A 144,179-nucleotide genomic window follows, 5' to 3' on the forward strand; every position below is an offset into this window, starting at 1 on the left:
ACAATACGCACCTACAGACTTCTAGCCACTCGATGTGGGAGCAGAACTGAAGAATTTCTTCCTTCAGTCACAATTCTTTTTTTCTCTCTGCTTATCTATAGCTTTCTCTGTAAGGAAAGTGATATTTGCTGTCATAGCTTCAGCCTCACTATGTAAGTTAAAAACATGCCCTGTCTCCATTACATGATTACAGGCAGACTTTCAACTCTGATAGTCTATGAGCTAAAGTCAAGGAACGTGCGCCAGCTGTTACAAAACAGTTTTCCTGGAAAATAGCCACCGGACCAGCAGTCAAACTAGGACATTCTACATACAAGGAAGAATAAAATAAAAAAAAGCACAGCAGTACAACACATGATTTTAATAAAGTCAGGAATGCCATGAAATGTCCAGAAGAAAACATGTCTATACTAACCACTAAATTTGATGATCCATGAACATTCACTGCAAGAAGGGTACTGTGGCACCAAAACACTCACCCCAGCATCTTCACTTGCCATTGAAAACTGCTGCAGAAATTCAGGTGTCTTTCTGTCCTGTCGAAACTTGGATACTTGCTCATCTGAGTATCTGAGGACATCACATTATGTGATGTGTCTCACATCCATCACATGTTCTTTGTTCTCTCATCATCTCCCCATGGAGGAGGAGTATGTGGCGCCAGGCCTCTTGTTTTCCTAAGTTGTTTTTTTTTTTTTTTCTGGTTTTGTCTGCACATGTTGCTGCATACTGGATAAAGCAAGGTCACAAAGCATGTCTCACACTTGGAGTGGAAGACTGTGAGGCTTGTGATGGTCCTTAGCTTGTTAGGCTTTTGTTTTAATTGACAGAGAGCTTTCCTAATGCTGTGTTTCCTTCACAGACAAGCTTTACCCAAACGGAAGAGTGCTCTCTTGAGCCAGAACAGCAAAACTATCAGTGTCCACCACCAGAATGCCATTTATGTAGCTTTCTACAAACTTCAGTGGATAAATCCCAGGTGTCCCCTAGTGAATTCAAGTGAGGACTTGTGGCTTGGGCCCATTTCCGATCAGAAATGACTAAGCCTTATGATCCTTATACTATGAATCATGACAACAAGAGAAAATATAGGTACTGTAGCTTTATTTAACACCCGAAACAACCTCTGCAACAAATGTTCACACCATTTAACTTCAGGAGAGAGCTTTGGTGACTAAGTTAAGACTGAACTCCCATGTGTTCAGAGGCTGGGGGTTCACAGCTAGGAGCCTACTCGTCCTCCCAGATGCCTGGGCTCTTATGCCAGTTTCTTTGTGCCAGCACGAACACAAATCGCACCAACGCTAACCACAGACCTACCCACAAATAAGAATGAACTTAAGGACTTAGCTCCCTCCAGACCATAATGTTATGTAAAATCCAGGAGGAGCAGTCGCAAGATGTGACAACACTGCGTGGCCATGATTGCTGGCATATATCATGAGAGGAAGGAGGATGTTTAGTCAGCTTGTCCAGGATGTATTGAGAGCTGTTGGCAGCCAGGAAGGACAGTTTTGGGCAGTCATCAGGGAAATTGCAGATGGATTAAACATTTTGGAGGGTCCGGGTATCTCAGTTGCAGGAGAATGAACAGCTGGGAGGAGAAGGGGACTGCGAGCACTCTCATCGCGGCTGGGAGGTGCTGCTCTGGGATTGTCTCCGGTTGACCCTGTGCGTTTTGATGGCAAAGCAAAGCCATTCTGCCATGCAGAACTGACTGTGCAGAAGCCAAGACGCACAGGAGGGCATTGCTACTTGTTTGGGTTTAGCATTTTTGTTATTCTGTTGCAAACTACCCAAAGGAACTGCTGTTCCTGGTGTCTGAGGTTCACAGTGTGGGACTGAAAACCGAAGTCAAAGAAAAGGGAGAATGTGTGTGTGAATACGCATATTAGCTATCCTGAAGATTCAAAACAGAATTAATTGTTCTAGAAGCAAGAAAGCTTACCTTTAAGACCATGAAAACAATGTCAGGCCACCAAGAAAAAACAGAGAATCACATGTTTAGCATATGCATATCAAGGTTTTTAATGTTATCAGAAGGGAAGTTCTTTCAAGAAATGCAAAGTATCCTGATTTGGTTTGAACACAAGTATTCTCTTAGAAATGCTAATCAGTTAGGTAAAAATCTACAGAAGAATATTTTGTACAGATCTTTTGTCCTAGATATGGGTGAAACAGGAATAATTTCATTATGAGATATCTACTATGTTCCCCAAACAGGGCTCAGTATAGCATCAGTTCTAGCTCTACCTTCATCCATGAAAGCACCCCTCTCATAATTTTTTTCATTAGTACAAGCATGAGCATTTTACTGTACATTGCAAGCATCGTTTCAAGGCATCATATTCATGTTGTGCTTCTAAACATACACAGATGTGTTTGGACAGGGCAATACGGGTTAATTGTAACTTTACCAGCTATATATTGCAAACAAAACACTGACAATAAAACAAGAGACAGAAAATCAATAGGGTGTCAGACAAATTAATTATCAATGGTATACGGAGTTAAAAATAATGGAATTACATCATCCACTTAGTTATTTTCAATGGTCTGCCTCTCTTTTGAGTTTAGAAAATTCTCCATGGGTCTGCAAAAGCAACATAATTACCTGTTCAATCAAGCTCCTTTCTCCACCTGCTTCTGCAATGAAAACTCAAGCACACTTCACCAGCCCCACTCTTAGCCCTTTGCCTCAGATCATACCACTTCCCGCCTTGCTGGGACCTCCTGGTGCTCATACACCTTATTATCCCAAATGGGAAATGAGTACTTCCAATTTCCAAGTCTTTCCCCCTTCTCCCACTTCCCATTTGGGTGCCCAGCACTGAAACCCACCAAACCACTCTGCTGGCCGTTACCTCCCACAAGGCCCTGCTCTCTCTCACTGCCTTCCCACCTCCCTGGCCTGGATTTCGTTCCCATGCGTTCTTCGTTCTCTCTTTGCTTCTTTTGGTCTATCCCCTATTTTGCATCTTCCACATCACCCAGGCTTTCTGAACCTTTTCTTCAAACCTGTTTGAAGGGCTTCCATAGCTCCATGCCACCTGCAGCTCCTGTAATCTCCCGTGCTTCTTGCCTCTAGGCCAGGTTTCCAACTTGAATGATACAGTTACAGACTGTCCCTTTCCCAAGACAAAAGCAAACGTCTTTGGGCCAAATCCTGAGCTGATATGCATCAGCTTGGCTCCCCTGATTTCAGGGGAAGGGTGCAGGCTCAGAGCAGCTGAGCAGTTCACACAGAGCTTTGCCCTAGGGGATGACTGCAGCACATCACACAGAGTTGAGAAGTTCTCATTACCCCAGTAATGGCTACAGCTAGTCCTGCCTAAAAGCCAAAGACGGGAGCTGGTACATTGTATTTTTATAGTTGTGGGTCATTCACAGTTCTGTCAGATACATAATAATCACAACAGACTTTGGCTGTTTTCAAAAACTTGGAATTGCTTGAGGGGAAAGGGGTGAAAAGCAACAAAAGGACTTAATTAAAGCGTATTCACTGAGGTCACCAAGTTATGACACATACATTTGGTTAAACAATTACATTTTTGTTCACTGTCGCACAAACTGGCAGTTCTGATTTACAAGGCCAGTTTCTGTTTGCTAACTCCGCTGGTCTGTCTGGAGTCTCCCCTAGTGTCAGCATGTGAAAGCAGTGGCCTCTGATAACCAACATTTACATAGGACAAAACATGATTTTTCGGGTCCTCCTCCCTCCTGGATTACCAACCTTTAATTAACAGGACTCAGAGGTCAGTAACTCAGACTTTCTGCATTATGAGATCCTTTCATCAACAAATTATGGCTCAGATCATGCCTCCAGGCGCAGCCCCGGGACAGCAGTAGGTGATGACGGTGAGTCAGCCCAGGAGCAGCCCTGGGAGGCTGAGCAGCTCAGAGGCAGCCCCGGTGGCACGCAGTCCCCCTCCTGCCCCTTCCTCGGGGCAGAAAGCGCTACCTACCACCAGCCTCTTCCAGCAGCAGCCTCTAGCCCTCCCCATGACAGCTCAGCCGTCCCTCCGACCCTCTGCCCACACACCTGCCCGGGGGAGAGGGAAGCAGCTGAGGAGCTCCACCCGTAGCGCTGCACACCTGGGCACAGGCAGGTTCACAGTATCCTCACTCCTCTGCACGGACACATAAATCTGCCCCAACAGGTTTCGCTCCCCAGCTGCAAAATGACTGAAATATTCTGCAGATGATAGGTCTCTGAGCAAGATAAATGAATTAACAGCCAGGGCCAAACCCTCAGATGGGGAAATTCAGAGCCACATTGATTTGATGCAATATGGAGATTTGCTCTTTCCGCCCCCCCCCTCCTCCGTATTTCCCTGCAAACCAAAGCTCTTTCCAGGAGATTCTTCTTGCAGTAAACTTTGACTAGAGATTATTCTATTGCTTTGGCCATCCTTCTTTTTTACACATTTTAACCTCATAGCTTTTAAATAAAAAATTTCAGTGCTTATATAACTTCCAGTGTGCCATCCTGACTGATGAAAGCCAGTGAATCTCAGAGTAAAACCTGCCTGAATAATGGTGCTACAAATGAAGAAATAGAAGACACTTAGCAGAAAGTTGCCAAAAGAGGCTGCGAGATGCCAGATAAAAGCCAGGGATGTATCTGAGGAAACAAGGCAACTGCAACAGATAAGAAAGCAGATACAGAGATTTAAGCTCAAGAAATAAAGGAGATTTTTGTAAATCAGGACAACGATATAAAGACAAAGATGAGAGAGGAAACCAGGAAGAACAATATTGAATTTATCAAGACAACACTGAACAAACAAAACAAAACTTGAAAGTACAGTAGTAGGAAGAAAGCACAAGAGAGGGAAATATCATTTTACTGCAGTGCTGGGAAAAAGACAGAACTCCGTAAGCGACAGGGCACAAATCATTAAAAGGACTAGAGTATTCTACAGAGACTTAGAGTCCTGCGTTTAGAGCAACTAGCCGAGAAAAGAGTTTTTGCCTTCAAAAAGCACCTCTGAAATCACAAATGAATGAAATGCGTGGCCTGACCAAAGCATACAGCAGGTCAAGGCACTGGCAGGCTGTTGCCTTTGATAATCCATGGAACAGCCTGTTAGACAGCAGTGTGCCCTTTCTGATGTCTGTTTGGTGTCCTGTATAAAAAGAGCTGTTGGCTCCCATTGCAGGAGATGTTTGTCTCTCTCACAAAAAACACCAGGGCAGTTGGCACAACTGATTCTCTGAGCAGAGATGCTGAGACCTGACTGGACATAGAGGAATACTTTTTTTTTATAATATGGGCCACAGAAACAGAGATATTCTGAATGAACAAATACAGCATCACAGTTGCAAACATACAAGATGGCCCCAACTACTAGGACCTTTGAAGATTGCTTCAGAAAACTTTAGAAAGGTACTTTGAAGGGCATACACCAGCCTATAACACTAGCCATGCCGACTTGACTGTTGGCCCCCAAGTACGACCATAGCAGCAGTATGGGATCAGAACAAAGTTCTGCATCTTTCTCCAACAGTGCCCAAATACAAGTGCATATGAAGCATCTAAGATCAAGGCAACATGTACAATATTTCTCCAAATAGTCTTCCAGTCTCCAGCCATGTGCAGCTCAGCAGCTTCCTACACCAGAGGTGGTTTCTGTATATTCAGGAATTCTCAGGGGGTTTCTCTTCTGTGAGCTTGCAAAGCCTCCCCTTTAAGGCATGTGAACTGTTAGAAACATGCAGCAAGGAGTTCTGCAGGTTACCTGTACATGGGGTGAAAAAACACTTCTGACCTTCCCCAGCTAGCATCATTTCACCCATCCCAATCCACCCACATGATTTTACAGACCTCAGATAGCTCTTTCACAGTCTGAAGAGACCTTTTCTTAACTGTCCTCTTTCCACATCTTGGATCTTCCCTGTGGACCTTCTCTGAATAAGAACTGTGCTGAACACTTGAAAAAGCAAGCACCACCAAAGGTCTTTGCAGCTGATCTGTGGACCAATGGAAGGCAGTTTGCTATCAGGATTAATGGGGGGTTGTTTTTAAGGACAGAAGGGAGCAGAATGGAAAACATTGTTTCTTTAAGAAAAAGAAAGTAGAGGAGAGTTGAGAGTACATTGAAATTAACTTATTTGGGCCCAACACACATGTAGATATGCAATGCAGACCTAACAGAGCATTTCTGTGATAAAAATGGCCTGTACAACCAGATGGGCAGAAAAGCCCTCCTCCACCCTTTTGAAGCCACATGGCTCTGGAGCAGCCCAGCAGAACACGCAGAAGGTGCAAGATCTCAGACCAGCCCTTCTTCCCTACTGTCTTACCATGCTGGTGCAGGCTGCCACTGCACCAAAAGCCGAAGCCCCTTAAGGATGGCAGCAAAATATGCCTTCCTCCTAACGAGCAGGAGCACATTTCTGAGCTACCTGGGCAGCTTCATTCCACCCCTTACTCTAATCCTAAATTATTCTCAGAGGAGGTGATTTTGTACTGCTCTTCTCTTAACCTCCATTAGACCATCTTTAACCCTACCGTGCCCCTTAATTTTAGTGAGATCAGCCACAGACTAAGACACTATTCAGTGCAGGAGTGACCCTACCCTCCATTTTTGTCTCTCAGAATCAAAGTGTGGGAAAATATTTCACAGCTGCTACCTGTTAACTCCTGCTCCCAAATATTTAAGAGGCCAGTCTGTTTATCATATTCATTTGTCCTAGCCTAAGCAATCAAGTGCTATGCTTGGGGAGCACAGCAACACTGGCAGAACACTAATGGACAAACATTTAGAGAGAAAAACAAGGGAAAACCAAGACAAAATGCTTGCAAATCCTTAAATCTTCTTTAATGTCACCTACAACCCTCTCCCGCAAACACCATGGTAATTGCTAACACTGTGGGTATGGGCTCCAATTAGGCAATCTGCACAGGGTAAACACTTGGGCCAGATCTTGGAGCTTCTGCTAGTTTTTAGCAGCTACAGATCTGGCCTGGGATCTGCCGTTTACCCGAGACAAAGGCGAGAAAGAGTATGTCTTATACGTCGTGTTAGCATTCGAGCAAACATCGTGTTTAATATTAGAAGCCAGTATGCATGTGGTTGCTTAGGAATGAGAAACATCCCATCGATATGCCCTCCGATGCACACCAGGTTGCTGTGGGATGTTTTTGTGCATTCTACTTGAGCAGTTACCAGGGTCTGGAGTCCACGGGAACATGACATTGTAATCTTGGTCATGTTTTATTTATGGCGAGTAGTGCAGCAGATAGGGTGTGTTAACAAACAAAGATGATTGCTTCAGGGGCACTCTCTCGTCCTGAGGTAATTAAGACAAAGTAGTTTCACTGGTTGGGGGATTCATACTGCAGACAACCTTTCCCTTGCTAAAATGATCTGCAGCAACCGGGCCAAAAAGGCTAAATCAGAAGCAACGTGGGTAGTGTTTTATCTTTGGTTGAAGGTGCATCATTAAATGGCACTGGCATAAATTATACTTCTTAAAAATCCATATAACATTAAAAACTACTAAGAAGAAAATGTCAGGCTCAGAGATGTGCAGATTTTCAGCTGGAGAAATATCTGAAGAATTGCTGCTGCGGCCCAGCATCTCTTTCACGACCTGAACTGAAAACAGTGACTGTCACCAAGGCCACCCTAACCACAAACCCTGAGAGATGCTGGCCTGACAAAACATGTAAACTCAGAGTCAGGCTCAGCTGTCAAAGAATCTCAACATCACGAGGGAAATCTATTCCACCGTCAAAGGTCACAACTCAGACACTTACGGCTGCTCACATTTGCTGGTTATTTGCAAACTGTATGGCTGTGATCACAGCCCTGCAGTACTCGCTCCAGAGGAACTCACAGAAATACACACAAGGCACAGCGCAGGTTTCGCCAGGAAATACTCTGAGACCCTCCTCCTTGCCCATTACCTCTTCTCCCTTATTTGTCTCTAGCCCCATCCCTTCCACTGCAGCAAGTCCAGTAGGAAAACTCCCTCCAGCTCCTTCTCACTCTCCATGGCAGGTCAGGCTCTCCCGGCGATGGGCAGGTGCATTGGTTGACTGAGGTCAGGGTGATCCCTTGTGGTCCAACACAGTTGTGCTGTGCTCCCCGCAAAAGCGGAGGATGGCCTTGCCCCTTACAGTTTTTAGCTGACCCACTGAAACAAATGGGAGTTTTTTCACTGACTGGGACAAGCTCTGAGTGAAGCTTGTATGGAAAAACACCTTTTCTTACACCTTCAGATGTCGCTTGCCATAACAACACATCTACCAAAGGATGGATGTTCCTTTAGGACTGAGGAACAAGATCAAAACCAACCAGAGTTGGACTCAGGCGATCTGCACAAAACTTCTGCTTACTTCACAGAGTTTTTTGTATGACGTTGAACAAATAACTTAACCTTTCTGTGCTTCAGATCCCCATTCATAAAGCTACTATAATAACAATTTTTTCTCTTACTGTTTATGTGTGCTGCCCAAAGATATTAAGCCTCTCACAAAGCCAGAAGCAGCAAGCTCCAGCGTTGCTTTTCTGAGACAGTTATAGGCATAGGGGGTATTTCAGAGGCATCAACAATAAAGTATTTCATTTTCAGGATTCCTCATCTTTCGCTAATAGGCTACATTTGCTGTGTAGGATGCTTAGAGCAGTGCTGCTGTCTTCTGTCACCATTAACCCAGAAGAGTGGTCTGCTCAAATGAGAGACAATTTGAAAGGAAAGAATAAATACACTTAATGAAACCTGACAGGTACCTTTCACACCTTTCCAGGGAAAGACATTAATTGCCCCCTTTGCTTTTAACTGTCCTACGTTGATATTTTAAAATAGATCAATATAGTATGAAACCAGTATCTTGATTGCTTGAACTGTATGTTTAATTAGGCTAATTTGCATTTTTCTCTGAGTTAAATTAAGGGCTAAATTCGGGTCTGGTGGAAGAAGGAGGAACTCTTTCAAAGGTTATGTTGCACTAGCTTACACCAGGTCTGAATCTGGTCCACAGGTCTCTACTTACGTTTGATAAATCCTGGGTGAAGGCAAGTGTTGCCATTGAACTCCCTTGTTTAGTAAACATTTTAAAAAACCTTTGCTCTTTTAAGATGCTAATCAAGGGAGTTATGGCCACTGATTTGTGAGGAAAGGAAACGTTTGCCAAGGAAAGGATTTGAGAGTTGCATGAGGTGAAATTCCTTGTGAAGGTGCAGTGGATATGTTTCTTCTTCCAGGTACCATGGAGGCACATGAAACCATGGAGGGGGAGAAAATCTTTACAACATGTTGTTCCCTACTTGAGAAGAGTTATCTCTCTCCTTCACTTTGGCTCCTTCTTCTGCTCTTTTTTGAATAAGCAATCCAAATGATTTCAATATTTCCTCATCAAACATATACTGTAGACTTCTGATCATTTCTTTTGCTCCCTTCAGGACAACCCTCCAACTGGCCTGCATTTTTCTTGAATTGTAAGAACGAACCCACAACTGGATGCCTAAAGTCCTCACCAATGCTGGCCAGAGTGGACAGAGTACATAATGTCATTTGCAGGCTACTCTCTTGTTGATACATGCCATGGTGGTATCTGCCTTTCTTTGCAACAACATGTTGTTGTCTCCCTGTCACTTGTGATCCTTCATATCCTTTTTTTCTGACCAACGGCTGTTTACTGAACTTAGTGAGATATTAAAATAACTTTGACCACCACCAACAACCTTCAACACACTTTTGATCTCTCCCAACTTGGTTTGGTGTGCAAATATAATAAATGTTGTCTCCAGCCCAACATCTAAGGTTATAATGAAACATTGCGCAGAACTGCTCCCAGTACTGACCCCTTAAAACCTGCTCCATTTTGAGAATGGCTCCTCCAAGATGGCTTTGTTCCCCTCAGGCTGTGTGTCTCCCCCTCCCTGAACAGAAAAGGTACCCTGAAGAGAAAATCAGGAGCATGTAGGAATTCAAACAAACTGAAATATGATGTGTGGCTGGTAGACACAGAGGCAAACCAAACAACACTTTACCTGTAGGTATGCAGGTTGTTCTAGTGTCCTGTGTGCTCAGAGGATCTGAATTCATTCTTGCTTAAGCTCCTATTTTGCTTAAGCAGCTATCATGTGGGAGAACTGCAGAAGCAGATCACCAGTCCTCTGGGCCAGGAGTGTTTCACAGGAACCAAGTAACTTCCCTTGAGGCACAATTACCTATACAAATTAGTTCACATTAACAGTTTAGGGAGAAGTCAATGTCCGGTCTTGCCTGGCCAGAGGAAGAATGACCAAAACCTCATCTGTGGGAAAACAGCATGGTGAAGAGAAACATACTGGGTTTACATTGAGGAATCACTCATCACCAGGATTAAAGGGATAACATGAAATCACGTCTGAATAACAGCTAACAAAAGAAAGAGTCTCTGAGTATGGAAAATCATGTGAACTCTGTGGCCAGAGTTTCTGCATATCAAGACAAGTACATACTTCTGGGAAAAACTGCTTGAGAGATTACGTCAGACTGAAATGACAAAAAACCTACTTAATTCTGCTGGCTGATCATTCACATACATGACAGAAGTTCCTACTGATATACAGTCTACTTAATTTACGAATAGCTACTGCTTCCTACTACTCTTTTTGAGGATTGGCTTACTGGGGAACTCACACTCAGTATCACAAAGAAATCATGGTAATTTGGTTTAAAACACTTCTTGCTTTAAAAAATCTGAAGAATATCTTAGTCTTTTTGAAAAATATATCAGATACCAAAACCATTTACCAAGCTGGGGTGGATAGCTCAAATTTGAAAATAACTCTCAGATGGTAAGTAAGTAAGCCTAGCTGCCTTGGCACAACAGAGCGATGCTGATTTACACCAGGCAATGTCCCATTTTGGTTTGCTCTCCCCCAAAGTAGAATTAGAAAATGCATTTCTCTAACTTGCTACTAAAAATAAAAAAATCTGCTTTCTGATCCACATCTAGGAAGAGAATCCACCTTCATAGACATATCCCCATCTCCATTGATCATTATCTCTGTTCTGCATACATCTGCTGCGGAGTATTGTAGCGTCATGGATAGACAAGACATTCTACAGCCATGGTCAAACATCCGTTGCAAAACAAGACGTGCCAATTGAAATTGTACTGCTGAGGTCCTCTCCTCTTCTCAGACTAGCTTGATCTGCCAGCAGAGAACTGGTTAATATACCTGACTTTGCACTAGAGTGGATGAGGAGCACCCATGCGAGCTATCCTGCAACTCTTTTATAGAAAAGATAAACTATGGCAGAGGAGTAAACTGCAAATACTTCACATATCAAACTTCAAAACTAGCACGTACACAGAAACATTTTCATCAGTGAAAATTTTTCATACAGAGACATGACTTTTGATTCAAAATGTGTTTTCCTCAGCAAGAAAGTTCATGTTGTTAGTCGCTGGTAGTTTGGGCATTTTAAATAGCTACGATTTCATACTATTACTTCAAGAGTCTTTGCAACGAGCCAAATTACAGATCTAAATTTGAACCACCTGCAGGTAGAGAGGTTTCCACCAGGGTGTCATTCCGAGAGTTTCTCCATAGGACTACTGGAACACTTATGAGCCATATTGATCTGGAAATGACTCTGCAGTCTGTCCTATCTAGTGAAATGATTAGACCACTGTCCTGGCCATGCGCTGTTTACCCTGAATTTGTGCTATCTGTTGGGTACAGTGATGGGTTTCCAGACCGGAAAAACGGGGAGTTAGGAGTTATGTCTCTCTTTAGTAAAGATGAGGCTAAGCCACAAACTGAGACAGGATGAGTCTGGCATTCCGATTTCTTTATGTTCAGAAATGTTCAGACATTAAAAGTAATAATTTAAGCCATTGGAATATGAGCAGAATAATATCTATGACAGGAGAATTTTTTCTAAAATAACTTTGGACCACTGCCTTATTTTCAAAAGTCATTTGGAAATGCAAAGCTTGTTAAAAATCAATGGGTCTTAGAACTCAAGTTACCTCAAAAATGGGATTTAAACTTCCATTTCACTTAGGTATTTTGAAATGCCTAACAGGCTTGATTCATCAATGATCCTCCAACACATTCCTTTCATCTGAACATTATTACCATGTGAAACATGATTTTCTCCCTTGTTTATATCTCTTAACATCTCCTTCCCTCTCCTCTTCTAATTCTGTAATTGTATCATTTCGTTCTGTCAGTCATTTGGGGGTATTTTGCAGGAATGGTGCTTTTCTCAGTGAAGCTGCATTATGTTACATCATTGCTAAGAATTCAAAGTATTCTATGATAAGTGCCTGGTTTCTGATTAGATTGCTGCAGCCACATCCTGAATAGAAACTACTATTGCTATCAATATCAATTTTCCCTGTTTTTGCTGACGGTTCACATTGGGAATATATCATATGAAGACTTTACTCCTTTGGCTTCCTTCTTCACTCCAAAAATTCTTCTCACCGTCACATCACGGAGAGTTAAATGATAAGAGTTTGTTCTGGAGTGTTTCCATGTCTGCTTGGCTTTTGTAATTTATCTTAGTTTCACTCTTCTCTCTACATCTCACAACAGTGGGAAGACCCATACACCATGACGAGTGAAGCCCCACACCCCCCAAACACACAGGTATTTATATCCATCTTTTCATATAAATTAATAAATATAGTGAGAAAAAGAATTATAAACATACCTCCTAGTGGTATTTTGGTACTGTGGAAACTTCACATGCCCCAGATTAGTCTGGCTAGTCACTGAACTTTGCTTTATGATCTATTGGTTTCTAGTAAAAAACAGCATCTTAGGGATTTTGATAGCGTCTACTAGAATGTTATATGGACATTGCCCACATGCAATGGCTACTGCAATTGTGATTTCTAGAGGGGAAGCAAGAGGTCTTCATTTGTCACTGTAATATCCATTTTAAATCAGCTTTGCTAAAGTAACTGGCAATCTTAAGGATATAGTGCTGTGGACTAAAATGAGCTCAGTTACACTTGTCTGTTAATTAGGAGAAATTCAAATGAAATCAATATTATACTCTAGCTTTCTACAAGTACACTTGAAATTTGAATCTAAGTTATGTACACAGAGATATTGTCCTGGTTTCAGCTGGGACAGAGTTAATTTTCTTCTTAGTAGCTGGTACAGTGCTGTGTTTTGGATTTAGTAGGAGAATAATGTTGATAACACACTGATGTTTTAGTTGTTGCTAAGTAGCGCTTATCCTAAGTCAAGAATTTTTCAGTTTCCCATGCTCTGCCAGCAAGCAGGTGTGCAAGAAGCTGGGAGGGAGCACAGCCGGGGCAGCTGACCCAAACTAGCCAAAGGGGTATTCCATACCATGGAACGTCATGCCCAGTATATAAACGGGGGAGTTGGCCAGGAGGGGGGATCACTGCTCAGGCATCGGTCAGCGGGTGGTGAGCAATGGCATAGTGCATCACTTGTCTTTTCTTGGGTGTTATTTCTTTTTTTGTTGTTGTTATATTCCTTTTCCTTACAATTATTATTATTATATCATTATTATTAGTTAGTAGTGTATTTTATTTTACTTTAGTTATTAAACTGTTCTTATCTCAACCCATGAGTTTTACCTTTTTTTTTTCCTCCTCCCCATCCTTCTGGGAGGGGGGAGGGGGAAGCGGCTGCGTGGTGCTTAGTTGCTGGCTGGGGTTAAACCACGACAGATGTATACATAGTTTTTGCACACTCACACGCATATAACTTGTTAGTCATTGGACATCCATTCTTTATGCTTAAAACATTTTTGAAAAGCAATGTGTATTTTTTGCATTATTGTAATTCCTAGCCCCTTTATAGGAATCACTAAAACATCATTGTTTTCCTTCACATTTTCGTTAGCTTTGATGTTCTCTGATGATACCTATAACTTCTACCATAATCAGCACTGACACTTGCCAACTCTACATCAAAATACGTAAGTGGTCTTCACTTGCACAGGAGGTATCTCACAGGTACCCTGACAGAATAGGAAATAAATGAAAAGATACACATAAAAGGAAACCTACGTCTGACTTTTGTGCAGAAAAAGTAATCTGTAAATCAGTACATTGTCTGTATAACACAATGGACTCCTGATTAGTATGGGAAATAGAAGAACTAGAACATCTTTTGGAACTAGCCTCACCCTCAAACTACAACCACGCCCTGAAGCATGTGTCTGCTCTCAAGAAATGTAGTACCATATTGTTATATCCTGTGATTAAACCCATGGGGAAATGGACAGTGACAAAACTGGATGAAGAATCTTTTCTTACCAGCCAAATTTTTTTCAATGGGTAAGTATAAAATTATATTTGATTCTCTTCTGCATAACGTCCTGTTTAGGAAATGTACTGAAAGAAATAATCTTGCATTGGTAGTGGACGGGCAAAAGGAGTGAATAGGTCTTTTCCATCTCTAACATGTGTGATCCCAGAGAACGGTCTGTCATCTGTCAGACAGTGAAATGCATGTTGTCATTGAGTAGCTAAAGGTCAGTGTTTAGCTGAGCTAGGAGAATAATTCAGAGCAAATCAACTATTAGGCAAATGTTGCCTCTTTTTTGCTTACAAGTTGTCTGCAAATAGATCACAATTTTCTCAAATATATTCATTATTCAGAATTATTTCCTGAATGATTTTGGTGTGTAATTATTGGTCTGCTCACAAGCCTTTCATTTTGAGTGCTCAGTTTTCAAGCTGTTTTAATTGGACGTACAGATCACATGATATCTTTCTGTCCTTTGATAGGGTAAATGTAACTCTCTGCCTCCACTTTCTGGTGGAAACATCCCAGTTATGGAGTCAGAGTTCAATGGCCACTGCGATTCTGCTATATGTTCTTAGCAGGTATGTAAATTTTTTCTATGTAAAACCACTAAGCCAGATTCAATCCCATGGAATACTTATGTAAATCAGGAGTAAATCTGTTGAATCCAAAGAAGCAATATGGTGTAGAATCAGTGTGAGGAATAAGGCCCTTGAGAAATTAATACACCTTTATAACACGTTTCTTCATTATAATAATTACAATGCTGACTTAAAGTACCTCTCCTTTCATACCAAAGTTTGAACTCCATTAGTTCCATTTGGATTTCACAAAGATTTTTCTAAACCTTTTTCCTTTCCTGATTATAATAGAGTTCTTCTTGGGTTACACAAGCATGTGTGAAACAGGAGTATCCAACCTGAGGATGCTGCAGAGACTCATTTGGATTTAGTCATTTGCAGCCTTGTTTGTGTGATTTCTCAGATTTCCTCTGTCAAAAGGGTCTAATCCTGCTTCTTCCATCATGCCAACGTGTGTGAGTAATCAGGGCTCTGACAGACAAGCTCTAGCAGGTCCAACAGTTAAGGCATTACTACTTCCAGGAGGTCCATGCTTCTCCTTGCCAGGCAGATACCACCTCCCCTAGCAGAGGCAGTGGATGGAAAGTCCCCTTGCACCTCCAAACCCTGCCGGCCACAGGCCAGGATGCACAGCAGTGGCTGCTGCTACTAAATCTTCAAACACCACATCAACATCTGCAAGGCCTGCAATGCCTTTAAAGCTGACAAAATGACACAGCAGCGTAAAGCTCCGCTAGAGTGAAGTCATGTTTATGAGGTGTCAAAAACACCCCATTCAAATGCAAACTGTACAAAATTCAGAAGTAAAATGTAACAGCCTTTACAGCTCACTGCAGAAGGCATTCAAAATGAACGTAGCATTTTGGGAATTACAGCGTGAACTATTGCCCAATATAATTGTCAGCGTCGGGTTCTGATTTCATTTTCACTGGTTTTTCATGAGTGCAACTTTTCAAAGCCTGTAACTTTTATATCACTCTGAAGCCTTGATCCAGCAAAGCACTTACACACATACCTAAATTTAGACTGTAGATTCAGGGAGCCTGAGATCAGGAAGGGACCATCTGTAGGAGGTCTTCTGTGGCACAAACAACTTAGCTTCCCCTCCTGACTTCTGAGTTGAGCCAAATACTTTAAAGTCCAGGAGCAGTTTCTTTGAAATGAATTTCATTTACCCACCTGCTTTGAATCACAAGTCTGTTACATGGTTTGCTGGACCAGGGCCTCCAGGAAATCAGAATCTGGTCTCCGACACTCCAAATCTTTACTGAGCTTTCCAATAATGGTTTGAATAACAACTCTCTCATTTAAGATTTCCATGCATTTGCTAACAGTTTGGCTTGATCAAGAGTATCAGGACAGTGAGCTGCCTGTAGCTGTCAGCTCTTATCCTCAAACTGCAAATTGTGCAAAATTCTGCCTTTAACTGTGCATGCCTTTGTCCCTAGCTGAGGAGGAGGAGCAGATGTTTAGCTGGAGTTACATTTTGGTGCTTCTCACACAATAATACACAGTCTGTGGCCCAAATTCAGCTCCTGGTTAAACTAGTAAGTGTTCTCCCTATTTGCACTGGCATCCAAGAAGCAAAACACATTAACAAACTTAGGTGCATACAGCACACAGTTAAGTTTATGGGGATGGAAAGAAACACAAAAGCAAAGTTCTTCTCACCATCTTCAGAAAACTGCGCTAATTGCCCCAAACGTAACATAATTTCATATGAGAAATTTGACTGTTTCAAGCATTATTCTACCATTTTCTCTCAAGACCCCTACTCAGGAAATACATTATATTATATTTAAGTCCAAGGGACGTAAGCAGGACTTGAGCATCTGCTTAGCATCACGCAGGTGCTCACGTGTCCTCCCCAAACAAGAATTCTCTCCTGATTGACTCCCATGAGAACCGACAGAAAATACGGCACGAGTGCTGTCATCTGTACTGAAGCTTCAACTCCTCACTCCCTTCTTTTCTCCCGTTCCCACCCTTCAATTTCAAAAAAACAGGAAAGACAAGATTTGGAGATCAAGTCAAATGTCCAATTTATTTTTATAACTTGAAACTGGAACAAACGTTGTTTTGAACGAGCGTACAAATGAAATGGTAGACACATGCTGAACTCAACATTGTGACAATAAGGGAAAAAAAAGAGGCCAAAAATCTTGTACAGAGAATAAAAGGAACAATAAATATTTCACTAAGCCATATTGAAATGACCTCCAGCCATCTCAACATTTTATCCATAATAAAAAAAAAAGTGCTCTCGTTTTTTAAACAGAGCACAAATACCAAGCAATAATAAATAGTTCCAAACTTGTAGTAAAAGACAAAACCTCCAAGTAAACAACAAAAGCTCATACAATAAGTAATAGAAAAAGGTAATAAAAATATTTTGCCTTGCCGGTACAAATGCAAACAACTTAAATCAACGTTACTTTGCTTTGCAGTTCTAAAATACAAAGAGCACCATAAAAATGAGTTTGCCTGTGATAAACAAAACCTTGGACTGTCTTTTACATAGGACTGGGATGAAATGCTGATTTTTTGATCCTTTCCTTAAAAATCGGTATTTTTCTTTCTAAAACCAGGTTCTTGGACCTGTCCTGTTGCCAAGGGGGTTGACTGGAGTTTTGCTCTGGACTTCAAAGGCAGCAGGACTAGACACAATGAAAGTAATAAATTCAACCTTAAAATAATAATTAAAAGCTATTTAAATTGTGAAAAGAACTATGGCAGCATTCTAGCTATTTTATGTCTATGTTATATTGTGCTTATGGCCTAGTAAACTACAGTTCTTCTAAGCAAGAAGAAAAGGAGGGCCATTTCATTATCACTACAGTCTGCAGAAACACAACTCTTGTGCTTTTGGGTGACTTATTGTTAGTTTCAGTGATCTAAGTCACAAAATTAGACAACTGCTGGTGTTAGCTATCCTGGATAATTAAAAACAACAAGGAGACTGGAGCTCCTAAGCAACTTTTACACTAAAATGAAAGGTGAAAATCTTTCTTAAATCAACGAATTGTGGACTGAAAACATGCAGTTAACTTCTGATCTTCGTTACCCTGATGCATGTCCAAGGGATTCTGCTGAGTTCTGTGACATGACTCTGGATATATACAAATGCCAGAGATCTGAATTTTCACCAAAAAGTGAAAATGTGCCTTTAAGGGACCACATTCCAGCCTCAGCTACACTGGAGTAATCCAGCACTAAGAGTGATGAATAATTCCTGATTTATATCAGTTTAATTGAGATCCAGAATTTGTCCAGAAGTCTTAAGGGTACGTTGTTCAAGCCAGGAAGACATATATCTATCTGTTAGGTAGCTGGACCAAATTCTCCCTGCTGTCACACCCATGCCTCTCCAATTGCTCCAGCAGTTCTGCACGGATGAAAGCAGCAGAAGAATTTGGCATGGCAATATTTTTTTGTTGTTATTTTTGTTTTAAATTTTACCGTCATTTCCTGCAAGAGCGGTGAGCATTTTCTCCTTCTCTCCTTCACTAGAGCATCAGTGCCTCTTCTGCCACCTGTCTTCCCCTCGACCCAAAAGGGAGAGAGCGTGAGAGAGAGAGAGAGAAAGAACAGCAAAGAAGAGAGAAATCAAAAGGCACAGGATTTCATCCCAGTCCCTCAAACATTCAGAAATTTATGGAATGTACGATTAGGAGTGAACAGCAGCAAAGCAGCTAATAACATGGACTGGCAAGACCTGTACACGGAGTAGGTCCTGTTCTGACAGGGAAGAGGAGAGCTGTGCCTGGACCAATTTTACTTCAACCCGGTTACAGCTGTACCAACAGCAGACCATTTTACCATTTTATGTCAAAGGGGATGCAACAGCTCTCATTTTTTGCTATTAAACGACTTTCTTCCAAAGGGCGGTGGCAGGGTGTGGGGAGCAGTGAGTGGGAGGTGGCCAGGAGAGGGAAGATGTGTTGGACATCTTGTTTGGAAGGGGGGGAAAAATCTCCTCTCTCTCTCTCAAATCTGCGGGGAAGCTGTGGGATGTCACCCCAGACACCTTTATGGGAATGGAATTTCATTTCACACGAATAGGCAATAACCATCCAGCCTGGTTCAACCATACCTGGTAAAACCTTGATGCAAGGGGTCCAGGCAACTTTGAAGTTATTTAGAGCCCTGTGGGAACAGCACTTTTTTGTAGGCCATTTCTGACAAAAAAAATATATATACAACTAAAATTATTTGTGAACAACAACAACAAAAAAATTAAAAATAAAAAAGCACTTAATTATTTTGTTTTGTTTCTTTTACTCAAAGGTCGTCTAACAACCCCCTTTTTTCCTGTACAATAAGGACTTCACATACAAATTTTTTTTTATTTTTGCAATATTTTATCCTGCCAAATTAAAAAAATATATTATGGCAGCCTGTTTGTTTGTTTTTATTTTTATTTCCAAATTCACTAACAAAAAGGTACATTAAATCCCTTTAAAAGGACAAGCGTACAGTTAAAAAATTACAAGCTTCAGTAAAAATACAGCAAGTGCCTACATCATATGAATCAACCAATATCAATATCCATTCCAGAAGGGGAAGGGAAGGGGGGAAGGGGAGAAAAAAAGAGAAAAATAGGTACAGGTCAGAAACGTGATTTTTTTTTTTCTGCAAAGCAATAACAATATTAAGCACTTTTTTCTACATACTTTTTCTACATGGTGTAGCAATCACCTTTTAATCCCCAAATACAAGATTCTATACATTTTTTGAAATAAAAATTCAACACCCAAGGCAGAAAAAAATTTACTAAAACTCAAGACTTTACAGTTACAGTGACAAGAACAAATTTATAGACCCACCATTTAAATTTTACTGCAACATTTTCAAGGAAAAAAGAAAAGTTTTTTTTTTTTTTCTTTCTGGTTTTGTAAAATGCCCAGGCATTCTCCATTATTACAAATACTGGTCCACTTTTACAGTAATCAAGAAATTTTAATATATATAATATATACTAAAACCCCGTCACCAAAAGAAAACAATATACACATGGCCATTATGGCATTTTTTTTAATAACCTATTAAGCAAACTTTGAAAAAAAAAAGATTGCTCAAACACACATACACACAATTTCTTTTTTACCCTTGTATGTATTCAATACTGTAAACGTATTTTAAGACAGAGTGCACTAAATTTAACTTTTAAAAAAAATTAGCCGTTGTTCCTGAATTGTTTTTTCTCATTCAATGATAACAACTTGTAATTTGTGTCATTTGAGTTTTAATTCAGCAGTAAATCATTTCCATTCCATTTCCTAAGCAGCGTTGTCCTGAAAAAAAAAAAAGGCTGAGAATAATTCAGCTAATGGATGTCCGAAGTTGTGCTGGGTATACATCTTCATTTGATTGGGTCTTATGGCATTTTCATGTCCACTATCTTCAACCAGTAAATTTTTTTTAAGTAAATGTGGCTCTTTTTTTCTAAAGAATGTACTTTTCTTGTTTTACTTTTTTTTTTAAAAGTCTTTCCATTTCACAAAAACGTTTTGCATTTGTCTCAAGAGACTCAAATAGGAAGATCAGTTTTCAAGGCACTCACGTCAAATTGAATGGCAGTAGAAAAACTGTCCAATAAATTATTTTTATTTATTTTTCTTTATAGTGCCAGTATTGTGAATGCCATGCTTAGCAACACTGACACTTAATCTCAGCTGTTCCTTTACAGTTTAACCCACCTTTGGGCCAAGTAGAAGAAAATGATGTAATTTCTTGTTGAGAAGCCATTTTTGTCTTAACCACAAACAAAAGCTTTAAAGTGCGGGTCAACATAATTAAAATCTCTAACCATAATTGTCCACTGTTCGCTAATATTAGTCATACAAGGCTTTAAAATTTTGGAATTTGAAAGTAGAGCAGGTGCATTTTTCTTTTCTTTACTTTTTTCTGTCATAATACTTTTATCTGAATACAATTCCATTCTGTTCCTAATTAAGTCAAGGGGAAAACTCTTACCTACTTCAGCAGGAGCAGTATCTTGCCAAGACAGGTAAATCAACTAGAATTTATTTTTCCCTTCCTTATAATAACATCATTGTACATCATATAAGATAGTTCTAATATTTCTATTCGTAAACCAAATGCCTGCGAGTTGAGGCTTTTCATTGAGAAGTTCACACTTTCCCATCCTCTAGTAGTTATTTTAACTACAGCAAATGTGGACTAAAGTAAATGTCCTGAACTCACATTTATGATTTTGCAGTTTAAAAAGAAAAATGATGGCATTAGGTCCTCCAAGGTTTGAAAAGAATATTACAATACTCAAGATGTACTTTTACTGTCTCTGGGAAGAGTCACAGGAGGGGAAGAGGGAGGGAAAGACACCCCAAAAAGTGGCAAAATGGCACCATTATGTTGCCATAGCTTTTAACAACAAGAAGAAACTATCTGATAGTAATGCACAATTAAGAATGTTTCTGGTTTTTGAATGTAGCTGCCTTCTGCACCTATGTCTTTTTCGTTGCCATAACTTTAGTGATGAAATCAATGTAGAAAAGGCCTCTATCGTCAGCGACATTGTCAGTGCTACATATTCGATCCAATTCCAAAAGAAAGTGCTAATTTTAAAGATTGTTATCCGCTGTACAGTTTTGTTTTCCCTAATCTTCAAGGTTATTTAAGAAGAGGAAAGGAAAAAAAAAAAGAAAGAAAAAAAAAAGAAAGGAGAAAAAAAGAAAGATTTCTGTTCAAATGCTGGCTTCTTCACAAGAAATTACACACGCTTAGCTTAAATTTCAACAAAGCAGCGGCCCAAAAATTATAATTTTAAAAGATATGTTTCTCCCCTACAATGCAAGTAATCTCAGGCTATGACTGGGTAAAATTAAAAAGGGATACCCAACAAAATTTTAAAAGAAATTTAAACAGAAAGAACAAAAAAAAGTACCTGCACATGCCAAAAAATTACAAAAACCCAATAAATACAGAAATTATTGCACAGTTAAAAGGCTCCACAATTTTTACTGCCTTAATCAACCCTCGGGTTTAATAGAACTTTGTAGACACAGGTTATATTTAAGTGCCAAAGTCTGGCACCTACCATAGTTATGCTAAGTTATGTTTACGGAGGCGAGTTAGGTCATCTTTTCTCAGTTGGCAATAGTTAAACTGTACAAATAAAATGTTACCTAGACCCCTGAAATTTAACCTAGCGGGGGTGGGGGGGGAGGGGGCCTTAGCTTCTTTCTGCCTGCTCAATTTTGACGTCATTTGTCAGCAAATGTTCTCCATGCCACTTTTTCATGTGTTTCTCCAGGGTGCTGTAAACACTGAAGGGCATCTGGCAAATGTCGCAGCGGTAGACCTCCTTCCCTATCTGGCCATGTGTTTTCATATGGCGCGTCAGCTTACTGCTCTGGGCACATGCATAGTTGCAGAGCTCGCATTTGTAAGGCCGCTCTCCAGTGTGGCTCCGACGGTGCACCGTCAAATTGCTGCAGTTCTTAAAGACCTTGCCACAGTACTCACATGTATCGCTCCTGCGCCCTTCCTTCGAACTGGGTCGCCCGGGGCCGGGACCGCTGATGTGGGGGGTGCTGCCTCCGCTCGCCGTGCCACTGCGCCCTGAGAGTCCCCCGTCTAGCATGTCCCCCGGCGGGGTGGAGAAACGCAGGCTCCCGTTCTCCGACGAGTGCTCGGAAGAGGTCGCGAAGGGGGATTGTCGGGAGTCTGTGAATCCGAGGAACGGATCCTTCATGAAGTGCCGCGATGCTGCGTACCCTACCAGCCACTGGGAGTAAACATTTTCGGAAGGTATTATCGTTGCTGGTGGCAAGTCCAAATCTTTCTCTACCTTTATTCTTTTAGAGGAATTGTTTAAACTGGGGCTCGTGATAGGCGTCGGCTTGCGGGGGAACAAGTTTGGGAAGGGTTCACCCGGGCCAAAGTTTCTTCCGTTGACCGTCCCTTCCTCAGTGCGGTCCAGCTCTCCTACCACTGAGTCTTCGTCGCCTGGATCTCTCTGACAGAGGTCTCGAGGACACAAGTCTCGCTGGTCAGAAGACCTTTTCATGAAGCTACTCCTCTTCTGTTTTTCAGCTAGCATGTCGTTATATTGCTGGATGGCACCTAGACTTACATTCTCAATGACTTTTCCCAGGACAAGGGATTTCTCGTCCGGCAGCGACTTGGAGCCATTTTCTCGGTTACGACTCAGCTCCGAGTCCATACTGAAGCTCGATTCTGGCCGGCTCTCGTTTTCGAGCTCCTCTTCCTCCTCCTCCTCCTCTTCCTCTTCTTCATTGTCATGGCCCAGGGAAGGATCGCTCTCGTTCCTGAAATCTGCCTCACTGGATTTCAGTCCCTCTCCAGTGAGCTCGCTTGTGCCTGGCTCGGGGGAACTAGTGGTGGACAGTCCATCGTCTGACCTGCCTGTCATGGAGCCAGCTTTATGCATATGCGTTTTCATGTGGCGTTTTAGCTTGCTGGCCTGGGAGCAAGCGTGGTCACAGAGCTGACACTTGTAGGGCTTTTCTCCTGTGTGACTGCGCCGGTGCACAATAAGGTTACTCTGGAACTTGAATGTTTTCCCACAAAATTCACAGGACTTGCTCTTGGCCTGAGGCTGGGGAGGCGTAGTGCTGCTGGGGGGCATGGGGGGCAGTGGCGGGGTGCTCAGAAAAGGTGATTTAGGACTCGGCTGGAAAGGATTCAACAGGCGATGCATAGGGTTGGTGCGACTGGGTGAGACTGGCGGAGGGGTGGAACTGTTTCCTGCCAGCTCTCGAAGCCTTCTGGAGAAATCCATCGCTGGGGACTCAATTGCCATGGGGTTTAAACGCATAACTCTGTCAAAGGCACTGGGATGCTGGGCAACTAACCCCATTTCTTCGGCACTAAGGCGATGTGGATCCAGATGATGACGAGGCGGTGGGCTGAACAGTGGAGGCGTGTTTGGGAGCCGACCCTCACCAAAGCCAGGGTGTTCGCGCAAGATGGGTCCTGTCATCCGCAAAAGATTGAAAGGGTTGTTGTCTCCAAGGAAATTCATCAGCGGGGACTGTGCAACAGTCTCCGGTCCCAGAGGAGGAGGGATGGTGATGCGTGGAGTAAGGGAACTGTTTGAAGGGCTTGTTTCCAGGTAGATGCGGAATCCATGTGTGTTCTGGGCATGCTGAAGCAAGAACCAAGCGCTATTAAAAGGCTGCTTGCATGTTGTGCAAATATAGCTTGAAGGCTCATCTTTACCTATAAAAGAAAAACAGAAAGAACACTCAAAAAATAATACAGCAGAGAACATTTAAATACAGTTGGCATGTGCTTTATTTTGCTAATACATTTCCTCCTTGGCATTTCTGAAAGAAGGACTTAATTGCAATGTATTGACTGATATAAATTGTTGAACAGCACATTTACTCACCACACTTATTCACTTAACATGTATGACAAATATCACACATAAGCATTGGTGCTATATACGTTTATATCCTCTAACTTGCAAATAAAACCTTCCTTTATGACGCATAAGTATCCAAATCCTTTTATTCCACAAAAAGGAATTTGTTTCAAGGGATTTATGACTACAGACAAAAACCAAGGAAAATGCAGTGTGGTAGGTTTTACAAGGCACCTGCAAGGAGCTTCAGTGTCATTTTCACTCTTTCATTTTATATTTTTCTATACTTCATGCAGCAGTCCCCTGAGATCTTGCTGAATTTAATTTATACATGCTTCAGTCACGCCAGCACTTCCATTTTTAAAATACTGTGTAGGTATTTAGCTGCACAAGTCCTATTCAAGTCAACAGGAGCTTGGAAAACGTACCCTTGCATAAACCACTTTGACGTTCTTTTTGCCAAAACACCAAGAAGCCACTCAAATGAAACATCCGGTAATCAAAGTCGACAGCACAGTTGCAATTAACAGTAACAAATGTCGGGCCGTGCTTGAACTGGGTCCCAAGAATTTCTGAGCCTGAGCCTGCCCTCCAATGCAGAAATGCTCACCGGAGCCAAAAACATTGTTCTGTTTGCCTTTCTAGCCTCTTTGAACAACTGCATAAAGGTGGAAAGCATTCCTTTAACCTTGATTCAGCTTTACATAAAGGACAGGTGTGGACAAGTCTGCACTACAGTCATAATTTTGCTAGCTAGAAAATTCCAGTCCTGGGCACAATATAAACTATGCGCTATCTTCAAAAAGCACTCCCTGCGCCCCCCCCTCCTTTTTTCAATCCCTCTGCAAGACTCTGATAAATTCATAAATATGTGTCAACTTGAAAATCATGATCCAGGATTTGTTTTGTTGTTGTTTTTTTAAATGAGGGGGAGGTTTCCTGAAAAACAACTACCCATTTTGGAAAATCTAAAATTAATTTCTTGTTTGTTTGTTTATGAAAGCACATACTTTGGCTAGCGATGGCCCCACTGCACCTAAAGGCACTAAACTTCCTGAAAGTTCAAAGCCTGACCCAAGCTTCCCGCCTGACCCGTATCTGCATAATGACCCTGAAGCCCGATCCCAGCCCCTCCACAGGAGCTCAGATCCGAAGCTGAACTACACAACCCCTTTCTAGATGAGGGGACTGCAATTCACACAAGCCTGTTGCTTGAGCTTGAAAATGAAAGAGTTTATAAGGTGAACAGAACCGTATTATCGAAACTACCTTTGTAAAGAGGAATGACTCATAGCAGTCAAAAAAAAAAAAAATTAAACTCAAGCACACCAGGTGAAGCAGGATTGCTGCTGACTGAATTCCCCTCTTCTGGCTGTTGCAGGAACGGCTGCTGCTAACAAAACCTACAAAACCTTAGACAAGGAGGCTAGAAGATTATCTGCCTACCTATCAGCCTGTCAGTCTATCTAATCTTATCACCCAATGAACATCCATAAAAGCTTAAAGGAAAAAGCATCTATCAGATTGAGACTTATTTACAAAGGTAGGTGATAAATGTGGTGCAGCTCCTCACACTCCTATTGATTTAGTAGGGCTATTGCTGTGGATAGCAGCTTCAGACCCCAATTTCAGAGAAGCCAGCTCTCCACAGCCAAGAAAAAACGTACAAAACACGGCGGGCGTTTCTGCCTGCCTGACACAGCCCCTGTGCCCCGGCCCTGCATGCTGCGTCGTACGGGACAGACCCAGTTGCTTTGATTAATCTCTAACAACCGCTGTTGGAAAAAACACAAGTTTGGGAACTGTGCTCGGCTTGGAAAAAGTGCCCGTAACTGCTATTGACATTAATGAAAGCCACATACAAACACAGAAAGGAACTGATACATTATCCCTTAAAAATCTACTCAGCGCTAAGGCAGTTAGGGAGTTTTATGTCAGCTCTGCAGCCAAAGCAACAGTAAATGCTCCCATTATTACTTCAAATATTTAGATTTCTGTTTCTTACAGAAATATGATGAAAATGTCTAGACCTTTAACTTTTCTTGCACGGCAACATGTGTAGTATAAAAAGTGACAGAAATCACTGAAGCAGACTAAAGTATATAACATACTCTGTCAAAAGATTTTTTTAACAATATGTTTTACCTCAGCTCACCCTAGAATAGATTTTAATAAAGCCCCTTCTGAAGTGTGATCTAATAGCAAATGAAGTGCAGCATCTTACAAGGTCATATATCTTCAAATTAAAGAGTGCTCTGCACCCTTCACCTTCATTTTATCCACTCTAATTAATCGATTTATTACCCACAGCTGTTTGATTCTTTCATTTTTAAAGTCACAGCATGCATTATTTTTTGTTGTGGGGTTTTTTTTCTTTAAAAAAATAAAGTGTATGAGAGAGTGTGTGTGCGCGCATGCATTCTCCTTTCTTAGCTCAAGAGCTGACAGGAGGAAGAAAGCAGCTGTGTATTAGACGACAACGACGACAACGACAGCAACGCGTTTACTTCAGCAAAGGCACATATGTAAGGAGAAAAATTCCTGAGCAGGCTGAGGATCAAGGCCAATCTAAAACTGAAATGGCTGATTAAAAAAATTACCCTCAAAATGGCAGCTGGCTGGATGCTTGCTACTACATGTTACATGGAACTGAGATGTTTTGTTTTGTTTTGTTTTGTTCTCCAAAACTTCACCTCCGTGAAATTCAAGTGAGGAAAGTAAATCCCCCTCCTTTTTAGTTTTCTTTCAAACAGAGCAAATTAGTGCTATTAGTGATGTAAGATTTACAAGCTAGCAGTCATAAAGCAGTCTTGTCTTCCTTTTTGTTTTGTTTAGCTTTTATGCTCCTTAACACTCCTCTTCAGGAGACCCCGACACGACAGCAAAATTGACTGCTGGCTACCTGGCTACCAGTCTCTGACTGCTTCATGAGTGTTCGTGTGTACCTGCTTGTGTATATATATATTTTAACTTTCACAACCCTCAAAGACTCTCCCCAGACTCCCCGTTTAAAAAAAAAAATGAAAAAAATAAAATAGAATGTTCATTTCCATATTATCACTTCATGGTTATCTTGCCTAGAAGTTGCCCTGAGCAGTGTAGATGCTCACTTTTAAGAACAGAACAATGTCAAAAAGTCTTTGAAGATCCACTCGGAACATTTTTATATTCAAAAACTTGCTAAATATTTTAAACATGCCCAGAAACAGCCACGTATTGCTCAAGAATGATCCTTATATTTAATAATGCAGTGCACCTACACTATAAAACTCTTTGTTATAAGGCTACTTTGATATATGGCTATCTTAATCCCTTGCCACCTGCACTGAAGTCTGCCTAAATACCCACTTTATGACAACTAGCTATATAGGCTTTGCCATATGCAGTCTTTATCACTTTAGCATGTGCTTGACTTTGAGCATGTGAGTAATCAACATCAGTGAAACTTAAGCATAGGCTGAAGTGCTCTGTTGGATAGTGATGAAATTATTCATGTGCTTAGAGTTAAGCACAAGCCAAGACTTCATTAATACTGTTCAATGAATTGCACATGGATTCAACCCTACAGTCTGCAACTAGGCATGATTTTCGGGGCTGATGGCTCAAGTATAATTTTTTATCTTTACATATAGTGGGTAGATACAGTGTACGTACTGAGATGAGACATCCAGGCCACAAGCCCTGAGCAGTCAAGAGTAGCTTCAAGGTTGCACTAAAGCCAAACAAATACTGCCACTGGAGTTCAGGCATGAGACAGGTTTGTAGGGCTGGATCCTACTGAAACACAGGTGTATAGGTTCAGAAATATTGATTTGAAGGCTAGGAAGGACTGTGAAATTAAAGAGCGAGAAGACTGGGATAAACGTTAAGGGTTGCCCTTGTCCAATTCCTGACCCAAGGGATGCCCATATCTATGCATCTATTCATATCTATGGCAGATGCTCCATTATCCCACTTCAAAGGCAACCCAGATGGAGAGTCTACAAGACTTCCCAAAGTCTACTTCATTCCTTCTCTCCTTTACCATCATGAAGGTTCCCCAAATGCCTAATTTAAATCTTTCTTCCTGCAATTTAAGATCATAATATTTTGTCCTACCTACATGTACATGAAAAACATAGAAAACAATTTAGTCTGCACCTCACATAGAGATATCATCCAGCCCAGTGATTTGCAGCTGAACCACTTCATGTCTTTTAGCACCCCCTTCTCCCAACTTGATTTGGAAACGCCAAGTGAGAGAGAATTCACTATGTATTGGAGTAGTCTGTGGCAATGGTTGACTACCTTCAGTATTAAAAAATCTGTCTTCTTTCTGATTTGAATTGCTGAGTTCAATTGCCAACCATTAGATCTTGTTATGTTTTTATCTGGTAGATTAAAAATCTCTCTAGTATCTTCTCCCTAAGCAGGTAATTATAAACTATGAACTTATTGAACACTCTTGCCTTTTCTGTGTATTATGACGAAAGATGGTCTTTTCCAGAAATATTAGAATGTGTTCCCTCCATTACTGCATGACAGATTATGTTCCGTAAATGTCAAAGCAATAATGAGCTTTCTTCTCTTTCATGAACAGCACAAAACAAAGCTAAATTCAGATCCTGCCTCCCAAATTCTGCCCTTACAGGGGGCAGTGAAGAAAAGACAGGTCGGTTTGCCCAGGCAGCCTGAATCCCCTGACTTATCTGTCCTCTGCAGTCTGACTTGTATCATTTAGTGATACGCAGATCATCCTTGCCCAGTTGGTACATGATTTTCTATATACCCTGAATGCTGAGCACCTTTGCCCTGGAGGTAAATTTCCCTCAAAATGCCCTCAGTTATTCTGGATACCATCAAACAATAATCAGTGTGAGATAAGAACTGTTGAGAATTCATTATTTTCTGCTGGGCTACAGTGACCTCCAGTGCCTTACGAATCCTCCCCTCAGCATGCCTGAATAATTCCATTAGCTGTAACAAAGAACTAACTCCCCCCACTTTTTAATCACCCACCCATAACCCCTGCCAGGACTGTGGTGAGGACCTGCAGTCAGGTCTGCACAACCGCTGCCATTCTTTACCTCTAGCAATACTTTCCAGATAATGTTTCTGGTTCCCTTTACAAAGTTACAACAGCAGCAATAAAAATGTTAAGGAATTTTAATACTGCTTTACTGTGCCTTTAGAAGTTCAGGAAAAGTAGAAACTTGCAAGCTTTAAAGAAAGGACACCTTTTATTGTAGCACTCAGGAACAGACATGTATCCTACAATCTTTCCACCAATGTTACTGTCTTCTCCACCACTCGATTTTTAATGAGCATTTAAATAATTACTCCTTGTTATTATGACGGTTACTCTAATAATACCAATAAAGGTAGCCTGGATGCTCCATAAAAAACACACCTTTAATTGAATTATTATTAAATTAAAATGCCATAATTGAGAACACTAGTTTAACAAGTCTCCTTATAAGACCAGCTGACATTAAAGGGCATTAAATACTGGAAAGATTTAGTGTTTCATAGTGAAGAAAATATATGGTTATATGTGGTTTGACAGGTCACCTAGACAAGGGCCAAATACTTTCCAGGTGTCTGCAGTGTGGATCTGCAGTGTGAACTATATCGGTTCATACCCAATGCTTGATTAGGTATGCAAAAATATCTCTAATGTAGGTATTTCTGCTGAAGAGGTTTTATAAGCTATATTAACACTCTAAATTATCCAAGTTAGCAAGAACATTTACTTACATATGCTTATGATTCAATAAACATATGTGGAGCACACCCAATATCGAGAGTTTTACCCTCCCTGCACTCACTGGGGTGTTTGGAAGTGCTGCTACCTCCATTTCAGAGGGACTGACAGTCTCAAAAAAAAAGACAGAAGTGTGAAGTAGGGTCCAAGCCTGGGTGAGGATCACCACTGCCAGTCCAATGCCAATCACTAGTTTTAAACACCAAACGCAAAGAAACCATTTCTCTTTATACCTCTCTTCATTTTAATTTTGTTTTGATAGCAACACGAGCTGAAGAGGTAAAACAAGTGCAACTCCTCTATCCATCCCCCAAGCTAACACAGCACATCCATCCCTACACTGCCTTGTCTAAAGAAAGGACTCAAGAGAGTCTTGCAGCACATCCTGCTGAGGGTGACGGGGACTATCACCAACAATTCATAAAGTAAGCATCAACTGGCAAGTAAAGTTGGTGGTTTATGACTTAGCAAGACGCCTGCAGTCTCACAACCTAAGCACCTCCAATTCTCCACTCAGATAAACAGCCACTCTCTCTTGTAAAGCTCAGCCGACCCGAAGTGCATCTCAGTCAAGAAGAGATGAAGGTTTAGGTGCAAGAGCCCAAGCATGAGGGGCCACAGAGCCTGTCATCATCTGGAAATGGGGAATCTCAGGATGAGGTCGGTGAAAGGAAAGAATGTGACAGGGAAACAAAAATGAAATATTTTTAAGAGGTGGATGGAAAAATAAGGGTGTTCGAAGAAAGGAGGAGAAGTAACCAAGAAGTGTTAGTTCTCAGTAACAGAATCCTGTTTCCTCCCATACTAGGCCCTGTTCTTTTCTTCTACCTTGCCTCTTGAATAGCCTATCTCCTCCAGTGCTGTCTTCAAACAGAAGAAAAATCACGACTTCATGCAATATTCTTCTCCCACACACTGCCTGCGTGTTTTACAGCTTTCCCCATCCTGTTTCTACCTTGACTGGTGAGACTGCAAGTTCTACACAGAGATTATGCAAGAAGCTTTACGTTGAGAGAACCTACAAACCTCACAAGACCCTCTCATTCCTAGTACTGATTTTAGTTAGCAATGCGAATATTCTCGAGACCATTTTCTACCTGTTGAAAAAGATCTACAATAGTGCTGGTTGACACCAATATTAAAATATATTAATATTACCCTGCTATTAGTAATGTACTATTAATTCTTTCTATGATAAAGTCAACTACCAAACTCTGTCTTTGGTGGATTAAATGCTGCCCCACTTCTGGGAGCCTATTTTATTTTCTGAAGCCATTTGTGCTTTTCAGTGGTATTTGTTTTCTATTAGGTAGGACTGCAAATTGTCTGTTTATCATTCTTGTATTTGTCAAATGAACTACTTTTTATCATACAAGTGGAAAACCAAACAGATTATTTACCAATCATATAGTCGAAAAGTCAGACTGTCATGCTGTCTGTCTACAGCCAATCCTTTCATAATTCCAAGAGCAAAGAGCATGAATCCTTGAAAGACTTAGAGATATCAATCTGATACCTTAAAATCATACTCTTAGCCAAACTCTAATTTGAATTACCCTGCTAAGAATTCAAAGTAGCTCCCATGACCACCATTGCAGGCTTCAAATTTTTCCAGATAAGCTATACTAGGTTATCACAAACAAGGATCTTAACTAGGCTTATATGAATATACCAAGTTGTGATTTTTTTTCATTAAACTTTCCCCAGAAGCATTTTATATGTCTTCTCTGGCATTTATACTTACAAAAAAGAAGGAGACTGCAGGCAGACTACAGCCATGCATAACACAAACAGATGCTTCCTGCTTCTTAATGGACACAGGCGACCTTTGGCTGAAGATGCAGCTTGTGTTCAATAGTCCCATTTTCTGTAAGACTTAATCATACCTCAGATCTGTACTGCCAGATTCACATAAATGAGCCAAATGCACAGCTCACTTTAATTTCTAGTGCCTTACAAAATGGCAATATTATATTTTTAGGTATAAAATGTCAATAGTCATTTTGGGCAACTTCCTTCTGGATGTCCAATTTCTCATTCCTTAAAAGAGCTTACTGGAAGTTAATGTTCAGCCTACAGAAGTATAAGAAGTGCTTTTACTTAGTGCAGAAAAAGAAAGAAAAATTGGAACTCACAACACAGGGATTTTGACCCAGAAACACTATTAAAATGGAAGATAAAAAACATGTTTGTCATCTCTGAACACCTTCTTCTAATTGGTGTTAAATTCTAAAATACAAAGGCAATTTATAAAGCAGAGAAAGGGAGAAGTGTGAAAAGTAAGGAGCAAACAGGAAAATCAATATTAAAAGATCAATAGTGAATGAGTTAACTTTTAAATTAGCCCTTTGTGATACAACAGTTTCAATTGACTCCACCTTTAGCATCTAAACAGCTTTGTGTCTTTTAGTTAGTTTCCCTGAACCTAAAAGACATCAGCTAGCAGACTGAAAGGATGCTTTACAAATCTGCTGTATAAAATCGTGAAAACTATCAGTGAAAACGGGGAATGTAACATGGGGGGGAAATGTACCCACTCGTGAGATGAAAAGACCATAGGACTACCCATGGCTGGTGGTTTAATATATAGGAACCCATTTACAGCATTCATGAGAAGCCCTTGTACTGCTCAAGGACACTTTTAGGCCTTTTCTTTGCATAAGGTATTCAAATGCATTTGAAATAATGTCAGTCTTTTCTACAACATATGAAATATGCCAGCAGCTTCCCTTTAAATCGGTTTCCTGTAAGTAGTTTTGTTTGAAAACTGGCAAGTGCTGGGATTTTTTTTTCCCACAGACTTTTCTAAGGTGCCATTTTCTCATCTTACAAGCAAGAATTCTCAGTAATCTGAATAGGAGCTCAAAGGAGGATACATAAAGGAAATTGTCCATGTCATATAATGGAAAAATAAAGAGTAAATTAGGAAACAATAAAAAAAGCCAAAGGGTGAAAACAAATTTTCCTGTTTTTTTCCCCAGGAGTACTTCAGTCTGTTTTGCTACAACTATTTCTTAAGGGTATTAGGTGCCTATTCATAGTTAGTAAATGAAATAGCATTTTTGTTTTAATTCATTGCTTCTTTAACAAACGCTAACTCCCATCTCTGCTTCTTTAAATCCACAAAATCTCCACGTTCAATCCTAAGAAGTATTATAAAGGCTGTAAATCTTGTTTTAATGGAATGTACATTTAGCTATGAGGAGATAATTGACGTTATGGAGGGCCTAGATGCTGAATTATATAGGTTATCTAATACAAAGGGGACTCATTACCGAAGCACTACAAACAAGTAGTAATATATGTATATTGTTCTGAGTGGCGTTATAGCAAAAGTGTTCGGGTCTGCAGGGATTTATAAAACACAAGAAAACAGCAGACATGCACTTGTAAATTTGTCTCATTTGTCTCTGAAGTTAAAGGTTATTCCCTTGATCTGAATTTGTAATAAAAACATGCTAGACTAAGGTTTGTAGAGAATGTTTGAATATGTAAATTGTGTATAATGATAGGCAATTATAGGGTAAAAACTGGACCTTATGAATGTTACAGAATTGCATGGAGCATCAAAGTAAGTAGTTTCCTTCAGATGAAATATTTATCTTTTATGCATGTTATAAGCACTTTTTCAAAGGTATTCAGCAACCTATTTGAGTGGAGAGTTGACAAAAATCAAACCATTACAACCAACTAAGACTGTGGGCTTATGCACAAGAGAAGCCACAGCTTTTTAGAGAATATACATAATAAATCTCTTGAACTAACGGTTCCGGAGATGGATCCTCAAGGACAAGTTCCACTGATTTTCACTGCCTTAGATGAAAGCTGGTCAGACGTTTCTGGATTTTTTTTAAGCAGATGTGGGGGTGGAAGTGTGGGGAGGGAGATGGGGAGAATAACTAGGTAAGAATGTGAATTTTCTTGGACTGATTCAATGAAGCCCCATTTCCCCTTCAGTTTGTTGGCTGCTGTTTTCAGGGAATAATACAAAAAAAAAAAAAGGATGCTGCATCGAGGTAGAAAGGAGTAAAGCCGGGAGATGATACTGTAGTTTATGCTACTGAAGATAAGGTTTTCTCCTTCTCTGAGCACGACAGTCTGTTCAGGTTAACCAACTGCAGTGTTAGAATAACTCCAGCCGACTTGTCACAGAGTACAAAAGTCATCAGCAACTGAATGTTCTTTTCTGCACCGCAATTAAGACGAATCAATACGACGTGCCACAAATGGTATTTTACTCTCAATAAGAACTCGGGCTGAGTTTATTCAGAATATTTTAGCGCTTCCCCAGGGGATTTTGGTCCGACGCAGATGGCAAATAAAGTACTCAGCCTAGGGCTAGAGCACATTATGCTAATTCTAATGTCAGATGTACTTTAATATACAGCTCTATTTAATCACCCCATTATTTCACATTTCCATATGAAAAACCTGCGGCACTTCTGCAGAGCTTTCACTCTGCGACAATGCCAGCTTCCTTCAACTAGCTCACTGCGAAAGAGAAAAGAAGACTGGTCATTCTCGCCAGTCAAAATGTTACAGTTTCAAAGTTTCAGTATTCCTGAATTTAAAGTGGGTCTTCCAGTGCAATTAGCAAATCGCTCGGCTAGAATGCTGATATGTACAAAATGCTAAGGAGGTGTGATTGAAAAAAAATAAAAATAACAGCCCTCCCTCTCTACCTCATCCACTCGCGCACACAGACATAGGCAGGCACATATCGCAAATCCGCTTGCAGAACAGTAATAACAAAAATAATGAAAATATTTTCATAGTGCAGTTCAACCAATGCTCTCAACACTTGTCACCAAAACACTGCTATTCCTGGCTGCATGGCTTCCGTTGCTTAGAAGAACAGACATGGCTGGCACAGCAGCCAACCTACAGATGTCTCCAAATAAAACCTTCCTTGTGTATCAATAATTTTTGCCTGCAACAAACTACACCTCTAATTAGGTTTAGAAGCCACACACCTTCAGCTTGGGCCACTACCCAAATTATCTGCAAATTTACTCTGATGCCTCATCTCTAGTGACCACAGAATTTGAACCTACGGACTGGAAGGTAAAATGATTCAAAACTGCATTTACATTGAAAGGAATGAAGGAAAAAACTTTGCTGTGGAGCTGTTTTTCAAGCCATGTAGGCTCTTGATGTGCAGACAGGGAAAGCAGAAGCAGTCCTTGGAGCACCTCTTCAGCATCCAAGCTTTCCCTTCAGAGTAATTCTGTGAAGGACCCTTAATTCAGCATTTGTGTACAGTCACCAGTGAAATGAGTTTCATGGTCTCAACAAAATCTTCCCCCAGTTTGGCATAATTGGGGCTCCATGACAACTAGTAGCGCACATCAGGGGGAGCCAGGTCAGGACTGGATTATACCAAGCCGTTATTAGAGGAATGTACAAAGCTTAAATCGATCATTTTTTTAATCATTGCCTTAAACCTACAACATATTTCACAAAAAAAGATCTATTTAGAAAAAGACCTACTTTTTCCTCCTCCAACCATCCAATCTGCATCCTTTAAAAATTGTTCAGCAATGCATGCAGCAGCCAACACCTGGGGCCAGATCTCACCTGGTTTCACTGTTATGCATCAACATGTAAAGATAAAGATACAGAACTGTGCTGCTGTGCCTTGACACGGCATATGCCACAACTTCCATGTCCTAATTTGAACAAAGCAGATGATATCCTTCACATTCAAGGGAGAAATGCTTACATTTTCAAGCTTTCTTTTATTTATGTATATATATATATACGTACGTGTGTGTGTGTGTGTGTACATGATTTGCTCTCTGTAAGACCGGCTATGAATACAGCACTATGCACAAAGGAGAAAGCGGGCTGAGTACAGGGCAGAGGTCTGTCCTTCCCCAGCTATTCCAACTAAACATTCAAAAACACAGTCTTATCTTGGGAGAAGCATATAAAACAGTTTCACCCTACCGGAAGTTTTGCCTGAATGGTAAATACAGCACAAGTTAATTTAGTAAATTAGGGCAACTTAAAGATTTGTTTAGAGCAGAGTATCTCACCCTTAAAATGAGTAGTTAAATTCAAAAAAAGAGGAGGAAACAAATGTTTAATATCCCAATACAAAGCCCACCAAAGCCAAGATGAATCTTTCCACTGGCTTCAATGGGCTCTGGATGAGGGTCTTCTTCCACGTTGGGATTTGTTAGTCTCAAGACACTGTTTTCAATGTAGGGATAAATCTATTTTGTGGTGGTGTAGTTAAAAGAAGAGAACTGAGTTCACAGCAGCTATAAGCCTAAAGAACTCAGCTGTAAATATTTTAGAGGAATAAATGGAGACATATCTAGTAAAGTATCTTTTGTATCTTTAGTTAAAAGAAAAACAGTTGGAATAGGAGAAATACATAAACTGAAATTAATCTTTGACAATTCTGTTGCTTTTTCTTATGCCAATATTATGTTGTTTTTTGGAAGTAAAAAAGGATAATAATAATTCTCTGTAGATCTATCCTATTTCTTTAGCTCACTTTAGATAAACTGACTGCATTCTTAAACTCCATTATTAAGAATTCTTTGAAAAAATTGTAGCTGAGACTAGCAAAACAATTTTTTTTAATAACATATTTATTCTTGGCAATAAACAAATTTGTGGAATCCCATTCAATTTCCATCATTATGGAAATTTTTTGAATGCCAGAATGTCTGCAGACACATCTTACACTAAAGGGTTCCTACAGGACTCAAAAGTCCTGTAAAGGAAAATCCCAGACTGGGTGAACAAGGAAGCAAAACGAGCAGAAGCTTTAAAAGGCTAAATATGGGGGGGCGAGGGGGGGCCAAGGGAAGGAGGAAGGTATAAAATACTTCAGATGAAAAATAAAACCCATCAGTTACAGAAGCAGGGATCTTGGGGGTTGCTCTAGATTAAGCAGTTAAATTGCAATCTATGACTACGAAGTTGCGAAAGATGAATCTCCAATCATACTTCCTGAAGCGCAAAGATAAAAATACAATTTTTGCTCCTTAAATAGGTGGTGTTTTATGCCGCTACAACACTGCAGAAAATAATGCCAATGTTGGCTTAAAAGAAGATCCTAAAAACTTCCTATTTTATTTCTATACAATCCAGATTGCTCACCTAAGAGAAGCATAATTAAACAATGCTAAGCATCCCAACCCCTTTGAGAATTTGCTGCCGAAAAATATTTTTAGAACAATCACTGTAGTAATTCTTCTTAGTTGTAGAAACACTCCAAATCAGAAAGTCAATTTTTCCTCTATTTGCAGAAGTGTGCTGGTTTTCACTGGAAAGGCGCCTGTGTTTTGTTTGGCTGCTGTTCATATACTGTCTTGGCAGGATTTCCTTGGATTGCTTACAGTGAACATTGCTCTTGCATACAGTAGCACTCCCATTTTAACCGTCCCAGCCACACGTTTTCTAATAACACACGGAGAGCTGCAAAATCCCTATAAGCACAGCTCTTTAAAGCAGCAACAGAAGGGGGTGGGGGCGGAGGACTGGAGCCGGGGGGAGGCTCTGCCCGTTCAAAATCCAGCGCTGCAAACAGAGGATAGTCCTTTTAAAAACAACCAATGTGAATTGTGTTTAAGAAGCAGCTTTCCAGGAAAAGAAAAAAACACCTCTGAGAAGAGGGCCTGATTCAGCTGATTCACCGAATCTGATCTGTGCTGGCTGGGCTCTGAGCATCACTGAATTGAGTCCTAAGTACTGTTTATTTTCTTTTTTCCTAAATTTTTCCTACCCTTCTGAGGGGCGTGCAGATAAGTTAAAATTCCTGGTGTTACCTTGTGTGTTTGAGACCCTGCACCTGAGCCTGTGTTCCTCGTGCATCCAAATTTTCTGCCCTGTCACGGGGAGGCTGGGGTACACGGGGAACACAGGGCTCCACTGTGGGAATCAAACGGACAGGCGAGATGAAAGAGGAGGACATCTATCTCGCTGAAATAGTCGCAGGAAACAAATGCAGCATTTCTACCTACGGCTGAGCGAGAGAGAAAGCCAATAACAAAACCGTTATTCAGCTCGGTGCCCTTTACAAATAGGACTGACTTGTTAGTGGACAGCTGCAGCTCAGCCCCCCTCCACGCCATTCCAACTTGCTGCCTTTGCCACCCTGCTTTTGGAGATCGACAGCAATTTGCATCTCCATGCATCTCATTTCTCGTTAAGTAAGTTGATTAATTTGGGCGAAGGAAGTTGTCATTCAAAAAAACAGAAATTTCCACTGGCATTATTTCTGCCTTTCAAAATTCACCGACCTCCCCCCCACCGGTCCAGCCCCCACTTCACACCTCTTTTTCTCCCTGTCCCTTTCTCCCCCCCTTTCCCGCTCCCTCCCTCCCTCTCCCTCTTTCTCCCTGTTGTTTACAAAGGTTTCATTATGTTTTCAACTAATCAGAAAGGCCTACTAATACACAATTAACATGTGACTATAAAAAAAATAGCTTCCAGAAGAAGGAAAAGTAATTAAGTAGAGAATGCTTTTCAGTAAGTGCTCGCTTTAACCCATCGTCAGAGAACAGAGTCTAGGTTAGTCCACAATGGATGGAACAGATGCCAAGGGCGAAATGTTAAAAGCAAATAAAAAAGGACATTATTTTCTTTGGGAATAATAACTATCAATGCCACAAAAACGAACATCAGACTGCAGTTGTTTTTATCTGACCTCCTCCTCTTTCCTCCACTTTTCTAAAGTGCCTTTTCTGTGTGTTTCATTAAAATAAATTCAAAAATAAAAGTATCGTTTATTGCATCTTTGCTTCCAAGGTGACAGGAAACCAAGCGTCCTGGTTTCAGCTGGGATAGAGTTAATTTTCTTTCTAGTAGCTGGTATAGTGCTGTGTTTTGGATTTAGGATGAGAATAATGTTGATAACACATCGATGTTTTAGTTGTTGCTGAACAGTGCTTACACTAAGTCAACGACTTTTCAGCTTCTCATGCTGCCCTGCCAGCGAGTAGACTGGGGGTGCATAAGAAGCTGGGAGGGGACACAGCCAGGACAGCTGACCCAAGCTGGCCAAAGGGACATTCTGTACCATATGACATCATGCTCAGCGTATAAACTAGGGGGAAAGCTGGCCAGGGGGCTGCTGCTTGGGAACAGGCCGGGCGTCAGTCGGTTGGTGGCGAGCAATTATTTTTCATTTGCACCACTTGTTCCTGGAGTTTATTTCTCTCTCTTTTTGTTATTTTCCTTTTCATTACAATTTATTATTATTTTTTTATTTCGATTTCTTTTTTTTTTTTTTATTTCAATTATTAAACTGTTCTTATCTCAACCCATGAGTTTTCTTACTTTTACCCTTCCAATTCTCTCCCCCATCCCACCAGGGGGGAGTGAGCGAGCGGCTGTGTGGTGCTTAGCTACCAGCTGGGGTTAAACCACGACACCAAGTAATCAGCATGGCCATCGAAATGGCACAAGGCTGTAGGTTATTAAAAAGATTTTACTTCAAAATATTTTAGGCCTGAATGTACACATAAATTAAGCTCCCAGAAAAGTCAGTAGGAATTCTGCCCAAGCAATGACAAGGGGTGTTGAACCCTCTGCAAGTTGTGCTGTGTTATCACAATGTATAGGAACTATAGGAGACAGTTTTAAAGGTTGTAGTGTTTTCAGGACTTCAGTTATTAACTGTGGATCTATCTGCTGACACTGTCCTCAGCCTGAGAGTTGCCACACAGGTTGGCAGCCTGAGAACACTAGCATATATATATAACATACACTATATATATGTATGTGTATATTGGGGGGGGTGTAAATTAAAATGTTATCTAAATAGATTCACACTTTTTTTTTTTATCCAGGGATTGTCAAAATATGTCCAAATGCTCCCTGTGTTCTTGATGCATTCAGCCACCCTCCACAGCAAAAATGGTTCCCTTTGGAAAAATATATATTCTTCTAGATGTCTGTCCTTGGAGTGGAGCATTCAGGATATTTTTTATTTCTGTTCCCCCCCAAAACGAATTCTAAAACATATAGGCACTTAGTTGTGTATTTTGAAAACCAAATTCTGCAAGGAGCTCAGTGTTTTCAGCAAGACGCTAAAGACCACTTTGGTCCCACTGAAATCAAGGGGGAGCTGAGGGGTGTTGGGAGGAACAGGTCCTCCAAAGTCACAAAGGAACACATGCAATAACAGCTCCTTTTCCTTACATCCCCCCCCCCCCATGAATTTATATTCCAAACTATGTATCACATACAGAGTATTTTTTACTATCCAAAATCCCATTAGTTTCATTGGCACTTTAAGTAATAAGATTTGCATGGTAAAAATTCCATTTCTATTAGATTGGGTCCATAGGACTCACCAGCCTGATACGATTGTCAGAGGAAAGGGAGGATGTGTGGGTTTGTTACAATATGAGGATTTGTCCACACAGAATTTGGCACCAGTTTAATCAAAAGGACTCACTTTAACCAGTGCAAACCCCAGTGTAGCCTCTATTTCTGTCAGCTTAAAACTGGCTCTATCAGGAAATTTCTCACTGTAAATTTATATAGGTATGCTAAAACAGGTCAGCTAAACTGGGGTGGCAATCAGTTAAAACAATCTATACGCTGAAGTATTCTGGATTATCTGTCTGAAAGACCCCTTTAGTTCAACTAGCGGAAGAGGGTGTTCAGGCCAGACCCAAAGGCTGCGTTGGCTTCACCCAGGAAGCTTGTAAGAGAAATGATGGCATCCTGGGCTGGAACCTCGAGGTCTTTTTCAGGACAGAGTGAAATCAGTGAGATCCCATCAGCCAGACATTACTGCTCTTGCTCATATAAGAACATAAAACCCCTGGGTCATGCCCACAGGCAGGACCCCTTTTTCAACCATGGCCACCAGCAGAAGCTTAGGGAAAGAGCATGTGAATCAAGGTAGAAAAAAGCTCACAACTAGACCCTATTCAGACCTCCCAGCTCCTAGCAATCAATGATTTAAAGTCTTTCAGTGCCAGGGGTTGATCCAGACCAGATCAGCACTTTTATTAACCACCCACCAAATCTTCCTGATTTTGCCTAGCCCTTTTCTGAACCCGTTTGTTACTTTTAGCCCCTGCAACGTCCTGCGGCAACGAGTTCCACACCTCCATTTGGTGTGAGCAAAAAACTACATCGCCTTTAGGTCTGCTGCCTGACTCACAGGGCTTTTCACAGGGACACTTGCACTGCTAACCCGAGTGTGTCACGGGAGCAGACCATCACAAAATAGTCTCTAGCAATACGGACAACAAAATCACACTCTCTGCTTTTACACAATCCTTACTTCAGCCAAATCCTTACCGATTCCACAGGAGACTGACTTTAACTAACAGCAGATGGAAAACTTCAGGATTGGGCACAAGTCAGATATGGTAGCTTCTTCCCAAACCATCCTTCCTTTAGTTTGTTTGCTCTTGATTTCTGATCGCCTGAATAGTTTCTTGTTCTGTTCCTAGTCTAGGTTTAACATCTAATCTAGGTTTAAATGCCTCAAACAAAGGAGACGTATTCACCAAATGCTAGGAGATGGGTTTATAAGTACTCTACTGAAACTTGGCATGTTTCCACCTCTTGAGAACACTCTACAACCTGAAAATCAGACATGGCCTGGAAATTTTTCCTAATGCTCATTTCACACATAGTACAGTTTACCTATTATTCATGGCTGTAGCTCTCATTCTGAAAATGCACCTGGTGCATAGCATCAAGCTGATACTGAAGCCCCATTGGCTTCACGGACTTCATAACCTCACTCCAAACCTTCTGGAAATGGGGCCTGGAGGGGGTGTCATGCTACTGAACCACCCCCAATGATCCTTGTTACTTAAATCATATTCCCTCTACCTGCTCCTTATTTAACTTGCTCATATATTTTTAGTTCTTTTCATCTTTCCCTATGAAACGATCCTGCCAAGATTTTAATCACTTTTGTTGTTCTTCTCTGAATTACCTCCAATTTGACAACATCCTCCAATTAGCAAGGTGCACAGAATTATACACAGTCTTGGGTCATTGATCTGTGGAAAAATAGTTTCCCATTTAGTCTTGCTGTGGATCAGATTCTGACTTCAAGAACACCCTGGGACGGTGAAACTGAGGACTGAATTTGGCCCATGTGCATAACAAAGGCTGACTGAAGTGTACAAATTGAGAAGTAAGGGTATTTTCCACAGCTCGGTGTCATTGTCCCTGGATCAAGCAATGATCAAGAGCCTTCCCTCCTCTACGACCCCTGAGACTGGCAGATGAAGCTGGGTGACGGAGGGATTAACTGACAACCTTCAGTCTGAACTGTTTTGCCCTTATCAATCTCAGGCAGACGCTTAACTCTATGGAGAAGTTGTTTTCTAACCAAAACATCATGGCATGCCAGATTTACAAAAAAATGCAGTTGAGCGATATGGGATGCAAAGTAGCAAGAAGGGCCCCGGACATGCACAGAGCAGACAGCAATCAGGCTGACTTAGAGTCGGAGTTTGGCGGGAGGCTCCAGATAAGCATCCAGAAGTGTCTGACGGGACAGATAGTGAGGATGGCAAGGAATTGTTTGGGGGATCCCACTGGGGTATAACAAGAAGTAATGGGATTTAATTGGGCCAGTGACAATGTAGGCCGATTATCAGGAAAACAGTTCCTAACTCTGAGGCCAGCAAATCCATAAAAGAAGCCCCAAGTCGGCAGTGCCTCAGACGAGGAGGAGCACTTGAGAGTACACAACAAAATAATGTCGCATTGCCAGAGTCAGGGCAGCATTATGAAACACGCATTTTCTGCTTTCTAAATTTACGGCCATGATTCACAAAAATGAATCGGGTTGCTCCAAGTACCCCATTTAGAAACGCCGGACTCAGTGTGAGCTGCACACACCGCCTCCAACCTCAACAGAGGCTGTGCCGTATGGGAACCTCGGTGCGCTCTAGAAATGAGTGTTATCAATATCAGTCACCGAGAGATCAGGTCAAAACTGTTAATATCTCATCAGTCATGCGAACTGCATCTCTTTCCCAACACACACCTACAGATCTATTGTTAGGGTACTTCAAATCTTTTGTATTTTTAAATCAGGCTGATTCACACACTTTAACGTTCATTATACAATTAAAAATATATGACGGTAAAAGGGTTTTTCCTAACTCATTAGGAAATACATATGATATATATTTATAAATTACATATTATCATCTTTTTAGACATAATGATGTGTGCTGTCTCAGGCAAGATGACCTGTTACTCAGACTAATTGATTCCATTTCATATCTACAAGCACAAGGTATTTTTATCTAAGCTTGGTCATTTGGCTCTATTCATAAAACATGTTCTTTGGGTTTTGCTGGGAGGGGGGATGGGAGGGAAACAAGATTGAACACTTGAGTCAATATTTATCCCTTTGTCAAGATGGATGAGGAATGGATAAATCTGGTGTATATGCTTTGTCTACTGAACTTGGCAACATGGACTCTGCTCAGCAGACCCACTGAAGTCAACAAATACTCTCCCAATTAACTAACAGTGAATGCTAGATACCAGACAAACAGAGAAGTCCTGACTACTTCAGTGAATAACATGAACTTTCACGATGACAAAATGAGCAGCCCTATCCACTCTCCCAAGAGGTGAGATCAAGGTCATTGAGGTGTGGGGAGAAATAATAAAATAATTTTTGAGGTATCGATTCAAAAATGCCTGTTTCTAAAGCTACTTTCTCCACCTAGGAAGATCCCCTACGTTTAGTGGCCTTCAATTCTTCCAAGCCCCAATGCATGCACAATTGTTCTCAACTGCACTCTTGTGTTTGAAAAAATAAATTGGAGTAATGCATAAACCTTGCCTTTCTGAAGACTAAAATGGGACAGAGGCATGAAAGCTCCCCTAATTCTCTAGCTCTCAAAGCATGAAAAGGGACTTGCATCTTTTTATTCTTCAAATCAAAGAGTGCTTAAATCAAAGTGGTCACTCCTGCTTCAGCCTACGGGCCTGACCTTCCTCGGAGATTTGGAGCGATTTGTCACATCCCCTGCACAGTGTGGGGTGCTCTGAAAACACAAAGCACCGACCTGCGAATGCTGGAGCCGTATTTCACACAGCTCCACGCTGCCAGTTCTCCCTCCCCTGGGTACACCAATGTGCTTGTGTCAGGTTTTGGAGCTGGAGGCTGACCGAACGCAGACCAAGTTCCTCTGCACCTCGGCCATGTGCTGCCCCCCTCACAGCCATCGCCAGCTCTGCAAGGAGGAAAGGCTGTGGCCGTGGCACGTATAAGTGCAGCAGTACGGGGCAGGGCTGGGAAGCAGCATGGGGACCATGAAAGGTAATCAGAGGTACTGCCTGCAACAAAGCCGCTGGGCTCTGATGAGGGAGTCCAAATGGCAGTGAGGGTGATGTCTGAAAGCTGCCCACAGAAAAGGACCATGAAGCTCCATTGAAGCTATAGGGAACTAGAGATCTGAATTCCTCCCTTCAAATCTCACTCTGTGATACACACACTCCATTCCTATCTTTTCCTCACTAATTATGCTTCCCTCCTTTGCCAGCTTTCCCTTTGTTTTACCTCTTATCATCAAGCTCTCTTCTGATGGCTTCTGTTTAATTTTTCCACTGCTGAAGTACCAGTCAGAAAGTAAGCAGACCAAATTTTGCCCTATTGTAAATCTACCAGAGCCTTTTACCAGAGATAAATGTAGCCCTGCAGACACAATAGGGTGCAACGGACTGGCATACGGAGAGATCTGATTTTCATTACTATAAGGATACAGACAATGCAGTTATGTGGTGATTATTATATAACCTACGCCTCTATAATGGACAAACAGGAGTCAAACTTCTGCACTTAAGTAATAAAAGGTTTACAAATGGGCCTCTTCTATTAATGTAGATCGTCTTCTCTATTTTATTAAGATCCATCTACTGTACGGTGCACTGAGCTAACAAGCAATCTTCAGTTGCCACCTCGCGTGTCTGCATTGCATAGTACAATTCCTCCTAGATAAATATCTCGAGAGAAGCAGGAAAACAATTAAAACTAGAAGGTAATAAATGATGAAGAAGCCTATGAACAGCATGCTGGCCCTCTTCCCAGTCTTCATTCATGCATCAAAAAATCCCATAGCTCTGAGTCTTTGAGAGGGCAGCTGGGCAGTAGGGATGTCCACAGTAATATAAATGGGAATTAGATATGATCGAATGTGCTCATTGCATTTTCAACAGCACATGTAATCTTCTCCCCGCTTCCCTCCAGTTCCCCCACCTCTCACCCTGCTACCAGAATAGATGACAAATGATCCTGTAACCAAGCAACTGGGCAATTGAAGAGTTTCAAAGTTCCAGTACATGGTAGTTTAGCTACGATCATTTGGGTGATCAGGCTCTGACTGGAGATGCCATCCCTGAGTTAAATACCTTTGCTCTCTCCAAATAGTTTTACCCTGGCAAGGGTTTGCAAGGGTTGGCGGAGGTAGAATTTTGTCCTCAGAGCTTAGCAGCTCTGTCCATTACTTCTGCTGCTCCCTGACACACGCAAGAGGATGATGACCACAGAGGAAATGAAGATGCATCTACTTGACAGTCACCTGCATGGCAACAATGTAGGCAGCCCAGTTAATACAGCCTTGGTAATACTCCATCAGTGATACCCCAATGAGATTTCAACCCCAGCTAGTGCGTGCTCATACAGAATCCATCAGTAGGTACACTTAGCACAGTTTAATCCACCACCATTATTCTATTTCTTTGTATAATGGAATAACATTATTTATAAGAATTAAGTCACTGAAAACATTTTAAAATATCTAAATCTTTTTCATGGGTCTATTCTAACTGCAGTAGCTCTTTCCACTGGGGGATGGATTGTGAGATAATTGATTTTGATGCCACCACGTGCGCCCTTGCTTTAGACTCAGGACACATAACTCACGTGGAGGTCAATTATCTCATAGTACAGTCCCCAGTGGCAGAGTCTATGGCTTAAAAAGATCCTATGCTAGAAAAAGTATACCATTATCACAGGCTGGCATTTGTTTCCAAACAAAAATTTAATGGTAAAATTGTTTATTGCCTACCCACATATACATGTGGATACATGTGAGTGTACAAAATATATATCGAATATAAAAGGAATATGTTGAATGTGTATCTATTTGTACCGTTATGTCTGTATCTCTTACCACTACAGCATCTTTGGTGTAGATGTAGAAATGTACAGCAAGCAACTCTTGCATTGCAAAGAGAACGTCTATAGTAAGGACATTCAGTTCTACCCATTTGAATAAACAAGGCAAATAAATGTCTTTAAAAGAAATGCAGCCCACAATCTGCTAATTGTTTTTAAACTCTGAGCTGTATTAAGCCTTCTCAAATCCTTGAGTATCCTGGCAATAGTGAGTTAGCATTCACATATCATCTGTAATTGTTAACTAGCCACCACAGATGAAAACTATTAGTAATAAAACTTGACCCTATTCAGTTGACCCAAGATTAAGTTTTCTGGCTGATCACTGAATGGGGGTGGTCAGACATGCATTTGTACATCTCCATTTAGCAACAGGGCCCCAGAAGAACGTGGCAGTATTCTAAAGAAAACTAGTCATAGGTAACTAAACCCCCCACAAAAGACTTGGCAAGCCACCCTGAGATCACCCTGCCAAATTCCAAAGGGGGTGAGTGCTTTCCAGTCCCCAGCAAGCATTCAGTTTAGACTCTTCAGTGAGGTAGAGGTTAAATCAGTATAAGGTGAGAAAATTGGTTCAAACAGTGGCATCTTTACCAGGCTGAGATTCTAGGCTGCGCAGTAAGAGGTAGCTTGCAGGTAAGGGGATATGGCAGGAAAATCAGTGAACTGGAAAATATCACATGCCCTTTCTTCAGCCCAGCTCCTTGGTGCCTCTCCATAAGCACACTCTTCCAATATCAGTTTTTAAGTTACGTCCAATTTCTGACCCCAGGTGAATGTTGAAAGTATTCACACCTTACCACTTACAACTCCATTTGTTTTTTACCACCTTAAACCCACAGAATATAGCCTCAGCCATTTGAATACCAAGCCTCAAGTCGATGTCAGTCCCAGTGAGAGATTTGCCAGAGGGACTGAGATGTGCCTCAAAGTGAACACAGTGAAAGAAATTAGAAAAACTATCATCTTGGGAACGTGCATCACTGGGACACTTTAAAGCTAAATGAGACCTATGTTCCTTTTCAAAGTCAGGCTGAAAATCAAAGAGCTTCAAGTAAGAAAACACACACTTCAGGAAATTAAGAGGTTAGTGCAGCTGGAGTTTTTCATCACTGCTGCTTAGTGCAGGTTTATTGGCCACTTTTAAGTAGAGAAAAGAATGCCTAGTAAAGATCACCTCCAGCATGCAGAGCTTCGAACCTGGAACTATTAGCATCCTCTTCAGGGTGAATAATTACAATCAATAAATTCACCCTCTTCATCCATTGTCCTGGTTTCAGCTGGGATAGAGTTAATTTTCTTCCCAGTAGCTGGTACAGTGCTGTGTTTTGGATTTGTGTGAGAATAATGTTGATAACACGCTGATGTTTTAGTTGTTGCTAAGTAGCGCTTATCCTAAGTTAAGGATTTTTCAGTTTCCCATGCTCTGCCAGCAAGCAGGTGTGCCAGAAGCTGGGAGGGAGCACAGCCAGGACAACTGACCCGAACTAGCCAAAGGGATATTCCATACCATAGAACATCATGCCCAGTATATAAACAGGGGGGAGTTGGCCAGGAGGGGCGGATTGCTGCTCTGGCATCGGTCAGCGGGCAGTGAGCAACTGCATTGCGCATCACTTGTCTTTTCTTGGGTTTTATTTCTCTCTCTTTTTTTTGTTATATTCCTTTTCATTACTATTATTATTATTACTATCATCATATTTTTATTGTTATTATTGTTAGTATTAAATTTTATTTTACTTTAGTTATTAAAGTGCTCTTATCTCAACCCACAAGTTTTACTTCTTTTCCGAATTCTCCTCCCCATCCCACTGGGAGGGGGCAGGGGGGAGCGGCTGCATGGTGCTTAGCTGTGACTGGCGTTAAACCACGACATCCATGTTAGAATTACTGTGGCCATGGATAGTGCAGGTATGCTGGAGGGATTTGGGGAGTAACCCTCCTCACTGCACTGCTCTCACTGAACTTACATCTCATTATATTGGGCAGTGATTAACAAAAACAAAAAGACAAAAAAAAATTATAAAAAAAAAAAAAAAGACCACAAAACCAAAAGAAAAACCCCTCTAGATCTTGTGAACTATGGGAGTGCAGGAGGCCAGGTCCCTGTAGAGTCTGGCTGGTTTAATAACACTAGTAAGAAAACAAGAGTGGTAAAAAGAACGATCAGAGTGTTCAAGAGCAGCGAACAGAATATCAATCACAGCGCAACCGCCAAAACGCTGCCTGTTCTCCTCCTTGCCGAGACACTAACTCCGAACAATTTGCTGCAGCAAAGGAGCAGATTTAATGAAACAACATGGCCAGAAGGGTTGCAGTGGCAGGATGCCTGGCAGACCACGCTACACGGCACGCAGGCACTGGTGCAGGGCAGCGTGTGGGCTCCTACCTCCTCTTAGGGTGCTGATCCCCTTCCCAGTTCCCCAGCGAGATGGCAGTCCCAGAGCAGCCATGCAAGAGGCAGAGCCACAAATCCACCCACTCCTGCTCTCCCTCCACCCTTTCTCCTCTGGAGCAAACCCTGGGGATGCAGTTCGTGTGCTCCAGAGCTAGGCTGGCATTGGAAATGCCAGTGTGAGCTGCAGGAGAGGAATGAAGGACGCTTTACTGCTCGCACAGTGGTGCTGGGAGAGGCCTCACTCTTGCCTTACAAAAGCCATTCAGAAGCCTCCACAGATGCTGACTTTGCTCCCCAGAACAGCTCACTGATGGTCAGGAAGACCTATTCCCAAACAAACTGCCCCTTGGCAGGAGCCAAGGTGAAAGGACTCGAGCCCAGAGAGCCCAGCACAAGCCACTGGAAAATTTTAATACCTCAGGTTTTGTCCCAAAATGTGCCCTCCTAAGTTTTAACACAGGTGATCAGCATGTCCTACATCTACTATATGAGTCCTGCCTGATTTACAAACTGCTTGGTCTCCCTGAGTGTGCCCCGCAGCCCCGCACGCTGCATGCGGAACACCTTGGGCCCATCAATTCAGTGTGACACGAATTCTCACCGTGGAGTGATGTTTTGCACCAGGCTATTGTCCACAAACCATTATTTGTTGAAAAACAAACAAAAGGATAACATTGGAGATAGTTTTACATGATACTTTTCTGGTTCCTGAAAATGTGAGATAATGAATAAAAATGTTCATTACAGAATTATTCACTTTTCTCCATGATTCACGTCCCAGTAATTACCGTGACCAGCCTAATAAAAACTGCTACAAAACGAAGGTCAACTAGCAGTTAGAAGTGTTCATTTTCATTTCAATGTATTCATCTCTGGCTCCTAATGGCCTCATTTTCTCCTATGCTCTTTAATAAATACCACTGAATTACAGGTTAAATAGCTAAATTAAATTATTGCAATTACAGCGTGCGGAGCACTGAAACTGGTTTACCTTTCCCAGTTCAATTAGAGGGGAAGTTTCAACAGCCTGAGACTCCTGATTGCTGTCAATATTCTGAATCACTAGGAATCTGCACTAAAGGCCAGGTTATTTGGTTACAGACTGGGTAATTTCTACACCCCTCTTCCCTCCTATATAAAGAGGAATGACTTGAGTGCTCTCAGCTAAAACAAAATGAAGCAATCAAAGTATTTTGGGGGAAAGCAACCGCAATGCATAATTGATTCTTTTTGACTGAAGAGAAGGAAGCCTTGAAGTGGCTCAGGCTGACGGAGAGTATAGGAAACGACAACCTTCTTCCTCTAAAGGAGAGGCAAGTACATTTTAATAAATATGAATGCTTAACCTGCCATCGGCCCACAATTATTTTACATGTACAAATTAAAGATGTTCTTCATTATTTAAATATATTCCAGCATTTGTTGATGTTGCCCCTTCCACAGGCTTAATTATTTAACATCCCTTTATAAGAATGAATATCTTAATAATAAGGACTGTTAGAAGATAAATTTTAAAAAAAAAAAGGTTTGTTTCCAAAAGATCTCAGAGCATGCAGCAGTATTTGTTGTGGAAGAGCTCCCCCTTACTTCTTCACTCTCATGTTTGCAAAAAGCACCAAAAAAAGCTATCAAGGATGGGGGATTCTTTACTGCAATGATAACAAGACATGAAACACAGGCACACTCAAATACAGTTAGAACGAGAGACTGCAATATTTTGACTGCTCAGTGCTATTGCTATTTCTAGCATCAAGGGGAGAGGGAATCTGTTTGTCTTCCACCAAAATCCACATGTTCAAAGCCACATGTTCTGTACTGCACTTAAATGGAGAAATGATACTGTCACTGTGAGAAAAGTGAGGTGGACCATGCACCTAAATCACTCACAGGCTTGGATTATTCCTTCTTAGGACACCTACGGGAAGTAGCAAGGAAGAGAGTTACTTTGTGCCAAGTTGAGAGGCCACATTAAAACGTCTCTACGGCCAAAGTAAAAATATATATATTCATTAAGGTAACTGGGAGCATACACAAAATCCTGTTCTTTTATTGTTTCATCTTTGATAAGTTTTGCCACTACAAGTATTTAATTCCTGGTAATCAACTGGGTGTAAGCAAGAACAGAATACGGCCAACATACCAAAACAGAGTTGGGATTAATATGAATGTTCAAGAAGGGGACACTGATAGGGACACAACTGTGAATTTAAAATGCCACCAAGTCCTTGCACGTGCCACATCAAGGCTGTGGAACATAAATATGATTTTGCCTACTGGATTTTGGGTTGGGTTTTTTTGGATGTGGATCCTGCTGCAAATAACCTTAACGAGCCACAATATTGCATTGGTGTTTGTTCTCAGTAGCTTGAGCAGAACTGTATCCCTATTGCATTTTCTACAAATTATAAACCACACTTCTCATGAACTTGGGTAGAGAGAGAGATTCCACATATGGATTACCAAGAGAAGATCAAATCTGCAACGAGGTAACCTACAGCGCGGGGCAGATCCTGAATGTACTTTATAACAATGCAAGAGCTAATTAGTGGCAGCACCTAGAGCCCCAAAGAAGAGGAAAGAACTGTATAGCACTTTGGGTGACTCAGTAGAGAAAGCCAGAAACACAAATAGAGACGAAGTATTACCAGGGTCACTATGAAGTCCTGACTAAAGAGTACTAAAGGGCTCAGGGCACGTGTGAGTAGAGGAAGAGGATGAGGAGTTCTGAAGGTGTGAATTTCTCAGACTCATCCCTCTAAGCAAACTTGAAAGGTTTGATTCTCCACCCACCCTTCCTCAACCTGAGAGCAGGGTTCAGTTCACATGCAACCTTGTGAACTGAACCTTGCAGGGCTTGAACAGTTCTAGCCAAAACTGTAGCAATGGAAATGAAAAGAGTGTTTTGTGATAGCTGACAAATTAGGTTACATCTCTCCAACTGTGAAGTCCATCCACTCTACAAGGTAAGTTTCCACTGCTTTCATCCCAGGTCTAAGAGGGCATCCATAACACCCCAGGGCTGAGTGACCCATGTCTGGACTTTCAGATCCTATTTGGAATCTAGCTGGGATACGCAGGGCATGGAAGAGACAATTGGAAGGCTTTTCTTGTGTCTATCACATTAAAAAAGCTCTTGGAGGATAACAGTACCAGCCAAGCAATGTAGTCTAATGTATAAAGCCCATTCCTTTTCACAGGACACCACAGAACCTATCTTACAGATTTGACTTACGTGGTTAAAGTTAAAACAAGTTTGAAGACCGTGGACTAGAGCTGCTCAGAACACTTTTACCAAAGATTCCTGACAGCTAAGATGACCTGTGTTAAGAGCTGAGTTTCAGTGAAGTTTCATCAGAAAGACTGTGCAAGGAAGAGAGTTGCCTAGTGGTCAGGGACCTGCCCTAGTAGTCATGAGCCCCATATTCAACTTCTTTTGTCAGACTGCAAATGATCTGGGAGAAAGATGCTGAAACAACATTGATACCAACACAGAAGCCACTGGGTTTGAATCAAAATATCATGGTTTTCCCTAAAAAAGTGAAACCAAAATTCCATTTCTCAGAAATCTTTAAGTTTGGGGTTCATTCCAGTAGAAAGAAAAACACAATTTGAAACTTTAATAATTGATGCAAAGTGAACATTTGTTATTCTTCTCAATTCTTTGGATGCAAGTCCTTATGAGAAACCTGACAGAAGTCACCATGAAGTTTCTAGTGGGTTGAACAGACCACAGTTTCACACGTAGATCATGTGGGGTTTTTTTCAGAACACCAGTGCTAGCACCTGAAAAAGTGAAGGAATTTGAATTTTTTGGGGTAATTTCAAGTTTTTATATCACTATGAAGTTCAAGTTTCCTCAGCTAGAAGCCAGGTAGGAAGGAATACTGGTGCATCAGTAACAGACAATAAAAGGAAACGTAAAATGTACCTCTACAATTCCTTGAATTACAGAAACCAGTCAAAGCTCAGACAACTTGGAAACATGAGCCAATGCCAACTTCTTTTTTACTCTCTTCGTTTTACTCTGTGAAGCATAGTTTGTACCTTCTAGGGTGAAACCTTTATTATACTCCCTAGGGAAGAAACACCAGCTTGCTGAAGTCACTTGTTCTCTTATGGCTGAATTGCCACTCCTTTCTTCAAGGTGAAGAGAAAGGGCAATATCACCATAATGCGCTATCGAGATCTCAACAGTTTCAAGACACTCCAAACCAGCCTCTCAGGGCAGGTGGCAAACTGCATTGCCTGAGGGAGGGTAGCGATAAAGTCTAGAGACTTCTCCAGGGCTGACAACTGTATCACTGCAGTCAGATGCAATTATGGGCTGGAGCAGCTAGCAGGAAAGGGGATTGGCAGTGACCAAGAGAGTGGAAAGGCCTGGGAGAAAGCAGACCAAACATTAATAATGCAAAGTCAATGCCTAGATTGCTAAATCTATGTGTTACACAAAGGACCTCCTTTGGCAACCGCTACTCAAGATGACTAACGTTTGCTCATGCTGACTTCAACGAAAATTAAGTGCCTGAGAAACTGCTACCTAGGGTGAGGAAGGGTATGTCTACATGGTATCTGGCAGGCTGACAAAGGCTCACCCTGCCTGCACTCCAACCTGGCCAGACACAAGCCAGCACCAATGCAGAGGACATGTAGCTGTAGTTAGTACAACCCCAAACCCGAGCTAACAAGCCCTGCAGACAGATGGGAGTGGGGCTCAAAATCCTCACTCACACAGCTGTACAGCTTCCGGTGCACGGCTGGCTTGCGTCCAGTTGGCTTGAAGCATGGGCAGAACAAGCTCATGTCTGCTTGCAAAATACCGCGCACACCTACCTTCACACAGCTCTGACTTTCGCCCAAGAGGCTGAAGAAATGAAGAACTCCCACATAAAGCAGCCATTCTCAATTCTTGGCTTCTTCAAAACCCAGAGATTCATACTGTAGAGCCAATCCGGGTTTGCTTTCCTAGCGGGCTCCAGGTATCAAGTACTTAATCTCAACAAAATAAAATTAGTTGTATTTAAAACTTTCACGTCCTCTCTTTTTTTTAATTTATTTTGCATGTTCTCAGTTACAGTAAAAGTTAAAAGCCAAGCAGATCCCATGATTTGATCAGAAATGCTCCAGTATCTCCATGCAAAAGTTTTAGCCCTCCTAAGTAGGAATTTTGGACATACATTTGTCATGCATTTCAATTCTGACTACCTTGGGCCAAAATACTCTTATCTTCTGCAAGATAATTTGACAACTGCTGACCTGGATTATGGGCCTAATCCAAACCCAAAGCAAATCACTTTCAACCGTACGTTCATTTTATGCCTATTGTTCATGTAGTGACCTGACCAGACCAGATTTCTAGAGGCCGGGAACTTACCAACCAAGTCTGTGCCCAAGCCTTTTTTTTTTTCCCGCCTGTAAATGGTCATACTCACCCGTGAGGGCTCATTAGGAGAAACCACAAAGATGCACTATGCTACACAATGTCAGGCAAGTTTCAGCATTTTTAAGGATTATTGCTCCATTTCTAAACCACCGAAAGACTACACTTCAGAGAGCAGAGGAGTCAAGAAACTCTGACCCTACACTCTCTGACCCCTACACAGCTTAAATGCTTAGGAATCTACATGTCAACATGATGGCCACTATTTATAAGTAACAAACCTGGACACTGTACCCTGGTGCTTTCCAATCAAACCAGATCGCTACACCCATTGCCAAAAATAATGACTAATGAAATGACTAAGAGGGATGGGTAACTGAAAAGCAGAGGCTGCAGGAGTGACACAATACCGTGAAGTATTAATTCTGTCAGGGAATCTGGCACTGTTTGAGTATTTTATATCCTTTTCTCTTTGGGAACAGAATGCCAACCCAGTCTGGTCATTTTATTACATAGGAGAGGGGAATTCCTCCTTGCAGGAGGAACCTCATCGCTGCAAAGGAAAAAGTAAAGTTGTCCAGAGGAACAACAAAATGTTAAAGCAAGCCTGTGTATTAGAGCTTAAAGTGGGACTCAGAAAGGCAGCAAATGACAACTGAACCAGAATCTTCCCTTCCTACTTATGGTACACAGACGTAAGAAGAGAGAGAAGTGAGACAGGAGCATGGCAATGGCAAAAATGAGTGGACTGTGCCAAACTTTCTCTTACCACCCTTGCCAAAACGCCCTGTTGTCTCCTGAAATACAACTTAATGGCAGTCAGGGAGCAAGAAGCCTGATCTAATGCTCACTGAATCAATAGCAATTGATTTTTCTGATAACTCCCATGGACTTCATCTATGTCCTGCCCTGAAAGAGTTCATTTGTTCCCTCTCTATTTGGTCGTATTTCTTCCTAGAGTGGATCTCCAAGGGTTGAATTTCTCCGAACATACAAGTCTATTCACAATAATCCTGTTTAGGTTCTTGCACTGCTTGCTTTATCCACATACCTGTTTGCCTGAGATTAAGCCTCACACGTCCCCACTACAGAGACACACTAGGGGGAAAGGGAGTTGGCCAGGTTCACAGAGGGACTGTGTGGTGGGGGCAGCAGCAAGAAACCCCAATTTCCACTGGCTTCCCAGTTCAGCTTTTGAGCTGCAAAACTATCCTTGCTGTAATGGCTCGAATTTTATTGTTTATAGTTTGCTCACTCTTCAAATTAGAAGTGCTCTGGGCTCCTTGGGATGAAAGGTTCTAGCTAAGTACATATTGTTGTTGTTGTTGTTGTTGTTGTTATTATTATCATTGAGATTATTCACAAATAGAAGTGTCAAGGTAGATTCAGAACAAGTTCTGCTGAGGCTTATATATCTTCCAGGCATCTATCCATGCTGTTATATAGCATTAAGGTGTGAACAGGGAAAACCACGTACCCAGTCAGCGCTGTGTTTAAGTGGCCTGCCAATTCCAGCTAATCACCAAGTTATTTACTTCCAGTTTATTAGGCCGAAACTGCCACTAGCTGTTGGCAGCCTCTAGTATTTACACCTTACTTTCCTGGGGTCTCTTCAAGCACTGCTGTAATAAAAAAGCCATTTCTTCCAGGTTTAGATGCAAGAATTAACACATAGAGCACCACACAAGGGCAAGCCAAATTCTGATCTCAGTTACAAATGTGCAACCCCATTGATTTCCAATAGCTTAATTTGCAATGGTCTTAAGCTGCTGTACCTGAAAGCACAATTTGATCCACCGTTTTCACAGAGAGGAGTAACAGCAGTACCTCTTATACACTTGTGAGTATTTTAAACACAGTAACAGTTGGGCAAACATCAATCACCATCAATGGCCCTCAGTCTCATTTCCATCACATCCAATAAAACCCAGGATGAGCAATTCCTCAAAAATTAGCCTAAATTATTCTCATTCATTTTATATACTTCTGTAACTTTTTATTATTTTAGTATTTGAGCACCTCAGAAACTTCCACATCTTTATCCTCATAATATTCCCATCAAAGAGTGAAGAGTTGGAATTCCTTACTGAACTGGTGGGAGACTTTCCATGGAGAAATTAAGGGACTTTTCCAAGATCACAGGGAAAATTCAGCGGAGGCTTAGATTTAGATTTCCCAAACTGTAGGGAATAGGACATGCAATACAAGAATCTCCTTCTCTTATCAATACTTTTCACTGGATAGCAATAAAAGCATACAGCAAATTCTCAAATCCACTCACAATATTTTTCAAGCTGGATTTTCCTTTTTTAGCCAGATACAGGGTCCTTTCACTGATATCATTGGGGACCCCTGGACAGGAATGCTTTATTTTCTCCCATCTGTAAAGAGAGCTTGTTGTTGGTCTCCTAAAACTGCCTTTTCCAAGGAACGTTCCCTGTGCGGTGTTCTTCTTTGATTTTAGACACATAATTAAAACTTACAGCCATGCCCTCAGTTGTGTAAGGCCACAGAGTATCTGCCCGTGCAGAGCAAACATAAGATTCCTGATGCTGAGCCTCTGATGTGCGATGAGCTATGTGCTCCATGTGAAGTTCCCAACCCCTTTACACCTTCCCACTGCCAACACAAGGGAGTTCCACAATTTGCTCAGGGCCAGGCACACCTTTATTCATAGGAAAACCTGCTAAGAAGCAGCCAGAGCAAACCAATACTGACTCATAGCACATGCGTACTTGCTCAAGTGACCACTTCCAGAAACAATAAAATACTGCGAACAAGCCCTGTCCTGCAAAAATTACACATTTGCAGCTCATTCGGCAGGCTGAGTTCATTGCAATGAGGAAAGCCACCAATATTACAAAGGCTAGCTTTCTTTACACATTTTCTCAAGGATGTTTTCTCTTACCCACATAAGGATGTAGGAACAACCAGTCAGGAGACTACACCAAGAGAAACTGCAACATATTTTGCTGACTGTACTGTAAGCTGTGCCCCATCTCTTGACTTCAGTCCTGGCTCTCCTCCACAGAAACGAAGTTTACCATGCACTACAGACTGACCAGTAATGATATCAGCCACATGAGTATCATCTCACCAGCTTAATTTAGAATAGTCATATTTGCATCAATTGCATTTCTTCCCTATAAGAAAAGAAAGCTAAGAAGAGAGTGGAGAAAGAAAGAGAAGTAAAGGAAGACAAAAAGCAGGTTTTGTTTTTTAGTAACTTGAAAGTATGACCTGATGGGGAGACAGCTACCATTTATTTTATTTTGGTCCACTTTCAGATTTCCGGTCACTTTGTGAGGTATATCAGTTTGGAACTGTTGACGTTATAGCACAGTCAGGTAGATACAGGTCAGGAAAAATCATCAGAAACAATCTAAAAGTCCAGGTTTTACCCCAGTAAAGTGTAGTTACTTTAATTGAAAAAGTCTCGCTGCTCAGATCAGTACCATCTATGAAACAAAACCCAAGGATTTTAAGAAATAATTATATTTGAAATTAATGTCGTTATAGTTACATCCCAAATGGAAAAGCCAGCTAAATATAAAACCAGTCCCTCCTCTGTTCTCACCTGCCTGCTGTATGTAGAGTCCTATTCAGGTACCAGGGGAATGGAAGGTCCCACTGGAAGTACTCTTCTTTGCTGTAATTTTGACAGGACTACAGTACAGAAGCTGACGTAGCCGGAGCTCTGGGGTGCCAGTACCTATCCTTCTCCATGACTCCAAGTCCTTTCTCTGTCCCTTTTAGCCTCCATCTCCCCTCCTCTCTCTCTTTCCCTCTCTCTCCTGCCATACACACATCCCAAATCGGCCTGATTTATAGACAGCAAGGAAGACTTGTGTTGGTGTTTACATCTCCGTGTGTCCATCTGTGAAATAGTTTTCTAGTCATAGACATTACCTGAATAGCTATTTAACAAAAAATAAAAATACAAAAGCTATTTCATAAAAAAAAATCAACGTGACTAAATCTGTTAAGCTAACTATTTTTTCTCTTTTGTTCATGGTAATACTGGTGAACATTTTAAGAGTACAGGAAAGATTTTTAAAAGAGGCTTTAAAAAGCAAGCACTCTCTGTTTTTTGGAAACACCGATAATCCTACTGCCATTATCAGAAATGCCTGCCCTTGGCCAAAATTTCTCCTCCTCCACTCTGACACGCACTGGCTGCTAACCTGCTGTTACACACTGGCTGGAAAGGCGTACTCCAATGGCCAAGAGAACACCGCTTGTGAAAGGACTGTAAAGCATCATGCATTACTAAACTGGAAAGCCCACACGAAAAGATCCTGTTTGTACCTGCTTTTATCAAAAAAGCTGTTGCACTTACTGTGTGCAGGTGTACGTCAAAGTTGGCTGGACACTACAAAACCTGATCTTGTGCCCAGGCAATTCAGCCTTTTGCTCCTTTTACTGTCTGCTCTCCACAGATCTGCATGAACTCAAGCTAGTGAACTCTGAAAAGCATTTGGCCTGGCTTGCCAGAAATGCTTGAGCACCTAGCCAGTCCACAAATAGAAAAGAGAACAGTATCAGCTTAATTTTTTTTTTTTTTAAATGTGCTGAATTAACTTCAGAATCAGCACTGTGCCTGCAATAGCACTGGAAACTGAACTTACCTGCCCTCGGACAACATACCAACACTACTCCCTGGGTAAAAACTGAGAGACAAAGTCCTGGTTGTAATCAATTCACAGTGCATTCTCCTGAACTGGAGTTTGTCAAGTACTTCTGACAATTTGAGCATAACACTGTCTTGTGTATAGATATTTCACAAGCAGAGAAAAAAACTACCTGGGATACATTATTTGTTCACTGTTCACTCAGCTCATGATAGGTGTGTGACTCTGAACTGTATTTGGCATTTAACATCTCTCTTTTGATAGATAGCGGTATCTCAGCAGCCTGCTCTCTGAGCCAGTGCAGACAAGGAATGGGCAGCACACGTTCATCAAACTAACATCTGCTTTCAATTCTCATTTATAGATGTGGAATCCTTTCAACTGGACATTAATCATTCTCTACAGCAGCAATTAGATACTTGAGACAGATCAGAACAAATCAAATTAGTCTTATTTATTAAACAAAAAAATCCTAAGGAGTAAATAAAAAAGACACCAGACCATCCTGTGTGCAGCAACATAAAAAGAAAATTAAGATACTGACACACAAGAGTCTAAAAGCTTTCAGGTGCTATTTTCAAAGCCTCAACTGTAACCAAATAGCAGAGGGCTCTACTGCAGAATGCCTCATGGATTATTTTAGCAATAAGGTATAATTGAAAGGATTATCATGAATGTAATGTTTCCCTTCCAAAAATTCCAGGAATGCAAAAATGACTCTCATCTGCACTGCGTGACTCATGTTTTTAATGCTGGAACTTCATTTTCACTCATGAATTCAAGTTCAGGGAAATGTTACCACAGAAATCCTCATTCAATCGACAAAGGAAAATCTCTCTCTCTCTTGCTGCAGTTAAACAAAGCCTAAGAATCATATCTTTGGAGAGTCTGGCTTGGTTCAGCTTCAGGTAATGGACATCCTGCCCACTGAGGAGAGACACTGCTCTCCCCGAGGGATCAAGCGGATCACCCCGAGGACCTCAAATTCTCCAGACTAGCTCAAACCACACAGAGCAGCTTCCTCTTGCTGGGTTTCCCCAACTTAACATGGCAGACAGCTTTCAGCAAGCAAGGTGGGGGACACTCGTACATTTGCATGGAAATTAGTAGCAAAACATCTGTAGATCACAAGACAAATCTGGACTGGTCTAGGGGAAGGTGTGCAGCTATCCACCAAACATCTGATACTCTCTTTCTCTATCTTTCTTTCAATTGCTTTTTCCAAAAATTGCTTTTATTTTTTAATGAGGAAACAATGTAACATGTTTGTTACAGAAAACCAGCAATGCCTAAGTGAAGAAGAGCTCTCACCATCTAGATTACATGTATCATCAGCAGCATTTCAGGGTTTTTTTATAAGGGGGGCTAAATGTTAAGCAGGTGAGAAGTTTCATGAAAGAATACATCTGAGAATGACAAGCAGAGTTTGGCCGTCCACAAACAAAATGACCCTCGTCTGCCTGTGCCATAGATCACGAAGCTGATCATCTGCTCCCATCCAGAAAGCCCTATCCCATGCCGGGCTGCCTTTGCTGCTGGAAAGCACCAGGGTGGGACAAGCAGGTCCAGAGGAAATGTCGTTCTGCTGCACGCCCTGAAAAATCGTGCTGCTTTATCACCTCTTCTCTCAGCACCTATTCAGGGTGTCCATGGGTGGGTTGGAGGCTTGCGTGGGAAGGAGGAAGACACTTTTTCCAGTGAACCAGTCAGACCTCTCCTCCTCCTCCTTTGATATCCACAGCCTCCCATGCTGATCCTTCCCTCTCCCTTCCCCAGCTCCGCATACACCTGACTGTAATAACAGCAGAGATACCATCTGGGGTTAGCTCATTACATGTTTATTACTCCTTTGTTTATTTCTTCATAAATATAAACTGTTGTTACTTGTGCGAGCCTGTGGATCTAGCCCAGTTCTGGTGAGCCTTAAAAGCCCCAAACTGAAAATAGCCTAAAGATGTGAAGAATCACGGCCGGCATCGCAGCCCAAAAGGCAGCCAGTTAGCCGAGGTATGGAGGGAGAACCATTGCAACATGCAGCATGTAGGGATGGTTTTATATTTAAGATTTCCTGGCTCGGAGGTACTGTGTTAGCTAGTTAGATGTGGTTATAAATAGAAGTGCCTGCTGACATTAATCACAATAATTTGGCAATGTGGCTACCGATGTGAAATTACGAAAGGGACAGGTACCTTGCAAACCTAAGCCCAGTTTATCGTTGGCCAGATCATTTATCAGCCAGGGAAAATAACCTCTCCTCCATGTTCTATGATCTCATGCAAATGGGAATCTGAGCAAGAGAGGGAGGAAGGGGCCTTGGTTTTTTATTTGATTTGATTTTTCATTTGGTTCAATGTAACTTTAAGAAATATTAATCTACTCCTTCATTTAATTTCATCTGTACCACTGGCCAAGAGAAATGCACTAATTTATAAGTTGAAGCAAGCCTTGAGATAATGTCACCCACCATTCATCCAAATTTGTCACTAGCATCCCATTAAAGCCGTAATTATTTTTTAATTAAAACTAAGGAAGCTGGCATGCGTGTGCCTACTTTATACATCTGTTATGGGTTAAAATAGCTTTTAAAAAATGTTTTTTTAGACCGCAGTCTTTTGTGGCCATGGCCTATGCCAAAGAAAACGCAAACTTGCTTATTTTCTCCATGGGGCGCAACACTGCCTATGTGTGCCTGAACAGATTCGACTGGCCGTGAAAAGAATTCTAAATAAAACACAAACATGGAATTTGGCAACGCCACAGAAGCGAGCTTAAGACTAATTCCAGCATGCGGACGGCTCTCACACAGCAAGTCTGGCTCCACTATAAATGAAACCAGGCTCTGTAAAATCGCCAGTAAAGTTTGAGTTAGGATTTAAAGAGACAGCACTCTTATTCCAGGGTTTAAGGGAGAAAAAAACACACGCACGCGCGCGCACGCACACACACATACCCCAGCTTATTAAGGAAATTCATGCTGGCCCAATAAGTCTGTACGTTGCAAGCTGTGTTTACTTTCAGCAGTCATTTCCATTTAAAAAATGTGAAGTTAAAAAAAAACACAAAAACCAGCAAATTCACTTTGGACTTGATTTTTAGAAAAAAATGCTGCAATTATTACTGCAGAGACCACTGGCAGTGACAGCAATGAATGAAGGACCTACCTGATGGCAAAGTTGAAATGATATATTAAAAAAAGAAAGAAGTATGAACGTTTGGAGCAGAGCAGGGGAAGGGAAGGTACAGATGGGGAGAAGCTCCATGGCCAGGGTGGTCACAGACAGAGCAGCCTGTTCCCATCAGACAGCCCAGCAAGTGAGATGGTGACTCACTGGGACTTGCTGGGAGGGAGCTATATGCAATACAGCCCTGTGCTGCCATGCAGAGGGGCAAATCTAACCCTGGGGCAATGAAATCCCCTGGGTAATACCTCCCCGGCAGTGCCAGTTAGCCCTAGAGAGCAAAGACATCTGCGAAGAAAGAGTAAGGAGAAAGTGAGAAACAGCATTCACTCATCTTTACCTATTAAGGAGAAAACAAATTTAAGAAATCTCAGCTTATAATCACAAGACACGGCCTGGCAAACTTAGCAGGAAAGGGCAAGAAGCAAATTATTTAAGGCAGGGATGGTACCGGCTCGCACACACTCTTACTCTCCCTTACAGCTCTGGATGATACCAGGCCACAGAATTAAAATTATGCCTCAAGTGCCCACCTCAAACCCTGACCATTGGGTTTTTCCTCGAAAAGGGGAGAGCAGAAGGGAAGATTTCCTGGCTAGAGGGCTCTAAATATTGGAAGACCTCAGACGTCTATGAGTGTGCTCAACTGCACTAATGAACGTTGACGGTGGTGGAGGCAGGGGCTAGCACCACTGCAGCTTTCACACCGCTCCTCGTGGAAAATATGCAGAGAAAGTACGAAGGAAATGGGGAGGGAGTTTACAGCAATTTCACACGATTATTTTATAACTATTCTACGCATCTATTGATAATGATAGTGAAGTGTTTGGCTTCAATAGGCTACAGAGTTTTTAAGATTCTACCTCAAATTTACAATGGAGATATTAGTTCAGTTTAAGGAGAAACCTGAAAAAATAGAAAGAACATCTTTTTTAATTACTATTATATTTTATAAGGTTTTGCAGAAAGGTAAAGTTACTTACTAATCTTGTCCTCACCATAGGCAAAACCACAATGATACTATTCCGAGTTTAATCAACAGTTCACACATTTTTATAAAGGATTTGGATTAATCAATCTCTAAACACTCAGACCTAATTTTTGGACAGACTTTGCGTTATAAGCCTGTCTGTGCCATAATAAATGAACTTACTCTCTCCCTGTTCAACCAGAGGAGAGGAGAAAATAACCGAAATCTCTGTTAGAAGATGCAAACTGAAAAAATAGTTCCCCCGCAGGCAAAGGGTGCTGGTGCTATGCTGACGTCTTACAAGGTTCCATGAATTTTTGTTTTTCACCCTGATCACCATGAACAGTTTTAAATGGTACGTATTTCCCAACAATACTCTGATTCTTACTTAAATCTCTGTACCTCCCTGAATTCCATAGACCATGTTCACAGCTGGCATAAAAGTATGACGCCACTGAAGTCAGAAGACACCTCGTAGAAAGATGCTCAGCTAAGCATCCCTAGGCAGTCCCTAACCTATCCCTCAGTGGACTGCTGGCGTGGTACAGCATGTCCTGGAAGCACCACACTTGTCACGCAGCCATGGAAGAGACGTAAGGATCAGGTTTAGATCTGGGTCTCATTTGAATTAATATCTAGGTGAATACAGGACATGTAAGGAGACAGTCTGACACACAGAAAGGATAGGATGCTCCCCTCGCATTGCCAGAGGATGTACTGAAAATAATACATTTACAGTTGGCTCCAAATAGCCAAGTGATGTCTAAACAAGCATAAAAGCTGCAGGTATGTTGTGCAAACTGGCCTGCCTCTAACCAGAGATTCTTTATGTTAATAGCAAAGACAGTAATTTAGAAAGCACCGTTTCATGGCATGATTCCAGTGCCTGTGTCTCCCCACTGCCTTACTTAGTGCCTGCATTAACCTCATTCCAGAAGTCCCAGGACCTCTGACTCTTACAGCTGAATTCATAAAAAATGTAAGCCCTCGCTATGTGGGATTGTTGCCTGCTTCCTTCCAAGTGCATGTTTTACTGACTCATTGAACCTGGCTTCCCCAGCTTGTGCTACGGCAGGTTGTGTTAGCTGGAACAGAGACCCACAGAAATGGTTTGATTAAGACAAAAACAAGAGAGAAATAAAGATAGCGAAGGCACGTACCATACTCTAGCCTACCAGATTTCTGTACGTGCTGTAAAAATGCTTGGAAAAAGCCTGTCCAAAAGAAAGCAAACAGCATAAAAACGTATCTTGCTAACAGTTGCTCAGCTGTTTACTGCTCAGCAGAAAGAAGGACCAACATGCAGCACACAGGACCCCAGCGGGGCACATGCGAGGTACATCAGCATGGCTTCTTTGACTCAAATCCCTTTCTGAACATAAAGCGTCCCATCTGAGCACAGAACTCTTCCTTTCATCTATTTTTATGAAGCACTCAGAAAAGAAAAAAGAACCCAGGTCCTCCGAATTAGGCAGCTCTGAAGGGACAAGGGGTAATTTTTTTGCAGTTCTCTGGCCTAAACCTGAGCGACCCCAGGAATATGGGATCCAATTCCTCTTAAAAAAAAAAAAAAAAAAAAAGAAGCTATTTCACTACAAAATGTACACCACCTCACTGTTGCCTCCACCCTTCCCACTCTGCCTTGTGAACTAAAGAGCAGTTCTCATCACAACTACCTACACCATACACCATGGCTCGCCCTACTTCCTTTGACGCTCAGCATTATATTTGTGCACAAGAGATTTATCTCTATTCTCACAAACTGAACAGCCCAATTCACTTCCTGGCTCAGACACACAAAAACATCCGCACGTATCTGACAGAAAGCGAGAAGAAAAGTGATGACAAAAAGCTACTGCTGAAGGGGCAGGAGAAAACTCCATCCTGAATATGCCAGGTGAGGCTGTACAAGTGAACTGTTTAGCATATGCTATGTACAAATGAACGGCAATTTACTGAGAGAAAGAAAGAATAATTGCAAACATTTATGCCTTGTGCATGTGTATATATAAAAAAAAAAAAACAGCTCTTAGAAAGCTGGTGCATTGCCCAACCAAAAGGCAAGGCACCTGACAAACACTACCCCTAATTTTGTCGCTTTGTAGGTGATTGCTTCCTTCCTTCTCTTCCTGCAGTTGATTTCTTCTCTTTTTAGGAAGTGTTCACCAAGAGGCATTCAACTCCCTGAAAAGGGTGGGAAGGAGGTGGCAGCAGGGAGAGGCTGGTCCTATCCTGCAAACCATCCCTTGTGGTTACTCTGCTGCAGAAACATGAAAGCCATTCCTGTCCCTTTGCTGAACACGAACACGCACCATGCTACAACTTCAAAAATAGGTCTGCTCCTCCTTCGGACAACCAAGGCGTTTCTGGATATAACAGCTGCCGAAAGCTATAGCGGTGCCCGAACCTTGCCTATTGCACCCCATTAAAGCAGTCTTTATTTATGCTGGTGTCTTCTGGAAAGTACTGCACAAATGCCAAGAAAAAAGAAGACTATGATTTGTTTGGGTCTTCTGTCAGAGCAGCAGACATCTTGCCATCAGTGGTGCCTCTTTGTAACCAAGCTACTCTCTCCCTTCCAAACTACTGATACTCCCAAATATTTAATGAATCAAGAGGAAAAAATGGGGGTTATTACTAATGGGAACAACAAGGCACAAGAAAGGAGCCCTGTAAAAAAAAAAGCTGCTCAATGAGATAGAACAGAAATGTCCTTCCCTTGCTTTCCCATAACCTCCCCTTTTGCCTCATCTCCCACCTGATACCACCAAAGCCTGTTTGTGCTTTAACAAAGATGGATCAGTTGCTGTGCGGTCCCCTGGTGCTTACCTATACTCTGAAGTCACCTACATCTAACCCAGCCATTGCTCAGCAAAGTCTAAAAGGAAATAAATTCGTTCATTCCAATAAGCAAATTATAAAATCACCTTCATCCATCTTGTTCCTATATTTTTAAATTTGATTGTGGCCAGAGAATTGCTGGCTGGGAATTACCCTTCCCCCACTCACACACATACCCTTTAAAAATGCAAAATCTAGCCCTCTATTTCAATATTTCTGATGTCAGTGACCGGTGTCGGCTCTCCCCATATAGTAACTGCTTTAAAGCGCTGCATACAGCACTGCATTAAAAATTAATTACACATGCTATTTTATTGATAGTGCATAATGTAATGAGCACCAGCTGTGCTAAACATCCAAACTCCTTTTTAAGACAGCTATAAAAAAAGAAAGAAACTGCACTTCCAAATGCTTCTCCTGTCAGAGGAGAAAAACAGCAACATCTTGGATGGATTTGAAACAGGATTCTTTGATTTAGCTCTCCATTTGGAGCGTTTGAAGACTTCAGACTCTCGGGCTCAGCGTAGTGGTATGCGATCGAGTTAACTCTCTCAATGTTGGAGCCATTGTTTTTACTGCAGGCAACATTGCCTTGAACCCTTTTGTCCCGAGACTATCAGATTCAGTTCCACCCGTTAATATTGCAATTAAGGGCTTTTCTTTTTTCCTGGGATGTCTGGAAATGGCAGGCATCCACTTTAAAGCACCTTTAAATATCGCTATTGCTCCTGCTGGTTCTTAACTTGACATAATTAGGACTTACAAAGTTATAGTGATCGGGCGCCTGTCTAGAACAAAGCCTCAGCCACACTCAAATTGCCAGCACTGCTGCCCTATGCAGCACCTAATTTTAGTCACCTCTTTGCCATCTTAAGGTCTCTTCGCTGCCTCTTGACAAACACGCCATTCAGTCAAAAAATCAGTTTGTGATTAGATCCATCTATTTTGAGTTTGGTTCTGATTTTAATATCTGGTGAGACAGAGAGCTGCATAGACAGACAGGTCACATATGATTTTAATACTTGGATAGATGGATGAACACATAGATTGATAGATAGATGAAAAGATGGATGCATACACTCAGACTGATGCATTACCGTTTTTAGTATATATATCTCTCACACATCCCTGCACTCTGTAAGTACTGTCCACAAAGTCAATTCTACTATAGCATGCATTAAATATTTCACTAAAATAAATAAATACATGTAACCATGACTAATAGGGACATCTCTCCTGAATGTTAGCCAGTACTTTATGCAAACCTCTTCTTTATGCAGCAAAATGAAAAAATACATTTACAAAGGGTCTTGGGGAAACTACAGGTCTTTGTCTGCCCTCAGACACATATACCCAATTCCTCTTTCTCCTCTCGAAAAAGCACCCAGTGCTGATCAGAAATCAAGTTTTAGTGGATGTTTTTTGGTTTGGGGGTTTTTTTGAGATTCTACTCAACAAAAAATGAAGAGTAGAGTATCAGCCATCGTCCTGGGACTTGATGAGTTAGGAGGTTTTTGCTGGATGAGTTTGCATTCTCCGCTCTGATTACTGTTTTGTTTTCCATTGATCCTCCTGTGTTAATAAAACCCAGTCTGGAGTGAACAAAAGCTTGCTTCTTGTTCTAGTAAGAAATGTGCCGAGTGCATACCATATCATTAACATGAAAGTTTTTGAAATAATATTGTTTTCTAGACAGACTGTATTAATTGCATCAAGCTTTTTACAGCAGGGTGGTCTAATCTAGCTCTTCTTATTGGCCGATTCCAGTTATAAAACCAACACAAAATGAATACGGTGATATAATTGAAGGAGGGAAAAGTATTCTTTTAAAACCTATGATTTACTTACAGGTACTTCTTTTATCTTTAGTGTCACCTTAACCTTTGCCAAGAAAACACCAGACTAGTTAAATGATGCAATAAGTAGAATTTCAGTAGCCAAGTAAATTGATATTAACTTTACAAGATGACTGTGTGATTTTCAGAATGTCCTAATGACTAATATAGCTGATTCCTTGAATTAACAGGAGCTTGTTCCTCTCTTCTGAGCTATGGCCCCATGCCTTCCTCTATTTTAGACCTTAAACTTCACAGCCCTGTCCATTAATCACTGCTGTCCATGCCCACTTGCTGTTTTTATATATGCAACTAAGTATTGTAATTGCTTTCCACCTCCTTCCATCAGCCTACGTGTGGGAAGGAAGCAGTTTCACTGGTTAGCTGAATATATGTGTATTGGACAGATTTAATTATCTTTACGGAGGTATATAAAACCCTCACTCGTGGGCCAAGGTCCAAAGTTTTTGGATCAGGTATATATCTGAATGCAGGCATAGGGGATAAATTATTATCTGTGCCATTACAATCCCCTTTGTCTTATGCCGATTATAATTCCATTTCTGGGGCTTTTGCACCATAGGATCTTGAGGACAGGGACTTTTTTCTTTGGAGAGCACACTGTAAAGTGCCATGCACTTCTGCGCTGAGATTTTCAAAGCTCATTTCTCGTTAACTTTAATGGGAAATGGGCATCCAAATCTCTTAGGCAGCTTTGACAATTTAAGCCTTAATGTACAATATTAATAAATCAGCATCATAAAAAGAGCCTTATGAAGATGTAGTGTTAAAAAATAGCCCCACAAAAAGCATTGCAGTGTATGTGTGCATGCATACGGGCATATACTTTTCTTTACATAATTACGTCTCTCAACAATCATTTGCATGTCTCTGTTATGCAAAAAAACCTGTGTGTGTTTTACAGTTACTCTGAGCAGTTGCAATTCATTGAAATGAAATAAAAAGCAGGCTCAAAAAAGCACCCTAATCTGGCAAGGGGTAAAGCAAAATGAATGCTTTGCCCATTTATATTTTAGATCCAAGCTACACAACCCTGTGAATTTCATGACTCTATTCCAACTTCTAATTAAATAGGCACTAAAAACATTTAAACGGGAGAACCCAATTCAACAGACAGAAGCCTCTGAGGCAAAAAATAAATAAATAAAGAGACTGAGAGAGAAATTGTTCCAGTGGTAGATATTTTTGTAAAATCACATGGAAAAACATTGACCTTTACTCGCAAATTCCTCATCCTGTGGTGCCAAGAACACAAAGAATTGAACAAAGACAGAGGGGACCACGACCAGCACTGGCGAAGCGACACAGTGGACACTCAAGCAGACTTGCCAGCATCATTTACTGTGATTGAAACTACTATCAGCAGCACGTTTTCTAAAGATCGCAAACAGCTCTGGATGAGGCAGCACGACTTCCCCTGTGCATGACTGAACCCTACTCAGCATTCCAGGCGATCGCTTTTATCTAGGTCGGAGATTTCCAAATGCAGTTTTCACACGTGCATACCCCAAATCCCACCAGCAGCCAGAAGTTTAGATTCTCTAGCACAAAACTGCTGGGACTCTTGAGGGCCCGATTGCTGAGTGCCCAGCAGAGATTTGGGAGTACCTGCAACTTCAAGCCTTCAGAGTCACAGCCTGCTTGAGAACTGCACAGAAAAACTCCAGGTCCTGAATTAAATGAATGCTGAAAAACAGGAAAGGTAAGAAATGATGAAGGAGGAGGAGAGGCGGGAACTGTTGATGGCTTTTGTTCAAAGAAGGAAACAATTCCTCAGAAGCAAGAACAGGGCTGACAGAATAAAAAGCTAATCAAGTCAGAGAGACAAGCACATATCTAAAGCTGGAGTAAGTGACTGTTGTAAATGTCTATATTAAAAAAGAGGGCACAATGCAGGGATCGTCACTTGATTATTAGTCAACACAAAGAACTCACTTTTGTTTCATTTCCACAAGACATTTGGGGGGCTAAAAAGATCCTGTAACCCTTGCCACAGGGTTTAAACCATGCCCAGGCTCATATACGGTGAATACTAAGGGAGCTAAGAAAGGGTTAAGCAGACATAATCTCCTTTTTCAAGGGAAGAAAATGTTTCTTTCAAGCAGACCTTGACCAACTACTGTCATAAACATGTAGCATGCACTTTGATATAACCTATTCTCTAAGTGCCGCAGACTGCAGCAGTAATTACAGGAAGCCATGATAACAGGTCTCTCTCTCCACAGAGCTGGCATCGCTCTCCCAGCAAACAGGCAATTCTGAAAACTCACCGCGCACAACTCCGAAGTGAGAACTCAAAGTACGCAAAGTACAAAAGCCTCACCTTCCCACGTTCTTTAATAAGTTATTCCTTCCTTCCTTTTCTATTTTTAGTTGTACTTGCTTCCCTCCCCACTAGCTGCTGGCATCAGAAGCAACAGGGAACCAGGGCATCCAGTTCACTGTTACAACTACCTGCCTACCAAAGGCACCTGTGTGCATACTGCACCAATGAAGACAGAGAACAGCAAAACATGAGATCAGTTCCAGTTTCATTTACTGGTTACAGGCAGGAGGGAAGGGGGGAGGCAGGGGAGCTATCTGACTTTCTGATCCAGCGCTCACCATTCGGAAGAGCCCGTCTCTACACCCGTCTCAGGCCAGTTGGTCAATCTGCTGAGGCTGATGAAGCAGAGCTTGATTAAAACAGCATCCCCCCTGCCGCTGTGTACGGCAGCTCAGATAGGAAATCTGACCAAACCCCCTGGAAGCACTGACTGCACCACACCACACAGCGCATTGCTGCAAGCCCAGTGCCTGCGCCCCGGCGCAAGCGGCTGGGTGCAGGCTGAGCCTCTCCCAGGCAGCATGGGAGCCTTCCTCGCATGCCCTGAGCTTCACCCAGGGTCGAAACAGGACCCTGTGGAGTGCTCTAAGCCTCCTCCCAAGAATATTTTATCTTTCAAGATCGAGGGTTTCCAAGATGCAAACTTAAATTTCTTGCAAAACTTTTTACCTTGCTTTATTACAACAATGAGAGATGTACAGGGACATTCTCATGAGAGATAGCGTACTGCAGCCAGGTGGTACCACTGCTTGTGGAAGGAAAAAGCTGAGCACAGCAAAGTTTTGCCAGCTTCAGGGGGACATGAGGAGCCATTTTCCAAAGGCTTTACTCCTGACAGTCATTGCTGTCTCTCTAAATCCTCTGGTCCTCACGCATTACTTACCCAGCATCATTCTGGGAACTCCCTATTAAAACTCCACGCACGTTAGCATGAATGAGGGCTGCAGAGTTTGGCCCACCACAGTGAGACTCCATAAACGCTTGCGGATTTTGCCACAGCTGTATTTTCTTTTAAGCCCTCCCCATTTTCACCTCTCCAGCCCGCAGTTCACCATAGACCCAATCTGGCAACTGAGCCACGCTCAAAAACACCCACTGATTTCAAAGAGATCACTGGGTCTGAAGTGATGGGGTCTGGCGACAATATGTCCGTGTCCTCTTTGGCTAGCTCAGTGCACCCTCATTTCCACATCACTTTCCCCTCCTCGCGGTGGCAGAAGTCAGGCATCCAAAAGGAATAAAGGAAAAGAAAAGCTGATGGGGGAGAGGTGAGGGATACGTGGCAAGTTACTAAGGAGCATTTTCGCAAAGCAAGGGAGAAAACGGCATGGAGCACATACATCCTGCATGCACATGGACGCGCAGGCCAGCCTTTAATATGAATGATTGGGGAGGGAGGGAAAAAAAAGAGGGGGGAAAAAAAACCCTCAGATGTTAAATGTTATCCAGTTAAGCTTAAAATAAACAGCCCAGAGAGATGAAATCTTGGTACTGGGGTATCACATTCTGTGAGGAGTCTCAGACATTTGTTCGCAACGTGGCACAAACAGCCCGGCAGTGGCTGCTGGTGACAGCTGAAGGTGGGCAGGCAGGAGGGGAGGGATGGGGAAATGGAGGGAGTCGCACGCCCTTTCCCGCTCCCCATCCTCCGCCAGGGTGGAGGGGGAAGGAGGAAGGGGAGGGGGGTGGTTTAGGGCATTTTCTCTGCCTTCCCATGCGACCCAGCAAAAGCAGCTCTCCCACAGCAAAGACGACATCACTTGGCAGCACTACTGACCTTCAGATAGCAACAAAAAAAAAAAAAAAATGTTTCTATTACCTGACAACTGACAATGACATCCAAATGTGCCTGACGTCTCAGTCTGAATCTCAGTCTGAGTCCCGCCAACTGAGACTGCACGTGCACCACAGCAGGGCAGGCTAAGGCAGGGCGGGAGGGAGGCCAGTGCGCGGAGAGGTGACGTGATCACGGATGTGTGAGGGTGGGAGGAGGCAGCTATGGGAGCCCCCGGCAGGTTTGCAGGCCTGGACGGCCCTGGAGAAAAAACAATAGAAAAAACTGTCAGTCGGATCTAAGTTCGAAGGGACAGAGGAGGCATCATCAGGGGAAACAGGCGAGGCGGGGGCTGGCTGCCTAACACGCGACACGCTTAGTCTGAACCCCTCTCTGGGTCCAGCTGAGGCTGGCGGGCTCGCGCTGGGTGGGGGAAGAGCAAGAAGAGACCTGGGGGACCCGCGAACCCAGGCCGGGGGCCCGTGGGGGGCATGGAGAGGGGCGAAGTAGGGGGGATGGTCAGCCCTGGCACGGAGCAGAGCCGGAGGCGGCAGACGTCGCCACCGGCACTTGCTCAGGGACCGAATCAAAAGGGGGATTATTGTTTTACAGCTGTGTTAATGCATTGAGCCGACACAAAACTGGGCAGGCTTTCTGCCGAGCCGCCGCTGAAGCAGGCTCCCCACACCAGCCCGGTCAAAGTGCGGTGACTTAGAGCTCAAATGGCTTCAGCGAGCTGCCAGGAGCCGAGCTCCCAGAAGGAACCATTGGCGGCCGCTGTGCTGCCTTCCCGCTTGAGCTGCGGCCAGTTGTGCATTTTGCATGCCCCGATTATGCAGGCTGCTTCCCTATCGAGCCTGCAAAGAAGGGAACAACCTTTTTCCTGGTAGCTAAAAGATGATATTGTAACCTCCAATCGTATTATTTATTTTTAACCCCTCTAGGAATCACCTGCCATTTAAAAGCTGTATTTAAGATTTTTCTCCTGCTCCGCTGGAAACACTCGCTCCTCCTGGCACTAGTCCAAACTGAGCTCCGCGGCTTTGAAAAACGAAGAAACAAGTCTTAAATATCGATATATACCTGCACAAATACAGATACGCACAAACATGCACACACGCACGCAGAGTCAGGTAGGAGTCGCATTTTTGGCTGGCGCGAATTAATAGAGTTTAAAGGGAAGTTGAGCGAACAGCACTGCTTTACTTCCACCAAGAATCCCACCCCCTTCATTTAAAACTATGCCTGCCACTTAATTATTAAATAAAGGGTAGCTACTAATCAAGGGCAGTTTCTAAATGAAGATATGTGGTGGAGTGGTCACCATTAAAAAGCTGGCATTTGCCAACAGTTACCACACAGTGGTAGATCAGAAACCACAGTTTCCCCCTGTATTTAAATCAGGAAATATGTGTGTTAATTGTGGGGTATCTTCTGGCAAATGCTCTCTTTTTTTTAATGGTGGCAATTCTGGCTGTGTATGCGTGTGCACCTTGCAGATACATGCAAACACCGCAGCAGCAAGGAGAAATATTTATCTGTGTTCCCTCCAACCCTAGAAAAAACAACATTTTCTAAAGGAGCCTACACTGTGGCAGCAAGGAGAAATATTTATCCATGCTCCCTCCAACCCTGAAAGAGGAACATTTTCCAAGGGAGCCTCTCCACCTCGAGAGTCCCGATTCGGAAACTAGGCCTGCATGTTGATCTGACAGCTACACATGTGAGGCAAACGGGGATACTTCATCCTTGGCACAGCATCCAGTGCTCCAGTCTGCAAGGACTGCATTTGATTTTGTCGTTTATCTTAAATGGCTAAGAGACCACCAGTGCAAAACATTTGTGTGAAGCTTTTGCCAAAACCACAAGTGAAGAGTCTAAATTCCCTGTGTAAATACTTGAGCTTCAAGCATCAAGGATAAAATTTGTGCTCTTTTGTGAGGACTGGTTTTAAATAGAAGCCATCTCTGTGGCTCGTGGGACAAGGAAGGATTTTTTTTATTTTGGGAGCTCAGTTGCTTGGCTTTTGTAACTGTTTGATCTCCCTGGAAGTACTACCCAAGCAGGTAATGATAACTACTATCCAGATCGTCCCTACGTTGCATTTTGGGCAGGACTGTGCACTAGGCATGTGGAAACTGATGTCAGACATGGATTTCTATGTGTGTATGAACCATTCTACTGCCACTGAAACACAGGAATAACAAGTTTGTTTTTTTCATGGAACAAGCAAAAAGTAACAAAGATTCCCTCCAATGACTTAACAATTGTATCTTATATTCCTAATGTGATAAAAATAACTAGGCTAGCATAGGCTATGTTGAGCTGCCTGGGCACTCATCCTTGCTGGGAAAGTTGTGAGCTTGAAATCGGGATTTAGAGTAGGACCACAGGGCAGCTACATCTCAGGTTACACCTAGACATGTCTGTGGCCCCACCATGACTAAGGGCACAGGTCCTGAAGTCACTCAGCCCTCTGCACACTGTGGTGCCATACTACAGGTTTTGAAGGAGCTCATCACACAGAGAAACTATATGAAGCCCGCCAAGTGAACCATCAACCACAAGTGCATGGAGTTTTAATGTGGAGGTGCATGGGTCCTAGCAGGCAACACTACCTTGAGACCAACAGCCTCTCCTCTAGTCCTGGTGGGTCCCACCTGTCCATTGGCAATGAATTTGATACAATCTACACAGCCCTGAGGCGTCCGAGAAGATGCTAAGAGCTCACGAAGTGGGTACAGGGAGGCCCTCCTTGCTCTTATCCAATACATCTCCTCTAGTGTGGAAAGGGAATTAAGGTTTCAAATAGGAGGTTTCCAACCATCTGGGCAAAGGGATCCTGTAAGAGCCTTCCAACAGAGTTACTGGGGGCAAGCCAGCAATCCACTTTAACAAGGTACCTAACAAATTTACGGGAAGGACTATATGAACCAGTTGCCAGTGAATGGATGGAACTGAACGTGTCACTCAGGTGGTCTTTTTCTGTCCTTTGGTGTACATATGAGGAAATCTAAAAAGTGCTAACCTAGTGTCAGAAAGGAAAGAGTTGGTAAGGAAGAAGAAGAATGGACAAAAAGAGACTCTGGCAGATGCTCACGTAGTCACACCACCACTCCTGAGTCCAGCGCTAAGAGACAAAAGATCGTGGGGCTCCCAGACCAGGAGGCTGAGTCTGCCCCTACAAGTAAAGTCAAATCAGGTGATTCCTCCTCTTCTTTGCTACCACTTTAGGGTTTGCTTCTTTGTCACAAATCAGGACAGTCCTACAGAATCAGATCAAGTGGCAAATCACGAAGAAGCAAATCGTATCCACTGGCGTCAAGGAAAGGCATGGAGAAAAGGAGAGTTCCACCGTTAGGCACGTAATACCTCTTCATAGCTATAGAAAGAATAACAGTGGTGCTCAGAAATGCTCAGCTTGTGTTTGCTAGGAACATGCCCATGTTTTACCTCCCCAGCTCCTCTTCTGTGGGAGTTTTCCCCATAAAGGCTCTATTTAAAGCTGAGAATGAAGACAGGGGCTCTACTGTTCTTCAACTTAACTGCTACAGGTGATAGACAAACACAAAATGAACAAACAGATAAAAAGATACAACAGATACAGGTAGATAGACAGACATTATCCTAAGGTGGTGCTGAGAGGTTTCTGCTCAACCCATGCAGCACCAGGCGAGGGAGGGGAGCCAGTCTCTGGAATTCTACAGCAAATCGACCACACCATGTTGCACACAGGTTTCAAAAAGAAAACACTTCTGCGAGCCCCTGACTGCCACAAAGGGCACAGCCACAGCTGGCACTAAGGGAAAGCAGACCGCAAGAACTGTACTGCAATCTTAGAGGCAAAAATCCGATCCAACTGGCGTGAGCGGGCACACACATGCAGCTCTGTGTCACTCGGACATTGCTGACACAATGTGTGAGGCTCAATTTTCCTCTTGGGTCAGCACTGGGAAATCACTCACCTGCACTGCAGATCTCAATTATATATTCTGCATTGATTCTGCATGGATGCGAAGGGGAGTTTTGCACGTAGCATGAGTGTGAAACATGCACAGGGACTGTCACCATGTAAATAAAAGATCTGCATTGCTGATGGTAAAGGAGGATTTTGTCCTCATGCTTTAAACAGGCTCAGCATATATTCAGTGCCTGTACATGGCAGCAGCTCACAGGTTGTGTTGACTCCCAGGCACCACTAAGAGTAATTTTTTTGCGCTTTGCTATTTTTAAACTTGCAAAGAAGAAAATAAGGTAAATTGAACATGACCCCAGAAGATGGAAATGAGCATAAGAGCCTAGATGAACATGACAAAAGCCACAATCAAGGCATAAATTGCATCCTTTTGTTGTCCCTCTCCCTGAGCCTAGGCATGACTGGCCATATGATATGGTATATGTAGAACACCACGCTCCTCTGGCACATCTGCAGAAAAGTCCCTGAGCAAAGCACAAAGGTGGAGCCACAAGCAGCATTCACAATGTCCCACCTCAGGGTGGTTCAGACCAGGGGACCCAATCTTAATTGAAGAGATCTTGCTTTACGTCTCGTGTCGCGTGTAAATGCAGCCACATGTAGCTGTGTAGCTGGTGCGTCCCCGGGGGTGTTGTGTGCTTGCCTGGGTGTGTATCTGTGCACAGGCAAACAGGCAGGTGCGCAGGCAGACGTGTAAGCCACTTAACAGGACACGAACCAAGTTTTTCTCTGTGTGTGTCTCTGTGCCTGTCTGGTGATGGAAAATCAATCAATAGCTGGTTAGAGACTAAGGCTCAGTTCCATTATTAAAAAACTCTCTTTCAATAAAAAGAAAAACATCTGTTCAAACAGTGTCTGGCTACAAATTCAGAGTGCAGGCTGCAGCCTCATCCCTGCCCTGTGCTCGTCATGTTCAAGGAGAGTACTGCAGATGTTTTGAGATGGGTTTTACATGTACCATTGCAGCAGCCTTGAACAGGCACATCCAAAAGTGAAAGACAGATCTATGCACCAATCTTTCCAACAGATTTTTTCCCAAGCTTTTCTGAAAACAAGTTATCATCTCATCTGTATTACACCCTCTCATACGGACTGTTCCCACCTGACATTATTACCTTTCTACCATGTCTTTTTACACAGACACCAACAGGGCTGACGAAGCAAACATGCACAAGCACACGTATACACACACAGAGTGTACAGAGACACAAACATTTCCAACAACAACTAGCAGAGCAATGCATGCACACTCTGCAAGTGGCGGACACACGCAGAATCCCCCAGGAAAAGCAGAAAGACTCAGTGGTATAGGCAGACACGCTATTATACACACTCACGCATGGAGTCCGGCGCTCAGACACACCTGCACACCAGCCTTTACCTCTTCCCCCAGCACACACACAGCAGTTTTGGAGCAGTTCCCCCACACCGACTTATGATGCTAAGACTAAAACTTTGCTCGAGCTGGAAATGTAAAGGCTGCACTGGGGAAAGAAGGAGGAGAGCAGGGAAGGGATTTCTTGTTATATTTTGCTCAGGGATTTTTTTTTTGGCAGACAAGGATTCCCTTTGAATTGATACATTTCTTTCTCCCAAGAATTTGGAATGATAATGCATAAATGAGTCATAGATCAAGAGCAGCGACGTGGTGAGGAAGAAGGAGAAAGAATGTGAGTGAGGGGCACTGGCACAGAAATTTGACAGTACCCCAACTGCCCCCCTTCCTCCCCCCATGCCAAGACATTAATTCTCACAAGTCGGAGAAAATTACTATGCATGAATGCAAAAAGCATGATCAGGAGTAATTAACATGGCTTCATATGCAAATTTTATTAATGCAGAAGTACAAAGTCATTATGCAAATGAAACTTACGTCAACTCTCTTGACAAATATTCATCTCTAAAGCTCAAGTTTCTCCCTTCTAATTTTTTTTTTAAATTTTTTGGTGTAAAGCAAAAAAAAAAAAAAGTGACGAGGACTGTTTGACAAGTTTGCAAAGTTGTTTTTCAACCGGAGAAATTTATTCTTGCATTGTTGATATATTTTTTGTTGTTGTTGTTGGCAGGTACACGACAGCTCATGGAGGAGAGCGGGAGGATGGGGGACGCGGGCTACCAGCAGCAGGCAGCCAATCAAAACGCCAGCGGCTGTAATGAGCGCGATTGATGACTGTTTGGCTTTACTGCAGGGTAATGAACTAGAATCCAGTCTGAGGAGGAAAAAAATATGAATATTCATGAAGCTGTGCTCCTGCCTTTGATGATTAAAGAAATTTTTAATATTCAAATAAGCGCTTGCCAAGTGATTAACAAAGAACAAGCACGCAGGAATATGGAAATGGAGCTGTGGAAGATTTGGGAGTCACAGTCTGTGCAGAAAAGACAGCACAAAATTTCATAAACAAGATAGGCAGATAACCCAATTCAAATCTGAGCAAATAAAGGGGGAAAAAATCCCCTTCTTTTTCATCAGTTTGGATATTGTATCAGTCACTTCGTTTTAGAGTGCGGAGAATAAAAGCAACCGATGCAAGAAGACGGGGGGAGAAATCCAAACCCTGAGAAACCTAACCCAGCAATTACAAAGCAAGAATCCTGGGTGAGAAACCGATAGGAAAATGATGGCTAAAAGTCCACCGTCTGCTGCGGGCTATTGCTTTTCAAAAGCAGGAGCCTGCCTGATGCTGAGAGCCTACCGGCTACTGAGAACCGCCAACTTGTTGTATATGACAGGCAGGAGTCGAAAGTATCCCGAAATAACCAAGACCGGTCCCTGCTGTTAAATCCCTTTCCTCGGCTAGAGGGTGCACCGCGGGGCTTGACCACTGTCTGGGAGAGGAGGGAGGGAGTGCAACAGAAAGAAGAAATATCATTGCCAGGTTAAAAAAAGCAAAAAAAAAAGTGCAAAAGGAGGGTGCAAGGAGGTCTCAGCTGCCCACCCTAGTAATCAGTTGGTAAGAAATGTGTTTTCCATGTCTGAGTCAGAAAGGTCCTCCATTCCCCGCAGGTTTCTGAATAAGGATACAAAAATCCAGCCATGTTACAAAATGTCTGATAAGTTCAGGCTCTCACAGTTTAATAGCTTCACTAAGGATTCACACTGAAGCACATAATAACAATATTAGCTGCTAAAATGACTTTGCAGTTAAAATACATCTAATTAGCAGCCCGTGACATCCTTTTTTTGTTGTTTTTTTGTCTTTTTTGGAAAAACAGTTAACTTCAGGGCTACCTTACACCAGAATGAAATGTGGTTGAGCTCTTTCTGTTACTCAAAAGCCAGAGTAAGGATGTCTTCCAACTCTTAGGGCACTGGAAAACCAACTCACCTTCTTTGTTATTAGATCCTGGGGTTTCACAGGCCTATTTGGCTTTTCTGCAGATGTTTAAAACCTCTGGTTAATTATTTCTTATTTTAAAATCTAAAGAAAGCATAGGCTAGGTACCATTTAATAATTAGCTGGTGTCTTCAGAATGTAACGTTTCAACTCTACTTGAAAAAAAAAAAAAAAAATAACAACAACAGCATGAGGACAATGCTACAAAATGCACAAAGCAGCCATGACCGGAACCTTCAGAGCTGCCGTGAAAACACATCATGGAGCTAATGGGATTTTTCCCCCTATATCTGCTCCATTTTTGGAGATACAAAAATACCCACTATTGATGTACCACTGGAAATAAAAGGGAAAAAAAAAAGGAGAAGGGAAGGGAGGGAGAAAAAAAAAAGAAACGCCTAAACGTAAGTAAAGATAAGGTTAAACACCATGCAGGGGTATTGCTGGGAGTCTTTCCTCTGAATAATGCCAAGACCTTTCGAAGATGCCTGTTGTCTCTAGGTGTGTGTGGGCGGGTGAAGTGTGATATTACATAACACACACGCGGCAGCGGCTGTGCACAACCGTACTGATTAAAATGCTTGACTCTGAAACTCAGCTCTCCATTTCCTGGGCTGTTCATAGCTCGTGTCAGACCCTTGAACACCGTAAATGTTATACTTTGTCTATGAGATTCCTTGGCTTTATTTTAATCAGTGCATTTTCTTTTTTAATGACAGAGAAGCAACCACCAGCTCATACAGTTGGTTGCTTTGAAGCCCTTCTTAAATCGCAGTTGAGTTCTACCATATAAATGTGAATACTTAATATTTATGCCACATTTTCTTCCTTTCTTTAAAAGCACCCCATTTACATATTTCTGGAGAATAATGATACTTCAGCAGGGCAGGTGAACACACATTTCAGCATATGGAGTCAATGGGAAAAAGTATTAAGAGTCAACACTGTAAAAATCAGCTCCTAAATTTAAGTGGCTTGAATTGAGCATGCAGCTGTGGTTGCCTGTCAGTAGTTAGATGCTGTAATAATAATAATAATAACAACAACAATAATAATAACAATAATAATAATAATACGCCTTTCATTTCTCTAGTGCCTTCCACGCAAAGATCTGGAAGCACTTTACAAAGATAAATAAACTGAGCTTGGAACACCCCGTGTGGTTAATAAATATCCTAATATATCTAAATATCCTGTTTTGAGCATGCAACTTTTCTCACTGTGTAAAAATCCACATTTTAGATTGTCCACGTATTTGCACATGGCATTTTGGCGGCTCAGACATCGAGGGCAGGCTGTGGAGATTTTTACTTACCTAAGAGACTATGTGGATTCCCAGAAGTAGCCCACACGATGCCTGCAAGATTGCTTATGCAATGCCAAAACCTGTCTTTTAGCAAATGGGGGTGTGGGTTGTCACCAGACCCACTCGGGGGCCGGGGTGGGAGGCCCACAGGGCCATCCAGGTGCCACACGGCAGCATCCCTATGAGCCGGGTCCCCGTGGGGGCTCCTGCAGGACTACCCGTCCCCCTTCCCACCTGATGCTCATCCAAACCTGCTCCTGGCCCCTTGTCTGTGCTTTGAACACGAAGCTAAGCGAACACCTGAAATATCTTGGCTCACTCTGATTAAACACACAAGAAAAAGGACTCTCGCCCACCCCAAGGCTGCATTCATCGCTTCCTCCTGCTGTGCCCTCTGCCCACCCCACCGACACAAGGCTTTGCCCCAGGAGGACCATATCCCTCTGCTATAAGAGCAACCAGGAGTGAGAGCAGGGGAAACAAGGGCAGGATTGGGCCTAAAACATCATAAGGCATAAGTCAATTCAGCATATCAACAGATGTAATATAAATATAACATAGGAAACCAGGGCGTTTTCTCATCTCAGGAGGGTGGTTTTGCAGACAGGGCTCTGGGCTGGGAAGGGGACTGGGGCGCACACCCCAGGGCATGAGCCCCCCGGGCTGTGGCACATCCCCTCCCGGAGCTCGGCTTTCCCCTTCCCACCCTCCGCCTGTCTGGTCTGCTCAGCCCCAAAATGCTTCCAAGCAGAGCCCAGCTCTCGCTCCGGGGGTGCAGAGTGCCTAACACAATGGTGCCCTGATCTGAGCTGCAACGTCCAGAAGCTACCACAATAAACTAACAAATAACAATAATCACCCTGATTTGTGGAGTTTGTTTTCCAAAAGGCATAAAGGGTTGACAATAAACAGTTCATCAATTTTCCCAAGTTTGTTCCCCAACTCTTGTAATTTAAGTCCTGGGGAGTTTCAATGGTTGTAAAAATCCTTGTGGGGATTAAAATTTTTAGTCCCGATTATACCGTGAATATTTCTATATACCAGCAAATATTCCTGATGTAATTGAAACATATAACCACCCCAACAGATGATCGCAGCAATTTAACAGGCCCTGGAATTAATAAAGGAACTCAGTGGATGGAAAGAGCTGTTTCCAAAGGGCAAAATAATATATATAGGCAGCTGGAGAGAGAAACACCGCTACAAATCAGAGGGCTTGACCACAAGAGCATGGTCAAGAGGCTAAAATGAAGGAAGTGAAGTGGTCAGGAAGAGCCCCAGATGGGCAGGAGTCAGTAACACTAGTGGACTTCTCCTCTGCCTTGGCCATTCGGGACTGAGCCCTGCTCACACCGGCAGACGCGGCAGACGTATCCTCAGGCAGAATATGGCCTCTGGAAAAGACAACAGCAGGATTTGCTGCTCGGGTAAGTATCTCTTCCTTGCTCTAAATTTTGCCTTCTACTAGTATTTTTTAATATTGTCCCTGTCCCACACTAAAAAAAAAAAAGAAAAAAATCACTGGTGGAATTAGGCAGGATGAGGCTTTAGCAGCTCTTCAGCTGTTTGGTAGCAAAAACAATTCCTGGAAGGGGAGGGAACTTGGGGCAGATGAAGTCACTCTGCTCCTCTGTGCCTCAGTCTCCCCATCTGTGAAAATCGGCTAATGACATCCACCTGATTTAGTTAAATGTCCTGGAAACTAAAAAGACTCTGTAACAGCAGTATATTAAGCAGCAGCACTGTTAACTGCTTCACTGCTGGAAATGCGAAGGAGGACCATGAGGCGATGCCGATGTCCCTGCAAAGCACAGATGGACAAACTTAATATACAGACACAATTAGCTTTGGGAGAGAATCACAGCTCCTGGTTTTTTGGCTCACCCCTTGCCAAAAGCAATGTAAGTGTAGGCACTTTATAAGTGCTGAATTTCAATGTGAAAAATAGTCTACCTGCCTAGTGTGAATGCATACATTACACTTCAAGTAATATAACAGTGTTTGGGGGGAGTCCCATTAACATGCACGTTTAGAATTTGCAAATTTTCCCTTGTGCACAGAGCACATTCACACTCAGCAGAGCATTTCACTAACACCAAGCAAACTTAAACAAGAAAAGCAGGGCAAGTGATCGTATTGGGGGAAAAGCAACAGAGATTTTTAAAATGAGGATTCCCTTTGAGTTTTGGATCACTCAGGGGAAAACCAATCCAGCTGCATGTGTACAAGCAGGCCCAAGTCTGATAACTGAATCTGTCAAATTAAATGAGTGGAGCAATCAACTGGAGATGGTAAAACAATCCACGAAACAAGGGGAACCCTGAGGATCTAAAGCTTCAGCCCTCAATTTACTGGACACCAGCACAACTGAGTAAATAATGCTCTCTGAATGGAAAAGAGGCTAGAAAATTAACTAGCTTCTAAATAACAAAAGGAAGCAGACAAATAAACCAGCAACGAGGAATCTAGTTCAGACTATAATGTAAATTAAAAAAGGGAAATAATAAACCAGCGTTTCATTTGCACAAGGAAGCATGTTGCAAACCTGCACCCAATCCTGCTGCTAAATAGCACAATAAAAAGTTTCACCCAAAGACTTGGATCCAAGCAGAATTTGGCCAGTCACAAGTGCTAATTAGACAGGATAACTGAAATCTGCACCAGGAGAGGTAAAACGCAAGTAAGATATGAAAAGAATCTCTTACTGCTTTCAGTATGACATAAAACTAAGAGCAAAGCCAAAGACAAGAAAACAAGAACCATTCTGTGTACAGGACATTTTTTCTGAAGTATATTTTTTCTGGACCAGATTTCCCCATAACTCCAAATTCACTCATTTCTTTGTACAGAATAGCATCCTTCTCCATAAGATAAAAGTATAAGACACAAAAGGCTTTTTATTATCAGGTCTGCTTGAAATGGAAGGTGAAGTTGATTACTCAGGAAAGTGTATTCAAAAAAAAAAAAGATAACAAAACAGATATACTGTACAAACCAAGGTGAAGCAAAAGAATTCCTTCAAACATGCATGGTCAGGATGAGGAAGCGATATTAAATTCATACCTATCACCCCAGTAAAATAAAGGCTAGTGGGTTTTTGTTTTGTTTCTGACGAAAATGTCAATATACTCAAACGGCAGCGTATTGCTGTATATCACAGTCTAACCAAATCTTTCTATAACCTCTTGCATTACAAGCAAAATCTCTAAAATGTCACCAACTAAAAAACTGAACTAGCCTGTAATTAGTTTCAACAAAGTAGTCCTTTTAACCCTAATTTTCTAGATGTAGGTGGCATTTCCGAAGTAAGCATTATGAACCTTCCTTAAGGACAAGCGGAATCAAATTGTAAAATCATAAGCAGCGATCTAGTAGTTCTTCCTCTAAGCAAGCCTTTTATTTCCCTGTAATAAATTCAAATCCAGTCTTCAGTCTCTTAATAGGTGATCAGAGAAAATATGCATGCACACCTAAACCGCTACAACAAACCTTATTTTTTAAATAACACTTCAATCACTAATATAATAAAGACTGTTGTAACACGTTAGCACTGGTATCATTATTCCTTATGATTCAATATTCTAATGACTGGCTGTAACAGAGGTTTATGTTCTGCTGAGGTTTATACCACTATTTAATATAATTAAGCAAACTGGCAGCCAATGCCTCTGTGGAAATATCATTTCTATCGCAGAGTATTCCCACCAGAAATTCAGAGGAATCATAACACACAAACTTTGATTCTGTTTATTTTTCCCCCTGTTCTGAAACTGATCTGGCATTTCTTGGACTTAGTAGAAGAAGGAATTAATTTGGCTTCTGCAGACACGTTACTATTGACAATACTAATAATCTATGACAAATGGGCCAACCCCGCTCCTCTCTTTCAGCCGGCATTGCAGCCTGCAACGTTGCTTTGCAGAACCCCAGAGCTGGACTCTCCTCATGCCGGGAGCCCTGTGAGTGTACCAGCAACGGGGTTTTAATAAGCCATTAAAATGCTAATATTCAGCACGGGCCAGATCCCTGTTACCACTGAAAGCAGAACTAAAGCTCCTCTGGAGACAGGATAAGGCCCTTCCAATGTGATCAAAGAGTAAATACATGCAAAGCTCTGATGGGAAAAAGGATCTTGTTTCTAATTTTAAAACCAAACAGGGAGAGTCCACCAGGCTCGTAATCCATGTTACAGTCACGTCTGGGATCACTGACATCTGGGATAACAGAAGCAAGGAGGATGGGTCCAGGCTAAAAAGTTGCCACCTGGGGTCAAAGAGGAGCACTTAATACCCAGGATTGCATCAAAACGGAGTTAGTTACCTTTTGGGCTACACTCCCCTTCACTCGACATAGCTCTGCTGACAACAGCACATGTGCCACATATACATATATATACACACACACATATAGCTGTGCACAGCTTTGTCACATCTGCATTCACTCCACTGTGCGAAGGGAGCTCAGCCCCTTTGGCAACCCTCACTCAAGCAAGAGGTTTATGGGGCTGCTCAGAAGTGCAGGGTCAGGAGCAGAATTCGGCCCCAAAACCAGAGTTCACCCACTGCCTGCAACAGCAGAGCTCGCATGCCGACTTGGTTAAAATAAAGGCTTAGTTACCTCTCCCTCCCAGCTGTAAAGCTCTCTGTAGAGGGAAAAAAAACAACGCTGAAACAAAACCCACACCCATTTGGCGGGGGGGAACGAGACAAGGAATGATAACGAGAAAGGGAAAATATCTGGTTCCCATTATTGCTATCTCCAGCACTTTTACCTCCACAAACAGCTTAGAGGAGGGCTTCTGGAACAGAAGTTCAACTTTCCTTAATCTGGGCTTTTAAACTGACAGGATCTGGTTACATTTTCTCCTTCCCCAGATTTTAATACTTTTATTTTATATCCCACTATGGGGCGGGGAGGAAGGGGGAGAATCTCAGTGTCACTGTAAGAAAGAAGTCACCGGGTTTTGTGATCCAGCAGCTTCCTTGGCAGAGGGAACTGCTGGTTGGCATAATCCACTCGTTTGACAAAACTACTATTTCTGGGCACAGGCTCAAAAACAGGTAGGAAGCAAATGCTGAGAAATAAGGAAGTAAAAACAGCCAACAGATTTTTCACTACCAAGAACGCCAAGAGTAAACATGATTTATTTAGCTGTGTTTAACATGTCTCTTCTGCACTAGACTGCAGAAATCTGCTTGCATTTAGAGCAGGAGGAGGAGGAGGCGGGGGGAGGGGATGAAAAGGGAATCCATTACGGCACTCCGCTGGTACTTTCTGAATTGTTCAGTCACATAGTTTTATTGAGTACAAGTATTTTCTAGCCCAAAATATATTCATGTGTCAGAAGAAAGCAGCACTAATCTGCTGTTAATTAACAAGCTGCTGCTAACAAAAGATGAAGGACCCGATTCATACAAACAATATTTACGTGGGTGTCGCATGATTTTGTCACAGATCTTTTCTTGCCCCCCCTTTCCCCCCTGCCTCCTCCTCTTCCTCAGCACCCATTTGCGGGGATGCAGCACAGAGGAGTCCCAGCTCCTCTTGGGACTGGCACCCACAGTGGAGGTGAGGGCACCCAGCCTCATCCCCACCCAGCCAAACTCAGACAGGATCTCGCCCAAGGCACCCGGCTCCAGGGCTCCCCGCGTGGGGAAGGGCCCTATCGCACACTCGCAAGTGAAATTTCCTTAGATCCTTATTCAATTACAAGGCAGAAGCCATCTTCTGGCACCGTGCCCGCGGTGGCAACACTGCCGAGGCTCTGGGAAGTGGCACGAAGCCTCCCATCCTCCATCCATCCTCACTGGCAGCGCGCAGGCTGCGAGAGGGGACGAGCGAGATCGCCACCTTCCCTGGTGCCCTGCCTGTGATTTCACATTTGTTTAATCCAACCTTTTTGCCAAGGAGTTTGGGGAGGAGGGGAACATGTCAACGGCACAGAGACCCGGAGGGATTTGGGCTTGTTCAAAAATATCAATGCACGCACAAAAGGGTAGGGCTGTGAGCAGTGAACCAGAGGGCAGGCCCTCCCTCCCGGCCATAGCCCTGCTGTTGTCACCCGCTCCCTGCTGTCATTTTGGAGGGTAGCGCTTGCGGCCTCATCCAGAGGGGTGCAGAGCGCGGCAGGCTGCCCCGAGCCCCTGCTGGACGCAGCCAGGCACTCTGGAAAATCAAGCCATTCACATCTTTTCTGCCTCATCTGAGAAATGAGAGTGCCTATCTGCATATCTCCTGTGGGCGGCTTAAAGCTGGCGCTGGCGAAGAGATGGGAGGGTTAAAACCGACAGCAACGAGCACTAAAAATTCCTGGACTTGCTCCGCTCCTGGGAACAAAGGTGGGATTGCAGGGTTGGAGAAAGGGCTGCTGGTCTCCTGCGCTTTACCCATCAAACCACGCAGACCTGCCCTAGAGAAGGGTTACGGGGATGGGGTTTAGGCTCTGCTCAGCACTGTCATCACACAGCCAGGGCTGGGAGAAGTGTAGGGACAGGAGGGTGGGAAACAGAAGTATTCAAGCGTGATTTTAGAAGTGTCAGGGTTCTCCCGTGATGGCACACCGGGATGGTATTTCTGCTAGCACAGTGCTCTGCACAGCCCAATTAGTGTCTCGCCCTGAAGGCCAGTTTCCTCAGTAAGAAACAAACTCCGCTGGAGCATACGCACATCTGCCCTTCCAGGTTTTCTCTCTGTACCCTTACCCTGTTCCCCCAAACATGGGTTTTTCACTGCAAAAGTCACACAGCTCAGCACATCCCCCGGGGCACCCTTGCCAGCACCCAGCCCCCCTTGCTGGCTGCAGCTCTCCTCCCGCCGCTGGGCAGGACCTGCTCTGGGCTCTGCCCTGGCAGGAGCCTCCGAGAGGGACCAGCCCTGAATGTAAACTAGCACCAACTCTTCCCCACATCTTCCCCTCTTTGTGCATGTCCAGAGTCACCTTTGCCATTTCTAGACCAGCATTTTAACAAAGTCCTGGCCTGGGCTTTTTCAAAGATCTATTTTTTTAATTTTTTTTTTTTTAACAGTGATATTTGAAACACTGACATTTACCATTTGAAAAGCAAAGCAAATACATTTAAACAAGCCTTTTAAAAAAGCTAATGAAAGAGAAATAGATCCATCTGTATTGTATTCTCCACCCACTATCGCTCAAAAAAATAAACCTTTCCAGACAGCAGGGAAGTCTCCCAACAGCAAAGACAACAGGAGTTCCCAAGCTTCCCGTGGAGGGAGCGAGGACAACCAGTGCATCAACCCACCTAGATAACGCCTGCCACAAGCTGCTGATCGCCTGGCACAAACCCTAGCCTGAGCAGCCCCAAGGCTCCAGAGACCTCATGAATCCAGCTTGTCAGTCCTTCCAAAACAAGCAGGTGCCTTTGCTAGGGGTCTCTGACAGACACCGCTGCATCTATAACCTCCCCCCACTTAAACTAATGAACATTAATTGTCAGATAGGGAGCACTGAGGATTGAGGGTGTTTTTCCTCACCCACGGAGCACACATGGTAAGGATGAGGCCAGTCCAAGACAATGCACTGTCAAAAGCCCCCTGACCTGAGGGATGGGTGCTTCTGGTGGCCAGCAAAGATGTCTTTTGCTCCTGTGTACTAGCACTGCTAACAGAAAACTACCTTGCGCATCCCTTTCAAGAAACGGCTCCGATTGGGTATCCTCAATCAGCTTCAAAATCAAAAATAAAGTGTATCATCTTAAATGATGAACTCTGCACAATGAGGATAGCATCCTTCAGTGGAGCCTGAGGGGGCTGGAGTGGGGGCTCAGGGGTTTTTTTAGGGGGTTTTGGGGGTTACTGTTTTAACTTCTTTCCGCAAAAAGGCCCTGTACCATAAACATCAATCAAACACTATATTCTGCCTTTTAGTCTTGAACAATTATGAGTACAGTTTTGTGATCTTTAGCCATATTTACTGATACTCAAAGGCAGATTCTATCTTTTTAGATTGTCATAAATGGGACCCCAGGGAATCGGCACACAGGCGGAGGCAGATGTGAGAGAGCCTTCTCAGAGCTCGGGTGTGCTTCAGTTTTCTGCTGCTGAAATTATGAATGTTTTGGAGGAAAAAAAACAACTTTAGATTCCTCTGCCAGATCATTACAAAGAGCTGTCCGTAGACTGAAAAAAAAAGTTCCATTTTGCTGAACTGAAGATTTTTTAAGGTTAACTGTTAAATTTCAAAGTGTGGTTTACATGTGCTGGCCACTTGTATGCACAAAAGTTTCAGAGACAGACACAGAAAAGGTCTCTAGTTATAAACCATTACAGAAAGAAACCCACAAAGTCTATCTCATTCTCTCTTAGCTAATTATATTGTTTCTGCTCCAGACCTGTTTCATAATACCATAAAATAGAGGCATGTTTCCGACACTAGATTTGAGAAGCTGTCACATTAAAGGTAAACTTTTAATCTGCTATAGACAAACAGCAAACATTTTTATTTCCCGAGTAAGAGCTCTGGAGAAATGTTTAAACAAGAATTTAAAAGCTTTGTGGTAAAGCCACATATAGGGGTCTCAGACAGCTACTGGGTTTGAGCTGCTTTTCTTTGTTGTTGTCCTTTTTTAATTCTTTAAATAACCTCCTCAAAAGCAGACTTCTAGGAGCAGAGTAACCAAGATGCACGGTAAAGTGAACCTCTAGGCTTGCTTTTATTTCTAGTCAATAAAAAAGAAATGTTTAAACTGAAACGTAGGCCTGAATTTCTAGCTATTCCTCCCCATCTTTTTATTTTCTTGGGACTCACAATCGAATACTTTTAAGAAATTAATTGTGTCACAATTAGTAACACATTAGTCCTCCGATATTTTTAATAGCAACCCAGGTTTTTCCCCAAGGCACTTAAAAATGGCAGGCTTGGCTATACTCTCCTTTTTTAAAAACTCCCATGCACTTTCTTCTTTAAAAACCTCCCACATGCATTTCACTTGGTCTGAAAATACCACCACAGATCTTAATCCTGCCAACGCTTACAGACGTGCTTAACTTTCTGCACATCAGTAATCCCGCTGACTGCGAGAGGACCGTTGGCGTACCTACAGCCCGGCGCAGGCTAAGGATGAAATCCTGCCATCGCTAAAGCCAATGGCAAAACCCCCATTGACGTCAATAAGGTTATGCTTTGACATCCAGTTTGTTGCAGGATTGGGACCATCCTCATCTCAAGGTACTTTCCCAAACTCTTTTTTGTTGGTTTTTTTTCTCCTTTTTTCTTCCTGCTGTTTCTCCCCCTCACCTCCCACACTCACTCTTGTGGGGCCCCATACTGAGACCACTTGAAAACTTCTGCCTTTCAAATCCCTCCGCGAGGGAAACCCCCTTGCTGAGACAGGAAACATCCTTTGCAGGTAAAGCTGAAAGAAACTATTTTGCCCTGCTGCGTGCGTTTGAGTAAACTAATTAAAACCTGGGAACTTGGGTTCCAAACGATGCCAAGAAGCAATCGTTAATATGAGCTGAAGTGAAATGGGAAGCTCAAGACATTTAAAATTAGCTGTAGGGAAAAGGAAAAAAAAAAAAGGAGAAAATAAAGCGAAGGGAAAGGATTTTTTGTAATTTTACCATAAAGCCGACGTGGTGCAGCTTGGACTGCATGGAGTTAAAATGAATTTGGGGGCTTGCTCTACAGTGAAGGGGGAATGCGCTGCTGAAAAGCAGGGGAGGGGGAAGCAGCGGCAGCCGGCTCGGAAGCGCTGCAGTGCTGTGAAGAGCGGGCAGAAGTGAGCAAACCAGCTGAACCGCTTGCAGAATTAATCAGTAACAAAGAGGCTGGAGCTGTTGGCGGGCTTCAGCCCTTGAACCTGGACTCTGCTCTATAAATTTCAACTTGGAATGGCTCTCTACTTGTTGAAAGACAGGTTGGCTCTGGGCCAAGCCATGGGGGGGGGAGGCCAGGAAAAAAAAAAATTCCTTCTTGCTCAGGAAACTTCCCTTCAGTTTCTAACTCTTTTTATGAGCTAGTAATAGGGCACTCTAGAAAAAAGGAAACGAAAAGCCAGTATTGAAAGGAAAAAATGAGCTGGGAGTTGGTTTAATAAAGAAAATAAAACAAGTAGGTGCTAAATTCAAATCTGGATTTTGCCTGCACGCAAGTACATCAGCTATAATAGAAGACTTCAGAGTGCCTCGCCAATAATTCAAAGGAGACTTTTACAGTTACATTATTTGGCTACAGGTTTGACTCTGAAAATAATAAATATCTTAAAAGTAAGAAGAGGGCTGCAGTCTTGTCTTGTTCTCTCCTCCCCCACCACTCCACCTTGTTTAACTGACCATTACAAAAGCAGCGTGGTATAAAAAACATGTAGAACCATCATTTATTCAGCAGTATCTCTTTCATTTCTTATTTTTCCCCTCTTCAAACAGGGGTGTGCGGGAGAAACGACGCTCTCCTCAGCCTCTGCTCATTGCCAAGGCAATTTCAGCCACAAATACCTTGCCGCCGCGGTGCTTTCCCGGCGTGAGCAGACAAGGAGTGGGCTGGGGCAGAGTGAGGGGCTGGAGTGCGGAGGAGGGGAGCTGTCAAAGTGGGAAGAAAGAAGGCAAACATCTATTCAGAGGCCAGATGCGCTGAGCAAGGTCAGCTGCAGCGACACAGCCCCTTGCAGCAGCTATGCAATTACGTCCAAAGTCTGCACAGCACCCAGAGTCCCACAACCTGCATGCAAGGGCTGGACCGGAGGATCTAGCGCAGCTGGAAGAAGGTGTATAATGATTTTAATTGCTCTTCTGAGGTGCTAAAGGCTGGATGAGATGCTCTTTAGCTAGAGCAGGGGGCTGATGCTCTATCCTGCTTGCAAGAATACATGCAGATAAAATACCCTAATGAGAGAGTGGAGAGAAAAATATGGTAAGTGCCAGCCGTGATCAAAAGGTGAAATAAAATATCGAAATAAAATGCAGTCTAATCGGAGCATGGAGGACAGGGATACACAATCTCTTCACCAAAAGTGGCTGTTAAGGTAAATTAGATTAATCACTCCCACCTCCCTTCCTCCCCAAACTCCCTTGTTTTTAATGAAGGGGCTTACTCCTGTAAGGCTGAACGCCATCCAAAGCTGCTGGACATTTAAAGCTATATACGTAACACGCCTGAGACAGACACGCATCCTGTACTTCCACTTTCCAAGAAAACTAGGATCTGCTACTTGGTAGGTCTTTTCCATCTGCAGCTTTTATGACCCTGCCGAGGGACCGGCAAGCAGTGTCCCCCTTTTCTCACTCAAGAAATACACTACCAAATGCCAGAAGAAAGAGCGAGTTTAAGAGCTGTTGGGCTTAACAGTGGTTTGTGCTGATCGCACTCGAATCTTTCTGCAAAAGCATATATGCAAAGAGGAAAAAACAACAACCGCTCAGTAACCACTTCACATCTGCCATTAAGATTATTAAACTCCTTACAAGCGGTATCTACCCCACCTTCCCCACTACACACAAACATACACACACCCCCAAGCTCTGCAACACGGCAACTAGGAGCCAAGACGGCTCTCCTCTCCCCGCTGCAGCAACCACATTCATTCCTGTTAAGGGGTTAACGATTCGTTTCCACTACTTCTCTCGAGAAAACCTACAATGAAAACATTGGCTCACGAAAGCGTTCTCACTGCCAGAATGCCACAGCGCGAGTGAAAAGTCCGTTTTGTTTTCATTACATCTCTGGGATTTCCGGCTTAACTCCTGAGCTTAGACACCAAATCCCTAGATACCCCACCCACCCACTTTTTCTTCCTTTTTTTTTTTTTATAACATTTCTACTGCACGGCCCACCAATTACCATTTGGAGGGTGGGAGGGAACGGGGAGAAGGAACCATGCTGAAAAGGATGCTCTCATCAGAGCAAGCGCACACGTCTCCCAAGCCGAGAGCTACCCAGTTTCTCCAGGCTTCCAGTGTTGTCCACTGAGAAACACGGGTTTAGTTCTATACCTGGCCTCTCTCCTCTATTTCTCACCCTCTGGGCTCCCATCTTCCCACTCGGCCACCAAAGCCAGTGCTGAAACTCAGCCCCAAATCTATGCCCTTTGAAGTTATGTGACATGACATAGAAATCCAAGCCTTTCTTGTACAAAAAGTGTGATTACTTCACAGGGGTTTTTTTCTCCAGTTATGATAGAAAAATGTTCCAATCTCCAAAAAACCCTAGAAAGGTTCAACCTTTATGTCACAGCCGATTTGGTCACTGTGTGTATAGGCAGCACAGTTCAAACACGGGCTGAGAAAGAAAAACAATCATCTATGGAAAAGACATGAAGGGAGGCAGCCTCATGCTATAGCAGCACTTCTGTCCTGCTGAAGGAAAGGAACCATTTCTGTGCCTTTATGTATTTATTCACTGTCGGAGAGGAACAGCAACTTTTTCTATCTATATGGGAGCTTTTCTGTTTTATAGTGCTTCCACGCAACCGGCTTTCCTTCAGCTACATCCCAGTGCAAAATTCCCCTGCAAACGCACAAAAACTCCTTTCTTGCAGTCGATACTCCACTGAGCACAAGCCTATTGCTATTAGTCACATCCACACAAATGTGAAAGCAGTCTACAGGATGGTTGGGCACTACTTTTACTTTGCTCCTAACAGTTGCTCGTAAAGTTGTCAAGAAAAATGAGTAATGACTGGCTGACCAGTGCCTTTTCATCATTTACCATTAGTGTTGTCGATAAAATCTACCAATCCTTCCATGCTAATAATAATCAGACATACACACATAGTTTCTGGTCTCCCACACATGGCCCAAGTAATTTCACAAGAGGGCCCAAATAAAGGCAAAAAACCCACTTTGTTGGGTGACATTTTGACTGGGCTCGACCTCTAAGTCCAGAGTCCTTCCACGGAATTAAAAGAGGGTAACGGCAGTGCCAAGCTGGTGCAAACAAGCAAGTTTTGCTCTTTAAGATTGACTCCCGATATGCATCCACCCCAGAGCGAGAAGGCTCTGGCCACATGTACTGAATGACCTTCTTAAATCCCCTCTCATCAGCCTGCAAAATGGCACTTCTGTTGAAAAGGTTTTACCTAGCATTGTCACACGTAAAACAGAAGATGACTATAACTAGGAGAGATTAGGAAGAGAGAAAATAACAGCAGCGAGCTCCTGTTTCGCAGTTCGGCACCCCGAGCATTCGGGGGCAGGTCCCTGCTTGTGCCGCCTGATCGATCTGGTATGGCACCGCTGGTTTCAGGGGAGTTACCCGAGGTGAAACCGGGGTGGAGCGGGGCGAGCCGGACGCCCTGCCGCTCCTCCAGCACCGGCACCTGCTGTCCCGGCCTTGTGGGAGTCCAGCTAACCGCACACAGGGCACAGAAAATAACTTTGAAAAACAGGATGGTGAGAGGAACAAAACAAAAAGCTAAAACCGGCAGGGAGAATCAAGGGCATAATATTCCTCAGCGGTTTTTTTAGTCTGCTTTTAAAACTCGGTGCGATTAATTTCACACTTGACTCTCGGGGATGCCAGGAAAGCCTCGGTGCCCGGCGGGGCCGGACCTCGGGCAGGACATGGCTGGGGGCAAGCTGAGATGGCGGCGGGGAGAGGGCGGCGGGTGGCCCCCGAGCCGGGGCTGAGCAGAGGGCGCTGGAGCCGCGCCACATGGGTGCGGTGGAGTTCAAGCAAGGGGAAGAAAGGGTTTCATAATCGGCAGGTTTCTCACCTTTAACTCTTGCCAGGATTAGCAGGGTGCTTACCCGCGCCTTGGCAGGAGACGCTGTGCAGCGTCAAGCAGCCACGGCCCTGCCGTCCCTCACTGCCAACTGGGGGGGGGCACGCTGAGGATGGGGGGCTGCCAAGCCGCCACAGGATGCCCTCTGCACCAGCCCCCCTAAGGATGCCCTAAAGAGGGGTTCACATCACCTGGAGAGCCTCCACCTGGCCTCACTGGCAGCCTTAAAACTTTAAGCCGTCAACGTTTCGGCAGCCCCTTGTCATGCTTGAAGCTGCAACGGGCCAGGCAAGGGCAACAGCCACCACGGGCCCCTCCCGTGGGCTGGAGGTGCCCTGTCCCCCGGAGGAGAGCCAGGCTCCCCCGACGTGCCCCCTGCCCTGCCCCGGGCACAAGCAGGGCTCTGGGTGAGATCACCCGGCTTGTTTTTCTCCCCACGACCCAAGTCAGGACCTCAGCCGAGGTCCCCAGGGGGCAGGAGCCTTGCTCGTTAACCCCACTCTCAGGGGAGCGGCGGTTGACACTTTCAGTGTGTCGTTCCCCCACCCCATACCGCTCAGCAACACCGATTAGAAAAACACGTTGCTAAATACCTGGTGAAGCAGCAGAGGAGGAGGCCAGGTAACTCCTCTGTGCTCAGGGAGGCAGACACGAGGGAAGAAACAAGCCTGGAAAAGCCTCACAAAAAGGATTGCAGCTACAACCCGAGTTTCTCAGACACTGTTACTGCACACTTCTGGAAGCCTCTTCTTCTTCACATAGTGTTTTTCCTGGCCTGGCTTTGACAAGTCACTCCTGCAAGACCCACCACCCTGGGGAGGTGCTGGCAGCAGGACCCGGTGCCATGGCGGCCTTGGGAAGGGGATGGCCACCAAGCCCCGTGCCGGCTTGGCACTGCTCAGGACACCTCTTCCCAACCTGCCTGACATGACCGCCACCGGCTTGGGTTGTTTCAGCTCGTGTTTTCCTCGCCTCACGTGTGAAGGCATCACGATGACTGGCTGAGTCCTACAGTTAATATGGGTGCGCGGGTCCATAATGGTACATTGTAAGTGAATGTCTCAGGGTAGACAGCAATAATAATTAGCTGTCATGATTTGAAAAAAGGATAATCCATGCCATTGAGTTAACAATCACTCACACAACACACATGGATTTAACTAATCTTAATTTGGAGAAAAATAACAATTCTAAATATATCAAATAGCCTATTTCATGGCAACCTGCGGCGGTGTTTATCTCTGGCTTCCAGCACATGCGAGTTATTTAGTTTCTCTCACTGGCAGTTTTAACATTCAAAAGCCTGAAATGAACATTCATGGAGCAGGGGTCGCAGTTAAATCCTGCCTCTGACAGGGAGCCTTTTTTCACCATGCACATCTAGTTCAAGTACATAATATATGGAGCCCAGCACTGGTGGCCGGGACGGGATGAACGAGGAATTCCAATCAACCCCCTCCCCTTTCCTAGCACCATCTTTGCAGAAATTAACTATGCTGTCTTAATGAACCTCTGCTGCTGATGTGTTATCTGTCTGCGAGGGTATGCTGCCCCGAACATGCGGACCAGCCAGTGAAGCTGGAGAAGGTCTGGTCCAAAGTAGTGCCTGCCCCGCGGAGGCTCCCTCCTCTCTGCCAGGGTTCTCTGAAACCATCCAGCATTAAAAACAAGTTGGCTGGTACTTTTTCTTTAATCTGGATCATTTCAGAGAGCCCTGCTAACAAACAGCTTGGTGGCCCGCGAGCCCAGCAGGGCCGTGAGGAGGACAGGAGACACCACCAGTCAAAGGACAACGGGAGCCACTTCCCTGGGGCCTTCTTCAGCCAGGACAGGTCCCTTGGTTATGCCCAAGATCTGATAAATGTGAAAGATAAAAAGAGGTATAAAATACAACGGTGGTCTAATTTTTTCCAAAATACCTGCCAGCAGTGAAGTGAAAGAAGCAGTGACTAGTAACTCCTAGCCAACTCATTGGCCTGGCTGTGTTTTGCTGTGCGACAATCTGGTACATCTGTTCGATACCCTCTGTATGAGAGGCAGAACTGATTTTCGAACAGGTCAGCCAATTCAAAAAAAAAAACCTCTTTACAGGACAGACTGTTCCTAAGCAAGTCCTCCCAGTGCCAGCTAGCATGCTACCACACACCTTACAGACAGTGGTAACTAAATGAAAGCGCCTTGGAAAGCTTGGATTTGCAAGTTACCAGTCAGGAAAAGATGACAGACTTCATTATCAGAAAGTCTTTAAAAGGTGATTGCGGAGATAAAGTTGCCTTTGTCTTTACGGATATCTAGAAATGTCAGTTGGAGATCTGCATTGCGTGCATGCAAATTTTTGCACACTCCTGAGGCTCTACCTGCCTCCCTCGAAGTGGCACAAGGTCTGTTGTGTGGTCAAGAGGCATTCAGCGACCAGAGCAAGCAGAGCTACCAAGAAAGAAAGAAAGAAAGAAAGAAAGAAAGAAAGAAAGAAAGAAAGAAAGGCAAAAAGAAAGAGAGGAGGAAAGACCTCAGGACTCCGGAGCACCCTGTGCCAGGGTGAACGCTCAGCACAGTGCTGCATCCCAACGCATCCCAACATCCTCATGCCCAGAGGGAAGAGAGGTGCGATGGCAGAGCCAAGCTCAGTGCTTGACGTACCCTTGCTGCACTCAGCCATGGGAAGCTGTAAGGTTTGGCAGCTTAGTCACACCGCAGAAGGCTGCACAAATCATTTCGACCAAATAAGAAGGTCTACAAAAATAACACAAGATCAAGGAGAGGAGCTGAAACCTATTTGAGAGCAGCAGCGGTGGCAGCATATTTCAGGGAGCCGGAGTGGCGAGTGGGTGATTTCTGGTTTCCCTCTTCAAATATAAAGACTCAATTATCTTTGAACAGCTTGCTTTACACATGAATTGACACATTTATTTTACAATAAATAACTGAAAGTTATCTATGTTTCCTTTACTGTTAATCTACACAAAGAAATAATAAACAGAGCTTGTCTACAAAAATGCAACTACTGCAGTCCTCAGAATTCAATTAAGCTAAAATAATTAATGCTTCCACCATATTAAATTACTTTATACATTTGAGCCACTGAAGTTTTTTTATTCTTTAATCTTTTTCGCCTTTTTATTTAATAAAAAAAAAGTTAGTTTCAAAGTGGGGGGGTCTGGCTAGGAGGGGGAAAAAGAGCATGATTTGCTGTTAAAATGTAATGGTCTCCTTTAGCTGACACAGCATGTAGAGTGTTTTGTGCCTTTGATTAAAATAACATTTTAAATGCTTTGAACAAACATATCTCCCCATACTTCTAAGGGATTATTTTACATATTTCTTGGTGGAATAAAGAAATTCATTCTTCCTGTCGCAGTACAGAAAGGCTAAGAATATCTTTCGTCACATATAAAGTAAAAATACTGTAGGCTGTTGCATTATTACCAAAAAAATAAAAAAATAAAGGGAGGGGGTGGCAGGGTGGGAGAAAGCTGCCTTAGAGATTAAGTTTCCCTTTTATGAAATCGTATTTAGTCTCTTTTTTTAACAAATCTAACAACAATGCTCTACAGCCGCTCACTGGGAAATACCTTTAATGTTAAATGCAGATTCTGATTTTCTTGGCTAATGCAGAAAGCCTTTCTATTGAAATATAAATAAGGGGTTTGGTATATCCCACTAAAGCCTTTCCAGTGAATGACTTCTGTGGGTTTTTCATGGCTACCCTCCATGGCTGTAATGTGAGGCTTTTATCCTACTATTGAAAACTATCCGCTGCTATTAAAAAAAATATGGAAGGACACTGCACCTTTTTATCTCGGAGCTGGGCTCCTAATTGAGAAAGCATTTTTACTGCACTATTTAGTGGATGTCCCTATCTCCGTGCACTGCTGAGAAAATGCCAATCAAATGATAAACCCTTTTATTTTTCTCAATTCAAAATCTTTCCTACATATTTTCATTTGATACTCAGTTTAGTCTGAAAGAGATTAGGTGCTCCAGATTGGCTTTTAAATTTTTTTTTTATGCCTTTTCCACATGTGAACATCCCCTTCACCCCCTCCCCCAGCAGATTTTCTGCATGGCAAAAGCGTTAGTTATATTGATGCTCACCCCCAGAAGCTGCGATGGGACGGCACCCTCTCCGCTGGGTATAGCCATTGAGGTATTTCACTATGGACTGAACTTGGGCACAGATTAGTAAGAGATGAGATCTGGACTGCAACTACAGTGTAGGTCTCCTGGACCAACCTTACTAAGCACTGGGCACCCTCTGCAAGGGGCTGAGTGCCATCAGCTTGCACAGAGACCAACAGCTATTGAGAGTGCTCAGCACCATTCAGGAGACCTTCAGCAGACTGGAGGAGAAGGTCCTGAATACTTCTTTTCTGCTCCCAGCAAATGGGAAAGAAATCTAGCCCTCAAAGCTGCAACACCATGAGGTAGTCATCTCTGCCAAGAAATGCATTCACAACTACAAAAGGATGGGGAAAGCTGAAAAAGGATGGGGAAAGCTGAAAAAGGATGAGGAAAGGATGGGGTCAGGTCTTACATAGGGTTGCTCACAATGCTACAGCACAGGCTGCCACTGCTAATGCCCCCAAAGCTACCAGCTGCCCCATGCCAAGATGGTGACTGCACCTAAAAAAGATTCCTAGAAGACAACAAGGTAGTCAATGGGTGGCATATGCCCTCTCCTAAGAGGCAGATCATCTTGAGATCTGAAGACTGCAGCAGTTCAAAGCCCACATCCTCATTTATATGATGGCCAAGCCCGTCAGAGATGCTAGGCACTGGCTCAGAGACCTCCAATGCTAAAAGCGGGAATCACTTAAGCTTCAATTGTAAAGATAGAAGCCTTTCACAAGTCTTCTGAGGATCCCCTCATGGGAACATCCCTACTACAGGCAGGATCCTGGACCATCAGATCTAATCCCAAATTCCTAAAGAAATCAGGATAGTGGCAGCAAAGACAAATTGCCACTGGTCTTCTGTACGGGATACAGTCGATTTGAACAAAAAAGGCACATTTGAGGGGAGATCCTGCTGTGTAACGTAAAACCCCCACTCACTAGCAGGGAGCAGAGCCTTCCTTTCACGCCTGCAGAGGAACACACGGCTGCAGAGGGGAGAAACGCCCTGCACACAGAAGCGGCCCCATGCCGGGCGCTCTGCAGGAACCGCTGCACAGCAGCTCGCCCAGGTGGATACCATCGCCCGCCTGCCCACCTCAGAGCCAGGGAGGTCCGCTGAGTAAATGTTAACTGCACCACGTACGAGAGTTTTAGAAAAAGAAATGCCTACAATTTGCTCACCCAGGCCAGCCTGTGCTCTTGTCTCCTCATTCAAAAGCCCCATTTGGGGCATGCATGTGAATGGAGGTGTCACCCACCCAACTCCAGCCATCTGCAGAGACCCAGGACAGGCGGCACAGGCAGCAATGCAGACTGGGAAGCTGATGTCTACCCCAGTGGAAGGAACAAGCAAGGACTTAATGAACCCCTGCTTTAGCCCTCGCAACCAAATCTTCTTCCCACTGCAGTCAGTGGGAAGAGGATTTTTCCACTGACTTCAGTGGGGTCGGGATTTGGTCCTTCCCAGTGGGTCTGCATGTGACAAAGAGTATCTGAACTGGACTGAACTGAGCATCTCACCAAAGTCCCCTATCCCTCCACCACTGCTACCTGCTTAAGGACGCTCCTGAAATGGTTTCTGACCCCAGCTTTCTGCTCTTTCCTACATGTACAGGCTGCCCCTTGGCTCTCCCAGGGGATTGAGAGGCCCCTCTCTCCGGGAGCTGGCCCTGCACAGATAGCTACACTGAATTAAATGTGGGGTGGACAGCCCTGCTGAGCCCTGCGTAGCCGTGAGAATCCTCCAGACCGATGGCTCCTATAAAGAACTGTTACCGAAGCCTCTGTTTCATGGCACTTTCTAGAGGGCTCTCGTTAAAAGATTACCTAGGCAGTTGATTGAGTGTAAAACATGCTGTACCTGCAATGTTCTCCTGCTTGGGGCAAATTCCTTTTGTAGGCGTGAGAAGACGGTCTTCTTCATCGGGTGTGACTTGGATCCCGATTTCCACTGGCTCTGACACTTTCCTGAGCTCGGCGCGTGAGGAGGGGGGAGGGCTGCTCTTATCCATGCTCTTTTCATAGCAGGCACCACCAGTGCCATTGCACTGTTTTCTCTTGTGCTCTATAAAAACCAAGATGTCTCCCAGCGGGAAGTTCATCTGACACTGTCCACAGGTTAACAAGTCGGGGTCTGTCCCGCCTGCGGCGATGCTGATGCTGCCCGGCTCTGCTATTGCCAGGCTCTCATCCTCGTCGGCGAGTGCCGGTTCCACATGGTCAGCCTCTGCTTTACATGGACAAGGAGAAAGAGGGAGGAAAGGGACGAGGGGAGAAGAGAAAGAGATTGCTTTGAATGTTCACAGACTCTGAAGGATGCATCACGAGAGGCCCAGCCTCCCCCCACTCCCCCAAAGAAGCCAAGCCTGATTAGATCTTTCTTTTATTTTTCAGCTTTTCCGCTCTCCCCGAATGATTTCAATATATTTTGCGACCAAGCCTGCCTGAAACGAAATGGAAAGGCTGACCTGGCATAGCTTTCCTGTCAGCTCCTTCCCACTGCTGCCAGCGCTGCAAGGATATCAGCAAAGAGCCATTTTGCAAACATTCGAGCCCCGAGTCACTTTCTGAAATAGTTCCTCTCTTTTTATCCCACCTTCTCATTCCCACTGCGTTTCCCAGCCATCTGGCCAAGGCCCCATCCAGCAAAGCTTATGCACCCGAACCTCTCCTCCTATTTCAGAGAGAGGGGGAAAGCTTGTGTGCTCCAAACAAGCAGGATCAGGCTCCCTGTGGCATACAAAATTAGTACCACCTCGTCCCGTTACAAAGGTACCGGCAAGGTTAAAAGACCACCCATTAGCATGAATTACAGCAAACTATTTGCAAGGGTACAGTAAGCAGGATACAGTCTCATGAGAAGTTAAGGGGTTTCTAAGGTGTGTACAGTGGGAGAGAATGAGGCACTTATTTAATGTACTGGAATATTGGCTAAGCCTGAAATCTTCCACTCTGTTTTCCTGATGTCAAATAACCCTGCAGTTACGATATAGGTTAATAAATTTTTTTTGTTTAAATCTTACCCACGGACCTGACGGATTTTGTACCATTACCCCCAAAGACTGGGAAAGCATTTCTGAGTCCCCTGCATCAGTTTCTAAGGCATAAGTAACTTCTCATTTCACAATTAATAAAACACAGTGCATTTTTAATGGGTATTTAGAAAATAATTCTTACATTATAAAATAATTATGGATTACAATCCATTTCTGGGGCAAAACGTGTTTTTTGGTTTGTTTTCTCTTATTCTGCCATGTAACTGCCAAATCATACAAACCTTGGTCTTTACTCAGGCAAAATTTCCACTGACTTTGCCTAAGGCTGTTTTGCCTCTGCAAGGACTATAGGATTTGGGCTGAACAAAACAGAGGAACTAACAGTATGTAAATCAGTGAGTGAGACCTCTAATCGAATCAAGATTAAAGGAATACGAGGAAAAATGTTCGCTATTAGCCCGAGAAGTTTGCTTATGGATTTCCTGGGGAAAGCAAGTCACACAAATATCTCAAAGAAGACTGAGATAAACAGATGTTAGAATCCAGATCTGGATTCTCCTCCTGGCTGAAAACAAAAGGAGTTTTGTCCCACTCTTCAGCACATTGCAAAAAAACCACATAGGAAAGGGACAAGAGGTAGAAGGTGAAATGTATTACCTGGCAACAAAAATGACTGAGCCTTGAAAAAGGCAGTTTAGAAAAAGAATCGCCCCCATTTTTGCCTTCCAGAATAAATAATTGATCGGTGTATCTACCAGCTGTATTACAAGTTGCATCAGAGCTCACTAACAGCAAAGCGGAGAGCAGCAGCAGCAGCACCAGTGGCAGCAGGAGAGGACAGGGACCCCAGAGAAGTGCCCGATCATGGACCATCCTGCTGGAGCAGACGATGGGCACGGGAAGGCTTCCGTTTCCTAACTCACACTAAGCGTACCAAATACACAGCAAAATACTCGTTCTGAAAACTATTAATTACCTTTTTCCCCTTAATCTAAGTTTAAAAGGAGTTTGAAGACAATGCTACGTGATTAGTTCACCAATTTATATCATGAAAGATGCCTCCTTGCCTTAGTGAAAATGTAACCATAACCCTGGGCTGAACAGGGACTGCTGGGAAGGGAGCGGATGCCTGCGAACAGTGTGTCACGATGCAAAAGGTAATTATTTAGTGCTGTGGTTCCCTTTAATGATCTAACATTGAGCAATATTGTTTATATTGAAGAGAGCTTGCACCTTTAATTACCAATTACATATACATCATTTTAGAGCCAAAAGAAAAGGACTGTGAAAAGGGTCCTTTAGAAATGTGCACGCTATTTCTAGGAAGACTTCTTACTAAGGGGGAGCAGTGTGTCAAAATATTAAAAAAAAAAAAAACCCATACAGAGAGGCACACACAGGCATGCAGATACACACGCAGGAGATGGGACAAAGAGCTGGAAAAGACAACATGAAAACAGGAACTGAACCAAGGGTCATAAGGAAAAAAGGTGGCAGAAGGGGAAAAGGCTTGTTAGTAGTTTCACCTAACATTCCTACAAAGCCTTCAGATTAAAGTTTGTCTCTTAAATTACAAAGGCTGAATTTTGGCATTTATATATATGTAACAAACAAAAAAGAAAGCACAGATCTCAACTTTATTATCTTTTTGATGTGAGGATTATTTTTTTTTGCCTGCGATTTAAATTGTGCTTTTCAGAAAATACAGCGAAACTGCTGCATTTGATAAGGGCTGCATTTGACCAGGCGTCTGTGGAAACATGAAGGAGGTTTGAACAGCTAAACTGTTGCGAATTCTTTCTTTTCAGTTCTACACTTCATTTGAATATTAGTTAAATCCACATATGCCTATTCGCTTACACTCGCTCACTCTCTCTTTCCAAAGACTCTGCAATGGCACTTTTTTAAAATAACATCTGGTATTCCTTCATATTTTGGCAGTCGTCACATTACCGAAAATCAGCTTTTCGTTTTCTTGGTACGCCGAGCCCTCGTGATCAGTAGTAATTGGGTTTCAAACTATCACAAGATTTTTTTACTCGACTCTATTTCTGATTTGAGCTTAATAAATCATCAAGCATGAGACCAGCCGTACACCCAACAATGCAGAAGCTATATTACATCCCCTTATTCGGGACATGGAAAACAGACATAAAAGAATGAAAAACAAAATACTGAACAGATCTTCAAATGCATTTTATCCATGTCAATTTGCTTTGGTTTTTTTTACTTGGAATAAAAAAAAAAAAGAAAAGGCTTCCTATTGACAACTCAATTAAGCCATTAAAAACCTACACTCAAGTAACATTACAGGAGAGATTTAAAGCCCACAAAGGAAAAGAGAAAAAAGCCTGCAAGTCCAGCCCGTAACACATCGGGTCATGCCTGGTTAATACAACAGCCAAGATCTTAGGCTGTTTAAGGAGTCCTTTAATACCAACGGGGCAATTTAGGCCAGTCTCAATCTAAAGTTCTGACTCCACTTGTATCTGTGGGTTTCAAATGAGTCGCTTCGCAGTATTTGAACTTAACTCTGTGGTTTTATTGCTGTTTGTTGGTAGCTGGGTTTGGAGGGAGGAGGGTGTTTCCTCACAAGTATTTATTTAAAATTAATTTATATTTTTTTTTAAGAAGAAGAAATCAAGCCACACAAAAAAGGAGAATGGAAAACATCTCATCTCCCTTATGTGGGAAAAGGAAAAAAAAAATGCAAACGAGCTATTTCCAGCCAGGACTCGTGCCCTGGTTCTTCCAGGTGTGTTAAGGTGTGCCCGGCATTTTCCCTGCACCCAGAGATTCTTCCGAAGAGGATTGCCTTGGCATTGCCTGCCTAGGGAGCACAGCGAGTCGGGGACGGGCGATCTGTGGGGAGGTGAGTGACACTTGTTATCCGATGGCTTAATGAAATTAATGCAACTGGACAATCTAAACCATTTGCTTTACTTTGAAAAGCATTACGCTTGCTGGCTGGACTCTAAGCAGCATCTCCAAGCTCTCTGGCTGCCTACCACGCCAAAATACAGTGGACAAACTCCTTAATTCCGTAAAGGCACTGTCACAAAACCACCAGTGCTCCTACTTCAGCGTGGTGACATCATTAGAGCATATGTGCCCCATGCAAACAATACTCTCATGCCCAGTATTAAAGCGAATGCACATGGTAACTACTTTCTGCCTGTCAGATGTCTCAAAATCGTACCCATTAATAGTGAAAAAGACTGTGATACTAAAAATCATTTCCAAGGCCTCAAAGGACAGAAGCGTGGATGCTTGTTCACAGGGTTTGGGTGAGGCTGGGTCCAGGCAGCAGTAATTTATTTTCTTGCCTTTTTATTGCACTGCAGAACCAAGGTAGGAAGGGATCTAAAAGTTGCCAACCTATTCTCTTCCTTATTTTTCCCATCCCGCAGTATCAAAAGGAGGCAGAGAAAGGGGGAAGAGGGAACGGTTTGGTGCTGGGCCAAAGCATTGCGTGTGAAACCTCCCCTCCACGGCTGGTTTCTGCACAAATCGATAACAGGGTGGTTAAGGCGAGCACTGCCAGTGTCTTTGCCGCAGAGGCGCTGCTGGGTGCCCTGCCTGGCCCGGCACCCCACCGCAGCCACCATCCGCCCTTGTGCCCACCTGGGGGGTGAAGCACAGGCTACCCCAGGGGCCACCCGTGTCTGGGACGAGCTAGGGCTGTCCGGGGTCCACCATGGGGGCACAGCTCCTGGCGCCCAGGCACGGGAAGCCACCCGCAAGCGTGCCGCAGCGTGCCGAGCGCGCCATTCTCCGCACACAGTCGCTACTGTCTTGAAGGCACATCCAGAAAGAGCTCAGCCTCGTTGGGGAGCGAGCACAAAGAAGTGACTCGCTCTTCAGGGTGTTGGCCCAAAACAGGCCTGAAAATGATGGCCCTTCAATCAACACCCACATGTCACATTTACTGTAACATCAACATGCTTAACGGAAATAGCTCGGATCACACGCTCTCTAGCTGGGTTATCGCCGAGATCGGTGTCAGGATCCTCGCTGCACAAAGACTAACGCTGCTCAAAGCAGGCGACGCAGCTCCTCACCGTCGAAGTTTATCAATAACCTGTTTCCAGAGCCTCCCCGCAGCTCCCTGCAGCTGCAAGGTGCAGAGTTGAGCTTATGCCTACATATTGCATCAGCATCACGCTCAGCAGTACTAGGCACCGCTTATCTGCCATCAATTTTTAATTTTTCTGAGGACTGAAAAACAATTGTTCAGAGTATTTTATATTTTTTTAAATAAAAGTCTGAGGCAGAGTTGGCCAAAAGAGGCAACTTGATGGGGAAGCCGCAGAAACTGAGGGGCCCGCAGCTCTGCCTCACTTTCCGAGTGACTCTCAGGCATGTGCAAAGTGCACAAAGGCGGTCGGAGCAGCGGCGAACCTCTGCCGCGCCGTGCGTGGCCCCGGTGCAGCTGCCGAGCCGCCGCTGTCCGGTCATCCGCCACTGCGCGCCAGCCCGTTGTCCCCGCATGCCGGACGGCAGCACGGCGCGGCGGGCAGCGGTGGCTGGGGCGGGCTGGCCACCGACACCTGCCCGCAGCAGGCGGGATGGAGCCCACCGCCCCGGCACAGCCCGCCGAGCCACCCCCGCTGGGTACCGAGAGTGAGGGGACGAGGACCGAGGGGATCAGGACCCAGCAGTGCAGGGAGGGGGGAGGGAAATAACCAGTTTCACTCCAACGCCTTAGCGAGTCCCGTGCACAGCCGCGAGTTAGAAGACTCTCCTGCAACGCCGGTACGTCAGACGTCTTTTGCAGAAGTATCCCAAATCTCTCAGAAAGCAGTTTAACCCTCCGTACACACCTGAGACAGAGCAAGCTCAAGCACTGCCGCAAAGAGCCGGACAACGCATCAGGGTTTAGGGAAAAGAAGAAGGAAAATGACACAATAACCACGCCGGACCCAAACGGAACAAAAGCCAAGAATATCCAAGGATCCACACAAATCTCCAACACTTGTCAGATGTTATTTCACCAGAAACTATATACAGTGTTAAAGAAGGGAGTGGCGTGTCTCCTCTTAAGTAAACTATACGTTCATAAAAAAATATTTACTGCTTTTGAGAGCGGAAAATGCATAAGCTCTTCTATAGACTGCAGAAGCTGTAAATCTCCGCAGATAAAATGGGATGTGATGATGTGATATAAAAGCATTCTTTGTTCCCCAGTGAATACATTTGTTTTATTTAAAACTAAACGACAACCAAGGAGAGAAAGGAGCGCTCGGTGCCACAAAAGAAGGAGCAGTCTTTGGGTACAGGCTTTTAACTGGCGTAGAAAAGGATATTGGAAGCACAGATTCTTACCCAAGGATTTAAAAGGCATGATCAAAATTAAGTAATTAGTTTTGAACATGTATTAAACACACAACAGCTCTGTTCTTTTCTTAAATATCAAGCTCAAAAGAGACTGTGTTTCTCAATTGTGTATGGCGCACTGTTGCTCATATACAATTTTCTTAAGCCTTTTTTTTTTACTTTCATTGAAGCATATTCATTATAACATTCAGCGAATTTATGGCTTCTTCCAGTGGCTTAGTAAAAGGGGTCATAAAAAAGTTAAGTAAACCAGTGTGTTTTTTTCCTCTCCCTTAACTTTGGATTCCTTTTTTATACTGTGCTGTCTAGTGCTTAGTCTTTGGAAAGTACCTTGGGCATATTCAGCACACACACAAATTATCAGCTGCTCCAGGAAAAAAAAAACAGAATTTCTTGCACAGAGGCAACTACACAAAAGACTTGCATATGTCAAAAATACAGAACTAAGTCCCTGTGAATGCTGCACCATTAATCAAATCCCCGATCTGGTGTCACTTTTGCCAGTAAAATGATGATATTCTTCTAACCCCCTTCTACTGGCGCGTGCCTGCAACGCATGAAGTGTGTCCCTCTGCTTTAATTTGTTTTCGAATAGCCTGCTTTAGGCATTTTTTATATATCCTTTGGAAAAAAAAAAAAAGGAAAAAAAAAGAAGCTGCTACTTAAAGCTCCAGCAAGGGTCTACAGTACTGAGCAAGCAACAGCTTTTCGGGAGGGAGGACAGACAGTGAGCAAATTTAACTGATGTTCAGGGGCTGAACACACAACTGCCTCTGAGGCTGTAACCGTGGGTGCCGAGGAACGGTGTGCAGCCTGCCCAGATACATTTTAAGAAAGTAAATAAACACGAAAGAGGAAGGTGCTGTAGTAAGAGCAGCTGAATGAATCATGCATTTATCAATGCATGCAGTTATTGATGCGTTTTCCCTCCCTCATTACAAAGATACATATATATAAATCCATCTACAGCCAATGCTGATGCTTCACCAAGCGCTTTTATGGTATCACTAACTTTAAAGCAGGCGGTAGCCGCCAGCGCCCATTTAGTTTTCCGTGTGCTTTCTCTGGAGGCTACCGAGGGGAGACCAAATTCAACCAACAACTGCAACACAACCCTGGAGAAACCGAACTGCAACCAAAAAGAAGGAAATGCTCCAGCAAGGAGGCAGAGAGCCATTTTGGGGTAGCAGGTCTCCGCAGGGAGACTTCTCCACCGGGCTTTGACCTGAGGGAGTGGGACAGGTGGGAGGCAGAGGAGGGAGCAGGAGGCAGGGGAGCGTGGGTGTGCGTGCCCTGGGTGGGCAGAGGCGACAGGGAGGGGGAGACAGGGATTGTTGTTTCTCTTGGTAAAAGTTAACAGTCATGGAATGGAAGGAAAGCCACAGTCGGCGAAGTCTAAGGTTTCGGGAGGGGAGAAGGGGAGGTTTTGCCCATGGCTGAGGAACGTTAGCAGCAGCAGCAGCCCGGGCACTGTGCTCTTCAGCTTACCGGTCTGTCAAACGACCTGGCTGCTATCTATATGCTTCCAACTAGCTCAATTCAAACATTAAATGAAGTAGAGAAATCATCAGATAAATTGCTGGCCCTCTCTACCCAAGAGTGAAGGGTTTTTGTACAGCTGATGACAGCCCTGATCTTTTGTCTGACCTAATTTACTTCTCTTTCAGGTTAGAATAAAGCATGTTTTCCTGTCACAGGATAACCTCCGTCCACATACTGCACCCTAAAAATAAGAAGATGCTTGTGCTATGTTAACAATACCATAACTTGATGAATTTCTCAGGCTGGGTGAAATAAACATCCACTGATCAAAGCTTCCCGTGAGTACGCCATGAAATTATATGTTTGGGCAAGACAGCGTCCCGCTAAAGTCCGTCCACGACGCGCAAGCCGACTGCAGCAGAGAACAGCACAAGCCCGGCGGAGCAGCCTGTGAGCTGCTCAGCAGCAACTTCTACATGACAAATGTGATTTTGTGTTTATTTCTCCAGAAAAAAAATGCTTATTTTCATTTGCAGGAACTGCAGACTTTTTGCTGTAAGGACCTGAGGATCAAAGTACGGCAAACCATCTAATATCAAATCCTCTCAGCAGGGGTACATGTGGCTTTCTGACATGTAATCAAGGCCAAATTATGTACGTGTATGTCTGCTTTATTGCTGTACACACCTTCTCCTAGAACTCCAGCTTCCTCGCTCTGTGTTTTTATGTCCACTGGAACAAACAAACGGATCTCCGTGGGTTTTTTCCCCCCACGCACAGAAACTCGCTCATGTACAGGTATCATTACCCCGATCGCTATCTGACAACAACAAATTGAGAATTTAAACATTGTGTGTTGACGATAAAAGGCACTGTTAAAAACTAATTTTAATTAAAAACTCCTGTCCGCCCGAGTCAATTAATCAGCCGCAATTTAGCTAAAAATAGATCTGTCTCGCTCGCAGCCCCGCTCAGCTAACGCTGTATAGATCTGCGCATGAAAATCAATACTACAACTTTACACCGAAAACATTTTGCAGCGACGTGAACTGCCGGAGCTGCGGCTGTGAGTTCCGAGGGCAGAGCATCCCGCGCAGCAGCGCGGCGCGGCCGGCGCCAGCCCGGCCATGCTACAGGCGATGAGCTCCCCCTAGTCGTCAACACCCGCCACTTGCAGCCGGGGCACAAGGCAGGCTTGCGAGGCAACTAAAAAAGCCAGCAAAGTTTATTGTGGAAAGTATTTTCCATCAACAAACACCACAGCGCGCAAAGCAATCCAGGTAGGAAGTGTGGAGGAGAAGCGAACATCTTGGGCGAGGCGGTTTTTAAGCGAAGAGATTTGCTAGCGGCAAGCTCAGCCCTGGGAAGAGCCGCTGAAGAGGTGTCAACTGAAGTCGGTAACTGAGATCAATAATTTGTACTACTTCTACGAGCGCACACTCCTCTAAGTCGTAATTATTGTCAAATATGCCACAAGACAACCCTTTGTTCTGCAGAGAAACATACGTTTTGCGCAAGACAAGGGCTCCAACCATTACTATTAAAGGCAGCCAGGTTGTAAAATCTTGAAGGCTTTTATTTCTCAATATTTAAATAAGCCTGACAAAATACGCTCTGCATCTGCCGACCAGCAGAAAAATGCAAAATGGTTTCTCACCCACTGTACACCTATTTAAGCCACTGAGCACATCAACCAAAAAGGACGGAACAACCTAGATCCACAATCTACTTACTCTGCACCAGTTTTTAAAAAATGTTTTAAAAGACCAGAAACTAGGAAAACGTGCCAGTATTTTTTTTTAATCCTGTAAGTCCAATACAAATATATTCAAATGAAAGGCAACCTGGAAGTCGATAGCACACAACCTTTTTTTTTTTCCTGTCCTATTTAAAGCCAACACATGTAATGTCTTTTAAAAGCACGTTAAGCTTTTCTGTGCACAACTATGTGGATATTATGAAAAAGTCGGCCATCTCCAAAATAATAATAATTTCCTCTCTAATTCTTCAGTCACAGCTTACATCCTCTTTGTATTAGAGTTGATTACATTGGTGTGGGGTTTTTTCTGTAGGAAAAGTGCATTAATTGCACTAAATCTAACTGCATTTTAAGAGAAGCTCCTTGAAGCAATTTGCAAAACTTTGACATGCAAAAAACGGTAGGGTTTTTTTATTATTATTTTTAATGACTACGTGCAAATACAAAGTGATAAAGGAAATTATTACTCTTCCTAGGGAACCTGTTGACCAGGTACTGAAAAGCCTCCTTGGGAAACCTGGTTCTCTACCTGGAATTGTATGATTTTACTGTGCCTTTCCCTCCCAATCTTTGCTGCTGCTCTACAGAAACGTTCTTGCTTTGCCGCCTTCTGCAAAACTGCTACCAGCGAGCTTTTCACATGCTCTCGCCTTTCACATTGCCTTCAAATGCAAAATGCAGGGTTAGTTTGAAAACAGATTTCTCAAGTTAAAAAAAGAAGATCTTAAGCTGGAAAATCAGCAATTTGAATCAAACCAAAATAACGTTTCTTTGCACAGAGCAGCTCAACAGCTCAGCCTCCTCTTCTCTACATAATCGTCTCTTTTGCTTTGTCCACCCATTTAAGTGAGCTCGGCTACCAAGTTTGTTCTGTCCACCACCACTGAAGAAAGGTCCAGAGCTGCTCTATTCTCTCCATGTGTTTCCCCTCTTTTTGTCCTGCACACGCATCCATTACAAGGCTGCCTGGGTGAGCCTGGCAAGGACAAACAGGCCACTCCGTTTTGCAGTCTTAAAGACCACTGTGCTAATGAGATGCTGCAACTCTGGAGCACAACTACATTGCAGCCTCTCTGCTTTTTGTGTTTGTTTGTTTGTCTTGCACTCAGAACCTAAACGTTTCTCTGAACACCAAGAGCATGAAACCCAATAAACTCCAGCTGAGCAGTGTCAGAAAACCCTTGTCTCTCTCCCCATCTCTCTCCCAATCTCTCTTTCCTTGCCTGGCACAGACCTCCAACCCATCCTGAAATGCAACTCTCCTGACAGATGCCAAAAAGGGAGAGAGAGAGGGGGGAAAAAAGCCCAAGCTAAACATGACATAAATGCAAGATTTCTGAAAGCAGTATCAATTCATCCCGGCTTTGGGGGCTTGGCTTGGGGTTGGCTTTATTTTGTTGCAAGTATTTTCGTTTCCCATTCCGCTGCCCGCTACTTTCCAAACTCCCCCTTACAGAGGACAGTCTCCCTGGCTGCTTTTCCCCCACGAATGACACCTTCCCCAGGAGTGCGGGGATTGCGAAACCCCCCTCCTGCAAGCCTGCAGCTGAGGCTCAGCGCCTGTGCGCTGAAATGCCTGCGCTTCCTGCTCCCCCCAGCCCCAACCTCAGCCCCAGCCGCAGCCCCCCCGGCTCCCACCCCCTCCTCCCCTGGATACCTTCATTTTTTTCTGCCACTGCTCAGTATGCAGCCTGATTTCTCCGCCAGCTTCCTCAGGATGGAGAGAGAGATAAATACAAGAGGGAGGGAGGGAAGCTGCGTACCGCTCTGCTCTCCATTCCTCCCCAGCCTCACCGCTAAACCCATTGTACACGCAGCTCCTCGGCACCTTTTAATGCTCTCCTGCCTCATTATTTACTTTCAAGTAAAGCGATCGGAAAAGGAGATCAAATTGGAAGAACAAACCTACCTGGCTCTCTTCTCCACCCCACCTCCCCCCCCCCCCAGCAGCAACAGCAGCGAGAAAAGAAATGTTTCACCCCTTTAAACAAATTCAGACGTGCGCAACAAACCAGATTTTCCGCACACCCCCTTTCAACACCCCACATCTCCGCGCAACTGAGACAGAAAAGAAGTGGGAGAAATTGCACAGGGAGATTTACAGGGGTTAGGTTGTTGATGCTTTTTCTTAAAAAAAAAAGGGGGGGGGGGGAATTGAGAAGCCACCAGTAAAAAAGGGAAAGGCATTTTCCAAACCGGATGGTTAAAAACAAAAATGCAATTAACGAAGGGGAGGGAGTTGAGGAGGGGGGAATCCACCTTTTATGGTGATGCAAATTTGACTCCAAAATAACAATGAATTAAAAACAACCCCCCCAGAAAGAGCTGAATACCAGATGCATCTTCATATGTGTTCCACCAGCTGATGGGCTGGAGGGGGGGGAGGAAGAACGGGTTAAAAAATAAAGGCGCACGCCAAAAAAAAAAAAAAAGAAAAAAAAAGGGAAAGAGCGAAAGAAATAAAAATTTCGGGACCCAAACCGTCCCCCCACAACCCTCCGCTACGAAAAGAAAAAAAATCTCACAGGAGGTGGAAAAATTATATACACATATATATCTCGATTCCCAAGGAAATCTTACAAACAGAAATTTATCACCGGTAACAAAGAAAGAGAGGAGCTCGCAAGCACCAAATGCTCCTGGCAGATGGCTCCTATTCTTGGCTTTCAGGGGAGGGGAGAGAAGCCGGGGGAATATTTTATTTATTTATTTAAATTCTTTAAAATCTCAACATAAATATTCGGATCCGCCGCGGCTCAGGCTCAGCCCTGGGCTGGCTCCGTGCGCGCCGCCGCCCCCCGCAGCACAGCAACTTGCGGACTCGTCTTGGGGGGGGGGGGGGAAGGGGGGGGGGTGTTGTCCGGCCGGCCTTCCCGGCGGGGTACGGGGCCCCATCACGGCCTCCGTCCCCCCAAACCTCGCCACGGCGCGCCGGGCATTTTCTACTAGCCCCCGCAAACGGGTCCGATGCTATAGGAGGCAAATGGGGACCCCCCTGACCCTCCTCCCCGTGCCCCGGTGGCGGCGGAGCAGCGGGGAGTGCTGGGGGCCCCGCGCCCCGGGAGGCGCCCCCCCCACACCCACCCACCCCAGCCCCCCCCGCGGCACAAGCCCCGCGGGGACGGGAGCGGCGGAGCAGCAGAGCGGGGCGCCCGGCGCGGGGACCTGCCCCCGACTCTGCCTGCAGGCGCTCGCCCCTCTCCTGGGGCTTTAGGGGTGGGAACAGGGAGGAGGGGGGATGCTGGAGTTGGGGGGGCGCCTCCTTCCCTCCCCCCGCTTTATCTTTTCCTTCCGTTTTTGTTGTTTTTTTTTTTTGGGGGGGGGGGTATGTGTGTGTTTTCATTTCACAATGGGAGCTTCGGCAAAGTGCAGCCTCTGCTCCTGCCCCGGCACCCGAGCCGGTGCTGCTGCCCGGCCCGCATTTCTGCCCTCCAGCCCCGTCTGCCGTCTCGGCTCTCCCCGCGTCCCCCGCCACCGACAGACACCCCCGCCCGCCCTCTCTGCAGCCCCTGCCCTGCCTCTAGCCCCAACCGAGCTGATCCTGCCTTCCCCCCCCCCGCCGCTTTGGAGGAGAGTTATCTCCCCCGCTGGCGATGCACCTGGGGCGGGCAGGGTGCAGCCTGCCCATCTACCTGCCCCGCGACCCCGCGCCGGGGGGCTCGGCGCCCGCCGCTGCCGGCCTGCGCTGCCCCGTCCGGCCCACCGCCTCCATGTGCTTCCCGTTAAGTCCCCCCGCGGCCGCTCCGCTTCTCCCCCCCCCTCGCTGCCCACCTTGATCCGCCTCCCCCCCCCCCCCGCCCCCCCGCCCCGGCCCGGCTGTCACGCCGAGGCAAGGCGCTCGGCCAACTTTTCCCACCGCTCCGCGCTGCCCCCAGAGCAGGGAACGAGGAGTGGGGCCGGGGGCGAGCGGCGGAGCCCCGGCGGGGTGGCCTGGCCCGGCCCGGCCCCGGCCCGGAGCGGCGCGCCCCGCTCCGCCGCCCCCCGCACACGCACCCGCTCCCCGGGGGAGCCCCGCGCCGCCCCACGCCGCGCCGCGCTCTCCCCGCCGGCAGCGCCTTCCCCGCTCCACGCCGCCTGCCTGCCCGCCTCACCTCCGCACCGCTGCAAAAACGCACAGCAAACTTCGGGCTTCTCCCCCCTCCACCCCCAGCCCATCCCCCCGAGCCACACACCCCCCTCCCCTCTTTAATTCCCTTCTCCTCTCCCTCTCTCTGAAGTCATTTACCAGCTTTGGTTGCTCCTGGAGTCTCTCCCCCCCCCCCCCCCCCCCGCTTCCTCCCCTTCCCTAATTTTGCTCCTCGATTTCGGCTCGGTCTGGTTCCAAGTTCAAACTTACGTGTGATAATCTCTCTTTGTGACAAGTGCTGCGGGTTTCCCTGCTTGCGACGGGACATTGCCCTGGCATTTACACTGGCATCGCCTGGAGAGCTGCACTGGTTTGGGGGGATGTGTTGGGGGGGCGATCCTCCTCCTCTTTTTTTTTTCCTCTTTCTTCTTCTTCTTCTTTATCGAGTTCTTCTTCTTGAAAAAAAAAAAATTAAAAAGGAAAAAAAAGCCTCCTTTTTGTTGCTGCTGTGGTGCACTGGATGGGATCCCCTCTCAATTAAAAATCATCATCATCATCATCAGGAAAAGCTCTTTCTCGCTCTTTTTTTTCTCTCTCTTTCACACACTCTGTCTTTTCTCCACTGCTTCTGCCACTTGGACTTCCAGATCTCTTCTTGAACTTAGGAGGATATGCACCGCCAGTGACACTTTTCTCTTTCCCTCTTTCCAGAGTGCTTGGCAAATTGGCAAGTGTGCTTTTCCACCAGGAGGGTAAAAAAAGAAAAAAAAATTTAAAAAAATTCAAAAAAAGCAAAAAAAAAAAAGCAGGAATATCAAAAAAAGTACTTGAATTGGGATTGCCCACACACACAAAAAATTGCCAAAAAAAAAAAAATGTTTTTCAGAGATTGACCCTTGCTGGGTAGCTATATAGAGAGAATTTTTTTGAAAAGGGGTAGCCAAAACTGTGTCTCCTCTTTCCCAGTTCAAGTGGCACTGCTTTGCCCTGGTGCTTTTGGATTGCCAGTGCTCCTGCACCACTTTGCACTCTTCCCCCCTCGCCTGGCACTGGGACTGGAAGGAAGGAAGCCCCCAGTGCAGCTGGGCTGGTGCTGGCTATTACTATTATATATTGCAATGTGAAGATGGCGGAGTCCTGGTTCTCTGGGAGCGCTCTGTCTCTCTATGGCTGGGGCTGCCTCTGTACAATGGGATAAAATTCAAGTTCAAGTGCGGACGTGACGTTTAATCTGCACTAGAGACAAAAAGACCCAGAGAGTAGGAGCACTGGGGGCGACTAGCGGTGGCTTTTTAACATTGTACCCTGCAAGAGAACAAGAAACGCCACTCGCACACACCGCACACACCCGCGCGCGCACACCCGCACACACACACACGCGCGCGCGCGCACACACACACACACACACACACTCGCACACAAACTAAAGCACATGCAGGGCTCGGGAGCCGCTCCGGGCTTTGTGCAGCGCTGCCTTCTCGGGTACGCGGAGTGCCGGCAGCGAAGGAAAGCGGAGGGGGGGGGGGGGTGAGGTGGAGGGGGGGGCGATGTGTGTGGAAGGAATAAATCCGCATCCTCACGCACGGCCAAACTTCCCCGAGCCCGGCGCCGGCCGCGGCGGGGGCGGCTCGGGCGGGGGCGGCTGCCGGGGGCCGCGCTGCGCCGCGCCGGGCTCCGCGGCCGGCGGCCGAGGGAGGCGCGGGCGGGAGGCTGCGGCGCGCTGCCCGCCGGTGCCGCCGCCTCGCCCGTTACTCATTGCGGCGGCCGGTCTCCGTCGTCCGGGGCCCGGAGCTGGGTCGTGCTCCCCGCCGTCCGGGCCCGGGCGCGGCAGCTCCCCTGGGGTCTGGGACTGCTCTTCCCTCCAGGCGCCGCCGCAACTCCTCGGCGGCGAGCACGTTCCCCCTGCATTTCTTTCAAACAGTTTTACAACAACACAAATATCTGTGTGGGTTGGGGAGAGGATTTTTTTTTTTTCTCCCTCCTCTCTCCCTACCCGAAGTGTGATGGCAGCGGGACACGCGCGCACACCCGATCCGCACACGCACATACGCTCCGACCTTCTTCTCCCACCCCCCTACCCCCCTTCCCTTAAAATCCTGGCAGAGAGGATTTTTCCTTGGAGGAATTAAGTCTCAACCACGAATTGAGAGACGCCGAGCTCCCAGGGACCGCATCTCAGTGCACTTGTCCTCCTTTTTCACACGCAGGTAAATGCCCACAACTGCGTGCGCTTCTAACTTGGGAGATTCTTGGAGACCAACTTTTTCCCCTCTGCCTCCGCTCTCCCAGCCCATCTCCTGCGATTATTTTTTTTTTTCTCTCTCTCCCCCCCTCCCCCCCCCCCCCCGCCCCAGACGAGGAAATTGTTCGGTGCAAACAGCTTTTCAGCACCAGGTCTGGACAGGGCGAGGGGAATGGGGAGAGGGGGAGGGCTGGGGGCTTGAAGGCAGATGGAGCAGAAACCCAGGAAACCCAGCCTCCACCCGGAGCACGCTAGGAGAGCCGCTCTGCAGTCATGTCATTTACTTTCCACGTTAAATGAATATTTTTTGTATTAAATCGCATGAGAGCCTTGGGGGGACCAGAATTCATCTCGGTGCCCTTAATCAGCTTTGAGTAGAATTTGGCTAAACAGCATCGCTCTCGCCTCCTCCAGCAAATCTGCCTTTTCCTCCCCACACCCGTCCGCCCGCTCACAGCTCGCATTTCGGCGCTGCCAGCCCCCGGCCCCTCCGGAGCCCGGCCCGACGGCACGCCGAGGGCAGCCGGCCCCCCCCGGCTCCCAGGCCGGGCGGTGGGCGCCGGGCCAGCCTTGCAGTGCCCTCCTCTGCCCCGGCTCAGCCCTCCGCCTCTATTAACGCACGGCGAACACGTAAAAGACATTTAACGGCGCTTCAGCTGTTTAGATTCTTCGCCGTGTCTGTTTTGGTTTGTTTTGCAGGGTCCTGCAATGAAAAATGAGCGTGGTGATGGCAGCGGCTCCGCGCCGCCGGGCAGGGGAGGGACGGGAGCCGCGGCCCCCGGGCCCGGCGGGGGTGCCCCCGGGGCCGGCCCTGCGGGGCAGCGTTGTCCCAGGGTGCGGGGGCCGGGGGTCGGGACGTGGCACCCTCGCGGGGGGTCGGAGGGAAGAGCACCCGCGGGGAAGTGGGCCCGGGCAGGTCAGCGGGGATGGGGGCTGCCCTCACTGCTCTCCCCGCTTTGGTTCCTCCTCTCCTCCCGGCTGGCGAGGCCGAGAGGCTTTGTGTGGCTGTCCCTGCCGTGCCAAGTGCGGACCGGCCCCGGGGCCACTCTGCGGGGCTGCGGCCGCGGTCACGGGGGGTTGTGGGGGTGTCACTTTCCACCCTCGGGGGTGCAAAGTCCGGCTCGCAGCGGCTGCGGCCGTTTCTCAGTGAGCTGCAGGAAGCTGCACCCGTTCGGAGGGCAGCTTATCGGGAAGTCACTGGGCATCATCTGTTGATTAACCAGTGTCTTCCAGTGGGCACTGAGAGCAGGAGATAAGGGCCGGCAATGATTGACCAGGCGGGTGCCCCGGCTGCCTGGGGCGGCGGGGCCGCCGGAGCCCCCTCCGGCCCGCACCGCCTCGCCGGCTGCGGGCAGGGCTGCGGGGGGTGAGCCCCCAGCCTGCCTCCTCCTCCTCCTCCTCCGAAAATACATCCCAATGGGGGGGGGGGGGAATAATTCCAAAGTGATTTCTCAGTCTCCTCTTTCCTCCCCTGTCTGGCACTTGTGATCATTAGCACTGAAAGCTGTTAATGTCTTGTCTCACAGCTCCCCCTTTAGTCTCTCTGCTCTCCCTGTCTCGCGTTCAAAGCCAGATCAATAGCAAGCTCTTTCTAACCTTGACCTATCCCTCGACCCGCCTCCATCTGCAGCTGGCCCCGCGCTTGTGTCTCCCCCCCCGCCTCCGCAGCCGGTAGCAGCAGCCCCGCAAGAGGGGCCGGGGTCCCCAGGGGCCGCCCCGGGCGGCGGCGGCGGCCCCCGACATCGCCCCGCTTTGTCCCGGGCTGCGCGGCCGTGCTGGGCGCCCGCAGCCGGGAAAGGGGGCCTCTGCCCCCCCGGCCCCCCGCTCCACCGTCCTGGGGGCTACGGCACAGCGCCGGCCTCCCGCCACCGTCCTGCTCACCTGGAGCCGCAGCTCCTCATAACAACAACAAAAAAAAACAACAAAAATCCCCAAAAGAAAGAAAAAAACAGGCAAAACGGGAGCATAACCTGCAAGAAGAGAACAAGCTTTTCGCTAGCTTTAAAGGTGCTGTAGTCCCTTGTTTTAAATTAGGGGGGGGAAAGCACTCTCTTGCACAAAATAACTTGTATTAAGGTAATCGTATTTTCTGTCTTCATAATATACCAGGGATCTAAGGAGTTCTCTTCTAGAAACACAGTCCTTATCACAGGGGAAAACAAGTTAATATGATGTTAAATATACCATTTCATTCTATATGCAACAAGGCATGCTGAGTCAAGAACTCTCTGCACACACATGTTCAGCTTCTGGGTTTCTTTCTTTTTTCTTTTTTTTTTTTAATTGTGCAATGTCTTTAGCTAAAATTTGGCACAGATATAGATACATAAATAACAGTGGCTTCAGCGTAAAGAGGAAGTCCCAATATCCTCACGGAGAATAAGCTTGGTGTGTCACTTGGACACATTTTGAATGCATTTCCACTTTCTCCCCATTTGCTCCGATAACTTTTCAGTGGAAGAAAAATTGGAGCTGCAGATTCTGTGTGATGTGATTTTAGTTTCTTCCCAGTCTTTACTGAGAAAGCTCATGCTAAGTTAGAAGTAAATTGTTTTTGATACAGATCTGGGAGTTGGGGGGGGAGAGAAGAGAGGGAAGGAAGGAAGGAAGGAAGGAGGTTTGAGACAGTCTTGACATAAATGAGGCTGCTGTCCTCATTCTCTTTGAATCTTTAAATGTTGCTGCTTGGGAAGGAAAAAAAAACCCAAAACAAAACACAGGGCGTTGATCTGATCGGCTTAGTTAGCCACTCCACCTTGTGAAAAGACACAGAAACACAGGAGCTAACCAGATCATATTTACATACATATTAATAAAGCTCCCGAGGTGGCAGTTCAGCCTTCACACACAGTGCAAGGATCTCTGCGAGTTCTCATTTTAGACCCATAAAAAAAAGATAAAAAGAGGTCTTTTGGGCTTCCTTGAATATTTTTCTGCAGTGGTTTTATATCATTTCTGAAAATTACATAGTTAAGTGGCATCAAATTTCTGGGTGATATAATAACTCAAAATGTGTAATTTTTTTTGTATCAAATCACTTTGCAGCCATAAACACAGCTTCAGAACCTCAATCAGAGGAATGATTTGGTGGGGTTTTTCATTTATGGCAAACAGTAAAATCGTTCTTGTTATCTATTCAAATATATATAAATTGCAACATTTATTCACTTGATTTTCTTTTCCATGACACTGGTATATTTGAGGGTGCAGTGAAATGAAGGCTTAAGAGGATAATGTATTATCCCCTGCCCCATTCCCGAGACTTTTTGGAGAGAGGCAAAAGCGATGCAGATTTCGCTGTGTTTTCAAGACATTTGGTGTCCCCTTATTTTTGGTGGCTGTCACTTGCTGATGTTTCCAGGAGTGAATTTAGAAAATGAGATTTTCTCAACATTTACATTCTAAACCTCCCCTGCTCAGTCAATGGTCTGTGGGCTTTGGGGGGTGGGGGTGGGGGTGGGTTTTCTTTCCCTGCAGAGTCCCTCATTTTTCCCACTCTTTCCAAGTGTTAAACATACTAGATAACAGTCCAAATGCTGGGGCCCAGTTTTCTCCCACACCTTTTTTTCAATTAAAATAAACAAAATCAAAACAATACCTCTCCCCCCACCCCAAAAAAATAAACATGGAACCAGCAAGCCAGAGCAGAAGAAAAACACTGTGGGTTTTTTTTTAATCAGATAAAATGCAGGATTGGGCCCTGTTTTCCTTCTTGAGTTTAAAAGGTGCATTCCTAAAGGCAGAATTTGGTTTGTTTAAGCTTCAGACTTTCCGACAGTAGAGATTCAGTTGTGTCCCCACTGAAATCACTTGCAGGACCCTCAGGGACTGCAGTGAGAGCAAGATCTGGCCCTACATTTGTAACTTGAGGGCCTCTCTAAAAGTCAGCTAACAGTTCTCTCCAGCACCTTCTCTCATCCTGCAAGAGAGCGCCTGCATCTGCGTGCACATGTGGACAGGCAAAGGTAGAGGGGAACACACTTTACAAGCATCCAAAGTAAACAAGAGTCAAGCATCCCATCTGCTATACATGCTCCATCCCGCTAAGGATGCTACTTGGGCATCCACATAACACCTGGGTTAGGATTGTTATTTACAAAAAAAACCCGAAAAACCTGAAGGAAGATGGGCAAAATCCACTGTTGCTGGGGAGGCTTTTTTTAAAAAAGCTGGCACATATTCCCTAATGAATTCAATCCAAGAATTGTTTGTGTCTTTGGGAAACAAATGCCATCATTGCTTGATGCAATAAGTTGAGTTTTGTGAACCAGCACTAGTTTCACTGTAAAAAAAAAAAAAAAGATCCCTGAAAAACTCCTAGAAATCGAGGGATGTTTTCATCTGAAGAGGTACTTTTAAAACTTGCTCCATTATGGAAATGCATAACATCATTGTCTCTCTCTAGAGACTCATGTGCAACTCCATTTGCATGTGGAGGGGACAAAGAACCCCACCTCCATAGGCGCTCCTCAGAACTTACACAACCTGAAATTGGGGATCCATACAGCTCTCCGCTGCTTTCAAGTGCAGGTTTCAACCAATTTCTTCGCTTTCCCTTCTCAGATGATTTTAAGAGGATTTGAAATCTTTGGATTGTTTAAAATAACAAAGGCCTCTAAGCTCTGAACGTGGCAATGAAATCTTCAGCTTGAACTCATGACAGAAACATTCCAGCCTGTCTCTTGTGAATCATGAAAATCCGAATCTGAACATCAGAAGAGAACGGCATCTCATTCATTCTTGTTCTTTGTCCCTCTATGTTCTTCCTACTTTATTTAAATAGGGTATATCCATAGTAACGTATTAGCATTGTTATTATTTTTATTATTTTAACTTGGGCAATGAAACTCAAACAGGGAAATTCATCAGTTTCTAGGCTCAGTACCAGCCTCTGCAGTTTCATTATTCCTGTTGACAATTACGGATCGCAGAAGTGTGGATGCCTGGCCTGGGAGTGCTTGTGTATTGCACCCAAATTACACATTCCTGTTCATAGAGTGGAGCAAAGTATGAATGTGAACGTCATTGCTCGTGTCTCAGGCAACTATTCACATCTTAATTGAAAATGATCAAACAACAGCATTCCCTTCGACAAACAAATGACAATGTATTGCCATGCTCATTCAAGATGGTTGAGCTGAAAAGCCAGGGGCAACAGCCGGTATTGGCCGTAATACCCTGAGAGCACACGCGTGTGCGCACACACATGCATGCCCCAGACCTGGATTGTGTTTCCTTCCACCTCGGTTCCTTCAAGGATGCTGCTCCTGACTCCAGGAGCGTGCTTGCCACTTTCCCAGTTTTGATTTCGCCTCCTCCCCAGGCACCTTGCTTTTGCTTCTGCGTGTGAGCTGCAGGTCAGTGCCACGATGATAGATTGGTTGTTCCTCTCACCTCCGCTGACACTTTGAAATGTAATTTAGGATGATCAGGCCACCTCGGTGCTGGGTGGACCAGAGGTTTGATAGCACCCTAGTCAAAGGCCACAGAGATGCAAAGCACTTACGAAGCAGCAAATGAAGTCTTTTCTGAGCCAACTGTTCCACCTGGACCCCACTACAAATTATTGTTTTCAATTACCACCTGTGTACTCCTTCCCATGCAACTTATTGATGTAAAATTACAACAACACTGGTATAAATAAGTTATGCTGCGGTTGTAAAATGGAAGAAATTTTGTTGTAGCAATTATGTTCAGCAAGATGACAAAATAAATTTCCAGTGCTGTGCTTGCAGTAACCTGGGGAATTTAAACCTCATAATTTCCATTCATTTCAGATAATTTGGAGTAATTTCTATATGTAATAACTTTGTAATGAAAAACACAGCGGTACTGAAGTGATTTCAACTCTTTTTTTTTTTTCCTATGGTATACATGGCACAAAATAAATAATAAAAATAATATTTCCTTTTTGTATGTGTTCGGTAATTCTTTCAGCAAAATCATAAACTAATACCAGGACTAAATCTCTGTCCATGAAATGAAAAATAAATTGAGTTAAAGAAAGTGAAAAAGTATGAAAGGCCTTGGATGTTTTATTGTGACTTTATTAAATTGTATCATCTCTATGCTCTATGGTATCCCCAGGGGTTACTGTTCTGGGGAAGGGCAGAGAGCTAGACAGGTACATGTCCCTAGATCAAAAGCAGAGATGGTTGGAGGAAATTCATACGAAAGTGTTTAATTCAAACCTTTAATTTTTAAAATGGAAACTGGAAGTAATAATAAAAAAATAAAAAATGAGAGAGGTGTAGGATAGTACAGGACAAAAGGCACAAGTCGCTTTGGGTCACTGATTTTCATTAGTGTATTTGACGGTAAGTTACTTAGAGACTGTAAACATGTGTAATCACAGACTATGTTCCAATACAAGGGAATAGCATTTAATTAAAGATAAGAAAGAGTACTGTACATCACTGAAAAGCTGTATCTGTGTCCTACTTACCATCACAACAAGGCTATTATTACACAATAAACAAGAAATCATGTGCTCTGCTTTGTGGAAAACAGTGATTTCCTTGGGAAAAAAAATAATACAATACCAATGATATTATTTTTGCATTTATGTCTCGCATCTCCAGGTGATTTATAAAGGTGAGTAACAGTTGGGATACTTCTCCTAGTAATGAGCAAAAGAAGGCATAAAAGGTGTTCCTATAACCTTGAAAGTTTACCCAGCCAAGCTGTGGGACAGAAGTAAAAATGTAAGATTACAAAGGCTAAAAGCCAGTTCTCTTAACTGCTAAACATCCATCTCCCAATAGCATCTCTACCTCTCTTTTTCAACAATAGCAATATTAAAATGGCACATTATTACTCAGTATTAGGCTACTGACCTGTACAAGAAGAGGGTCAGTTTGAGTAAGTTCCCCCAATGTCACATGTGGGTGGTACTCAAGGTTTGCGACTGTCCCTGCATACCCTTGAATTTGCAGATGCCCAGTGACTGCAGGGTCTCACTCCCTTGCTGGCTTCCCCATGGCCCGTGCTGTAACCCAGGCTGCCTGAAGATAACATGAAATGCAAAAGGACTGAAGATTTATGACAGCCCACTGGAAATGTTGTCCGGAGATCATGCCACAGCAGCGCAGAGATAACCAAAACCACTGTCTGCTCGGAGGGGAGGAAAGAAAAGGGCATTCTAGAAGAGACTCTGATTTTGAAGGGGACACATCAAGCCACAGAAAAAATAATGCACAGATTCTCAATTTGGGGCTCACCTGCTACCGAAATCAGTGGTCGTTAAGTGCCTGAATAGTTCTTGAGGCTCTGTTGCCAATTTGATCAAGTCAGGATTTGCCATACAACAGTTTATGCCCCAGGTCACCAGGATATTTGGGTCCAGAGGCCATACTCCAGCAGATACTTCAGACAATTCAGATCTAGAAACACAAGAGGAAATATAAGGGAGGTAAAAGTCAGCCACAGTACAACAGCACACAGCAGTTGGCACCAAGGTTTTAAAAATACAGATTCCCATCCCCAACCTTCACACTAAAGAAATGGAAATGGAAACAAAGTTGAAAAGCTAGAAGCAGGTAGAGGTCAACAGCAACATGTAATGGCAGGGAGCTGAAAAACTCTGATCCCTTTATCAAAAGCAGCCTCAAAAGCAAGGACCAAAATAGAACCCACTTGTGGTCACGAAGTTGAGGGGCTACATTTGAATAGTGGCTCCTGTGTCTCTGTATCTTTGTGTAATGATGTTGCAGCTACTGAGAAGAGGGAGCTGTCTGCTGCTGCTCAGAGTCTCCACACCAAAGCCCAGGAATGTTTTTTTGAAATATATTTTTTAAACTTATATGTGTGTGTGTGTGTGTGTGTATATATATGCTCATTCTGCCTTTTGTGAATTTTCTGACCCTCCCTTCAGAATTACAGGTAATTGCACTGCCTTCCACTAAATTGCTCAAAAATTCAGTAGATGCTTTCCCAAATATAATTTTTTAGGAGAACAAGTTAATGCCATAAGCAAAACAAACAATCATCTACCGAAGTACATACCTAAATTCTTCTGAGTCAGGTTAAAACAAATCTTTCCAAACAGCAATGCCCTTGCGTATCAACTGCCATCTGAAGCCTGACCCTTCCTGAGCCTTTCCTGCTAGAGAAGGTGTCTTATATTGAATCTTAGCTGGGATAGGGCACAAGTGGATTTTATTTGTTTTACTGAATATATGTAGATGAGGTCAGCCTCTAAACTGAGATTTAAAAAAAAAAAATCACTATCTTTTCTGTAATCAAATTTGAATTGAGAAACTGAGCTCAAATGAGCTGTCCAGAAGCAAAAGTATACTGGGAGGGGGAAGGAAAGAGAGATGAAGACAAAAGCAGGTGTCATTTTAAGTATATTACTAAGTCCTTTTGCTTTTTAGACTATTCATGTGTTTGCAGAATCAGGGCCTTAGACTAAAGTACACCAAGGCCACGTTTGCCTATATGCACAGGGATGAGCACACTACCAGCGTTTGCCATGCAAAGGAGCACATCGAATAAGAATAAAACAATGCCAACAAAATCCCCCTCACCCCATGCGCAAATTAAATTCATGATGAGCAGGCCTGAGGGAGGGAAGCAGCAGTGGAGGCCTGGCATGCCATGTTAAACTGAATCTCCCTTCTGCCTACTCCTCCACCTCTTTCTTTTCCTCCTCCTCGCCATGTGGCATCCTACTCTCCTGCTGCTTGCCTGCTACGCCTCTGCATCCCCTCCGTGAAGCACCGTACGGTAGCAGTAGCAGCAGCAGGAGCACGCTGCCAGTCCCTGCCTAATCATCCCTCACTGTGCCGTCCAGCGAGACCTGCTCACACCCTCAGCCTCCTGTCCCACTGACCATCACGCAACTAATTGGGGGAAGTCAGGCAGTAGCACCGCAGCCAGGACGCTCGGGCGCCTTCTGGAATCCCTGCGGTTGAGGACGCAAGTGCTAGGCAGCTGACAGATATTCTCCCCCTGAAAAGACCCCACCAAGGCTGTTTTTGCTGCCATGCCTGCGATTTATCGGGCAATCTGGAAGGGAATCTCAAACAGCCTCTGTGAAGCACTTGGACGTACTATCCCCTGTCCTCTGTCGCAGCTCACGGGGGTATTGAACTGTTCTGTGCCCTTTTTCAGGAAGAAACCTCACAGACGCACTCTTCAGGGTGGATTTCACTGTGGTTAACCCTGTGCCAGTCACTCATGGCGATAGCTGTTGCTTTATCACTCTCTGTCACGGCCACGCTGCTTGGGCAGTTCCTGGTGGTGGTGGGTGAACTTTGCTGAACTTCTGCACGCTTCCCTTCGGCTGTGGGGAACGTGGGAGGAGGAGCCGTGGGACTAGCAGGAGGGGAGGTGGGGTGCTCCGGACCGCAGCTACAGGCCAGCAACACCGGTGATACTACTTTTACCACTGACAAACCAAGAGACGCCTTATCTCTGAACCTAAGTACAGCATATCTGTTTGCTGCAGGCTGGACGTTGTTCTGAGATGACCAACCCATGCAAATCAATTTACAGTTTGAGCGTGATACATTCTGCTGATATTATAAAGGATATAAAATATGAACACAGTAAAACCATCATGCCTAAAAGCCTCTGTGTACATCAACTTTCCACAGACAAAACCTGCAAATACTGTCACTCCTGTATACACACCTTCCTTGTCTTTGCAGAAGGGCATTCAAACACGCTGAGGAGGGCTGGGCATGCCTGTGGGCTCTGCGCAGGCAGCTTCTGCCTGTAGGCAGCCGTGGTGGGCAAGCACCACTCTTCCCACTGCAGGGCTGGACAGTGCTGCTGCAGACACAGGGCTTACCAACTCAGCCACAGACCCTTCCAGACCCAAGCTGCCAAGTCGTGAGACCTTACTAACTCAGCTTAGCAGTGGGCTGGGGATCTCTTCCTTATATGACGCAAACCTGCCCTAGAAGCTGTAGCCATAGCCTTGCTACTGTTTCGTTGCTGCCACCTTCAGATTTTATTAAGATTTGGGCATTTTTTTTGTGAAAAAAAGTTCACAGTTAAAAAAAGAGCTTTCCCTAACTGCAGAGGGGGAAAAAAAAAAAAATTTACATGTGCCAAAAGCCCAAACTGTGCCAACCGAAAGGCTCAGCATTCCAGAGAAAAAAAGGACACTTTACTAAACACAATACAAGGAGCTAAAACAGCAAATGCTTCTTCAGTCACACGCACAGCACTCAGGCTTACCTCATGAATCCCGAGTGCCTGTGGTTACCATCTTGCTCTTCTGTATCAACTCGGGCTTCCTGTGCTTTCGAGAGTATGAACCCTGAAACCATTCCCCAGCTGGCCAGCATCCACCAAGACAGAAACTTGCAGAGTTGGGGGGCTTTGGCTGACCAGAAACCATCTTCTGGGGCACAGCAATTAAGAGCACAGTAACGAAGTTGCAGTAAAAGCCTAATGGGTCGTGTGAGAGAGCAAACTTCAGCCATGCTTCTCTCACCTAGCAGAGTTCAGCAGGTGAGCTTTGGTGCAGGAAAGCAGATGGGAGGCCCAAGGCTGGCCTGGTGCAGCCCGGCATTGACCTGGCTTTGGCTTCTCCAGCCGCTTGCACTGCACGGTGCTGTGCAGAAGTGTCTGCTGCTCCCTGAGGCAGCATACATGTGCTTGTACGCTGCTGGGTACGTCTTGGATTTAACTGGACGTCACCACAGGCATATTCCTTATGCTTGAGGTCTTAATTTTTCTGATGAATATGGTGAAATGTTTGGTTTCCCCAAGGAGGCTCATTTTGTGGCCATTTGGCACATTTGGTAGTCAAATTGCGTATCTCTGGGGCATATGCAATTCAAACCTTTCAACTTTCAGAGATCTGCCCATTGCTCTTGAGTAGTTGGATTAGTTGGTTTGAAGGCTAGAGGCCACTTGCATAATGCAGGCAGCAGACCCTCACCCAGGCTTTCGAGCAACCAAACCCACAGCTTCCACATGAATTGTAGAAAGCCACCCAGTCTTGACTTAAGGACAAGTCCGCAACAACCCTAAGTAAGTACGTGAATTGTTTCAATAATGTATTTCTTCCCCTATTAAAAAGCCAATGCACCTTATTGTCAGCCTGAATTTGTCCAGCTTCATCTTCCAGCCGACTGATCTCACTGACTGATCTGTGCTAGGACAGAGAACTGAATCGTTTTCCCAATACTGGTCATTCCCAATTTCTGGTCACGAAATTTCTGAACTTTCTCACCAATAAATCAGTTGTGGTTGCTCAATAAAAGGTGTAGAATCCAGAATCCAAATCACCTCCTTACCTCTTTTCTAAACTTTTTCCAGCACTCACAAAATTACACAAGACTTCCTTTACAGTGCTAAAAAGAAACAAAACTGGTGTTCTCACCTCATTTGCAGAGCCAAAGAAATCAGTCATCAGGAACCAGAATAGATTTATTGTGCATAACAGACCTAGAGAGCTTGTTGTATTTATTTAAATGGACCAGTGAAGGAAGGACATTCAAAACCCATTTTAGAACTATAGAGCTGTGCTATAACCAGTCTGCATCAAAGGCAGATTTACTGAGGAGGATAAAAAGGCTCAACCCTTGTCCTCCCTAATTAGCTCTAATCAGTGAGACAGATTCCTGCCACAGGCTAAGGGAATTGCCACATCACTGCAGAGCCCTCATATCCTTATCACTGCTGTCTTGTGTCCTGGTGGTTTCACTGTATTTACCCTTGTCCTCCCTCTCCTTTGGTTATCATCTCCACTTCACTTCAAACCAGAGGATGCCCAGCATTTTTGTGTTTCTATTGAAACAGATATCAACCAGGAACTTCTGCCCTTTGAAGACTCCACTGAGGTATTATTACGTTTTTAAGGGACACATATACCTTTCAAAATCCTGCTGGCCAGAGCATGAGGCTGGGACTCATGAGAGGCAGGTGCACTTAGTAACAACCACTATCAGCATCAGCATCCAGCTTAACAAACTTCTCTTGTTTTCCCCCTTAGATTCTAGCTTAAATATTACTTAGAGCAGAATGAAGTGACTGTCCTCAGTACACAAGAAACTGATTTGTGCTGTATAAGCACTTTCTGCAAGGGATTGTCTTCTTGGATCTTGGTTGTACCTTGCCAGCACAAAAAGTCTGCAATTCCCCATTGAAGAATATTGTGAAGCATAACTTTTCAAAGAGAATTAAATACTGTATTTTTATCTACCGTTGTTGCATAGATGTCTTATCTCAAGTTGTTCTTCAAAAATTGTATTTACAAAAGAAATACGCTTTTAAATATATGTTTTATGCTTTACGTAGTATGTATTGGAATAAAAAAGCAGATGTTCAACAAGGCTGTGTTTTAAAGTTAGGTCATCTGTGCTGTCTTACATCTATTGGAGACAATGTCCAGCTTAAAATCTCAGCCTGTTCCTCTCCTGTTATTTCTCAACGATTCTTACACAGTCTAACACAGGTCAGCTGAGCTATTTTGATAGTGAGAGACAAACTTCAAATAGGTAAGGTTTTGTTACTCATTTTCATTAAAAGAAGGGCAGAGCTGATTCCTCTGAAATTTCAGCTGTCAGGAAGTGATGATTACTATGTAAGTTATCTTTCTTTTATTGATAATTCTAGCATGTCAGTTACTTTGAAATATATAGATACCTGCATAGGAAGTGTCAGATATTGATACATCCCGATGCCAAACAAAGAGGCAGTTGGTCCCACTGTGCTTGCACTTAAGCTCATGTAGATGGAATTGCTTCAGCTGTAGGATGGCACCACTGGTTTTAGAATTTGACCCCATAGTCTGCAAGGAGATGTGTGAAAGCATCTGGCCACGTGCCAGGCTCTTGGCACAGTAGGCAAATCACAAATTTAGCCATCGCTTAAAAATACAAGCTGAAGAAATAATTTTTGATTATTATATAAATTAGCAGCGTAAGATCTATTGTAAAGTATATAATGCACTTTCTGAAACAGGAACGTATAAGCTCTGGACCTGATCCATCTCTGTCTGGTACCTTGTGTAGGCATTCAGACATGTCCAAAAATGAGTGCCCAAAGCTACCAGGTCAGGATAGAATATTTTATCTCCCCTTTACCCTTTATACACGATGCACAGGGACATACAGTCAGGAGGCCTCTGATCACGATGCAGTGTCTGGGCCAGATTCTCTGGGCGATGTTATCTTTTCTGACGTGGCACAGGGAACAGAGCTACGCCCTTTAGTCCTGTTCAAATCCTGGACGTGGCCCACAGAGACTGTCTGTCTCCTCGGACAAGTGGAGGGTACTGAGGGTTTGTACTGTGACCAGAGGAAGACTGTGCACTGCCCCGGTGCTCTGCCCTGGGTGGTGATCTTGAATGTCAACTGTTATAAACTCTGAGCAATAACATCTCTTGTTTCATGGATTTATTATCAACAGCCTGCGTTGCCCATTGACCTCAAGGTGGTTTTATTGTACATCACCATGATGTGGTCACATTTCTCCAGGTTAGAATTGCTGCTTATCGCTTCTTTCAATGACATCGTGGCTTCATGACCCAGCTGGCTCTGACCTGGCTGTTGATGTAAGGGCAGGTGTGGGTCCCGAAGGCTGGTGGCCACGCTCTGCCGGGTGTGCGGACCCCCAAAGTCCCTCCTGCTGCTGAAGCCACACTGCGGGCATCTGAAAGGCATTCCACTTTTTAATTCCTTAGGGAGTTGCAGGATTGAGGCAAATGTTTTGTTTCTCCACCTCTCTTGCATCTTTGCCCTTGCCAGGCATTTTTCTTTCAGCCTTTCTTGTTGTTTCACTACAGAGTTCCCACACTGGCCTCTGCTGCCTGTGTTATTGGTAGACTGTTCCCTCCCGCTCATTGCCTTCCTTTGCTGTATTGGTTTGACCTTTTCCTGGGATAGCTAGCTGTTCCCTTGCTATCTGGAGGTGTTTCTCTAGGGCTAGATCTCCTCTTTTTATACTTTTCTGTAAGAGGGAATCATGTGTCCTACAGATGATCTTGGCTCCATTTAAGGAGTGTTTAACATCTCCAGAGCTATAGATTTTGCAGCTCTGCAAGGCGAGTGTCTATCTCAGCTCCTGCTTCTTGAGGTGGGGTAAAAGATACAATATTTCTCCAGAGTCTCATTCTGTCTGCAGGGTCATGATTCTAATCAAACACCTTTATCAGCTATTCCAGTGTTTCAGGCATTATTCCTGGCAACAGCATCTCACTTGCTTCTTGTCCTTTAATTCCCAGTGAGACAGTAAAAATCTTTACCTTCATTTTCTCATCTTTATCTCTTATGGTCAGCTCTGCATACAGACTTGTTTCTGGCTTCCCTGCTACTATATGGGGGTTTTTTGTCTCCCTTCACGTAACTTGTTTGCTGTCTTTCTAGCTGCTGCTCTATAAACTTGATCTTCCTTGCTTGCTGTGGGTTCACTACCTGGGTTCATGTACCACATGCTGTGTGATCCCATGAGAGGACTGCAATACTTCTGGGTGTGGCTCTCTATTAAGACAATTTCTTTGTTTATGCTGATATGCCACAGACACTGGCTTCCTGGTGCCGATAAACTCTTCTGTCCTGCAGTTCTTCTCTCCCTTTCGTGTTCCCAGGAGAAGGCTGGAAGTGTCCAGCAAGGCATCATCCATCACAGTACCCTGAGCTGCTGCCAGAGTGGTGGGCTGGGACATGCAGGGACAGCGACTCCCTTGCGCTTTCATTTTCTGCTTGAACACAGTAAGGGGTCAAGATCTTTACCAGACAGCAGGATAAAACTGGCCAGACATGATGGGACTGCCCAGATGCAATGGGCATCACACGCATACATTTGCAGGGTTTGAACTCTATCATACCTGGAGAGAAACAGGCACTTTATGGTGCAATTCATCTTAGCCTAAAATGCATCCAAAGAATTACTCCCAAAAAAATGCTTGTTTCCCTCCTTTCTTCATCAAAAGAGCAGAATATCTCCAGAATGGAGATAGTATGAGGTGAGAGTGTTTAGGAAAGAAGGAAGCTTAGGGAAATGACCCAGGGAAGAATATTGATTTTACTCTGTTTTGCTAGGAGAAGAAGGGTAATAATTCCTTGTTCTTTTGTACTTAAAGAAGGAGAAAACTCTGCTGTTTGCTGCAAATATTCAGGGTCCAACTCTTCTCTGTTGCAGCCTTTGATGTAGTTGTTACTTTCCTTTACTCAGTGCAGCTATCCCAGTATAAGACCAGCAACAGAACAGAGAACCAGGCCATGTATTTTTTTAAAAATAGATGAAAAAAATAGATGAATGCAAAGCCCTGTGCTCCTGGTGTTAATGGAAGGCTTCTTTGTATTTAATACTGTGGAGAAAATTTGTCCAAGAGCAATTCAACCAAATGTAAATATTGCCCCCTACTAGTACTGCCAAGATCAATGAGAAGCTGGATTATCTGCCTCATAACTGCTACCATTTATGTTAGATCAATGTTGGGGCTGGTTACATGTATGCACCTGATTTTCCAGTACTTTTCTTTTATGATTTTTTTTTTTTTTAAGTTTCCTCTCAGTGAATGCAATGCTGATGAAAGCTCTCAGGCTGAGATCTCTAGAAACTGAAGTCATCTGGTTATCAGCAGAGCAGCCTCAGGTGTGGAACCAGCCTGTCCCTGGGGTGTTTCCAGGAGACATCCCCCAGGTAGCTCCAGTCTGATGCCCTCTGGGCAATTAGTCAGTCTGACAAAGACGCTTACATGAGTGCAAACTGCAGGACATGTCTGTACCCCAAGGTTTCTTCACTCAGGTTAATAGGCTGCAGAGCTCATTCCTCACTGTTTATGTAAGCTTAGGTCCTTATTGCTATGTTGAGTTGTTTGGTGAACACGATAAAGAAATGGAAATTCATTTTCATTGCATACTCACACATTTTTATTCATTTTCCACAAACATTTATAGAGGAAATGTTTTTGTTTCCTCCTTCCAAGAGTGTTCCCAGAAAGTGAAAGTCTTGCAGTATCTACCAAGAAAGTTGCACCCCGATGCAGCAAAGCAATTAAGCATGTGCTTAAAATTATAAACTAGCGCACTGACTGAAGCACTCTGCCAGAACCAGGACATCTTTCTCCAGTCCTGATTTTTCATTTTGTGATTATAAACTATCAAAGTAACGGAAGACAAGGCAGTGACCCAGGGTAGGCTTACACCACAAGAGCACAAGCATCATCCTACACAACCAACCCCAGAAGCTGCTAGTCGGGGCCTGGAAAGCACATTTGTGCTTTACCTCACTTCTGGATCCAAACTCTCGCATCCACTTAGCACTGCCCGCCCCGGCCTCCGGCTGGACCCAGTGAGCTTTGCCCAAGCACCCCTGGATGGCACAGACCCCATGCACATGCCCACAAGCTCTCTGCAACACCAGGACTTTCCTTGGGGGGGTTCCTACACATAGACCAGAGGGAGATGGGCACTGATCCTCTGGGAAAATTCCTGTGAGACGGGGTCCCTACAGCTTCGGCACGGCCACAGCAACATTTTTGAGCAGCTCGGGACGGAGGCGGTGGTGCCAAAGCTTTACAGGAAATCTGCACTATGTGGAGCAAAAATGGTTCAGGACGCCCTGAGGAGCCTTAAAGCAATATGACATTTTGTCAAATTTAACCCAATTCCACATATTTTGCCAGCGCTTTCCAAACTTCGTTGTCCTACGAATTTGGCAACTCTCCCTTGTCTACCCTTACAAAACAGGATCAGCTTTCGAAGAGAAATGTGCCCAAGCAAAATCTGCATCTTCCTTGCCAGCAATTATGGGAACATTTTCCATCTCCTTTGCCTTTCTGTAAGAGCTTTCTCCCTCCCATTTGGAATAGCCTTTATAGGACATTCAGTCCTTCACCCCGATCTCCTCCAGAAGGACTTAGTAGCTAAGGAATTTCCTGAGCTTTCCCTTTTAGAAGCTGAATCTCCTTCAAGAAAATGAACATAGTTTGGAGAATGAGCTTTGACTCATTGCTGAGACAAAATATCTGTCTTCCGTAACAGTGATGAAAAGGTAGTATCTCTGATGAGGGTAAAAGAACCAAATAATCCTCATACAGTCCAATAATAACAGAAAGAGCAGTGGGCTATATACATGCACTCTCACAGGTGCATTCATACCTTGCCATCTGCTGAATAGAACCTGAACTGGCAAGTTGTGTTGCCTAAAAGTGCTAAGAATTAAAGGAAATTTTCCTTTGGCTCGTGTTGTCTGAGTGTTTGTCCTGAGAATCGGAGAACTAGGACCACTGTTGTCACAGTATAGCAGCAACTCTGAAGATTCAGTGAGCCAATACTCTTGCAATAGTTTGTATTTTTAGTACTTTTCCTTGCAGAGGTTTTTTTTTCAAATCCCATCGGTGAACGGATTAGATGGGGTGAGGGGAGAGATAACTATCCAAGAAAGTAAGAATATACATCTGTGAGTCATCACTTGTCTTAACAGACCAGTCCTGAGAGCAAAGAGTGCTACAGAAATGTCTATTTTAGTCCAACAGAAAAAAAAAAAAAGTTTGGAGAAGTGAACATTTCTGCACAGATTGTCACTACTTTGTGAATACTCACTGAAAAAGCCATGAATCTGGTACAGCTCTACAGCAGACAACTTTGGAGGAAAGCTTATTCTCCGGCCGTGAATTATGCACAGATAATTATACTGTTCTTTTTTGGCAGCCCACTCTGTGGTTCCCATCTTGGCACATCATCTTCTGTTCCAAGTCGTACACCCATTAGCTCAAGCCTGAGAGCCCTTCCCCGGGTCACACGCACAACACCCTCTGAAGGAGTGGAACCATGATGACAATTTGTCAGATATGATAACTAACAAATTAGTGCCTCGTGTCGCCGTCAACGTTTGGGGTTTCTGATACAGTGCATGTAGAGCTATTCATTAGGCATGTTTGACAGAGGGTGGGAGTGGAGAGGTTGTTTTGTCTTCCTTCACTTTTAATTCTGACAATTGCAAATACACTGCAGGCTTCTCAGCTCAAACGCTCATTGCACTATCCTGGCTAAATCCTAGTGAGGAGAAGAAATGAGCTCTCTTGGGTGACCACTCCAGTGTGTAGGAGTGAAGCATCCTTTTCATATTCTGTCAGCGCTACAGTAAAAGCAAAAATCTTTCAAAACATCCTTCATGTATATATTCAGATTCCTCATACTTTTATTCCACTTTAGGAACATAAGATCATTGGAGACGTCCTAGTTCTAACAAGTATTGTGGAAATAGATTGTCAAAGCCTTTTAAAATGTTCCCTTAGATACCTCATCTTAAGAGGCAGCTGAGCTTTCAGCAGCTGTGTGGTACTGTAGTTAGCTACAACTGCTACAATTTGTTGCAGCTTAGCCTCCTGGAATAATTCCTGTCAATGAATCATTATGGATTAGGCCATACTTAAAAGGTTAATTTATATACAACTGCTGGAGCTTGTATTGACCCTTCTTACACTGGTCTAAGGCGCTGAATGTTTTATTGCCTCTCTGTATAAACAAAAGTTCCAGATAACTGCATATCCTTGACAAGATGTTCTTAACTCTTTCAGCAATGGGCAGCCTTTCTGAGACAGCTCTGCCCATGAGAACGCCAGGAACAGTGTGTTTGGGGACATATCGACACCTCCTGTTTGGGGTTCCTGCTGTGCTTGCAAAGGCCGCCCCATTACATCATGGCAGTGCCAAACTGGATTTTGTAGTTTTGCATCCCTGATAAAAATATGAGAAAGGAAAGCTGTGCAGGGAGAGCTAAAATCTTTTATTGGAGGAAATGATGTGATTTAAGGGATATGCTTATTGTTTGTTACTCTTACTTCTGCCTGGAGGAAGGAGTTGTGTGCCTGGGAGGTTGTCCATTTCTTTCCAAGTCTATCATCTTTCTAATAAAAATATGACTCATCCTTACAAACCTCAAGTCACCTGATGCATGGTTAGCCACAGCACAGGTAGGTGTTAGAGCCTGAAGTGTTATTCATGAATAAAGTTAACCATATGTCCTGGACATTTCTCCACGCCATAGCCACAAGATGACAGGTAGTGTTCAGGTACCCAAGGTATGCTTTAATCCCCAAACATACATGGTGCTAGTATGGCTTGGGAAAACAGTAAAAACACACTGCAATAAAAGCTCAAGAGTGGTTTAAATGTCTACAGTTGCTCTGCGCAGTAGAGATTGTGTTTGCAATCCTTCATGGCGCAACCATATGTTATGGGAACACAGGCTGATCTCAGCCATCTTCTCCGTGCGTCAGCTGCTACAGCGCTGCAACCTGATCCTCCCCACAGAAACGCCTGTCGGTACTGCGGCCGGGACCTCTGCCATTTTGAAACGATTGCGGCGGGAAAATCAGATGAGAGACTCCCTGGGCTGCATTCACCACGGGCATTTCAGGTTTCTCGATACTACTGGAACCTGCAACCACATCCCAGCTGGAGTACCCTTTGTTGTAACGTCTGTCCCACAGCTTTTTGTGCTACACAGATTGGGACTCTTCAGCACACCTTAGACATCATGTGCCTCACACAACACCTGATTTCATTGTATATATGGCGCGCATCCACCATGTATGCTCTCAGCCATCCATTACTCAGGCATCCACTACCCACATGTGAAAGCATCTTCCTTGCTGCCACTCCTCTTCCCAAGATTTGAGAGGCAAAGACATGGGATGCATGTCTTTTTGTCCAATTTTTCCTAGATGGAGAGTCCTAGCCCTTCTGAAGCCATTTCAGTCCATGTTTGCCAGAGATGTTTCCATCAACATTTCCTTCTGACATGGGCCAGGATCACAACTATGCTCTACAATTTTTTCACAACTTAGGATGTTTTTGGTGGGAAAAGGCCATCACCTTCTCTTCCCAAAGGGATACCAGCCATCACAGTGTTGGGGTACAGTGAATACTGTTGCTGCCATGGGTTGTGTGGCTGCAGCTGTGTGCTGAGGTCACCAAACTCCTGTGAGACAGATGTTTCAGGGCTAGTCCAAGGAGGCTGTAAGCCAGCCTGTATCCATCTCTGCATATCTGGGCAGTACTGCCACAAGCAGCCCAGTTTCCTAGGGTGGGAGGAAATGTGCATGCCCATCTGCAGATGTACAGCTCAGAGCTAAAACCGAAATAGTCTTAACATACAACACCTTGGGCCACTCAGGTTAAACTGAGCTACCTTATCAGTACTCATAAACCCTACCCTCACATATCTAACAGTATTCCTCCCTTCTGCCAAGACAGTAGAGCATTGTTCTCCTCCAGGTAAGAAGGATATAGGCAAGACCTCTGTCTCCCCTTCCCATGTACCCAGAAAGCACAAGCATACAGGGCCCTGCTGTAAAATATAAACACCATCTCTCACACAGAGCCTGTCCTCTTCTCCCCACAAACATCCTGAAGATATAGAAAAAGTTTTTTGTCTCTCCCAAAGAAACATTTTTCCCAAGTCCTATGCTAAGAAGTTTCCCTCCTTCATCTATGAGATTACCAGAGGGCTAAGGGGCCTTTTCTGCGAAAGCCATGTGATCGTCTCACGCAGTGGAAAGCCTCTGTTAAGTCCAGCACCAAACCTCCCTGGGCAGGTCATCAGTACCTCTTTGCTGCTGTTTGCCCCTGTATCTCTCCTGTATGTAGAGATCCTGTGTCTCCCCCAGGCTGAAGTGAGGCTGCAGCCCAGTGCTGTCCTTCCTGGGGATACTCACCCATGCGAACAGGAAAATGAAGAAACCAAAGTGACCTCCCCTGGTCCTCAGATGTAAGGAGGTAGCACACCACTTCATACTGAAATGTACATTTAATATCAACTGTTCGCTTAGATCAGATAAGAACTGCCAGCCTGGCTTAAAAATAAATGCAATACCAATCTGGACAACAACAAAACCAACTCAGCATGCCCAGGGTGCCCTGTTGTGGCACCTCGCTGCTGTCAGACACCTAGCAGGGCTGGTGGTTGGGACAAGCATTTGAGAGGTTTTGTCATGGGAGTATGACTGAGCAAGCACAAAAGTGCCGCTTGATCCTGCTCCTATTCCTGCATCTCCTGCTCTGGGTAGTGTGGACATGAGATGCCTGTTGGGGTCAGTTTTGCTTAGGGAGGGTTCACTCACTGCTTGTTGCCATGTCCATGCCCAGCTCTTGGCTGCCAGAAGTGATTTGTGATGTGATGGGGTTTTTTTGCTGAAAACAGAGGTATTTCTACTAGGAAGAGAAAATGGATCTAAATCCTGCCCCACAGATTCATCTCTGAAATTGGGGGCTGCTTTAGAAAGCTAAAGCAGGTCAGCCTTTTCTCATAAAAACTATGTGGAGAAAAGAAAAAAGTCTCCTCCCATATCCCCTGGATAGAAATGCAACACAGAAGGGGAGGCTTGCTTTCCTCTTACCGTACTGCCTGAGCTCAAGGCCAGGTTTCCCCCGAGAAGAGGTCCAATCCACCGTACACTTTTTCAGCAGCAAGACATCTCTTGCGGAAGCCCTTCCACTTGTTGTAGATAATAAAATATTTATTTGCCAAGAGATTTAGACCTCTCTTCCTTATTTCACATTAGTGTGCTAATCTCTGGCAGTAGAGTAAGTCTCTCTCCCCCTCACACGTGCACAAGTGCTCTCCTCCTCCAGTTCAATGGATATTTATTTTTCATATAAAGTAGACTAACTGGAAGACCAGAGTATCTGATTACCTGGGGGCAGCGCATGATGCTGAGATGATGTGCAGCAAGCAGGTAAAGAGTTTAAGAGGTGGTCTCCACTTCCATTTTAAATGGTGTGGTTGCCATGGGGAAAAATGGGATACCTGTATGTCTTAGCAGTCTTCTTAGGCCCAAATACAGTGGACATCTAAATAATTTCAAATGTAATTCTGCTCCTCTGAAAGGACTTCCTCTAATATAAAGTTTACTCCTCTGATGGGACTGAAGTCACATTTGGCTAATATCCAATTTTTTTCTTTAAAAATGGCATAGAGCTTAGGGATGATGAAAACCCAAAGCTACAACCACCTTCTTATCTCTCTTGGCTTAGACGATACCTCTCTTCAAAACAGAGAGATTTCTAGCACATTTTTCATTCTGACACAGACCTGTTTCTGGGGAATTGCAGGTTTTTTGCCTGAGAATTTCTGTCATTGAATTCTTGAGTCCACGATTGTTGAAAAAAAGAAGTTCTCAAAGACCTTTCTGAAATTGCTCTGCATTTGTGAACTTGAAAATAAACAGAAATCTCAACTGTATCATGAATGCTGTGTTCTCCTTTATACCCAATAATCTTAGAAAGTCTCATGGGACCACTTACATGAGTGGACAATTACAAATGCAAGCAAGACGACCACAGTTTGTCTCCTAGAAAATCGTTCAAACTTTGACAGAGGGCAAGTCCTACCTCTTATCACCCTTCCCCAAAGAAATCAGCCACTGTAACTACCTTAAAAGTTGGCTGTACCTAGAATGCTACTGAGAGCATTTTTCCAATGTTGCAAAAAAAATTGTCATGACAACATATTATTAATAACTAAACCTGCTGCTGTTCTTCCTCTGTGGCACCAAAATGCTAGAAACTACTTAAAGCAGGAAAGGTAATAATCTGTTTAATAAACATGTTTGATTGTGGAAGACAGTGCTTCTAAAGCTATTCTAGTTGAAGAATCACCTGATCTGTATTAAAAACAAAGGACAACAGGGGGAATCTAAGAACTTTTGGAAACCGAGCTCATTTTTTTTTTGTCAAACGCTTTTGCTTGAAGATTTGTGAATGGGAGAAAGCATATATTCAAGAATTTATGTTTATTTTTGCAGTACGCCTACAGTATGCCTCTGTCCAGGGTGGACCGGAGTGTTGGCTCCTGGGCTGGGTAGTGAAGATTATGTGGCTTGGGCGACAGGATGCTTTGGTGACAAGAATTACTGATGCTTTTTGCCTCAGTTACTGGTTCCAACACAGCCCTGGTTTGTAACTGCCCACCTCTGATGGCTGCTCTCCATAAACTGATCGCTATCATCTCAGACATGACCAACACTAGGATTGGCTTAGTTAAAGCTCCATAAACCTGTCTGGCTGTAAGGTGCTTCTTTTCAGTGTAGACCAGCAAAGCCATGACTACTGTTAATGACTGACCATCTATGCAAATCTCACCTAATCTTGGTCTCTGCACCAGGAAGTGTGCTGATGGCCACCTGCAGCTGCAACCTCTAACGTACACAGGACATGAAGGGATTACCTCCTGCGTAAGCATCCCTGTCGCTAACCCTAGCAGCTGCAGCAGTCAGGCTGGGGCTCACACAGAGAGGGGCTCTTCTCCCCACAGCAGGCACCCTTTCAGAATAGGACTGAAGCAGGATGGCAGGGTGTGAGACAGCAGTTTGCAGTTATCGTTCAACCTGCACCTATGTTGTGACTGAATATATGCCCTCAGGTCTACAGAGAGCAGTACACAGCCTTTAAAAAATATGTTATATTGGAAAGCATTTAGTGTACTACAAAGCCAGTAACTGGGTGTGTCTGTTGAAACTCTGAGTCATTTCTGAAGTCCACTCCAAAGCCAAGTCATTTGAGTCCTAACGGGCAAAGGAGCAGTTAAGCAATTACTGCAGCACTGCAGTCCACACTGCTGATAAAAGAGAAGGGCTCAGGCTGTTGTCAAAGCTTAGAGAAATGGCCATCCCCATTTTGATATTAATCAACAGGGCTAAGGTTTTACTTCACACCCTTGTCAATTTTGTTGCAATAGGATGTAAAATAAAATTGGATACAGATTCATTTCAGTCAACCCATGTTATAATTATTGGTCAAAAGTCACAACGCCAGACACATTTATTGTTAGTTATCTCAGTAATCTTTAACCTTCCATGGCAAAAGATCTCCAAAGAGAAATAGAAAACAAACAAGGGTTGGGCTTAATATAATGACTCAACTGAACCTGCGCTAGCTTAAGGCACTATTTTCTCATCTTTTGTTTTAGTGTCCCTCCAAGCTCGTAAAGCAAGCTTGGCATCTGTATCAGGACACAAGAGGTGTTAGCTTAATAGTGATCTTGTTCATGGAACATCTGTGAAAGCATTAGGTTCTTTGAAATTCATGGGTCTGGTCAATCAAAACCAAAAGCATCCCCTACCGCTGTGTGATAACTTCACACATTGCTTAAAAGTCTGGTTTGAACTGAAGATGTTCATTAAGTCTATGCATAAGTTCCAGCCTCTTTGTTAGGTACTGAAAGGGTAGATACTTCAGATACCGTGCAAAAAGCTCTGAAAAAGTGCATATCACTGTGCTGAATTCATATGCCACTTGATATTATGTGCACCAGAGCACATAAGGTATGTCCAGAGAGAGATCACTCACCTATTCTTTAAATATGCAAACTGAATCATGAAATGTCATTGGCGCAAACAGAACCAGACAGCACTTCTGCCAGCAAGGCAGATGAGCTTGAGTCTAAAGCTCTAAAAAGACCTGGGTTCAAACCTTAGCACTGACTTTCTGTTTCACCACATGTCAATTAATTACTCAGATAATCTTTGCAAAGTGATGTGAGATCTTTGAGTGAGGAATGGTGTAAGAGCAAGGTGATGATACAAACTTTTGTTGATCCAGTGTCCCTAAACACAATACTGAAAAAAAGAGCTGTGTGAAATGATGATTTCGTTTCACAGGGATTCATTTCATTTTGGTCTGCAAAGGAATTACATACGCATGTTTCGTTTTGACTTTTGGGGTTCAAAAAATCTAGCTGTGGCCCTAACACTATGACAATCAGTAGGATTACTGAGACACTTTCAAAGAAGATGTTCAAGCCCTTGATGAAGTGTGGCTCACAAATTTGCAGGAACTGAGAGAATGTTAGCTGGCTGTTGGGTTTTTTTTTTCTTGGAATGAATCACCTGCTTTCACCTGGTTTTGAATTGACACCATGAAGGAGTACTTTTGGCAGGTTTTTTAATCCAAACCTATGAGTCCTCCTAGTGCCTAAACACTGTGGAAATAGTTTTAGAAATTCAGGCAGATTAGAGAGAGAAAGAGAGAAAAGGAGCGTGCAAGGTAAAGAAAGAGAGAAATTTCTCAAAGGGCTAGCAAATCTCAGTAACCTTTTGACAAACGTGGCCTGAGTTCCAAGTTTGCAATGAAACCTGAAGCCAGGCAAGTTTCTTGTGATTTGGGGCTCTGCTATGAACATTTTGCACAGCTCTAGCTAAAAGGATCTGTCCTGCTGTGCTGCACTCTGTGCCCTGTGTGCAGTGCATTTGTCACTGTGCAGAACAGAGGAGGGGAGTACAGATCAAAGGCGGCAGAGAAAGATGGGCTCAGCAGCATCCAAGGATCAAGGTGCCCCTTAAAGTTTTTGTGTTTTTCTATTTGTTGTTAAATATTTTTATTTGGGGACGGGTGGGGGGAGATGCAGAGAGGAATCTGCAGCCCTCTAGTTCTGTGTTTTGCTGATCATTTCTGTCCTTTGCACACTGAGCCTTCTCATCAATTAATGCCCTAGCTCCCACATAGAAGTACATTTGTGATCTTCACATACAGAAAATCAATTATCTGATTCCTTTCTGGATAAACTCTTGTCTCCCAGAGCAGGCCAGCTCTAGAAGCCCATTTCCAAAACAGTGTTTGTGATGCTGCAAAGGAAGGATTTGGATTAATTTCTGTTACCCTGCTTATGTGCAGAGATCTTCAGGCAATCAGAAACATCACCTGCAAATCTCTCTGACAGTACAATTTTGCCTGTAGCTATGAGGTTCAGTCATACACAACACATCTTCCTTCTAGTCTCATTGCTCTTAGAACAGTGCTGGGCACATTTTCTGTTTGCATTATGCTTAATTCATAGACTCAGCATTTGGCATTGTTTGTAAGACTATCATTATCTTTGTTCATATTGACATCAAAAGCTTCCCTTCATGTGTGTGTCTATGAGCTCTGTGGAGCCTCTCTATCAATCAATCAAGCAAGCAGGCAATCAATCAACATACAAGTATCTGAAGCTGCTAAATACAACAAGAGAGCATGTCAGGCAGATACCTGGCTTCTAATTAGGACTAGGTATTATTCTAATTTCTCTGACTTGTTCTGTACTTCATAGGACCTGGGGAAGTACTTTGTCATTAACATGTCAATAAAGCAATACAAATGAGGCTGGAGGGAAATATCAGCTCCCAGCACCACAATGTCAGCCCTGGTCTCTGATGCATTCTTTTGCTGGGGGGCGGGAAGGGGGAATGCACTTTCAGACGTAGTTGATCAAAGAAATATCATCTACAATAGATTTTCCTTTCTTCACTCTAGTGGCTGGGTGGCCCATTGCAATTGATTGAATTTTATGAATTAAGTGAATAAGTGAACACACAATGACAAGGAGGTTGTGTCACAAAAGCTAGGATGCCAGATTCTGCATCCCTTAAGCCAGTGTCAGTTGGGAATAATTCCACTGCCAGCAATGGAGTTACACTAAATTTCTTCTAAGGCAGCTTGGATCTGGCCTGCCTTGTTTTTTGATGGCTGCAATTTAGTTTAATTATTTATGCTAACCCTTTATGCCATACTTTAAATGTACTATGATATATTTTCTCAAGGTAGAGAAAATTCAGTAATATAGGTCATTATGGCATCATTAACACTATTAAGTCTTTGGAGAGAAGAGATCCCACTGCTGATGGTGTGAAAATGTTGAGGTACGTAGATTAGCATAGAGTAAGATAAAAACATTCGACTGTAAATGCAGGGAAAAAACCAATTCCTTTTAACATCTCGTGTTATTTGGAAATATCAAAACCATCTTATTTCTTCTTTTCCTTATGTGATATTTGTAAAATAGAACAAAAAATAAGGAGGAAAGTTTAGGGATCCTGAAAACATATGTCTGGAATTAAAAGTATCCATCTAAAAACTCTTCCCGTGCCAATGTACTTTCCACTGCTCCCTGAAAATTTCTCCACTGCGCTGATGACAATGAAAAAAAAGCAAAAGAGTATGAGAAATAACAGCTTTGATCACTGTAGAACCTGGGTAAGCAAAATGATTTTGCTTAGTAAATTATAAATCGTTATTCTTAGGTGGTTGCATAACACAAATAACTTTAAGGAAGAGCTGTTCTGTTCATGAGATTTAGGGATTGTTTAATGCATGAATGAACTGCTGCCATCTTCTGACTTTTCTGAGTTCTGCAAATTAAAAAGACAATTTTCTGCTGTAATCAAGTGCCCTGGGGAAAATACTTGTAGTGTCAGAACTTAGAGGCACCAAGGACGTTTTAAATAATTTTTAAAGATGATGAAGTTCTTCGGGTGTCTTTTACACGTATATAAAGAAAGACTAGAATTGGGGTATGGATACGTTGGTGGGTTACCATGAAGCAGATGAGAACACTTTCATCATTGCCTGAAGAATGTTCCTTATCACAAAGTTAGACCCTAATTTGCTCCTCTACAGCCGTATGGACAACTCTACTAAACCACTGGACAATGCCCATGTGTAAATGGGGTGAAAACATGACTTACTTAATGAGCTGGAGGTGATACTGAGATTAGGATGCCATTTGACAATGCAAGCTCTAAGGGAAGGCTCATACTTTACCCTTTCGAAAAAAAGGAGCAAATGAAACGTCTGGCTGAGAAAAGCCTTGAATTTAAGCAATTCAGTTTCAAATTTTTCCTGTGACTTTTCAGCTTTACAAGAGGCCAAGCTGGAATCTCAGTTCTGAGCATCCACAGCCTCGGGGGCATTTGAAATGAGGAGCCAAATTCTGCAGTTTAAGCCCTTTTGCATATCAGCGCCTTTTTTGTTGTTGTTTGGGGGCTTTTTGATGCAGTGTTTGCTTATAGAGTTATAGTGTTTGCTGGATGTATACTTCTATTCATTTATCTATCAGCCTCTCATCTGCCATCAGGGAAATTCAGGGCTCTCTTAAATTTAATAGTTATTGGTGAGAAATAAAGACATTATCGTCTACTTACTTTAAGTGAACTGTGGCTACTGCCTGGCTTATTGACAGGTTTTGGATTGCCTTGTCCTTCCGTGTGGACCCTACTCAGGTAGGATTGCCTGAAGAAAGGCTCTGGAGTCCAAAGACTGGCTATTCGCATGCTTCAGGAGGAGATGTGAGGATATGCCTGGGGAGAAAAAAGGTTTTGAGAAAGAAACTGTAGGCCCAATGGTAGGACGTTTTTGGCTGCCACCTCTCACTTGTGCTGAGCACCAGCTGTTCCCAAGGTTTACAGCTGATTTTGGAGAGGTCTCTGCACTCAGCGCATAGGTCTGGGTGTCTGGACACTGATTTTGGTACCTGACGGGCCTGAGCCCCATGAGGCAGCCCCTGCTATCACACTCTGATAGCAGAGGCACCCAGCCAGGGCGAGAACATTCTGCAAGCGGATGACCTCTTTGGGAAACAGCCATTTAAAGGAAGTTCCCCTGAAGCTCAACATGCGTCCAAAAGGGAACAGCTTTGGATAATTTAATAAACCCAGAAATTCACTGGGACTGCGCGCATAGTCATAAGGAGTAAATTACATGTCACGAATCACAGATACAAACATTACCTGGTCAGAAAG

The 144,179-nt window shown here is 44.0% G+C and overlaps 1 protein-coding gene across 4 annotated transcripts; it reads right to left on the bottom strand.

Moving 5' to 3' along the window:
* Positions 1–22,025: 22,025 nt before the first annotated feature.
* On the bottom strand, positions 22,026–113,800 carry BCL11B (BCL11 transcription factor B). 4 transcript variants are annotated; one of them, XM_050897785.1, is made up of 4 exons: positions 113,743–113,800; positions 99,694–100,059; positions 71,467–71,682; positions 22,026–24,037 (listed from the first exon to the last, which is right to left on the bottom strand). In XM_050897785.1, the coding sequence occupies exons 1-4, from the start codon at positions 113,798–113,800 to the stop codon at positions 22,026–22,028; spliced, it is 2,652 nt and encodes an 883-aa protein (XP_050753742.1). The 4 variants fall into 4 exon arrangements, with proteins under 4 accessions (XP_050753742.1, XP_050753741.1, XP_050753744.1 ...); XM_050897784.1 differs by having other exon boundaries at positions 99,694–100,062; XM_050897787.1 differs by lacking the exon at positions 71,467–71,682.
* Positions 113,801–144,179: the final 30,379 nt, after the last annotated feature.

The sequence above is a fragment of the Gymnogyps californianus genome, chromosome 5, assembly GCF_018139145.2.
Source record: "Gymnogyps californianus isolate 813 chromosome 5, ASM1813914v2, whole genome shotgun sequence".
NCBI lineage: Eukaryota > Metazoa > Chordata > Aves > Accipitriformes > Cathartidae > Gymnogyps > Gymnogyps californianus.

Excerpts from the sequence above, each read along its gene's own strand:
- BCL11B (XM_050897784.1), bottom strand. The coding sequence starts at position 113,800 with ATGTCCCGTCGCAAGCAGGGAAACCCGCAGCACTTGTCACAAAGAGAG. Across the intron at positions 100,063-113,742 it reads ACAAAGAGAGATTATCACAC|CAGAGGCTGACCATGTGGAA; the intron begins GTAAGTTTGAAC and ends GTCCATGTAAAG. Across the intron at positions 24,038-71,466 it reads ATGTCATTGTCAGTTGTCAG|GTAAAGATGAGCCTTCAAGC; the intron begins GTAATAGAAACA and ends TTTCTTTTATAG.